This window comes from Budorcas taxicolor, chromosome 9, assembly GCF_023091745.1.
Source record: "Budorcas taxicolor isolate Tak-1 chromosome 9, Takin1.1, whole genome shotgun sequence".
Taxonomy (NCBI): domain Eukaryota; kingdom Metazoa; phylum Chordata; class Mammalia; order Artiodactyla; family Bovidae; genus Budorcas; species Budorcas taxicolor.
This window is the reverse complement of record NC_068918.1, coordinates 41,591,446-41,735,624: the sequence shown is the minus strand read 5'-3', so window position 1 is coordinate 41,735,624 and position 144,179 is coordinate 41,591,446.

The following is a 144,179-nucleotide window of genomic DNA, read 5'->3' as shown; positions in this document are numbered from 1 at the left end:
TCAACTTCACTAATAGAGAAATGCAAATCAAAACTACAATGAGGTACCACCTCACACCGGCCACAATGGCCATCTTTAAAAAGTCTACAAATAACAAATGATGGAGAGGGTGCAGAGAAAAGGGAACAGTTCTGCACTGTTGGTGGAAATGTAAGTTGGTGCATCCACTAAGAAAAACAATATGGAGGTCCCTCAAAAAGCTAAAAAATAGAACTGCCATATGATCCAACAATCCCAATCCTGGGCATGTATCCAGATTAAACTATAATTTAAAAAGATATATGCATCCCTATCTTCATAGCAGCATTATTCATGGTAGCCAAGACATGGAAACAACCTAAATGTCCATTGATAGATGAATGGATGAAGAAGATATGGTACATATATACAACGGACTACTACTTAGTCATGAAAAAGAATGAAATAATGCCATTTGCAGCAATATGGATAGAACTAGAGATTATCATTCTAAGTGAACTAAGTCAGACAGACAAAGACACATACCATATAGTATCACTTATATGTGGAATCTAAAATATGACTTATATAAACATATCTATGAAACAAAAACAAACTCATGGATATAGAGAACAGACTTGTGGTTGCCAAGGGGTAGGGGTGGAAAGGGAAGGATTAGGGCTTTGGGATTAGCAGAAGTAAACTATTATACTAGGTCCCACTGTATAGCACAGGGAACTAAATGCAATATCCTATGATAAACCATAATGGAAAAGAAAATAAAAAAGAATGTTTATATTTGTATAACTGAATCATTTTATTGTATAGAAGAATTAACAGAACATGGTACATCAACTGTACATCAATAAAAATTAATTAGAAAAGAAGAAATCAAATTAAGCTTCATCTGTGAAAATAATCTCTGGGTTAAACAATATACCTGTTTGTACTTTAATAATCTATACTTAAGCTAAGTATCAGTTTGGGCTTCCCAGGTGGTGCTAGTGATAAAGAATCTGTGAATCTGCCTGCCAGTGCAGGAGCTGCCGGAGAAGGTAGTGGCGACCTACTCCAGTACTCTTGCCTGGAAAATCCCATGGGTGGAGGAGCCTGATAGGCTGCAGTCCATGGGGTTGCTAAGAGTCGGACACGACTGAGCGTCTTCACTTTCACTCTTCACTTTCATGCATAGGAGAAGGACATGGCAACCCACTCCAGTGTTCTTGCCTGGAGAATCCCAGGGATGGAGGAGCCTGGTGGGCTGCCGTCTATGGGGTCGCACAGAGTCGGACACAACTGAAGCGACTTAGCAGCAGCAGGAGCCGCAGGAGACTTGGGTTCAATTCCTGGGTCAGGAAGATCCCCTGAAGAAGGAAATGGCCCTCCACTCCAAAATATAATTGCCTGGAAAATTCCATGGGCAGTGGAACCTGGTGGGCTACAGTCCATGGGGTCACAAAGAGTCAGACACAGCTGGGCACACACAAAGCTTAGTATAAGAATTGATTTCATAGCAAAAATGAAGAAAAAAAATCTGAGTCAGCTTAATATCTTAAAAATATTAAGACCAGAAACTCTTTCTGGTTTTGATCCCTTTGATCCTTTGACATACAAATGAAGGCACAAATACTATTTCTTTCTTAAAAGGGCCTAAAACTAATCACTGGTGCTTCCTGATGGAAATGATTTTAATAATTTTTTTTTTTTGGCTGCACCACATGGCATAGATCCCAGACCAGACTAAGTATCCTGTCTGTGCCCCCTGCAGTGGAAGTGCAGAATCCTAGCCACTGGACCGCCCAGGAATTCCCATATATCTTTAATCTTTTAATGTAACATTCATTTAGCACTGTTTTTTTATTTCTTTTTGGAGTGATCTGCTCTATAATAGCCTCTCTTGCTTCTGTTAGAGCTCTGATACGTTTTCTGTCAAACTAGATTTTTTTTTGTCTTTTTCCACTTGAGAAAGGGGCCATATATATATATTCTTTTCTCTTATGAATCTTTACTATATAGGTGAAAATTATAAAATATAACTAATATTTGCTGATAGTTCAGGACAGTGGTTTTCTGTGGATAATGACTATCATAAACAAGCATATGTCAGAAAAGAATGTTAGGAGAATTACATTTAGCTAAGTGAAGTATTTATCATCTGTTTCTTTCAAAAGCTGTGCTTGTTGGGTGGGGCACAGAGATGGACAGTGACAAGAAGTAATTCCTTCTCATCTATTGAAGAAATCTATAGCCAAGAAAAACCCCCTTTCAGAATTAAAACGGGGAGATTTCAAGCACAAAGGCTGAAAACCAATACAAATTACATCAATTGGTTGTAATTTAAGAATTGTCTTTTGTATCTTTATGTGACCCATATGGCAAAAACAATGCACATAGGAAGAGGAGATTGATGACAATCTGAGTACATTAAGGGTTATATTTCAAAGGTGGAAATCCATCTCTATGTATAATATATTCTGTATGTTTATCTGAGGGCAGACTTGTTCACAAATATACAAAGGAGTGTGCTTGGGTAAGGTGAATAAAATTAAAAAGATGATAGCACATTAAACTCTTCACATTTATGGTCAAGTTAGAGGTCTGAGGAAATTGTCAGCACAAGAGAGCCCAGCATTAAGCTTTCTAAATCATGTGTCTCCCACCTCCAGCAGGATGTGAGATCATGAAGAGCTGGCACCACACTTCTGAAGAAGTTTCCCAAAGCTCAGGAAGGTGCTCAGTCGGTGAGGGGCTTGGACTCCACCTCTCAGGACCATCATTGCAGCCAACTATTTACATTCTACTCTGTGAGAGAAGCACATACTTTCTCCTTGTTTTCACACAATGGTTTGACACAGGTTTTTTTTTTTTTTGATGAACAATTCTAATGCCATGCAATTTCCCCCCTTTTCTGCAGAGCCCTTCTCATTAAGTTTTTTAATTTTCTGTATGAAGGGGCTTTGGAAGCGGAGGACGTGCATTCCATTCCCAGCTTCTCTGCTCTCTGGTTGGGCAAACTGCTTAACTTCTTTGAGCTTTAGTTTTCTCATCTGTAGAATTGAGATAACAATACTTCTCTTTCTCGGGCTTTCCCTGGTGATCTGGTGGTTAAGACTCTGCACTTCCAATGCAAGGGGCCCTGGGGGCAATCTCTGGTCAGGGAACTAGATCCCACATGCTGCAACTAAGACATGGAGCAGCCAAATGAAGGAAAAAACTCCAATATTATTTTCCCTTCTATTTCATAGAATTGTTTTAAGGATTGGTGATACAGCATGCAAAAAAAGTGCTTTGTGAAGACATCTGAATTACAATTATGACGTTGGAACTGGAGAAATTATATAGAATTTCACCATCATATGTTTCCTAAAGATCTCTTTTCTCTGTCTAGCCCCTACTTTAGTCAAGCTCTCATCATTTCTGTCCTGGACTGACCTAAGCTAATCTCTCAATTGCTTATTTTGTTTGCAATCTGGTTTCACTTAAATCGGTCTTTTAAACTACTACCAGAGTGATCTGTCTAAAATGCAGATCTCATCATCTATCTGTCTCTAGGGCTCCCAGTGACTCTTCTGTGCTTGAGGCATAAAGCTGAAACTGCTTAGCCTGGTGGACCAAGGTCTTTGTCATTTTTCCAACTTTATTTCTAGTCACTGCTCCCCAGTGTTTTTCTTTGCTCCAGCCATACATAACTTCTTGCAGCTATGTATAGCTGTGGGTACCTTTCTGTCTTTGCATGTGCTATCCCTCTGACCAGATGTCTTTCACCCATCCTACATCTGCCTTTCTGACTTATCCTTCAGTTCTCAGCTCAAGGTATATCTTCTGGAGTTTTCCCACGTCCTCCCCCTCCTCCAGAAATAGGTGAGTGATGTCACGGTTACCTTTCAACTCACATAATAATAACATTGTATTAATGGCAATAAGGATAGTATCTACTTTGTAAGGTGATTGTGCATTAATATTTGTGATCCTGTCTGTAAATATTTGCCATTACTATTAAGAATTATGGCTATCATTTTGGGGAGAGAGGCATGATACAGATATACCAGAATCCCATTCAGAAACCTCTCTCCCAGGTTCACTGGCAACTGGAAAAGCCTTCTGGAATTTGGTTTTTATCAGATGACTATTGCCAGTGTAGAGCCTGAGCTACTCCATCTTGTAAAAAAATCCCATTTTTGCAAAGGTACCGGGCAAACAGACTTAGACTTTGGATATTGCCTAAACTTGCCCCGCTATGCACGAGCCAATCAGCCCTTAGGGTAAACCTCCTGACTTTAAGTTCAAGGATTTGTGATTTACCTTGGAAGTAATGATTTACATTTGTGACATTTGTGATTTACCTTGGAAGTAATGATTTACATTTGTGATTTACCTTGGAAGTGATGATTTACCTTTGTGAAATAATGATTCACCATGTAAGTGAAAAAAAAACCAATCAGAGATCCACACACAACCCTATAGAAGAGAGTAACCAATCAGTAGTCCTTCAGCCTGAACACCCCTTTTTGTTACCCTTTCACCTGAATATTCCCTATATAAGCAGTGTAACCCAAAACTCGGGGCTCCCTCCCTATAGCTGCTGCATCGGTGCCGGTGGGAGCCCCAGCTCCAGCTTGGTAATAAAAACTCTCTTGCTTTTGCATCGGATACCAGCTCCCTGCTGGTCATTGGGAGATTTCGCGACTTGGGCACAACACCAGTATAGTGAAACACACATTATATATACCAATGGAAGTTAATGCGCAGCTCAAGTAATAACACATTTAGTTGTATCTATTATTGTATTTCGTGTCATAATAACAGAAATACTTCTCCTTATGTTACTTTCTTTTTCTCTCTTTTTTTTTTCTTTCTTTTTTAGATGTCAGTATGCCACTCTGTTTTAATTCTCCTGAGTCTGCTGGGAGGCTTTTTTGTTTCACGGTCCACACCACTGGGATTATCAGAAGAGAGAAACAGAAAAAAGAGCGAGGCAGCAGATTTCATAGGTAATTACTACTTCTGTGATGCTGTGTGGCTAAGTGGTACATCTATTGCTGTTTCCCCTGATCCCCCCACTTGGATCCAGGGGAGTTATTGTTGTTTGCAGGGAGCTACTAGACTGACCACTTCTTAGTTCTTTCTTCTTTAGAAAACATAACACGATGATGAGAATAAGACTCAGGTGTGGATACTTTCAATATAGTGAGAAAAAGGGAAGTTGATTATAGTGAAAACAGATGTGAATATTTTTTAGTCTTGTTTTATAAGAAAATATAGGTAATGCGTCAAGAAGTCAAATAGATTATATATTTTAAATCATTACTAATAGATAACAAATGTTATTATTTATTAAATTATATTAATTCTTAGAATTTAAATGTTGATCATATAACCCCTTGCATATGAACTTAAAAATATTAAGTTTTACAGTAGTACATTGGGAGCTTGCCAGGGGAACTATATTTAAATCTTCTCCCAACTTTGCATTTTTGATGAGGGAGCCCTAATTATCAATGTCTGTTTACATCTGTTTCACTGTCAAATGCATTTAGGGAGCAAGGACTGTCTTTCTGATTTTTGAATACTTGGTTCTGAGCACCCTGATGGACAGAATGTGTTTATTGTATTGATGATTGCAAATGGCACCATTTTTTATTTTTCATAATGTTTTTGGTAAGATTTACAATGACAATTTTGATTTTTACCTCCCCTTCTTAACAGAGCAGAGGATATATCTTCTGTATGGTTTAAGTTGATGTGTTGAAAACTGTTATAGGCTGTTCTTGAAAAGATTCTATTTATTTCATTACTTTCATTAACCTAAGCAAAACCAATCCAGCCATTTCTCTAAACTGTTTTGTATTTCACTCCAAATATCACTTTCAGGCTTGACTGGAAATCTTTTCTGTCTCATATAAAGCCATGTTATTTTAGTTCTTGCCCACAGACATTACTATATATTGGTAACATTAAATCATGAAAGTTTTTTTCAACTGAATGATTTAGCTGGAACATGCTTGAAAAAATAATTAAGAGCTTTAAAATAAATCTTTAGTGTTTGAATATTATTGCTGAATAACCTTCAAAATTAGCTTGTCATGACATATATTTAAGGTATACAACTTATTTATATATATGTATAAACATACATGTATGTATGCATGTATAGGTACATACATACATGCATGTATGTATAAGTATGTATTTATGTACATAAACATATATATATATAAACAAGTTGTATACCTTAAATATATGCAAGGTAAAATTGTCAATTATACCCCAGTAAAGCTGGGGGAAAAAATCTAGTGTAAAAAAGGATCACACATGTGACACTCAGAGTATGTAACAAGACTATAGACGTAGGCTATTAAAGAGAAAAAAAAGAAGTTTTCTCTTTGAACTGAAACTTTTATGCTGACATCAAATAAAAATTATGCTTCAATGTGTTTTGTGTCTATCAGCCTATACTAGTGGACACTAGAAAGCAGATCACTTTTTTAGAGACATGGGCAGAGCTTCTCAGTGGATAGGAATATAGTGATTTTTAGCTTCTTTTCATATCACAGGTTTTATGACTCAAGTTCACATTCCTTAGAAATGTGATTAAGTTCACATTTAGTGAATTCAAGTTCACATTCCTTAGAAAAACTTAAAAAAATTTTAGTAGACTTCCTCAATCTTTTTCAAACCTTTCTAAAGGGATGATATAGTTACATTATTCCCTTGTAGGTTCTGCTGGCAACTTATTATATGGGAATAATTATGTTTGGGAGTAGATTCTTATTTTAATCAGTCTATGTTCTTAACCTTGGATTAAAGATAAACTTTAAAATGAGCCTTATCCTATCTGATAAAGCAGTGCTATATTTTGCTTGAAAAATTGAAAAATTTTACAAGTAATTAAAAAATTGTCATCATAGGAAATGTCAAACATACACAAAAAAGTGGGTAAAATAGTATGATGAAGCCTCGTTCATCGTCTCCTAGTTTCAACAATGACAAATTCATGGCCAATCTGACTTCAGCTATTTAAGTCATTTTGAGAAAAAGATCTCTTTCCTGCTATCCATTCTTTCTTCACTTGTTCAGCAGACACGATTTAATAATGATTTTAAAAAATGTCCTTGGTGAGGCAGCAATAGGGACTATTTTAGGAACTCTCTCTGTCCTTCTTGTTCTCATTTATTCCAGGTGACAGTGCAGTTTTATGCCTTGTAAAGATGTGGTTCAATTGGACGGGTGTGGCCGAAACCTTTCTTACAACTCTCCTGGTTGTCCTTTGCCTTGATGATATCCAGCGGCTGATTTAGGTCTGTAGGTGATATTGAGCTAAGATACAGCCTTACAAAAATGTCTTGGCTGTCCTTTCCTTAGTGCCTGTCTTTGTGCAGAGAGTGAAGACTCGAACCTGTGTGGTAAGTTTGACCCCCAGAAACAAATGTATTGCTTTTCCAGGAGGAAGCATAGGAGCATTTTGCATCAATCCTCTTTCTCACTCTTTGATGAAAATAATGAAGAGTAGAGGGCTTTGCTCATAAGGAGACATTTCCTTCCTAAGGACTGTCTCTTTGTGTCTTTGCTGTGTCTGTTGTGTGTGTACAATGGAGAGAATAGCTCAGGAGACCCTTTGCCCAGCCTATTATGCTGTTATTCCATCTGTCTGTGGAAAACCAGAAAAAAAAAAACAAACCAAAAACCCAACCCAACACAACTGTGTTAGGTCTTGCCTTATGGCAAATTCTGATTCACAGTTGCTGTTTTCCCACACTTACTTAAGCTTCTTTGCACATCTACTGGCACAAAGGCCTGGGGGCTTCCTTCTGAATGTGAGATACTTTCATATATCCAGGCCCTCTGGCCTTGCTTCTGGCAGATGCAAACAAACAAACAAAAGGCTGCTTGGAGCTGACTTCCAGCAGTAGAAATTGGTTGCTGACCAGCACAGGAGAAACCATGTTACAACTGCAAGTGTGTGTGGCTACTTGTTTGGATATTGGCAGCATTTTGTCAATTTGGGGATAATATATCTATTTTTATGTAATCTTTTGAAATGAATTACTAATAGAGAAAGAACCTCCTTGGGGAAAATGGCTAATTTTAAAAAATGAAAACCTATTTAAAAATGTAATGTGATTTGAAAATAGATGCACAGTTCTCATAAATTTGGAGGAGGTACATGAAAGATGAATATCGGGCTGCCTGTTATCATGGTACTTACAGAATGCAAAAAAAAAATAGGGTTAATGAATTACAAACAATGCTTTAAGTTACACTGAGCCTAATTTTATTTTCCACTGATGTAGTGTTGTAATCATCTTACCACATATATCAGTGACTAGCTTGGGCCTGGAGAATAACTTCATGGACAATGAAGTTTTAGAAAAAATTAACCATACATATGGCTCTGGGTTATCCATGGCTTCTATTTCTCTTGGCTCTCCATCTTTCACCCAAACACAGGATGGGCAGGCAGCTTCTATTTTGAAGCTTGGCAAAGGATGGAAGAAAATGGAAATCAATGGTTACATCTGAAACTTTCGGGAGATTGAGTTTGAAAAGTTTATCTGTTTTTTAGAATAAATAAGAAACCAGGGATTTCCCTTGTGGTCCAGTGGCTAAGACTTCGTGCTCCCAATGCTAGGGGCCCAGGTTGATCCCTGGTCAGGGAACTAGATCCTACATCTGCAACTAAATATCCTGCATGCCTCAGCTAAGACCTGGTGCAGCCAATAAATAAACAAATTTGTACGCAGCTGCTCAGTTGTATCTGACTCTTTGTGACTCTGTAGATTGTAGTTCGCCAGGCTCGTCTGTTCATGGAATTTTCCACGCAAGGATACTGGGGTGGGTTGCTATCTCCTACTCCAGGGAATCTTCCCAACCCAGGGATTGAACTTGAATCTCTTGCATCTCCTGCATTGGTAGGCTGATTCTTTACCACTAGCACCACCTAGGAAGCCCAATAAGCAAACAGATAAATATTAAAAAAAAAAACCCCAATGATGCTAGAATGTTCCCCTCTTGCATGAATAATAGATGTGAAATGTATCTCTTTCCACAACTCCACATTTTTTTAAAGATACTAACCCCTTATTAAGGGGAATGAGAAAACTGAGAATTTTGTTATGCATATGGCCTTAACAATATTTTGAATAGAGGAAATCAATAGAAGTGGTTGGGAATCTCTAGACTTTGAAGAGAAACAGGCTTAAATAGTATAATCAAAGACATCTTTTCCTATTACTACATTCATGCCTATATTCTTTCATTTCACATAGCTTTTCTCAAAGCTAGAGGCACTTCCGTTAAGAAGATGGGATTTCCTGTCTGAAAGATGAGAAAACAAAGGAGCGTAAGCTTTCCTGTCCTGGCCCACCATCACTGTGGCTGGTCGATAGATGGCCACCTTTGGGTGTAGCTCCATCCCAAGTTCTATTTGCTGTGGCCCGTGTGGTAGGGTCACTTGCCCTATAGCATGAGACAGCTTCTGTGCAATCAGTTGAGAGTGACTGCTTTTTTATGAGGGGGTTCTGTGTAAAGCAGGACCCAGAAAATCAGGGGAGTCCACTGTGATTTGTCACTTAACAGTTTTATCTCCAGCTCCCACTGGCTGACTTTCCAACCTGTGCTGCAAATTAAATGTGATTTTTCAGGTGCTGTTGGTTTTCCTTACTCCTTTCTTCCAAATTAATTTATGTGTCCATAAATTTTAGATTTTCCTTAGGCCACTTTTGATCCATAATTTCAATTTAATTCCATTTTGAATAAAACTAGATGATCGGTTTAAAGTTCTGGTGTAGTCTTGCTCTCTTTGGTATTTCAATCTAGTGAAACATGTGCTGTGCTTAGTCGCTCAGTCTTGTCCGGCTTTTTGCTACCCCATGGGCTGTAGCTTGCCAGGCTCCTCTGTCCATGGGATTCTCCAGGAAAGAATACTGGAGTGGGTTGCCATGCCCTCCTCCAGGGGATCTTTCCAACCCAGGGATCGAACCCAGGTCTCCCGCATTGCAGGCAGATTCTTTACCATCGGAGCCTCCAGGGAAGCCCTGTGAATGATGGGTGACTAGATATCTATTAAAATTTCCTTGGGAATGTTGACACGTTAGTGTGCCTGGTTGTTACTACTTAACTTCTCACTTCTTCTGCCCGAGAATGCAGGTCACTTGATTGTAACTGATTCGTCTTGGCATCTGCCACTTCTTTGTGGGATTTCTGGGAAGCTGGGAGCAGACCATGCCCAGGGTTATCGTGTATCGTGGGGGACCAACAGCTGTGAAAGCAGCTTATGGCTTCAGAGACTGGTGTGTACCACTTACATCAAGGACTGCTAGGTACTGATCAACTAACTGGTTCAGGAATATCCAGTCACTTATCAAGAAATTTAGCCTAGGTTTCCCAAAGTATATGCCATCAAAAAGGGCTTTTGTGTAAGCTGATAAAATGTTGCATAAGGTACTATCCTCCTACACATTTATAATGAATATTAATATAATAATGACTCTGAGAAGTCCTTCAGTAAAGAAGCTTGTCTGTATTTGCTTTAGCGTTTCTGAAATTTCTTTTACCCAGAACCCTACAGGTTACCCCTATTTCCTAACATTTTCTGGAATTTGTATTCAAAAAGAATACATTAAAAATTTCTGATTTAGTTATTTTTTTTATGATAAGAAACACTGCAGGAAATTTGCTGGTAGTCCAGTGGTTAGGACTCAGTGATTTCACTGAGAGAGCCTGGGTTCGACCCCTGGTTAGGGAACTAAGATCGAACTAAGATCCTGCATGCTGCAGTGAAGATCAAAGATCCCTCGGGCTGTAGTTAAGACCTGGCACAGCCAAATAAATAGATAAAAATAAAATACAAAAACAGAAAACAAAAACAAAAAAGGGAATCCTGTTTCCCCCTGGTACCTTCAGAACCTTTTTGACCTTACCCTGCCTCTTCACAGTTTCACTGTTACCCTTGCCCCTGCTTTTGCTCTCAGTTCAGTTCAGTCGCTCAGTCATGTCCGACTCTTTGTGACCCCATGAATCGCAGCACGCCAGGCCTCCCTGTCCATCACCAACTCCCAGAGTTCACTCAGACTCGAGTCCCTCGAGTCAGTGATGCCATCCAGCCATCTCATCCTCGGTCATCCCCTTCTTCTCCTGCCCTCAATCCCTCCCAGCATCAAAATCTTTTCCAATGAGTCAACTCTTCGCATGAGGTGGCCAAAGTACTGGAGTTTCAGCTTTAGCATCATTCCTTCCAAAGAAATCCCAGGGCTGATCTCCTTCAGAATGGACTGGTTGGATCTCCTTGCAGTCCAAGGGACTCTCAAGAGTTTTCTCCAACACCAAAGTTCAAAAGCATCAATTCTTCGGCGCTCAGCCTTCTTCACAGTCCAACTCTCACATCCATTCATGACCACAGGAAACACCATAGCCTTGACTAGATGGACCTTAGTCGGTAAAGTAATGTCCCTGCTTTTGAATATGCTCTCTAGGTTGGTCATAACTTTTCTTCCAAGGAGTAAGCGTCTTTTAATTTCATGGCTGTAGTCACCATCTGCAGTGATTTTGGAGCCCCCAAAAATAAAGTCTGACACTGTTTCTACTGTTTCTCCATCTGTTTCCTGTGAAGTGATGGGACCAGATGCCATGATCTTAGTTTTCTGAATGTTGAGCTTTAAGCCAACTTTTTCACTCTCTTCTTTTACTTTCATCAAGAGGCTTTTAGTTCCTCTTCACTTTCTGCCATAAGGGTGGTGTCATCTGCATATCTGAGGTTATTGATATTTCTCCCGGCAATCTTGATTCCAGCTTGTGTTTCTTCCAGTCTAGCGTTTCTCATGATGTACTCTGCATTTAAGTTAAATAAGCAGGGTGACAATATACAGCCTTGACGTACTCCTTTTCCTATTTGGAACCAGTCTGTTGTTCCATGTCCAGTTCGAACTATTGCTTCTTGGCCTGCATACAGATTTCTCAAGAGGCAGGTCAGGTGGTCTGGTATTCCCATCTCTTTCAGAATTTTCCACAGTTGATTGTGATCCACACAGTCAAAGGCTTTGGCATAGTCAATAAAGCAGAAATAGATGTTTTTCTGGAACTCTCTTGCTTTTCCATGATTCAGTGGATGTTGGCAATTTGATCTCTGGTTCCTCTGCCTTTTCAAAAACCAGCTTGAACATCAGGAAGCCTGGCTTGGAGAATTTTGAGCATTACTTTCCTAGCGTGTGAGATGAGTGCAATTGTGCAGTAGTTTGAGCATTCTTTGGCATTGCCTTTCTTTGGAATTGGAATGAAAACTGACCTTTTCCAGTCCTGTGGCCACTGCTGAGTTTTCCAAATTTGATGGCATATTGAGTGCAGCACTTTCACAGCATCATCTTTCAGGATTTGAGATAGCTCTACTGGAATTCCATCACCTCCACTAGCTTTGTTCATAGTGATGCTTTCTAAGGCCCACTTGACTTCACATTCCAGGATGTCTAGCTCTAGATGAGTGATCACACCATCGTGATTATCTGTGTCGTGAAGATCCTTTTTGTACAGTTCTTCTGTGTATTCTTGCTCTAGACAAATGTTAAGTGTATTGTCCATGGATGTTCCCTTGCCTTATCTCTGTGCCTTCCTAAGGAAAAGGTATTGGGCTGATCAAGTCTTTATGCATTTATCAAGCACCTACTCTTTGTTCAGCTTTGTGTTAGGATCTGTGGAAATTAAGAAGAGTAATCTAGGGGAGACAGGCAAGTACATCATTTTAATATAATGTGATGTGTGATGATAGAGGTAGCAAGTGTTTTATGGGAAGTATAGGGAGGGTTGCCATTCCTAACCTAGAGTAGTCAGGGGAGGCTTCCTGGAGGGACTGACTTGAATGGAGACTTGAAGGACAAACAGGAAATAACCAGACGAAAAGGGACCTGGTACCGAGGGCAGGTTTTTCAGGCAGCAGAAAGAAGGACATAGGCATGGAGGATGGAGGTATACACCATAGGTACTTTGGTACTGCTAAAGTATGAACTTTGAGGCCAAAGAAAGGACGAAGATACATCTTCATATCCTGTTCATACATTGACTCAACTCGGACTGGATTACTTCCTGAAAAGTGGTAGGAACAGCCAAGACCCAGGAGCGGCAAGGAGAAAAACAATCTTGTTAAAAGGATCACGATACAGAACGTTGAGGGGATGTGGGTGAGAGTTTCCATTTCCCTTGAATTTTCCTGGCTTTCCTCTGCATTTAAATAAGAAATATTTCTTGGTGGGCTTCCCTAATGGCTCAGTGGTAAAGAATCACCTGCCAGTGCAGGAGAGTGGGTTTGAAAGCTGGGTCAGGAAGATCCCCTGGAGAACGAAATGGCAAACCACTCCAGTATTCTTGCCTGGAAATTCCCATGGACAGAGGAGCCTGGCGGACTATAGTCCATGCGGTCACAAGAGTAGGACATGACTGAGTGACTGAACAGCAACAATAAATATTTTCTGGTGATGATTCGTCCTACTAGATATTAAGCTAAGGAACACCTGGAAGGCATTATCTTATATCAAATACTGGACCCAGATATCCTGATGGTAGAAAATGAGGAGTGAGTTAAATATGTCATTTATGTGGTTTAACCATTTATTCAGCAAGCATCTTTTTTCATGGGCAGGTGTTATCTTAGGGGCTGTGCATATGTTGATGAAGAAATCAGTTGATTCTTGTCCTGTTTCCCCCTTGGAGCTTTTTATTCAGTATGGGAGGAAAAAATTATAAAGGTAATTATAATTGTGTTATGCACAGTAGGGGATTCTGATTAATATGTGAGTAAGAGTATGCTTAGCATGCTATTCTCAAATAGGAGTGGTGGTCTGAGCACTTGTACCCACAAAAGAAGACATCAGCTGCATGTAACCCTTCTCACTGGAGTGCAAATTAATAACTCCAAGGTCGTATCATTCATGTTAGGATTTCCTAGTAAAATGTGACATATACAAGACTATTGCAGAGCAAAATCAATCTTAGAAATGATCATTTTATGAATCAAAACAAATTGCTAATATAAAAACCAGGCAGAACTCTTTTTACCAAAGCCCAAGAATATTTTAACCAGGGGCTCCATCTGTCAGGAGGGGAACTGCAGTATGGCATCTAAGGAGGTTAGGTAATGACGCCAGAAGCTCACAGTGACAAATGACTGACCCCTAGGGCCACCAACCCTGGCTGCCTGGTGCTCTGCTGGGCCCCTGCCGAGTGGCTCCTATTCTCTCACTTCCGACCGGACCACTCCTCTAGCCCAAGGCGGGTATTTTCATTATGATCTATAATAACGTCGAATGGACTTTGTAATTGAATGAGGATCATACACTGGAGACTTTTGATGGGCTCAGCTCATCAGGATTTGAAGAGGGCTGTGCAACAGCGAGTAGATGGTGGGGGCTGGGTTTGAGATGGCAGCCGAGGACGGGCTCGCTAGCTTCTAGCTCTGCTTCTGTGACCATTTGCTGAAGCAGATCAGAAACAAGGAGTTACCAGTTTTACTACGGCATGAATTATAAACAAAAATTTGTGTGCTTCGGGGCAATAATGAATGAAAACAGGAAAAAATTCCTGGTTGGAAAGAGCAGTTTGCTGTGTGCACTCTGTACAGAAGTAAACCGCCCTTGCATCTCAGGATTCTTCCTCCTCCTGGTCTGTTATGGACACCACCATCTGGCTGGAAGCGAGTATAGAGTGTGAGCAGGAAAAGGGTGAACCTACACATCCTCCTCTCTTCCTGAAGCTAATTATTGCTCACGTTTTCTGTTGATGGGAATACTTATCCTATTCACCAATGAATGATGAGACACCTTCCAATAAGGCTGTAACATACAGTATTCATTGTGAACAATGAATAAGGTTTAATGAATTGCATAGTTGAGGGGGAGGGGAGAGAGACTGGTAGAGCCAGTGGATGTGTATTGGGTGAGGTGAAAAAATTTTCATTGTTTGGTCAATGTAATTATCTTCTCTAATGGACAGAGGCTGTGCAGGAATCATTCCAAATAAAGGAAGAAACTTTAAAAATTGAATCTGAGGGAATTCCCTGGCTGTCCAGTGGTTAGAACTCTGCACTTTCACTGCCCAGGGCCCGGGTTCAGTCCATGGTGGGGAAATGAAAACCCTGCAAGCTGTGTGGCATGGCCAAAAAAAAATGTATATGACATAGGATGTGTAAGGAGATTAAACCAGTCAATCCTAAAGGAAATCAAACCTGAGTATTCATTGGAAGGACTGATGCTGAAGCTGAAGCTCCAATACTCTAGCCACATCATGCAAAGAGCTGACTCATTGGAAAAGATTCTGATGCTGGGAAAGATTGAAGGCAAAAGAACAGTGTGGCAGAGGATAAGATGGTTAGATAGCATCACTGACTCAGTGGACATGAATCCAGGCAAACTCTGGAAGATAGGGAAGGACAGGGAAGCTGGGCATGCTGCAGTCCATGGGGTTGCAAAGCATCGGACATGACTTAGTGACTGAACAACAGCAACAACAGGATGTGGGTTGCAACTTGCATTTCATGTGTGTCTATCTGGATTACTGGGAATTAACAACATCATACTTGATTCATTCAGGGCCTCCAATACGGTGTTTGTTAAATTACTTGAGTGCCAGTAGAAAATTAATTTCCTGGCCACAGCCTAGTTTGAGTACCAGACACCATTGCATGGGAGATGGGTTGGGTCAAGGTATGGAGATGAAGTGAGGCAGGTAGGTTATACCTACACGAGGAAGCAGAGGGTTCCTTGGGAAACAGTGCCCACTAGGAAATGGCAAGTGTGAACTCAAGGACGGCTGGGAAAAGGCTTCCACAATACATAGCTCCATCAGAAATAAGATGTTCGATAAGGCCTTGGTCAAGGAGTGACACAGTAGACCAAAGCAGAGGGTTTGAGGTGGTGGAGGGAAGAACAGCATTGACAACCTGGGGACAAGATGGGGACTCCATCTCCAGAGCTGAGGTGGTGGGGTCAGAAATGGAACATGGTTACAAATGTGAGACAAGTTACAGATGAAGGATTTTGAAAACTCTGTAAAGCATTACAGGAAGATGGGAAAAATGTGAGTCAAAAATAATCACCAGTTAGTTATCATGGAGTTACAATGATTAGGGGTCCAGAAATGTCCACAGAATGATAAAGCCCTGCCATGAGGATCTGTGTAGAAATTGCTAAGGGAGTTTATCTGCACTTAATGAGTAGTTCAGATTATTTTAAGAGAACAGGAAGCATGACCTGTGGCAGTGTTTTTAAGTAGGAGTCTTTTTTGGTTTGGGTCTGTAATGGAGGCAAGAAGTGCCCTCCTTTTACTTCAAAGGACCCACACAGAAGGATTCCTACTTCTGCTGGGGCTTTTTCTTTATAATTTAAAAATGTTTTCTCCAGAAATATAGAATTGTAGAAACAAACTTTAGAGATTTCTCGGAGCGGTCCTAGGAAATGACAAGTGACAAAATTCAGTATTTAGCCAAATAACATATTTAGAAAATCCCATGGACGGAGGAGCCTGGATAGGCTGCAGTCCATGGGGTCAATAAGCGTTGGATACAACTGAGCGACTTCTCTTTCACTTTTCGCTTTCATGCATTGGCGAAGGAAATGGCAACCCACTCCAGTGTTCTTGCCTGGAGAATCCCAGGGACAGGGGAGCCTGGTGGGCTGCCGTCTATGGGGTCGCACAGAGTCGGACACGACTGAAGCGACTTAGCAGCAGCAGCAGCATTCCTGGGAATGGCTTTCCTTTGGAAATCCCTTGTCGTCCCTTGCCTGGCAGCAGACCTGCTGAAGTCAGTGCTCGCCGTTCAAAAGCTGTGTGGAGGATCCATGGGAACCTATTTAGGGTCAGTCATTGAGATCTGGGTCAGTCGAGGTCACCTGCTCTGCTCTTTTCACAAGATATTTGAGCTTTTTCTTGTGCTTTATATGATTTGTCACGTTATTAATTTATCACTGGGTAACGGAGAAGTCATTCCATCATGCAGACATTCCATTAATTTCTGTAATGCTCTGTAAACCACACTGCTCCCGCTGTCATTCGTCTGAGGTAGCGGACCGAGTGTACAGCGTGGTGACAACGAACAGTCACAACACACGCTGTATGCAGTTTCGTCTGGGTGTCCCAGAGTGAACAGAAGAGCAGGTGGTGATTTTCTTACACAAAATTTAATAGCCAATTTTGGTACCTATTCTTGCCAAAATGTTTCCAATCATGGAACTCTTCTGGTTCTCATTGCAATGTAAATTTATATATTGTAAAATTTGTTTTGAAAATTTATATACCGGCTCACCATATGAACATGTTCTCATTGCCTACTCAGGCCTTTGAGCAATTTGCAGTCTTTTATTAGCAAATAAAGGCCTTCAGAGGCTCCTATTTTGAGCCCCAAGTTTACCAGCTGCTATCCACTACCCAGCCTCATTAGAGGCCTGCTGCTCTGCTGAGAACCACACCACATGCTGCAGCCTCTCTTGTCTACATATTAGCCTGTTGCTGCTCCTTAAATTACCTGCTACAAAAGCTTGCTCTATTTCTCCACAGAGAGCTACCACTCCTATCCAGTTTGAAGAGGCTCTATATCATGATCTCTCGAACTAATTAAGGTTCGTGGGCAGGCCACAGGTTGCTACAGAGGAACTTTCCTGAAGGCTGATATTTATGAGGGTTTTTTTTTTTTTTTTTGCTGCTGTAGCTTATGTTCAGAAGTCTCTTTTTAAAATTAAAAAAAAAATCTACTTTCTTGTTTCTTTTTTTTTTTTATCTAGAAGATGTAATTGCTTTTACATTTCAAAAGTTATTTCCTGAGGGAAATAACTATAATATTAATTAAAAAACATAAAATTAAGAGATTCAAAGTAGTTTCAGGAGATAGAGATAGTAAATATACTATCTCTAGTGCATTTCTATGAAGACTTATTGGAAATCATAGGTTGTATCTGGTATTTATGTTAATCGGGCAATTCAAAAAAAAGAAAAACATTATATCTAACTTTTAAGATGGTTTGTTTACAACTTAGTGGTTTAAGAAATGGATTAAATAATTTCAGTTTCCTTAGTTCAAATAACCAAAATAAAATTTCATAAAATGCAGGGTTTCTGGGAAGAGAATTTTTATATTTTGTTGCAAATTCAGAGAGAACAGGGAAATGACAGGTATTCTAGAGTTCCAGCATAATGAATTGACAAAAGTGTGTCAGCATAGAAGATAAACTGTTGAGTGATTATTATTAAAAAATCATAGTTTACTAAAAAAGGCTATTTTAAGCAGTAGAAGACCCTGATGGTGGGAAAGATTGAGAGCAGAAGGAGAAGGGGGCAACAGAGGATGAAATGGTTGGATGGCATCACTGACACAGTGGACATGAGTTTGGGCAAACTCTGAGAGACAGTGAAGGACTGGGAAGCCTGGTGTCCTGTAGTCCATGTGGTTGCAAAGAGTTGGACATGACTGACTGAACAACTAGTAAGTTCCTCTCATACATTCATAAATAATGCAACTGACAAAAATTCTACTCACACCTCAATTGTGTTAGGGAGGAAGGTTTGAGTTAGGTAGGAAGGTCGGGCTTATCAACCTCCTGCACCTATTGACATCTTCCAAAGCAGTGTTTTTGACCTGCTTGTTTTGTTGATCATGGAGTACTGCCTAGTCCTTCTTTCAGTTCAGTTCAGTTCAGTTGCTCAGTTGTGTCCAACTCTTTGTGACCCCATGGACTGCAGCATGCCAGGCTTCCATGTCCATCACCAACTCCTGGAGCTAGCTCAAACTCATGTCCATAGAGTTGGTGATGCCATCCAACCATCTCATCCTCTGTCATCCCCTTCTCCTCCTGCCTTCAATCTTTCCCAGCATCAGGGTCTTTTCCAGTGAGTCAGTTCTTCACATTAGGTGGCCAAAGTATTAGAGTTTCAGCTTCAGCATCAGTCCTTCCAATGAATATTCAGGACTGATTTCCTTTAGGATGGACGGGTTGGATCTCCTTGCAGTCCAAGGGACTCTCAAGAGTCTTCTCCAACACCACAGTTCGAAAGCATCAGTTTCTTCGGTGCTCAGTCCTTTTTTGCTTCCTCCTTTTGTTTCTTCTCTCTGTCCTTTGTCTTCACTATTTCTGGAAAATCATATTTACTTGCCAAAATATTGCTCTTCTGTTTCCTCACCTGCTGATTTTTAGGGGAATTTCATTATTGACATATTTTATCTCTTTCTTCTCCCATATTTCATCTGTTCCCTGGTAATACCATCCTGGTCAGCCAGACTGGCCTTTCTGGATACTCTCTTAGCCAGTGTAAGGGACTGAGAGTGCCCCTGGCTAACCAACTGTGGGTATTCCAGGCAACCTTTTGAATGAAGTACGTGTACTTACGTTGTGAGTATCTACAGTATGTATATTTGACCTTGAAAACCAAATGAGGATACAAGTACCAGGCATTATGTCATTACAAGGGAAAAATATCTGGTTACTCAGTTTGTAACTCACTGTTTATGGTATAATGAGTTCCTGGGGACTTCCTTGGTGGTCCAGTGGCTATGACTCAGCTCCTAATGCAGAACTAAGACTCTGAGCTCCCAATGGGTTTGATCCCTGGTCAGGGAACTAGAACCCACATGCCACAACTAAGAGTTGTTATGCTGTGAGTAAAGATCCTGAATACCGGAACGAAGCCCCGGTTCAGCCAAATAAACACATATTAAAGAAAAGAGTTCCTGAATCTAATTTATATGTGTAAATGAGCAGAGGATTGTGTCTGCCTAACACTGACCTTAGAACTTCAGAGCAATAGTAAATGCTTTGGATGAGCAGGAGAGTAAAAAATATATAGGTTAATCAAATCACATTAGGCGAACATTTTCTATAGCTGCAAATAAACACTTTTTAAAGTAGCTGTTGGGTAGACCCAGGGATTGTGGCAGCTTCACCAGTGCACACAGCACTTTCACAAGCATTTGTTGATCAGAAATGAACTCTAAGGGGCACATTTATGGAATCTGTTGTATCTTGTGGTGTGGGTGGGTGGACAAGGAGAAGAGATGGGGCGTCCTCCCCTTGGAAGAAGATTTATTAAATAAATATTTATTAGATACTTACTATGTGCCAGGCATTATATTAGGTGCCAGAAGGACAATAGCAAAAAGACAGACCTGGTGCCTGTCCTCATGAAGTTCCCGGACTGGTGGGGGAGAGAGACAAATAAACAGAAAATTGCCCTGTGTGTTAATTGGAGCTCTAATGGCAGAGAGCAGAGTGTGCTGAGTGGACAGATTGGTCCTGCAGGTAGTAGAAATCATCCAAGCGTAGGCTCAACTAGAGAAATGAGCCTGGGGTTTCTGGCCTTCCCTCTGCTACTGGGGATTTGGGTCTGGAAACATCAACCTTCATCTGCAGATCTCTGAGAAACAATCACTGTAGTAGGTTGTATTTCAGGCAGCCCCATAGGGACATCTCAACTCTTTTTCGTTTACCAAGCCCTAGGGCAGTTTTATCTGTTGAGTGTATGTGTGTGTATATATATACACAACACATTTATCTTGCTATACTATTTGAAAGTAAGTCACAGACATCACTCGACTTTAGTATGCATCATGTAAGATTTATTATTAAGATTTATTGTCTACATGAGTAATAAAAACATCATCTCAAAAAATTAACAGTAACGTGATGAAATTATCTAGAATTCAGTCCATATTAAACTTTCCCTAGTTTTTCCAAGAATGTCTTTTATGGCTAATATTTGTCCCTCACCTTGAACAAATATCCAGTTGAAGTTTATGTATTGCGATGAAAATTGTTCAATTTTCCTAGTGTCTTTCTGCCCAAGAAGTAATCATTATCCTATTTACCTGTCAGGTCTGTACTTTTATACTTATGCTATATATGTTATATATGTAAAATAATATATAATATTGTTTTTTGTTTAAAATTTTACTTAAGTGGTATTATAATGTGTATATTATTCAAGTTTTCTTTAACTCAGCATGTTTTCAAGATTTATCCATGTTAACACATATAGACCTAATTCCTGTATTTTTAAACTTCTATAAAATATAATTTACCAATTTCTCTATTGAGAGATACTTAAGTTATTTTCATTAGTTGAATTATTTTGCCTTTTCTTTTTAGCTTTAAACAGAGTGTCAGTTATAAAATTTGAAAGTTGTTTTTGCAGACTCACAGAGAATGGATTTGTGATTGCCAAAGGGGAGTGGAGGGGAGGGAAGGAAGGATAGATGGGGAGTTTGGTATTAGTAGATGTAAACTATTAATTATAGGACTGATAAACAACAAAGTCTTACTGTAGTCTTACTGTATAGCGTAGGGAACTGTAGTCAATATTCTATGACAAACCATAATGGGAAAACATGAAAAATAATATTAGTGAGCAAGTGGTAGTCACTCATTTGTGTCTGACTCTTTGTGACCCCATGGACTACAGCCTACCAGGCTCCTCTGTCCATAGGATTCTCCAGGCAAGAATACTGTAGTGGGTAGCCACTCCCTTCTCTAGGGGACCTTCCCAACCCAGGGATTGAACCCATGTCTCTCAGGCAATTTTTCACCATCTGAGCTACCAGGGAAGCCCAGAAAAACAATATATATATATAAACAAACAATATATATAACTATATATATGTATAATATATATAAAACCATAATATACAACCCCCCAAATATATATTATATATATAAAATATATAAAAACATAAATATATACTATATATAAAATATGTATATAAAACATACAGACTATATAAAAACATAAAAAATATATATATATTGCAGAAATTAACACATAAATATATATAAAACATCTCGGAGAAGGCAATGGCACCCAACTTCAGTACTCTTGCCTGGAAAATCCCATGGATAGAGTAGCCTGGTAGGCTGCAGCCCATGGGGTCGCTAAGAGTCGGACACGACTGAGCGACTTCCCTTTCACTTTTCACTTTCATGCACTGGAGAAGGAAATGGCAACCCACTCCAGTGTTCTTGCCTGGAGAATCCCGGGAATGTGGAAGCCTGGTGGGCTGCCGTCTATGGGGTCGCACAGAGTTGGACACGACTGAAGCAACTTAGCAGTAGCATATATAAAACATATAAAACACATTATAAAATATATATAAACCTATACAATATATATATAAAAACATAATAGCAATATATATATATATTACAGAAATTAACACATTATAAATTAACTCTTCTTGTTCAGTCACCAAGTCGTATCTGAGTCTGTGACCCCACCTGGCTTCCCTGTCCTTCACCATCTCCTGGAGCTTGCTCAAACTCATGTCCATTGAGTTGGTGATACCATCTAACCATCTCTTCCTCTGTTGCCCCCTTCTCCTCTTGCCTTCAATCTTCCCCAGTATCAGGGTCTTTTCTAGTGAGTTGTCTCTTTGCATCAGGTGGCCAACGTATTGGAGCTTCAGCTTCAGCATCAGTCCTTCCAATGAATATTCAGGATTGATTTCCTTAAAGATTGACTGATTTGATCTCCTTGCAGTCCAAAGGACTCTCAAGAGTCTTATCTAGCACCACAGTTTGAAAGCAAAAATTCTTCAGCTCTCAGCCTTCTTTATGATCCAACTCTCACATCCATACGACTATTGGAAAAATCATAGCTTTGCCTGTATGAACCTTTGTCAGCAAAGTGATATCTTTTCTTTTTAATATGCTGTCTAGGTTTGTCATAGCTTTCCTTCCAAGGAGCAAGTGTCTTTTAATTTCATGGCTGCAGTCACTGTCTGCAGTAATTTTGGAGCCCAAGAAAATAAAATCTGTCACTGCTTCCATTGTTTCCCCATCTATTTGCCATTAAGTGATGGGACCAGATGCCATGATGTTAATTTTTTGAATGTTGAGTTGAAGCCAGCTTTTTACATTTATTTCAGTAAAAAAGCAAGAAAGGTGTTTCTGTAATCTGTTAACTTCTCGGTATATGTCTCCTTTTGCCCAAGTCCTTCTGAATCTCCTTCTGCTGTGAACTTGGTTCCAGTTTTGGAACCTGCTTCCATGGCAGCCCCTATGTCAGGTGGCAGCAGTCTTCTCTTTCTCCCAGGGACTTCCACAACCACCTTTCTGCTGATATTGTAGACCAGAAGTTCTCAAATCTGGCAGCACATTAGAATTATCCAGGGAGATTTAGAATAGACTGATGCCTAGGTTCAACCCCCAGAGAATCTGATTTGTTTGAACTGGGGTGAGGACTGTGTAACCACAATTCAGAACCATAGTTGATAATTATGGAAGTCACACAGGGTCTTAATGTAAGAAATTGAACAGCTGGACCGTATCTTAGTTTCGGTGCATTATATTACACTGATGGTGTTGACACTTAGAACCAAAGAAGGCTGCAAAAGACAAATGGCTACATTTCCCCAACCCCCTGAGCTTTTGGTTATATTCTACAGTTATTAAAAACTCCGTAGTTATTGGAATGTGGCAGACAGGAGAACTAAATGTCTTACTTAATTTAATACATTTTAACCTAATGATTTATCTCAGGGTTCTAGTATTAAAGGAAAGTTTGTCTCTTCTGAGATACTGATATAGTCTTGTTATTAGATAGTAACAGGACATTATGTAGTAACAGGTTATTAGATAATGAAAGAATGTCATAATTATTCCCTTTTTGTCTTGGCTGTCAGGAGACTTTCTAGAAGGGAAAACAGTTATTGAACCATATCATGTGGCAGGTCCTTTATCTAATACATATCTCATTTCATCCTTCAAGTGACCCTTTGGCGTCATTATCCCTTTTACATGTAAGAACATGAAGGTTCAGGGAAGTTAAGTAATTTGCCCAAATCTATAGAGATAGCAAGTAGAAGAATCTGGGATGGAAACCAAATTTGCCTGATTTCAAAGTGCAGGTCCTTTGAAGGCATGTAGTGGCTTCCCACAGTGTCCTTTGCCTTGGCCCATCACTCCCCCAGTCAAAGTTCAGGTTCCTTACGCCCAGGCCTCTGTGCTGAAATCTGGACAGCATGAGGGGAAATGTCCTGAGAGCAAAGGGTGGTTGGGGAAGTTGGGAATAAGGCCATCTTCTGTCTCAGACCTTTGTGGAGGGTTCCCAGGTTCGTCACCCATTGTCTCTCCCATGGAACTCTTTCTTTTCTCCCCTCATTAGAACTACTGGGCTATTGGTGGCTCTCTCCAGTATTGCAGCCTTCAGGTCTCTTCTTTTTCCCCATGTGTCCTGGAGACCCTCTGCATATTGCAATTTTTTTTTTCAGTGCATATTGCAAATTTCCAGTGCATATTGCAAATTTCCCTTGCATATTAGCTTTTTCAAGATATTACTTGGTGTCGGGGTGGGGGGGGGAATTCCCTGGCAGTCCAGTGGTTAGGACTCTGTGCTTTGAGTAACTAAGATCCTACAAGTTGAGTGGCACCATAAAAAAAAAGTACTTTATTAAAAAAAAGATATTACTTGGTGGGGTCATTTTGGACTAGGTGTCTGGGGGAAAGTGGGGATGCAAAATGGTGGGGGTCTTATTGGCTACAGGAGTGCCAGTGGCCTTATGAAGGGAGGATATGTAGCTTATGTCAGTCTGATGAATGCAGGACCAAGAATCCTTTGGTGGCAATAAGTGCTACTAAGGAAAATCTAAGAATTAGTATATCTGAAAGCAGATGTTGAACAAGGCTGGACGGGTCATCACATGGATGTACAAACTTGTGCATTGTTGCTTCGGAGAAGTCTTCCTTGCATTTCAGCTGATGTGTGAAGGTAAGCACCAGGCAGGTCTGACAGGCTTCAGTTGGTTTGTAGCCGACAGTGTAGATGCCAGCTTAGCCAAGACCTTGGAGTAAAGTAAGTTGTCATAAAGGATAGGGGATTGGGGGACTTTGGGGAGTGTATCCTGGGAAATGTAACCTCATTTAAGGTGGCAAAACAGTGCCAGCTTAATTAAACCACCACGAATTGTCTCTCATTGGCAGACTGATGGGAGAGAGAGGGTATGAGAGGATAGAGTGCTGTGTTTTGTTTAGGTGCCTAGACCATTTGGAATGGGACAAACCAAACCACCTGTGAACAGAATGCCCTGCTCGTTCTGGCTGAACCCTTGAACAAGATGTTGGCAGAGAATCCAGATGGAGAGAACATGTGTGGGGGCCATTTGGGGGCTTGTGGGGTGCTGGAGGGTAAGCTGTGTTGTTTCTCATGGCAGGAAGTGTCCTGTGTCTCTCTCTGTTCATGCAGATGGTACACAGAGGGGTTTGTATTGACTATTTGCAGCCTAGGTTGCAGGCAAAGATGTGTTTTGTCTGCATGCCTCCATTCTCTGCATGGGATAAGGTGCTTCAAGCAAAGACATTTGTTATCCAAGTTCTGGCAGGTTCATTGGGTTTGGATGGGAAGCTGTATGCCACAATTTGTGAGACTTTCCTTTCTAACCCTTCTCCATGGAAAAGTCTTGTTTTCTTCCAGGTGGAATATCTTTTAGACCTGGTTTGATTTCTCGGAAGCCTGGAATCTGTAGGGAGCTAATTGCAGTGAAGCATTCCATCACCCTTGTCCTGTCGTAATGCCTGACTTTTTCTTCCAGCTTTGTGGAGTGAGGCTGACTTGTCAGACAAATTCCCAGAATGTTAGTTCATGATGTAGGATTGCTGAGTATGGGAGCTGTTATGGGCTGAATTGTGTTCCCCTCAGAGCCATATGTTGAAGCCACAGCCCCTAAAACATCATAATGTGTCCATGAGGGGGTAGAGCTTTGAAGACATGATTAAGTAAAAATGAGGTCATTAGGGTGAGCCTTCATCTCATCTGACTGGTGTCTTTATTAGAAGAGGAAGTTTGGACACTGGGAGAGATGTCAGGAATGCACACACAGAGGAAAGAAGGTGTGAGAACGTAGCAGGAAGGCACCACCTTCAAGCTAAGGGGGCAGGCTTCAGGAGAAACCAAACCAGCTGACACCTTGGTTTTGGACTTTAAACCTCCATAACTGTAATGGAATACGTTTCTACTTATAGGCTGCTGGGCAAATTCCATATAGCACCTTGTCTTGCCCAGTCTTGTCTCATTTCTATTCTTAGTGAGCTAGGTATGCAAGTATGTCTGCTCAGTCATGTTCAACTCTTTGCAACCCCCTGGATGGTAGCCTGCCAGGCTCTTCTGTCCATTAGATTTTCCAGGCAAGGATACTGGAGTGGGTTGCCATTTCTTTCTCCAGGGGATCTTCCTGACCCAGGACTCGAACCTGAGTCTACCAAGTCTCCTGCATTGGCAGGTGGATTCTTTTACCCTATGTCGTGGGTGTTACCTAAGCCATACTCAATATAGTATCACACATACTATATATAGAAATTAGGTATTAGTGAACTAGGGCAGTTAGTTATATTGTTGCTGTTTTTTAAAAAATTTCCTAATATTTTGAATTAGGAAAGCATTTAAAAATATTTCACTGTAGGTGATTTCAAACATACAAAAAAGTAAATAGAATATTATAACGAATCCCTATGTACTCGCTACCCACCTCCAACAACCTGTGAATCATAGCCAGTCTCCTCCATCCACTCCCTCTAATTACCTAGGTGATCATCAACACAATCAAACTAAACTACATCTAGTTTCTTTCATGTCTTTCAGAGAATTATTTGGTGATTTTATATACTGCTTAATCTAGCACAATATATGTATGATCATTTGGGGTTTATCATCATAGCTTAAATAATTGCATCTAATTATTTTTTTAACTGTATTCTCATAGACATGTGGTTTACAGTAGTTACCATATATGTTTCCCATTCCAGAAGCTCACCGTGTGGTAGGGAAACAGCACTAATGACAATCACAGTGCAATGTGGGACACATTTATGTACACATGTATGTAGAAGTGTCAGATGACTAAGGAATAAACCCTCAAGGATGATTAAGAATTTTCTAGAAGGCAAATCAGTGAAACAACATTATGGGTATGTGTGGAAGATGCTGCTGTTGCCTATTCAATAGCCAGTTTTCTTTACCTTGTCTCAAGAAAAAGTCAGAATACCAGGAATTTACTTTCCTACATTTCCTTGCAGCAGAGAGTGGCCATATGATGCAGTTCTGGTCAAATCTATTGGGCTGAGGTGAGGGGTGTTACTTGAAAAGATAGAGCAATGCCAAAGGGGAAGCTCCTTCTTCTCTCTCCTTTTTTAGAATATGCCACTTTGTGGGCTTCCCAGGTGGTGCTAGTGGTAAAGAACCTGCCTGCCACTGCAGGAGACTGAGAGACCCAAGTTTGATCCCTGGTCCAGGAAGATCCCCTGGGGGAGGAAATGGCAACCCAATCCAGTATTTTTGCCTGGAGAATCCTATGGATAGAGGAGCCTGGCAGGCTACCGTCTATAGGGTTGTAGAGAGTTGGACACGACTGAAGCGACTTAGCACACATGTGAATACATGATTTGGAGTGGAGGCGGCCACCTTGTGGCAATGAGGCAGCAAACCTGAGGCTGGATATGCCTGCTGAGGATGGCAGAAAGTGAGAAAGGAACAAGCTACCTACTTACAGTCTTTCTGTGAAAAATTAAATATGTTTCCTGTTAATCCACTATTGGTCAGGGATTTAGTTACTAGCACACAGAGGTAGCTTGAGTGATTCAGTGTGGAAATTATATTGTTGGTTACTGAATTTGCCGAATAAGTTTCATGATTGAGGGACATACAGATGGAGACTAAATGTGGGTTAAAATATACAGGGGCTTCATCTCAGGCTTTTCTTCTTTAAGAGTATTTCTCTTCTGTGCTAAGTGAAGTAATTTCATGTCAGATTTGCAGATATCTCAATCCTCTACTGTAGAACATTTCATTTCCTGAAGCTGAAAACTTCTAACATGTCAAGATATTTCTGGGACAAACAGTTTTTGGAGTTTCTCAAGTAGAAAGGGATGGAAATGTTGTCATTCTGTATTGTTATCACTTTGAAGGGTGAAAAACTCTTAAGATTTAGAACTGACTTGAGATTTTCAATGAATTTTGCTAGCCCTTAGCAACTATTCCCCTCCTCCAATTGTTTTCGTTTGCTTTAGCCATTGTGATATTGAAATACTAATGAGTAGTTTGTGTGAACTTTAAAATTGGTCCTCAGCTTTGCCAGTAACTAAGGATGTGGGTAGATTGCCAGTGTGAGTTAAAAAATTTGAAAAGCAAAAAAAAAAAAAAAAATCGAACAAATTGGTAAAGGGAAGGTATACATCAATAAATAATAACAAACAGGACTTCTCTGGTAGTCCAGTGGTCAATAATCCACCTGCCAGTGCAGGGGACATGAGTTTGATCCTTGTTCTGGGAAGGTTCCACGTGCCGTGGGGCAATTAAGCCCGCCGTCACAGCTGCAGAGCCCACAGGCTGCAGCTACTGAAGCCTGCACAGCTAGAGCCTGTGCTCTGCAACAAGAGAAGACACCACCACAGCAAGTCCACGCACTGCAACTAGAGAGTAACCTCTGCTTGCTGCAACTAGAGAAAAGCCCTTGCAGCACCCCCAAAATTAAAAAATAGGGACATATTGTTTATCTAATGTATACTGAGCATTTACTATACGCAAGGCACTTTTCTGAGCTCTTTACAGGTGTTAAGATGTAATCTTCAAAGTGTTATGAATTTTCACTAGCCCCATTTTACAGATGAGGAAACTGAAGCCCAGAAAGGTTGAGTAATGTGCCCCAGTCACAGAATTGTCAGTTGAAAAGCTGGAATGGAATTCAAACCCATGTTCTCAATGTCTACATTCTTTTTGTTTTTTTAAATTTATTTTAGTGAAGTATAGTTGACTTACAATGTTGTATTAATTTTTGCTGTACAGCAAAGTGATTCAGTTATACATGTTTATACATTCTTTTAATATTCTTTTCCTTTATAACTTATCACAGGATATAGAATATAGTTCCCTGTGCTATACAGTAGGGCCTTGTTGCTTATCTATTCTATATTTAATAGTTTACATCTGCTAATCCCAAATGCCCAACCCATCCCACAGCTCCTCCCCCTTGGCCACCAAGAGTCTGTTCTTTATGTCTGTGAGTCTGTTTCTGTTTCTTAGGTAAGACCATTTGTGTCGTATTTTAGATTCCACATATAAGTGGTTGATATGATATGGTATTTGTCTTTCTCTTTTGGCTTACTGCACTTAGTATGATTATCTCCAGTTGTATTCATGTTGTTGCAAATGGCATTGTTTTGTTCTTTTCAATGACTAAGTAGTATTCCATTGTATAAATGTACTGGATCTTTATCCAGTTATCTGTTGATGGACATTTAGATTGTTTCCATATCTTGGCTACGGTAAACAGTGCTGCAGTGAGCATTGGGATGCATGTATCTTTTTGAATTATAGTTTTGTCTGGATATATGCCCAGGAGTGGGATTGCTGGATCATATGGCAACTCTATTTTTAGTTTTTAAGGAAACTCCATACTGTTTTCCATAGTGGCTGCATCAATTTATATTCCCACAAACAGTGTAGGAGGTCAATCTCTATGTTCTTGTGTCTCCCAATATGGACTTATATTTAAGAGAAAATGATTTATATTTAAGATTTATATTTATATTAAAGGATTTATATCAAAGAGAAACTCAGCATTTAAGATGTAGTCTATGGTTTGAGTTTCCCAAGGATGTTAGGGAGACCAGTTTTTCTTGAACTCCCTAGGCCCTTTCATTTTGTTATGGCACTATTTTATTAATAACTGTCTTAACACAGGCCTTCTTTCTTGAGCTGTACAGTGGCACAGCTGTGTAAGAAGAGCAATTAGTGTTTAACAAAGAGATGCTAATTGTTTATAGATGCATCAGGAAGAAAAGATTTTAGAAGTTATTGTCATGGTTGCTGAAGGCTGGATGAGAGTTGTGGCATATGTTTAGAATATTTTTATCTGGTATCCCTAAGCAAAATGTACTGTCAATTACAATTGGCTGTGAATTCTCTATATGATCTTCTTTTGTTATTTTCAGCCTTTTTTTTTTTTTTTTGCTGTATACACAGGATGATCAGGTTTTCAGAGCTCAGTGAGAACAGTAAAAATTGACCATCCTTAGGGAAGATGGGAAAATCTTAATATAAGAATTGAATTTTGTATGTATTAGAGGGATTTTTGTTTGTTTATTAACTAATGACTGTAATGATATAGATTATGTACATGGCAATTTAAATTCAGTCATTTTTAAAAGCAAAATTAATATTCCCTTCTACCTATATTTTTCAGAGATATTCTATATATGATATATTGAAAGAATGGAGAAGAACTTGGAGTGTTTAATTCTTAGCATGGGTGGTTATTCTGAGATTTTTTTTTTTTTAAGATAGGGTAATGTTCCTTAGGACCTCTTCCAAGTATTCATGGTATCTTTGTGTGTGTTAAAAAAAGGTGTATCCTCTGAGTTCACAAATTATATAAAGGCTCCTATTTAGGAGGATAATTAGGAAAAGAGGTGTCACTTCCCATCAGTGATGACACAAGGTTTGCAACAGAGTAAGGACTGGATTTCAAAGCACATCTTCACCCCCCGGGCTGCATGCTTTTGTTGAGTATGCAACTGACACAGCTGTATGTGATGGCCCTGGTAATCTTACAGACAGTTATATAAGATTATGAAAGGGCATGATATTATTTACACTGACACAGTTATATGATTTTGCACTAAGATAAAATTACAGATACTACATATATCTTCAAGAAAGTGGGCACCTTTTGATACAAGCACATGTTTATCAGACTTAATTCTTCAGAGCGTATTAATAACAGGGTATTTCTCAGATTTGCTTTATGACTTGCCTTTATATGCCCAATAGGATTCATGTTTTTAGGAAAAATGCAAGCAACCAAGTAGCTCTTGTAGATAAGGTGTCATTCTAGGTGTGGAAATTTGGGGGCAGATTGCAAATTATATATAATATAATCTATATCCTTCTTTTCCTTTTTTTTTGTATAGCTCAAGATGACTAGGTATCCAAATGAATTTTATAAAAATTTTATAAAAATGAAAGGTTTTCTCTTAATAGCTCTTGAATAAGGACTGGGGGTAAGCTTGGAATTATTTGGGATATCATGAATTATTGTTTGAAGAAAGAAGCTATTGAAACTAAAATCTCAGTTTAGCAAAAGCTTTCTGGTAGACTTTTCTTGCTCCATGAAACTTCGTTAGGGCAACATTTAAGATTTCATATACACATATACATATATGTATATACTTATGAAACAGGGATAACATATGAAACATATGTCTGTCATACTCGAGTGGCAAAATTCTTTATATGTAATATTCTAGCACAAGTCCTTCATCAGAATGTGTTTTGTAACATATGCTCCCAATCTGTGCCTTGCTTTGCCTTGCATCCCTGCATTTGCAGTCTAAGTATATGGTTTGTTACAAATAGAAGCTGAGGAGCATTTGCATGATACTGGCATTTGTTTTAAACATGATTTTATTATGGAAATGTAAAACTAATGAATTGTAAAAAAAATAGATTTTAAAGAGTTTACAGTAAAATTCACCATTTAGATGTATAGTTTGACGAGTTTTCACAAATATACAGTTGTATAATACATTTAAGATATGTACAGTACTTCCATCTTTCTCAAAAATTTCTTTGTGCCTTTTGTGTAGTCAGTGCTATACCACTTCTCTCAGACTCTGGTAGATAATTTCTGTCCTGTAATTTTGTATTTTCTAGAAGTGAAACTGAAAGTCACTCAGTCGTCTCCAATTCTTTGTGACCCCATGGACTGTAATCTGTCAGGCTCCTCTGTCCATGGGGATTCTCCAGGCAGGAATACTGGAGTGGGTTCCCTTTCAGGGGACCTTCCCAACCCAGGGATTGAACCCAGGTCTCCTGCATCGCAGGCAGATTCTTTATCATCTGAGCTACCAGGGAAGCCCAAGTATTTTCTAAAATGGTATATAAATGGAATCAATCCTTTTGTTGTTCTGGAAACATGCTTTATTGAAGTATAGTTGATTTATACTATTATATTGAGTCTATATTGTGAGCCAGAAGTTGGGATAGAATGGTGAGTAAGAAATGCATGAGTGAATATAGTGCAAAGATAAAGTTGACAAGACTTAATGTTAGATTGGATGTAAAGAATGAGGGAATGTGAGGCACCAATAAGAGAGAGGCATCAATGACATGAGAAAAAAAGCAAGGAAGGAGAGTCAAAGAATAGTGGGAAAGGTGTGCATCAGTGGATTGGTCTGCATGCTCTGGAAGAGTCGTGGAGAAGGCCACTGTAACCGAAGGAGCTAGAAATGACCACTTGTGGTCCAAGAGAGTACTATTTGAATTTTGACTTCTAGAGGTGGTGCCCTATCTGGTAATGACAGAGCCTGGAGAACAGCTATGGGAGTGTGTGGCTGAGGAGCCAGAGTGTCTGTGGTTCACCCAAGTGGGTGTTGAAACCACCATTGGTGATTTCAGAAGAGAGGTTCAGAGAGGAAGGCTCTAAGCTTCTGAACAAGAGGGCTGGGTAGAAGGCCAGTTGGTAGGGGTAGAGCTGAATACCTTGGGTGTCGGAGTTTGCAAGGTTTGGGGGAAATGCCTTTGGAAGTGACATTCAGGAACGAGGAGAACCCTTCCCCATCCTTGGTGCTGAGCTGTGTTCTTGGAGACCAACAATGGCACACTTGGGAGGGCTGCAGGGGACACTGTGTCCTCAGAAGCAGGCAGGATTCAATGAAGGCAATGAGGTGAAGGGGAAGATTTGGAGGAATGGTTGGGAATCCAGTGAAATCTGAGTTTTGGTGTGATAGATGTCTACTGCTCTTGTGAAAGGTGCGAGTTCGTAACCTGTAAGTGTTACAAACATGTTCATTGCCTCGATTAAAGCAGTGCCTGTCTCTGACATCTTCGGCTTGGGGGAGTGAGGCGAGAGGCAGAGAGCCAGTCCTGGACCCAGTTCTGTTTCTCCTGAAGCAATGACATTGTGTGCAGGCGCCATGCGAGCGTTCGTGCACTAAGCCATCGGCGTGTGCTACCCGATGTCGAGCTGGGCTTCCGACAACACGGCGCAGATATGGGCTCCAGGTTTTACTGCGGCTGCAACAACCAGGTTGCTAATTAGGCCCAATTGTGAGGGTAGTTTTTGTGCTTTGGACACCTGTCCACTAGGAACTGGACTGAGACCACCAACTCATTTCCCACAGGTCACAGAACAGCTGTCAGATGGTATAATTTGGTTGAGTTCATTTGGAGCTGTTTGCAGAAGCTCTCTGAAGCATTATGCTCCACATAATGTGCATGATTAATGCTTGTTTATTTGGACAATCCTGTGTTGTAACTAAAGTGGTGGCCTATTTTATGCCAGTTATAATATACCATTCCATTCACGGGACCGAGTTCCTTTGAGGGTATGAAGCAGAGCGATAATGTTCAATCTATTTACGAGGGAACCAACTCATTGCAGCCATTCTGCAAGCTGCTCGCTCCATTCGAGTGATGCTTCTGTGCTTAACTCTTCCGAGGAAGGGATCTGGGCTGATTTCCATTCTGAAGGGTATGTGGAAAACATCTCTGAAAGCAGTGGTCATTTTAGAAAGCAGGGCTGTCTTACTCTGCCTCCTGTAGGAGGAAGAACGTAGAATGTTTTCATTCTTAGGGGAAAGACTTTCTGGCTTTGTCAACCTTGGCCCTTATTGCCAGCCAAGCACGTGCTGTTTGCAGGGTTAGCAACCTTTTCTTTGTATACTCCAGAAGCTGTCCCACACCACTGCCTGCTTCCTCCCTGCCTACACATAAACTTTTTTCTTTTTTTAAACAAGAAAGGGCAATGAACCGGAAATTCGAATTCAGATTTAGCCTCTGCCTCTAATCAGGTGTGACCTTGGGTAGATCACCTGGGCTTTTTATTTTGCCTTTTGCACAATTGTTGGAGCTCCTTAGGTGGGCTCCTGGGTCCCTCTCAGCTGCTGCCATGTTGTGGCTCTGTGATTCTGGTTAATTGTATTTTAGTAAGTGATTGTGTTTGGTTACATGGTAGCAACCTTCTGGATGTTGGTTCTGATTCAGTCTTTCCTTCTTTTGTCTTACTCTATCTGACTGCTTTCCAGGTATGAAGTCTTCAGGTGTGTGTTAGTTCAGACAGGGGCAAGTGCATTTCTGTTATTGGCAGATACTTTGTTTATCCTAAATATTCTTTAGGGAAGACTATGTCTTTGCCCTGTTTTGTCTTCACTTTTGAGCTTGTTGAGTAGTATCTTCTTCTTTTAACTTTGTTTTCTTTCTTCTCAGGGAAGTTGTGATTTCAGTTAATTAGACCATGATGAGAATTTGAGTTAGTGTGTTTCTTCTGGGGATATGTATCTATTGTAAGTGTTACACATACAAGCATCTGTAATTTATTGAATGCTGATCATATGCCTAATCACTGTTAGCCACATCATTCACTTACTGGGACTAACAATCTTGGGAAGGAGCTCTCATTTTATAAATGTAGAAACTGAAGCTTAGAGAGTTTAACCAGAATGCAGTTCTGACTGACTGCACATGACTGTAATGGTAAACAGAAAGACTTTGGTGTTGTTAAGGGGCTTTCAGAATGCATCCAGCACATAGTGGCAAGGTCTCTGGAATGCCCAACATTAATCCTATAAACCACTGTCTCTTGAATACTTTGACTTATGAATTCCTTTCACAGTCACTTATCATTTGACAAATCCATTTAATAACTTTATTTTTTGTTTTTATTACATGGATAGTCTACAGAAACAGTTTTAAGTAAAAATTTAATTTAGAAGGTATATTATTTAAGCTTAGATTACAAAGTTCATTTATAATTCAATCCTAATGACTCTGTTATGTAAACAAACATTTTGATATCTTTGTATGTGGTATGTGCTAAGTCGCTTCAGTCGTGTCCAAATCTTTGCAACTCTATGGACTGTAGCCCGCCAGGCTCCTCTGTCTGTGGAATTCTCCAGGGAAGAATACTGGAGTGGGTTGCCATGTGCTTCTCCAGGGAATCTTCCCCACTCAGGACCTGAGCCCCAGTCTCTTACGTCTCTTGCATTGGCAGGCAGGTTCTTTACCTCTAGTGTCACCTTATATGTGGTACATGTATATAAATTTACTTCAAATGAATTATGTGACAGAAGGATTTATTGATAAATAATTAGCATGTTACTTTTGACTTGAGGTTGTGAATATATATTTCAGTTCAGTTCAGTTCAGTTGCTCAGTCATAGCTGACTCTTTGCAATCCCATGAATCACAGCATGCCAGGCCTCCCTGTCCATCACCAACTCCTGGAGTTCACTCAGACTCACGTCCGTCGAGTCAGTGATGCCATCCAGCCATCTCATCCTCTGTTGTCCCCTTCTCCTCCTGCCCCCAATCCCTCCCAGCATCAGAGTCTTTTCCAATGAGTCAACACTTCTCATGAGGTGGCCAAAGTACTGGAGTTTCAGCTTTAGCATCATTTCTTCCAAAGAAATCCCAGGGCTGACCTCCTTCAGAATGGACTGGTTGGATCTCCTTGCAGTCCAAGGGACTCTCAAGAGTCTTGTCCAACGTCACAGTTCAAAAGCATCAATTCTTCAGGGCTCAGGTTTCTTCACAGTCCAACTCTCACATCCATACATGACCACTGGAAAAACCATAGCCTTGACTAGACGGACCTTTGTTGGCAAAGTAATGTCTCTGCTTTTGAATATGCTATCTAGGTTGGTCATAACTTTTCTTCCAAGGAGTAAGCGTCTTTTAATTTCATGGCTGCAGTCACCATCTGCAGCGATTTACTTGTATATAAAAATCTCTCTTAAAGTATCAGAATACATAAAACTAGGCATTTATCTGGAGAAAACTATAATTGGGAAAGATATATGCACCCCTGTGTTCATTGCAGCACTATTTACATATGGTAGTCAAGATGTGAAGGCAACCTACATGTCTGTTGATGGAGGAATGGATAAAGAAGATGTGGTACGTGTATACACTGGAATACTATTCAGCCATAAAAAAGAATGAAAGAATGCCATTTGCAGCAACATGGATGGACCTGGAGATTATCGTACTGAGTGAAGCTTTTATGTAAAAATCATCTTTGTACAGTTTCACTTTTGTTTTTATGCTCCTTTCCTCCCTAGATTTCTTTTTTTTTTTTTAAGTGGGAGCTGAATGGAGGAAGTATATAGACTTAGTCCCCCATTTTTAATAGATGTTTCTGTCCCCAACTCTGCCCTGTGTCCCTCAGAGCAGACAGTCCCTCCAGTTTATCCTCTCTATTCTTCTACTGGGATGGGAGAGGGCAGCCCTAGCTGCATGGAATGAGAGGGGAATCCAAGGTAACCTTCTTCCTACACTGACTTAAACCCACTATCCTGATTTTAGCCCCTCTTAACTGTACTTTCATTGGTATATCAGTCCCTCCACTTCCTGAGTCTGTCTGCAGTGCTGTGATGCAAATCTGTGTACATTTTGGTTTCTCCCTCTGCTGACCTAGGTTTCTGCTTTCTCTAGTCCACTAGGTCAGTTATCATTTATCCATCCACTCTTTAGCTTCCAAAATTTTATTAATGTTCGATTATCTTTTGCTGCCTTGGTTTCCTTGGTTTAAAAATATCTCTTTACTCTCATTTTATAGGGTTTCAGATAGAGTAGGGGTAAACATATATTCAGATTTCCATTTTTAATAAATAGTCTGTATTTTTCATTTTTTGACTACTTTGAAAAATTTCTAAAATAGGATATTTTAATTTTATGTGTCTTATATTTATCATCTTTTAAAACTAATTTTGTTTTTAATGGATAATATAGATAATACATTCTCATGACTCAAAATTCAAGATACAACAAGATATGTAGTGCAAATCTTCCTTGACCTAAATTCTCCTCCATGGAAATACTAGTGTAAATATTTTTGAGGACACTTCCCAAAATATTCTTCATGTATATGAGCAATTGACTATTTTAATATATTAAATTCTTATATAGAAGTATAAAATTAATTCTATTTTTTGGCCAGAGATGTGAAAATAATACAAAATTTGTCAAAGGAGGAGGTTCTTATAAATGTATTGGGCACTTCTCTGGCTTCCCTCTGATTCTAGCCAGTGCTGAGGTGACCAGCACTGAGTAGGCATCAGCTAGCCTCATTTGGGTACATCTCAACTGTGTCTCACCTCAGGCCTGCGCAGTGAGCACCTCTTGCTTCCTGTCTGGGGTTTCTCTGACATCTTCAGGTGGAAAAATCTTAGAAAATCTTTGGAAACACTTCAGTTCAGTTCAGTCGCTCAATCATGCCCGACTCCTTGCGACCCCATGAATCACAGCATGCCAGGCCTCCCTGTCCATCACCAACTCCCACAGTTCACCCAAACTCTTGTCCATCGAGTCGGTGATGGCATCCAGCCATCTCATCCTCTGTCTTCCCCTTCTCCTCCTGCCTCCAATCCCTCCCAGCATCAGGGTCTTTTCCAATGAGTCAACTCTTTGCATGAGGTGGCCAAAGTATTGGAGTTTCAGCTTCAGCATCATCCTTCCAATGAACACCCAGGACTGATCTCCTTTAGGATGGACTGGTTGGATCTCCTTGCAGTACAAACCCTTAGAAGTGTCCATCTGCAGGTACAGAAACCCCCACTGCGACAAACCCTGACCTGTGAGGATGAGAGCTGATGATTAACTACTTCCTCCTCTTGTCTCCCAGCCTAGTTCTCACCTGCCTTTCATGAGGCTTCTTATACATCCCCACCTGGTCAAGGAGAAGAGTGGCCCAAGGGGTAGCCAACTAGGAGCCCGTCCTGGGAGTGGCTTCTTCTCCTGTCTTTAGTGGCCCTTACCTGCATTCTGCAACCTAGGATCACTCCCAATTCAACTGCTTACACTTAGGCCTTTGTTTTAGGTTCTGTTTTCAGAAGATCCCTGGCTAAAACAAATTAAAAACTTCTTATATTACTACTTTTTATGATGCACTTTAAGTAGGAACCAGTGCAAAACTGTGAGCAAAAACTATGGCATGAAAAGCCTGGGGTTCTTTGCCCTGTCAGGGAGCCTGTGCTAGTGCACGTGCGACCACACCAGTCACAAGTCATCCCGGAATAACTTCCAACAATTTAAAAAATAGATATTGTGTGTACATAGTACAAAATCTGGAATTTCTGGTGGCGCGGTAACCACACTGGTCACAAGTCATTCCAGAGTAACTTCCAATAATTTAAAACATAGGTAATATATGTACATAGTACAAAATCTGGAAGGTACTGGTGGCTCAGTCGGTAAAGGATCCTGAAATGCAGGAGACCCAGATTTGATCCTTGGGTTGTGAAGATCCCTTGGAGAATGAAGTGGCAACCGACTCCAGTATTCTTGCCTGGAGAACCCCACGGACAGGGGAGCCTGGCGGGCTACAGTCTATGGGGTTGCAAAGAATCAGACATGACATCAATTAAACCGCCACAAAGGAAGATTTAGTGAAAATAAAGTCCCCCTCCTGCCTCCTCCCTCCTAGCCCCCCAGTTCCCCTGGCCAGAGGCCACAACTGCCTCTAGTTTGTTACATGTCCTCTAGAGACATGTTCTGGGCACATGAAAGCATTTTAGCCAGTGGACAAGTATTTAATGAATAAATATATATATGAATATATATATTCACATATATATGCTATTTTTGTACAGAAATGGTTGCATACGTTGATGTTTGTGAAGCAAAAGTCATGCTTTTGTGAAGCATGCTTGTTTTCACTTAGAAATACCACCTGAGTCATTTTGATTACTAATAGCTGATAGGCCGAGTTCTCGATGCTAACAATGATGACAGCCTAAAATTACAGCCTCAGGAAATCTGTATGTTTCTGATGCTTATCTTGTTGAGGGGGCTGGGATGGGGAGTCTACCTAGGGAACAGAAGAATAATTTGAGGATATTGGGTCTCAGGTACGGATTAGATTCCCAACTTCCTTTCATTAGGTGCACTTAATGGGACCCCAGGCCCTTGACCAGTCCATTCTATAGGATTTACCTTATGTAGGACCTGAACCCTGAGCTATGGAAACCTTCCTCTTCTCATCCCTAACCCAAGGAGTATTTGGGCACAGGCAGTATTTCTCTCTCCTTTCTTTCACCATTTTTAGTCTCTCTGTTGCCACTCGTCTATTAAGGACACTTGTAAGTTGAAAATTGGAATTTCTCTATAACCAAGACATGGAAGCAGTCTAAAAAGCCATCGACAGAGGAATGGATAAAGAAGTTGTGGTCCATATATACAATGGAAAATTACTCAACCATCAAAAATAATGAACTAATGCCAATTCCCAACATCCATTGGATCATAGAAAAAGCAAGAGAATTCCAGAAAAACATCAACTTCTGCTTTATTGATTATGACAAAGCCTTTCACTGTGTAGATCACAACAAACTGTGGAAAATTCTGAAAGAGAAGGGAATACCAGACCACCTTACCTGCCTCCTGAGAAATCTGTATGCAGATCAACAAGCAACAGTTAGAACCAGACATGGAACAACAGACTGGTTCCAAATTGGTAAAGGAGTACATCAAGGCTGTCTATTGTCACCCTGCTTATTTAACTTATAGGCAGAGTATATCATGAGAAACGGTGGGCTGGAAGAAGCACAAGCTGGAATGAAGATTGCCGGGAGAAATATCAATAACCTCACATATGCAGATGACACCACCCTTATGGCAGAAAGTGAAGAGCCTCTTGGAGATGAAAGTGAAAGAGGAGAGTGAAAAAGCTGGCTTAAAACTCAACATTCAAAAAACGAAGATCATGGATCTGGTTCCATCTCTTCATGGCGAGTATATGGGGAAACAATGGAAAAAGTGACCAACTTTATTTTCTTGGGCTCCAAAATCATTGCAGATGGTGACTGAAGCCATGAAATTAAAAGATGCTTGCTCCTTCGAAGGAAAGCTATGGCCAACCTAGACACCATATTAAAAGCAGAAACATTACTTTGCCAACAAAGGTCCATCTAGTCAAAGCTATGGTTTTTCCAGTAGTCATGTATGGATATGAAAGTTGGACTATAAAAAAAGCTGAGCACCGAAGAATCGATGCTTTTGAACTGTGGTGTTGGAGAAGACTCTTGAGAGTCCCTTGGACTGCAAGGAGATCAAACCAGTCAATCCTAAAGGAAATCAGTGCTGAATATTCATTGGAAGGACTGATGCTGAAGCTGAAACTCCAAGACTTTAGCCACCTGATGTGGAGAACTGACTCATTTGAAAAGACCCTGCTGCTGGGAAAGATCGAAGGCGGGAGGAGAAGGGGACAGACGACAGAGGATGAGATGGTTGGAGGACATCACCGACTTGATGGACATGAGTTTGAGCAAGCTCTGGAAGTTGGTGATGGACAGGGAAGCTTGGTGTGCTGGAGTCCATGGGACTGCAAAGAGCTGGACACAACTGAGTGACTGAACTGAACTGAATGCCATTTGCAGAAATAGGGATGGAGGTAGAAATTGTCATTCTGAATGAAGTAAGTCAGATAAAGGGAAATATTTTGTGATATTGCTTATATGAGGAATCTACAAAAATGATACAAAATGTTATCTACAAAACAGAAACAGACTCACAGACTTAGAGAATGAACTCTTGGTTACATGGGTGGGGAGGGATAGTTAGGGAGTTTGGGATTGATGTGTATGCACTGCTATATTTAAAATAAATAAACAACAATGACCTACTGTATAAAAAATGGAGATGGGACAAGAGAATGATACAGATGAGATGAGATTGGCCATGTGTTGATTATTCTTTAATCGATGGATTCGTGAGGATTTATTACACTAGTCATTCCAAAAAAAAAAAAAAAGAAAACTAGAATTTTGGACAAGTGTAAATATTGCCTTAAAATTTTAATGCAAGGAAAATCCAACTGACTCAGAGACTCCTAGCTTTCTGTAACTTACAGAAACTTTAAAGGTTATTTGGACTCTCAAGTAAGTCAACTTCCTCATATGTGTCCTGTTGATTTAGCAGCAAATCTAAGACTTGTATTTGGATTCTATTAAATTGCAATAAATGAAAAAGTATAATTAAGGCCAGGCGAGTTTTTTTTTTTTTTAAGAAAAGGGATTAATGAAATGTATAAACCTTTCTTTTAATATTTTGGTATAAATAATGTACCACTGGTCTTTGAGTAAAGATGCCTTCTGTGCTATTACTATGACCTTAACTCCCTCTATTTAAAAAACCTTTTTTATTTGTTTATTTATTTTTGGCTGTGCCAAGTCTTCCTTCCCGAGTGGACTTTTCTCTAGTTGTGGTGAGTAGGGGCTGCTCTTCAGTTGCAGTGTGCGGGTTTCTCATTTCAGTGGCCTCTTCTTTGCGGAGCGTGGGCTCTAGGGTGCTCGGGTTTCAGTAGTTGCTCCCAGGCTCTAGAGCACAAGCTCAATGTCTGTGGCCCGTGGGCTTAGTTGCTGTGTGGCATGTGGGATCTTCCCAGACCAGGGATTGAACCTGTGTCTCCTGCATTGGCAGGTGGATTCTTTACCACTGAGCCACCAGGGAAGCCCCTTTAGCTCCCCCTTAAAGTTCAATATGCCCATTTAACCCCATTTTTAGGAATCACTTCCTGTGGTAAGTTGAAATAAAAGACATAACATTTTATTATTACTATTGTAATAAAAATGACATTTATAGAGTACTTTAAAGCTTATAAAATGAATGTGAATGATTTAATTTAATCCTCATATCAACCTTGTATGGCGTGGAAGATTGTATTTTTCTAAAGATGGAGAATATTTATCTCATCCCTCATGGTCGCCTTATAATTCATTGTTGACATTTCTCCATGAATCAGTGGGGGTAGAGCTTTGTAGTTACTTCTACCTATAGAATATGTGGAAGTCACATGTTGTGACCTCCAAGGGTGGATCATAAAAGGCAGTGTTAAGGACACAGGTTCAGAGGCAGCCTGAAGGTCTCATCAAGGGGCAGCGCGGGGTCACACACATGTCTTTGGCTTTAACTCCCACGGTACTTTCTCTTCTTTCTGCTGTAAGGCACAGTCACACACACAACTCGTATTCCTTCCCTTGATTTTAAATACATTCAGAGTTGGGGGTGGGAACGGCGTCTTTCCTTCCAGCGTTGTACTATCCTTGTCCACCCCACACCTCTACCTGCACCATAGCTGGCAGGGCCACTGCTGCTCTGCTCTGGGACCCCCTCATCTCTCGGGGTTTGATTCTTAGAATATTTTCTTTGAGTTCCCCATGTCTCTGGCTTTAATCAAGCTTCAGAAGCCATGTGGTGACACTCCTTTAAGGCAGTCGTGGGTAAGGAGCTTCCTGAAGGGGAGAGGAGCATTTTGCTGTATTATGTGGGCTGCTCATTTAGACCCATGCTAGCCTGGCACCTGTGTCTTAGTGAAACAATTCAGTGAGCTTGTGAGTGGGCAGAGAGCCAGTCTAGCAGATGGTCATGAGAGAAGGGACCGTGTACCGTGTGATCATCAAGTGTGCTTGCCCAGGGCAGGAGTCCCTGCCAGAAAGGTCCAAATGCCTGCTCTTAGAACTAGAGTCTTATTTTTATAAGGATGCCTGAAATAGAAAAAAAGGTGCCTGGAAAAATATTAATTAGAACAACAATTTTTAAAAATTTTAGCTGGGAACATGGAAGAGAGGTCAGCTACAGTAAAAGAGATCTTTTGGGAGTTGAAGTACTTGGTCATAAGACACTCACTGTGTAGCTTTCTTTCTGGGTTGATAGGAGCTCCCTCTGAAACAAGGGGATGTGGATATTTATTGCACATGCACAGAAGTTGTATCCCCGGTTAATAGCTTTACCAATGGAATGATTCTGGAAACCATGAGGTTGCAGAGAGTTGTACACAACTGAGCGACTGAGCAAGAAACACTTGAGGCAGGAAGAAGCCAGTGCCTGTGGCTCACCTGTCTGGAGGCAGGAGCTGTAGAGGGCTATCAGGCAGCTATGCTGGGAGGCTCACTAAGAGGTGGGAAACAGCTCGCCACCAGAGCCCCCTTCCTTTTCCTCTCCTCTTTATCAGTCTAGAAACCCCCTACTTCAGATCTACTTAACCCTCTTCTTTCCAGAAAGCTGAGCCCCCTGAAACAGTTTTGGATGTCAAACACCCATGATACCATAGACACTACCAAAGGATTTTTCTCTTGAAAAAATGTCTGTCCCCATTTAATCTGAACTTTTAATGTATCTTCTCTGATATGATAATTTACTTCATAGTAGTGGAGGTATGTAGAGATGAGTGAGTGTGAGTGAAAATTGTTCAGTCATGTCTGACTCTCTGCAACCCCATGGATTGTAGCCTGCGAGGCTCTGTGCATGGGATTCTCCAGGCAAGAATACTGGATTAGGTAGCTGTTCCTTCTCTGGCGGAATCTTCCCAACCCAGGTGTAGAACCCATGTCTCCTGCACTGCAGGTGGATTTTTTACCATTGAGCCACCAGGGAAGCCCAGATATATAGAGATATAAAATCCAATCTCAGAATTCAAAAGCTCTTCTTTTTAGGAAGGAAGTAAAATCCTATTAAGGTATATCTGAAGAAGGATGTGAAAGGACTAAGAAATTTAGAGCAAAATACCATGGAGATAATGAATACAATGAACATATCCATCACCTCCAAAATTTCCTCATGTCCTTAACTTGTTCCTCTCTATCCATTTTCCCAAAGCAACAAGTGATCTACACCCTATCACTATAGATTTATTTGCATTTTCTAGAATTTTATATAGATGAAATCATACAATATGAATTTATTTTTGGTATGGCTTATTTTAACTCAGCATAATTATCTTGAGATTCATCCATGTTATTGCAAAAATATGCATCATCCATGTTGTAGCAATAGTTCATTCTTTTTTAAAACAGAAGTATTCTGTTGTATGGATATGCTGTAATGAGTTAGTCCATTGCCTCATGATGGGCCTTTGGTTTTTACAGTTCTTGGCTATTACATATAAATTTATTATAAGCATTAAAAAAATACCATGGAGAGTAAGGGGAGAAAAAGAGGAATAGGTCACTTGCATTCTGTTAGTTTCAGCCATGCCTGTGGAAATAGACAATGTTTATAATAGACAGTGGGGCTTCCCAGCTGGCAGTAGTGGTAAAGAACCCACCTGCCAATGCAGGTAGACTTAAGAGATGCTGGGTTTCATCCCTGGGTTGGGAAGATCCCCTGGAAGAGGGCATGGCAACCCACCTCAGTATTCTTGCCTAAAGAATCTCATGGACAGAGGAGCCTGGCAGACTACAGTCCATAAGGTCACAGAGTTGGACATGACTGAAGTGATTTAGCACGCATGCATGCCAGTGCAGGAGACATAAGAGATGTGGGTTTGATGCCTGGGTTGGAAAGATACCCTGGAGGAGGGCATGGCAACCCACTCCAGTATTCTTGCCTGGAGAATCCCTAGGACAGAGGAACCTGGCAGGCTACAGCCCACAGGGTCGCAAAGAGTTGAACATGACTGAAGTGACTTAGCACACATGCGCAATAGACAGTGGCTAGTAATTGCTCGGAGAAGGCATTGGCACCCCACTCCAGTCCCCTTGCCTGGAAAATCCCATGGATGCAGGAGCCTGGTAGGCTGCAGTCCATGGGGTCGCTAAGAGTCGGACACAACTGAGCGACTTCACTTTCACTCTTCACTTTCAGGCATTGGAGAAGGAAATGGCAACCCACTCCAGTGTTCTTGCCTGGAGAATCCCAGGGACGGGGGAGCCTGGTGGGCTGCTGTCTATGGGGTCACACAGAGTCGGACACGACTGAAGCAACTTAGCAGCAGCAGCAGCAGTAATTGCTATTTCTCCTAATAAAATACATAGGCATTGAATAATATTTAGAAAACATAGGTTTTCAAATTGAATAGTAAAAAATTCCTTTAACTTCATCATCCATAGACAACTAATCTGCCTATTTTGAGATAAACAGTTTAGTCACTTGTGTGTATGCACACATACGCTCACACACAAAATAGGATTTTATAAGGTATTCTGTTTTGCCTTTTCCCCCCAGTTGTGCCCATCTTTCTAGGATATTAAACATTTTGCAACATCATTTTAAGTCATTGTCTGTTATTCCATTGTATAGATATGCATTTCACAAATCTGTTTGGATTTTTTTCTCATGATATCTTTTATATTATAAACATGCTAGGTAAACATACTGGTAGTCTATATCCATGATGACCTGTGGATAGACTACCAGAAGAGGAAATATTGGGACAAAGCAAATCTACATTTTCAAGCCTTTTGATATTTCTGCCAGGTTGCCATCAAGAGAGGCCACCTTTGGCTGAATGAAAGTCTGAGATCCCTGTAGTCTCAACAACACCAGAAAGTACCACAAACTCTGAACAGTTTGTTGGTAAAAGATGCATTACTACTTCTTTTAAAATTTACATTTCTTTTATTACTAAGAAGATTGGGTAAGATTTACAATCGACTTTGCAAAATTGATATTGTTGCACTTAGAGTCAAGGTTTACAAGGCATCAGTAAGAAAGCATTGAATTAAAAATAAGCTGGCAGACTATTTCTTTTAACTTGGTTAGAGTTAACAGACAACCGGGTCAAAAAAAATACGGCAGGTGTAGTCAAATTGTTTTCTATACACTTGGCAGTAATATAACTTTAAAAACTTCATGCTATCAAAATAGAGAAATATGGGTTGCAGGATAGTTTTATTAATTGGCCTTCTACCTTGTTGGATGATTGTTTTTGTTGTTCAGTTGTTCAGTTGTGTCTGAGTCTTTTGCAACCCCATGAATAGTAGCCTGCCAGGCTCCTCTGTCCATGGAATTTCCCAGACAAGAATACTGGAGTGGGTTGCCATTTTCTACTCCAAGAGATCTTCTCAACTCAGGGAATGAGCCCACATCTCGAACATTGGCAGGCGGATTTTTTATCACTGAGCCGCTTGGGAAGCCCTGGATGATTGTACCTGTCCACTAAAGAGAGGTCTCCAGGGGCGAGACTCAGGACTCTATCCTCAATCCCGAATTTTCAGTAGCTCTGTCCATGCCGTGATGAAGTCATGCAGATTATAGTCAGAGATACTATAAAACAGACATAACAAAATCAGAATCCCCTCCCCCCCAGAAAAGCATGACGGGGGAAAAGAAGCATGTAGCACCAATTACACTTGGAGGATGAAAGTTGAGTATTGTGGTTTGGAAGTAGCATGTATTTTGAGAAAGCAGGCATTTCAATGAAATCAGTATGTTTTGAACCTGCAGGATGATATAGCTGGGAAAAAAGTGAAAATAGCAGAAGACTGTATTAATAGAAATAGGAATACACTTACTTCTAGAGTCAGAGGAGAGCACCTTACCATACAGCCATGGCCAGTCTCCATTTGGGAGAATGTCTTGTTTTCTAGTTTCCATGTTTTCAGAAGGCTGTGTGTCCCTCTCTGTTTTCCAGATCTTAGAAGCTTCCATGCAGTCATTCCATGGGTTTGGGCCCATAATTCAATTCCTTTAGTGGGAAAACCCAAGGGAAACCACAGACAGACTTTAGAATTTTGTTATGCATTTCAGGATTTCAGGGTTCATCTTATTTGTTAAACAGGATATGTACATGATATTTTTTAAAAAACTTTTAATTTCTGCTACTTCCAGGGATCTAGAAATTTCCTCTTCAAGGAGATCATTAATAGTAAATTCCCTCTAAATGTTTATATGCTGTGCTGTGCTAAGTTGCTCAGTTGTGTCCGACTCTTCGTGACCCCATGAACTATAGCCCGCCAGGTTCCTCTGTCCACCGGGATTTTCTGGTCAAGAATACTGGAGTGTGTTCCCATGCCCTCCTTCAGGGGATCTTCCCAACCCAGGGATTGAACCTAGGTCTCCCGCACTGCAGGCAGATTCTTTACCATCTGAGTCACCAGGGAAGCCCAAGAATACTGGAGTGGGTAGCCTATTCCTTCTCCAGGGGATCTTCCCAACCCAGGAATTGAATCAGAGTCTCCTGCATTGCAGGTGGATTCTTTACCAATTGAGCTACCAGAGAAGCCCCAATGTTTCTATATGTTTATATAAATGTCAAAATGGTACCGTTGTTTCTGTGGGGCATAGGGACAGAGAAAGAACTGGGAAGATGATCAACTTTGATTTTATACCTCTTTGCTTTCACTACTTACATTATGCATGTATTAATTTCATTTTTGGAAAAAATAAAAGATTGATGAATTAATTTCTTGAACCAATCACAAAATTTAAAAGTTGGAAATACAGTGAAAATAACTTTTTAAAAAAGCCCTGAACCATTTGAGAATAAGTTGCCAAAACTGATGACCCATCATTCCCGAATAAAGTGAAGTCGCTCAGTCATGTCTGACTCTTTGCGACCTCATGAACTGTAGCCTACCAAGCTCCTCTGTCCATGGAATTTTCCAGGCAAGAGTACTGAAGTGGATTGCCGTTTCCTTCTCCAGAGGATCTTCCTGACCCAGGGATCAAACCTGGGTCTCCCACACTGCAGGCAGACGCTTTATCATCTGCCGCTGCTGTGGCTAAGTCGCTTCAGTCATGTCCGACTCTGTGCGACCGCATAGACGGCCTCCTACCAGGCTCATCTGTCCCTGGGATTCTCCAGGCAAGAACACTGGAGTGGGTTGCCATTTCCTTCTCCAGTGCATGAAAGTGAAAAGTGAAAGTGAAGTCGCTCAGTCGTGTCCTACTCTTGGCGACCCCACGGCCTGCAGCCTACCAGGCTCCTGCGTCCATGGGATTTTCCAGGCAAGAGTACTGAGCCCCCAGCAAAGCCCATCATTCCCAAATACTTCAGTGTATATTTCCTATAAATAAGGGCATTTCCCTATGTAGCCACTATACAACCATCAAAATCAGAAAATTAATAATGATTGGTAACTACATTGAATGTTCACACCCTATTCAAGTTTTAGCAATTTGTCCTAATGTCTTTTAGAGCAAAATGCTTTAGTTCGGAATCACATGTTGCATTTAGTGTCGTGTATCTTTAGTCTTCTTCAGTTTGTAATAGTTTTCAGTCTTTCCTTTCATGACTTGAAACTTTTGAGGTTTATAGGCCAGTTATTTTGTAGAATGGCCCTTAATTTGGATTTGTCTGATGTTTCCTCATAATTAGATTCAAGTTGTGCATCTTTGACAGGAATATCAAAGACATTCTTTGAAGAACAGTGACACTGTTCTTCTTACTGAATGTTATTGAGGAACACAGTTTTGATTATCACTGGTGACATGGGCTCTTAAAATTTTTTTAAGTAATTGAAATATAGTTGATTTATAATATTGTGTTAGTTTCTGGTGTATAGCAAAGTGATTCAATTATACATATATATATATATATTCTTTTTCATATTCTTTTCCATTATGGTTTATTATATTAATAGGATATTGAATATACTTCCTTGTGCTATCCAGTAGGAGTTCGTTGTTTATCTGTTTTACAGGTAGTAGTTTGTATCTGCTAATCCCAAACTCCTAATTTATCTCTCTCCCACCCTCTTTCCCCATTGATAATCATAGATTTGTTTTCTATGGCTATGAGTCTGTTTCTGTTTTGTAAATAAGTTCATTTATATCATATTTTGGATTCCACATATAAAAGATATCGTATGATATTTCTCTGTGTGGCTTACTTCACTTAGTATGATACTCTCTAGGTCCATCCATGTTGCTTCAAATGGCATTATTTCATTCTTTTTTATAGCTAAGTAGTATTTCATCATGTGTATATATACCATATCTTCTTTATTCATTCATCTGTCAATTGTCATTTATGTTTCTTCCATGTCTTGTCTATTGTAAATAGTGCTTCTATGAACATTGAGGTGCATGTATATCTTCAAATTAGAGTTTTCTCCAGATATACGCCCAGAAGTGTGATTGCTGGATCATATACCAACCCTATTTTTACCTTTCTGAGGAATCTCCATACTGTTTTTCCATAGTGGCTGCACCAGTTTACATTTCTACCAACAGTGGAGGAGGTTCCCTTTCCTTCACACCCTTTCCAGCCTTTATTATTTGTAGATTTTTGATGATGACCATTCTGACTGGTGTGAGGTGATACCTCATTGTAGTTTTGATTTGGATTCCTCTAATAATTAGCTATGTTGAGTGTCTTTTCATGTGCATATTGGCCATCTGTATGTCTTCTTTAGATGAATGTCTCTTTAGGTCCTCTGACCATGTTTTGATTAGGTTGTTTGTTTTCTTGCTGTTGAGTTGTATGAATTGTTTGTATATTTTGGAAATTAAGCCCTTGTTGGTTGCATTGTTTGCAAATATTTTCTTCCAGTCTGTAGTTTACCTTTTTGTTTTGCTTATGGTTTCCTTTGCTGTCCAAAAGTGACATTCTCTTAGATCACTCAGTGAAGGTGGTGTTTGCCAAGTTTATTTATTATAAAGTTACTTTTCCCCCCTCTGTGATTAATAAACATTTGTATGGAGGTACTTTGAACCAAAGTAAATATCCTGCTCTTCAACTCCAACTTATTCATTCATTTATTTATGTATGTGGGAATTTTTAATGTCTTATTATTTATTAATAGAAGGCTAAAATACTGTACTATCATGATTTATTTTAATATTCAAATTATTAACTCTGATTTGGCCAATGAGTCATTTCTCTGGTCTGCTGACATTTAAATGCAATATTTCTAAAGTGTAGACAAGGCAGCAAGGGCTTGAGGCTGGAATTTGTGGCCTCATGGGTGACTAGATTGGGGTTCATTATGCAGATGTGCTACTTCTTTGGGGATCTGAGTTTTAGAGCAGTGTTTCTCATGGATCATCTGTATTAGAATGGCTTTAAATAGTTCTTTAAAATGGAGTCTCTGTTACATCTGACACCTCTGATTAAGAATCTAAAGATTAGTGGTGGAGACTGGAAATGCATGTTTTATACAATTTTCCCGGGGTTGTCATAAACATTCTCAAGTTTGAAACACTAGGAAAGGTAAATGGTGCAGCCCACATACCGACAGTATTTTTTCTTTAAAATATTGCTGTTTTCCTATTTTTCTTGTAATTTGGTTATGTGTTTTTAATCACAAAGAGATATAAGTTTGTTCGTAATAAAAAGTCTACCTTCTGAGTCTGGTACCAAATTTGAAGAGCTAACTTGTAAACATTTGGCTATTCGACCTACACTGCCATCTGGTGACAATTCTTTCAATTACGGCTAGCTACTGCATAAGTGCTTGAACTTTGGGGAGGTTATGACTGGGCAGTTCATCTTATTGAAATGAATCCACTTACCGAATAGATGCTGCTTTAGGTGTAAAATCTTTTCTATTCACATTTATTAGTCTCACTGTCAGTGGACCATGGCTTTATATTATAAGGTTGCTGGGTAGGTATTCAGAGTTTTTTGACTCTTCTCCCTTGATGTATGTTATATCGGTCTGTTAGGGCAGTCTGTGGTGATCAGTTATAATTTACATAGAACATGTTGAATATGAACCCTAGGTACCTTCTAACATTTTCACCTTTAGGAAGTGTAATGAGTTTTCATTGAAATCAAGTAAGTTGTGAGAAGAAATTTTTAGATTTTAAAAATTTATTTAAGGGGGATAGTCTTACAACATGAAGAAAATTTTGAGGGAGTATCTACTAGACCTTAATAAAATTGAGACGTATGAATGAATATTAGCCTTTATATATTTTGCAGTAAACTTAGAATATTTTTAATAAAATTGTCTACACTCTTGTAATATTAATATAAATCTTAAAAACTATTTTATGTGAGCGGTAAATTGAATAAAGTATTAAAATATTACAGGCCCATAAACTTAATATTATCTTGTGATTATATAGGTGAGAATACCTATGGTTTTTATTTAAAATTTATTAACATATTCACATGTATGGTTACATAGTTATGTTTGTGTATATCAGTTATCCTATTCTCTTTCACATGAAGTACTTCTAATGAAATCTCAAATGTATTTTATTACTCTTATATAATTACATGTTCAGATATTTACTAACAAAACTTTAAATTTTTGAGGATAAAATAGTAGAGATTGTTTTTTTTTTTAGAGATTATTTTAATGCTGGTTTTTTAGTATTAAGATCTGACTGTAAATAGTCAAATGCTAGAAAAAAATTTTGAGCAAAACAAGGATAAAGAATTTCAGTGGGGATAATGAGATGAATGTTTCTTACTTCTTTATTTTCTTGTAATAATTGAAATTCCACAAATTTCTAAACTTTATTTATATTGCTCCTCTTGATTTAGTTGTAACATAAGCTTATGAGTTTGTATTGTTCACAGCTATGTTTCTGGTACCTAGAAAATTACTTAGCACATTGTAGGTGCTTAATAAACATTAGTAGGTTGAATGAATGAATTAATCATAAATGTTTAAGTAGGGAGTAAAACTCTCTAATCCCATAGAGATAATCACTATTAAATTGCTATATATTCCATTAGGTTTTTAATACACATATATCAGTTCAGTTCAGTCGCTCAGACACATCCGACTCTTTGCAACCCCTTGAATTGCAGCACGCCAGGCCTCCCTGTCCATCATCAACTCCCAGAGTTCACTCAAACTCATGTCCGTCGAGTCGGTGATACCATCCAGCCATTGCGTCCTCTGTCGTCTCCTTTTCCTTCTGCCCCCAATCCCTCTCAGCATCACAGTCTTTTCCAAGGAGTCAACTCTTCGCATGAGGTGACCAAAGTATTGGAGTTTCAGCTTCAGCATCAGTCCTTCAAATGAACATCCAGGACTAGTGGAGGTGATGGAATTCCAGTTGAGCTATTTCAAATCCTGAAAGATGATGCTGTGAAAGTGCTGCACTCAATATGCCAGCAAATTTGGAAAACTCAGCAGTGGCCACAGGACTAGAAAAGGTCAGTTTTCATTCCAATACACATATTTAGCTGTACACAATTTTTTGAAAAGAGACTAAACTCCATGTATTGTGTGCAGCTTTATCTTTCACTTGAAAATATAGCTGTGCCCCTACATGTGATTTGTTATCATTGTTTTTCTTGGTAGATGTGGACTGTGGTGCAGCAAATATCTGTGTATGTGTATTTGTGTATACAGATGTCTGTGTACCTATGTTTGTGTGTGTGTGTGTGTGTGTGTACAGTTGTTCAGCTCAAGGATATATTCATGGAAGTTGAATTGCTGAGTAAAAAATAATGGCTATTTGACATATATACACTGCTATATATAAAACAGATAACTAATGAGAACCTACTGTATAGTGCAGGGAACTCTACTCAGTGCTTTGTAGTGACCCAAATGGGAGGAAATCCAAAAAAGAGAGGATATATGTATGTGGACACAGATTTCACTTTACAGCAGAAACTAAGACAACATTGTAAAGCAACTATACTCCAATAAAAATTAAAAAAATAAAGCTTAATTAATATAATCAGATTATAGCAGAAATACTAGACAAATACCAGATCAGACTCTAAGATACTCTCCTAGAAAGTACAGTTAAAACATCAGATAATGTCAAATTAAGTGAAAGTTAACAGAAACAAAAATATCTGTGATTTAGAACAAATAAAATCACATCTACTTTATTTCGTTTAAAAAACACCAAACTGTTTTATATCTTAATGTTCACTATTAAGGTTAAGTTTTGATTCATTGCACATTAAAACTGCTTGCACACACAAAAAAGATTCTCTGTACGTAAGATGGACTTTGTTCCAATTTAAATATAATGACATAATAAATATTCAGGAAATACCAGCTTTTCACTTCTAAAATCCCTTATTTGGAAACATTAATAATAACCTTTTGAAAAATTTTGAAAAACAACAAAAAGAATGGCCATTAAAATAACCAACATTGCTCAATTTCCCTCCAAAATTTTGTAATGATATGGCAGTTTTTAACCCTCAACACTTTTTGCCAATGAGTAGAAATTTATCTTAGCTGAAATAGAACTAGTAGGACTGATGTTGAAGCTGAAACTCTAATACTCTGGCCCCCTGATGTGAAGAGCTGACTGATTTGGAAAGACCCTGATGCTGGGAAAGATTGAGGGTGGGAGAAGAAGGGGACGACAGAGGATGAGATGGTTGGATGGCATCACCGACTCAATGGACATGGGTTTGGGTGGACTCTGGGAGTTGGTGATGGACAGGGAGGCCTGGCATGCTGCGGTTCATGGGGTCGCAAAGAGTCAGACATGACTGAGTGATAGAATTGAACTGAACTGAATACTTAATCTGGTGAATAACATCTCAACCCTGAATATTACATGTTAAGAAAAACATTTCTGATGACAGGAAGCTTATTCCTTTATAGGGGTTTATGAAATTATTAATATTTCTATGGTAGATTAACTTTTAAATTTATATTGTAATAAATTGTATATTATCAAATAGTTTTCGGCTGTTTAAGCTTTAATTAATGTTAGTTTGAAAGCTCCAAAATATAAAATAATGATTCCCAGGGCTCACATAGTTTTCAAGATTACAGTAATTAATATTGCACATCAATTTTGTAAGCTCACACTGTCAGCATAAATGTTATTTTGCAAATCATATTTATTTAATCCTTAAACTTACTATGTAATTTTGTGGAGGAAAATTTTGCATTTTATAAAAATAGATTAATAATTAAGAATAAAGATATCAGTCCTACTTTTTAATTTTACTAAAAATCAGTAATATTGGTAACATTTATGCTTAGTATTCCTATTTTTCTAAAATATTGAACAAATAGCATTAAATTATAAGAAAAAGATACAGATAATACAAGACGTTTTTGTTGTGCTCATTTTCTTAGCCTTGCAGTTTGGTGAGGAGGGTGCCTGGAACATTTGCATCTTGTATTGCATAATGAGACCAATGCAAAATGATTGTGGCTCATGTAGAAGACAGGGTGGCATGTTTTCAGTTTTAATGGGGACTCTCAGAAAAGTTCCAATTCTTCCTGTCATTTCTTATAGCCAAATAAACGTGGTCTAGGTTGGAGTGTCTATTATGAAAATAAGAGGAGAGCAAGTCAATTATATTTCAATGACTGAATAGCCAGGGGTCCTCATTAAAATGATCAGAAAGATTGCAGTGTTGCTTTCTCCTATGTAGCCGATGATTAAGTTGTATAAGAATGACATGGCCTTTTGGGGCGCAAGCCAGGATATGCCTCAGTATTTGGAGCCAGAAAATGCTCACCCCTCCCAGAGTGAAATGTGTACTAGCTTAAGTAAGAAAATTATTTTTCTCTTATCAGATGATGGACTTTGGAATGACGGATGTGAAATTTGTTGAGGTTATTGTATTAGAGCTTTAATTTGTGTTTTGCTATAAGAAAAATATCCTTTAATAATACAGTAATGAGAAGAATACTTCTCTTTAAGTTTCTTTCAATCAGATCTAGTTTACTGGAGAATGTTTATAATGCAAGTAAGTGATTGTGTTTAATCTATGAATCCACTGCTGTTCTTTTCCCTTTATTTTTATTTGGCTGTACTGCTTGTGGGATCTAAGTTCCCCAACCAGGGATCGAACCCAGGCCAACAGCAATGAAAGCACCAAGTCCTAAGCACTGGACTGCTAGGGAATTCCTATTCTTTATCTTTTAATATTGTTACTTACAAGTCTTTGTTTTGAAGGTGGAGGTATTAAATACTCCAGGGAAAATTGCTATCTCTGTTTCTCCTTCCCACTTGCATGCAGAGACAGTGTAGCTTAATATAGCAATGTAACTTAAGAAGAACAAAGCCATTGCTTATGAGAATAGACCCTTCCTTGGTTTCTGTATTTTTTAATTCTTGAATTTAATAGCTTCAGATTCTAACTCAGGTCTCAAAAGTCAAATTACTAATATGACAAAACTCCTCAGGTATATGTTGTCTACACATTAAGATACATAAGCCCCCACACCTTCATTTAGCTCAGTTTCTAATACTGTGTGATTTTTTCAAGTGAGAGATGATCTACAAAATTTGCAGTAAGACTCAAGCTCGTGGAATAAAGTGATTGAATTTTTAATTCCTCAGTATTAACAAAATGAACAATGGTTGAGTTTTCTAATATTTTTCTTTTCTCAATAAATAACATGTATTTTAATTGATTACCTATGGTTTGCATATCATCCTAAAAAAGAAATGTGTCAGTATTCCAAACACAAAGAGCACTGAGACATGTTAAAACTACATCAGCCTCAGCTGGTGTGTTTCAGATAAGTGAAAAAAATTCTGTCTTAGTAAAATTAGGTAAATCACGAGCTTAAGATTTTTGTATATGTGAATGCATAGGCTTTCTCTGTCTCTTTCTCTGTTGGTCAACCCAGTAAAAAGGATGAAAACCACTTATTAATCTAGGAGTGGCAAAAAAGAACGATAGCTGAATTTTGTTCTCATTAGGCTTCAGAGTATCATTTGTCATTAACATTACCTAAGATTGATGTTCAATATTTAATATTATATTATGAATGTCATCATTACTTATGGTAGCGTTGAGGAAGTTACAAATCCCAAGTGATTGAAGTTTTGGGATTGCTTTTTCTTGTGCAAGTTGGGTCTCATGTTGCAATGTTATACTTTCACTTCTACCTAATAATCAGACTGGAAAGTTGACTGCACTATCAAGCATGTTTCAAAATAACAGAGAAAAACAGGGCTATCATGATGCCTTTTTTCTTTTTTTGGTGGCTATTCTGATGTGCAATTCACTGTGAAAGAAAGAACACAATGGGTTGCAGCCTGGATTAAAGGAACCAATTATGTGCCTCTCAAATACACCACAGAATTTAGCAGTACACAGATTTTATAATAATATTATTCTGTCCTGTAGGTTTCATCAAATTTATGCCTTGACCAAATAAAATTTGAAAAATGCCTGTATCTCTTTTGCATTCAAAGATAATAAAATATTTATGTAGAACATTAAAACAGGTTCCTTTTCATGGCTACATTGCTTCTGGTTTTAGGATATAAATTCTGTTTGCTTTAACTGAGAGATATTGCATAGAATCAAGAAATGGTTAAAGAATCGCTTATCACAAAAGTGCTGGTTTAAGGGTAACAAGGACAGATATAAGGCCTGTGTTTCTCCAGACCACCCACAGTGTATATTATACACATACACACGGAGGTGGGTACACCCTTATCTAAAACAGGTCCAGCCTCCTCTGGCTGTAGTTCTCAAGGTAGTCTCACAAGGGGAATGGTGGGGGAGAGGGATACACACTACAATATATAAAATAGATAATCAATAAAGACCTACTGTATAGCACAGAGATCTCTACTCAGTGTTCTTTGATAACCTGTATGGGAAAAGAATCTGATGAAGAATAGATATAGGTATATGTATAACTTTGCAGTATCCCTGAAACTGACACAGCGTTGTAAATAAACTATACACCAATATGAAATAAAATAAAAAAGTAGGACTGAAAAAACCCTAACCCCCCCACAAATGTCGGTTAAAATGTGGAATGTATTGTTTAACAACAGAGTGCCTGTGTGACCCTGTGCTGTGACGTGTGTAGAAGGGAACATTGACTTGAAACAGGATGTGGTGTGGTACGCAGCTTGCTGTGAGTAAGGGTAAGAAGCATCGTTTCCGGTCAGCCAGTGCCATGCTCATTAGCACACGTGAGAACCTTGCTTGTGAATATATGATACAGAGGTGAGGGCAGCAGACATCTCCAACACAAAACAGCAGCATCTGAGAGGAGTCAAGTAAGATAATGTGATATCTGTGAGTGTATGTTTAGATACTATACTTAGTATGTTGCACGAGTGATGGTTTGTAATCATTGCTGTCTTGTTTTCCTGCTCCTTGAGTCAGCATTGCTCTGTGCTGCTATCATATTCAAGTATTAGAAACCATTTGATGGGAAGTGTTCTTTAATGATCCCTGGTTTGGGATGGTTTGACCTATGATTTTTCAACTTTATGATGGTATGAAAAGCATACATGCAGTAGAAACCATGCACTTGGTAGAAACCATGCTTCAAATTTTGAATTTGGATCCTTCCCCAGCCTAGCAATATGCAGTAAGATACTCTCTTGTGATGCTGTGCAGTGGCAGCAAACCTCAGCCCCCAGCCTGCCATGTGATCCCTGGGAGGGGGCTGACACTGGGGTGGGGAGGTAAACAACTGATACACTTAACAGCAATTCTGTTTCCATACAACCATTCTACTTTTTGCTTTCAGTACAGCATTTGGTGAATTACATGAGATATTCAACACTTTATTATAAAATGGACTTTGTATTAGTTGATTTGGCCCAGCTGTAGGATAATGTGTGTATTGTGAGCACATTTAAGGTAGAAAATCACTGCAGATGGTGACTGCAGCCATGAAATTAAAAGACGCTTACTCCTTGGAAGAAAATTTATGACCAACCTAGATAGCATATTCAAAAGCAGAGACATTACTTTGCCAACTAAGGTCCATCTAGTCAAGGCTGTGGTTTTTCCAGTAGTCATGTATGGATGTGAGAGTTGGACTGTGAAGAAGGCTGAGCGCTGTAGAATTGATGCTTTTGAACTGTGGTGTTGGAGAAGACTCTTGAGAGTCCCTTGGACTGCAGGGAGATCCAACCAGTCCATTCTGTAGGAGATCAGCCCTGGGATTTCTTTGGAAGGAATGATGCTGAAACTCCAGTACTTTGGCCACCTCATGCGAAGCGTTGACTCGTTGGAAAAGACTTTGATGCTGGGATGGATTGGGGGCAGGAGGAGAAGGGGACGACAGAGGATGAGATGGCTGGATAGCATCACTGACTCAATGGACGTGAGTCTGAGTGAACTCCGGGAGTTGGTGATGGACAGGGAGGCCTGGCGTGCTGCAATTCATGGTGTCGCAAAGAGTCGGACACGACTGAGCGACTGAACTGAACTGAACTGAGGCTAAGCTATGATGTTCAGTAGGGTTAGGGTACTTAAATGCATTTTCAAACTATAATATTTTCAATTTACAACAGGCTTACCTGATTGTAACCCCAGTGTAAGTTGAGGGAGATCTATATAGTCAAATAAATCATGGAAACAAGTTGAACAAGTTTCTTGATGCAGGATTTCCTAAAGTTTTTACGTATTCTAACATGTTTTTTGATTCTAGGTAAGGGATTTAGAGGGCTTCCCAGATGGCGCTAGGGGTAAAGAACCTGCTGGCCAATGCAGGTGACATAGGAGACTTGGGTTCGATCCCTGGGTCAGGAAGATCCAGGGCAACCGTGGCAACACACTCCACTATTCTTGTCTGGAGAATCCCGTGGACAGAGGATCCTAGCAGGCTACAGTCGATAGGGTCTCAAAGAGTCAGACATGACTGAAACAACTTAGCATGCACGCCTTCAGTGGCTTTAGATTTTCTGAAATGTGTTTAGTTATGGACTCCTTCTTTTAGGAACAAGTGGTTTTTGGTACACAGTTCGGGAAACTGATTAGAAAAGACTGCCCTGTGAGAATCCAGATTGCAGAACTGGTAAACAATACTGAAAGAAATTTACAATGATTGAAGGAAACAACAAGCTCTTGTTATATAGGAAATTCAGATTTCCAAGAAGACAACTTACTCAAGACCAAAAGCCATAGAAGGGGAGGAGATGAAAGGAGAGACCACATGGCAAGGCTGTGAGGGGTGGGTGTCCTAAAGTAGATGGAACTGGAAATACTGTGAAATTAACCTGATTTTCACAAAAAGAGAGACAGGCAGGGACTTCAGTTACTTAAAAAGACTCAAGGCTCCTTAAAGAGTTAAGATCAAGAAATCAATAAAGAAGAAATAAAAGGTCTAGCTTTAGAGTGGAGGCAGGTCAGTAGTTTGTGGAGCTTAAAGCTTCCCAGGTGGCTCAGTGGTAAAAAATCCACCTGCCAATGCAGCAGACACAGGAAATGCTGGTTTGATCCCTGGGTTGGGTAGATCTGCTGGAGGAGGAAATGGCAGCCCACCCCAGTGTTCTTGCCTGGACAGAGGAACCTGGGGGGCTATAGTCCATGGGGTTGTAAAGAGTCGGACATGACTTAGTGACTGAGCATGCATGCAAAGCTTGTGTATGTAATTGGGATCTATAAAAAGCAGAACACTATTTTTAAAAAGCAAAAAAAAAAAGGAAAGATAAGACTGAAGTCTCTCCTCTCCTTCCTTCTGACTTAACAAGCAAAATTGATTGTGGGGGAAACTAACATGGTAGAATTACTTGGGAAAATAAAAAATATTTTTTTTATTGGAGGTTCACTTCAGTTCAGTCAGTCAGTTGTGTCCAACTCTTTGCGACCCCATGGATTGCAGTATGCCAGGATTCCCTGTCCATCTCCAACTCCCGGAGCTTACTCAAACTCATATCCGTAGTGTCGGTGATGCCATCCAACCATCTCATCCTCTGTCGTCCCCTTCTCTTCCCGCCTTCAATCCTTCCCAGCATCAGGGTCTTTTCCAATGAGTCGGTTTTTTGCATCAGGTGGCCAAAGTATTGGAGTTTCAGCTTCAGCATCTTCCTTCCAATGAATATTCAGGACTGATTTCCTTTAGGATGGACTGGTTTGATCTCCTTGCAGTCCAAGGGACTCTCAAGAGTCTTCTCCAACACCACAATAAAAGCATCAATTCTTTGGCACTCAGCTTTCTTTATAGTCCAACTCTCACATCCATACATGACTACTGGAAAAACCATAGCTTTGACTAGATGGACCTTTGTTGGTAAAGTAATGTCTCTGGTTTTTAATATGCTGTCTAGGCTTCCCTGGTGGCTCAGAGGATGAAGCGTCTGCTTGCAATGCAGGAGACCCGGGTTCGATCCCTGGGTTGGGAAGATCCCCTGGAGGAGGAAATGGCAACCCATTCCAGTATTCTTGCCTGGAGAATCCCATGGACAGAGGAGCCTGGTGGGCTACAGTCCATGGGGTTGCAAAGAGTCAGACACGACTGAACAACTTCACACACACAGACACACACACATACAGACACACACACACACAGAGGTTTGTCATATCTTTTCTTCCAAGGAACAAGTGTGTTGTAATATAAAAAAACACATATAATTTTTTTTTTTTTTTTTTTTACCATCTTAACCATTTTTAAGTATACAGTTAAGTGAGGGTTTCCCTGGTGGCTCAGATGGTAAAGAATCCTCCTGCAGTGCAGGCGACCGTGGTTTAATCCCTGGGGTGGGAAGATCCCCTGGAGAACGGAATGGCTACCCACTCAGTATTCTTGCCTGGAGAATTTTCTGGACAGAGGATCCTGGAGGGCTACAGTCCATGGGGTCGCAAAGAGTTGGACATGACTGAGTGACTAATACTTTCACTTTCAATATTTTAAATGCATTTATATTATTGTGAAGCAGATCTCCAGAACTTTTCATCTTGCAAAACTGAAACTCTATACCTGTTAAATAACAATCTCCTCTTCCTACTTTCCATCAGCCCCTGTTATCTAGGAGGATTTTTAAAACAAATCCCAGGAGTCTTCCCACCCCAGGGATTCTGATATAAGTGGTGTGGTCATAAATATTTTTAAAGTTCTCCAGGTAGTTCTGTTGTGCAGCTAGATTTGAGAAATATTGAGTCTCATGTATTTTAGGTGTTTATTTCATTTAACCCAGATACATTCATCTTAAGAGCTGGAATGCTGGAGTTAGAGCAAGGAATAAGTCATAGTTGTTGCTGTCTGGGATACAGTCCATAATGGAGAAAGACAGGAAGGGACCATCCAAAACAATTTCTTACTGTGCTAGTATTGAAAATGACCTGATGCTGAATACAGGCAGAGTCTAGGGAAGGAATTTGATATACCAGGGCCACTGAACAATTTAAATTATGACTGTATTTATAAATATATTATCTCAGTTTTAGACGTGGCATTTTCTACTCCTGATACTTACTACAAGCTTTCTAATATTGGTAATTTAGTGCTTTTTCAACTTTGAAAACAGTTTCTAATTTTTTTTTAGTATTTCTAATGCATTATTTTAACATATACACACAAGTTGAATTCTGTATTGAGAAATCAACCATGGATATGATTATTAAGTTAAATGAAATCTTGTCCTTTGATGTTGAGTTTCTTGAGTCATATTGGTGATGAAACTAGGAAAAAAGGAACTATTCTAACTTAAACTGAAATCATTATTATCTATTTTTCTTTTACTATCTTACTTTATTTTACAGATAATATTACATTTTCTTCAAATGTTAAAGATTTAAAATAGAAGGATAAGTCATAGCATTTGAAGTTACATGCCAAATGCTTTTGCTGGGAAATTAATTTACTATAAAAAGGAGCCATAACTACCTCAAAATGACCTAATGCCAACATGAGCTTTCCATCCTGGGTATCCTCAGAATAATTGGCCTTTTAGTTGATTTGACTAACTGACAGCTAAGCCGGTAATAATTACCTATGGCATGCTTTACTTTCGATTTTATATTAGAATACTCTGCTAATGAATGAATGTATAGTATCTTTAAACAATTATATTTGACTCTATTTGAATGCTTTGCTCTTCATTTAAATAATTCTCTATGGAACTATGTTCACACATCAATAACTACAGAGGAGACTTATACACTTAATTAAAAGAAAAGCAGCACACCCATGATCCTTCTTTATGGTTAAACAATTGTGACTTAAAATTGTATATTAATTTTGTCAATTTATAAGAATATCATTTCAACTTTATGACAAGCTTTCAAGTTTATTTAGGGACACTCATGATCCATAATGGTATACTCTTAATAATTTATGCTTTATGGTATTCTCCAGTAAACAGGGCATTCTAACTATTGGGAATCGCTTACTCATTTATAATAGGGGTTTTAATAGTAATGTTTTCCTCAATAATCAGTAGATCTAAACTGTGCTGTGTAGTTGGTCTTAGCTCAGTAGAAATGTCCTGCATGGTAATCTGTGGACTTATTATATTGGCTAAACCAGAAGTGAGGTGAGTTGATTTGAAGAAAAAAATACTGGGCTATTACTGTTTGTAAGCATTCTATTTTATTATTCTATTTCATCAAAATTTTATTGCAGTTGGGTATTTAATAGTGCTTTAATGTTAATTTGCCACAAATGATTTTTATGTTAAGTGCATTTTTAGAAAAAAATTGGTAACTAGAAAGCAATTTCGAATCTTAGGAAATGTATTGCTCACTTAATTGAAATCTAGTTCCTGACAGAGCAACTGTGATGGTAGATATAAAAAGATGGCATTTCTACAGAAATTCAAATATTACAGAGAAAACAAGTAACTCAAGACACTATTTATTGAGTTTAAAAGGCATAGGAAGTTTCTGTGTGAAAGAGCACCATGTTTGTTTTATCTAGTTTGCCTTTATGAGAAGTCATTTTAAATTTATTTATTGATTGTAACAAAGTATATATTATTTTAGAATCTGAGAGTTGTCAAATAGAAATTAAATGGTTATGGTGTTTTGAGGCATTCTTTGCTATGAGTATGCATAGATTTATAGATTTACACAAGTATTATTATATTTTTATCTCTAAATGTATATGTATTAATATACACCTTAATATTTTTAGTATATTACTAGGCTGTGCCTTATGATAATACATTATAAACATGTTCACCCTATCATTTTATTACAAAGTTGTCTTTGACAATGTGTATAACTAGAAAAACTATAATGATATTCTTTATACTTATTTATTTAATTTTAGATATTTAGAATCTGTAACAATGTTATCTCTATGTATTTTATATTGCTTTATGAATCATAGGCTCTTGGGACTGAAAGAACATTTCCAGTTACTCAAGTCAGTGGTTCTCGGTTTTAGGTGATTTTGTCTCCATGGGGATGTTCGGTAACATTTGAAGACATTTTCGATAGTCACATCTGAGGGGCTCTTACTGATATCTAATGGGTAGAAGCCAATGTTACATAGAAACAACCTACAGTCCAGAAGGTACCTCCCTCAGCAATGATTCAACCCCAAATGTCAATAGTATTGAGAACGGCAAACAGTAACTTGGTCTAGCTACCCATCTTTTATGTAGTTCATCTCTCTTCTGAGAAAATAAGTTTCAAAATTTAGGAAACCAGTAAGTCATAGTTACAGAAAATATCAGAGGATGTTTATCTCATTTTCCTCATTCTTAATATACAAAGAAAGAGTGTTATGCATTTGTTTCAGATGGAAGGTAATGAAATTTAAAGACAAGATTCCAGATTAATATGCTTTTCAAGGTGACCATTTTAGGAAGCTAAAAACTTATTCTAGAGTGCAAATGTCTCAAAACATTTTTAGAAATGCCTTAAAACAATTTTAGGACGCAAACAAAAATCAATTGTACCTTATTTCAGTATAAAAATGGGCATTTGTTTGACAACTTGTTCCATCAAATTTAGTTGTCAAAGATGTATGATTTTCTCTAAATCAAATCCTCTTTCAAAGACTGAGACTTGCCACTATTTAAGAATGTTCCCCAATATTTTGTGCAATGGCAAATCATTGCATCATGTGAAGCTTCCTCAGACAACTTTGTGTTATGCTAGCAGAATTTCGACTGTGCAAGTTCTGAGTATGATTGTTTTTTTAAAAGTCTAATTTAATTTTGTACTTTTTATGTATTCAAATATTTTTATATAAATAAATAAGACTATATATGTTTATGCTTGTATTCTGTTTTATGCTTACAAATTCCGTGTTATTTTAAATCTGCAAATCAGAAGTATGTTATTATTATTTTTTAAAACAAAATTATAAACTGTGTGTGAACCTAACATGTGTAAAGGTCTTTGTCATAAAAATTTAATTGTTAGAATCTCAGACAGTCTCATTTTTCTTGGTGATAATCTTAGTTTTGAGTTTCATGTATCCTATTCCTCAAATAATATATTAAAAAATATACTTGGAAAATATAACTTCTTATGGGATAGTTAAGAAATATAGATAAAAGAGTTTTAAAATTAATTTTGTTTACATTCTTATGATTATTGGTAACTTGAATAATATGTTTCTTAAATATAGAATTGTTTAAAATTTTATTATTTTCTAAAGTTGTCAGGTTATGGATGTATATAGTAGTGTTCAAATATGCAAGGAAAGAAAAGGTTCTGAATCTTTTGCCTCATAGATATAAATTCTTGAGTTGGGGATGATTATAAAGAGTATTCAAATTGCTACATAGTGATTATTACCTGTTGGTATCTGAATGTGACTAAAAGTTTCATTTTTCATTAGTAAGCTCTGGCCTTGAATAACAGTCACTGAATTTCTTGATAACTTTATGAGAGGAAAAATTTATGTGATAGTATTAGTAGGTAATTGAATCATTTTCAAATAACATAGGATCAGTATCTATGTTATACTATAATATATAATAATATATAATTAATATACAGTAATATATAATAATATACAATATAATATAGTGTATAATATATTATAATACATCTTTTTGTTTCTGAATGTGAAGGTTATCATCTTATTGTAGACTTCTTTGTTTTATGCCTAACATGTAAAAAATAATAAAATAATTTTAACTTCCTTTAGTATATAGTAATTTATGTTTATTATTATCTAGCTTTTAGATGTTACATCTATTTTTAAGAATTCTTAATGAAATAATAAGTATAGAAGAGACATGAAATAAACATTTATTTTTTATTGACACAAAAATAAGTATAATGAGGATTTCATATTGAAATTCAAGTGCACATTTATATTTCTAATATCTTACAGTGATAAATGTATAAGTTTTGATTATAAACTGCTATAGCATATTTCATAGCAATTTGTAACACAAATATCAGATATAATAAAAATTATCTTTGAGATAAAAATAGTAATGAATTGATAAGTTTAAAAATAAAACCACCTATTAGTGTTTAAAAAGCCAAACTAAGTAGATTTTTGACACATTTTCTTAAAATCTCAGGTAGTCTAAATCCTTCCATGGAATGATCAGATGTAGAGAATGGCAGACTAGAATTAATTTAGCTGTTTTGACTTTGATGTGTGTGATGATTCTAGGAAAAATAGTTTGAGAGAAAGGTATGGTAAAAAGAAAACTGACAAGTTGTAAGATGAAATGTTAAAAACAAAATCCCCAAATCATTATTCACATGGGAAGAAATTTCTGGAGGCAACCGAGCTAGAAAAATAATTAAATCTCTGTATGGTCAGCTGAATTGCTGTCTTGTGCACCAACAACCTATCTGGGCTGAATGGTTACCCTTTCCTTGGTTGTAGCTAAACAAGATGAAAGGTAAAAAATTCCATCATTAATTATTTTCAAGCAATTGAGACCTTTGAAGTCAGAATCCAAGGTGATTATGCTTTTCACTTTATACTGACACACCTTCTTCTAGTGTAGATATGTGTGCATGCATGCGTGCTCAGTCATGGCCCACTCTGTGACTCTGTGGACTGTGGCATGCCAGGTTCTTCCGTCCATGGGATTCGCCAGGCAAGAATACTGGAGTGGGTTTTCGTGCTCTCCTCCAGGGGATCTTCCTGACTCAGGGATCGAACCTGCATCTCCTGTGTCTCCTGCATTACAGGCAGATTCTTTACCCTCTAAGCCATCAGAAAAGTCCCTGAAGTGCCACTGGTGCAATAATAATCACTTTTCAAAACCAGTAAAGGAGGCAGGTTTTACTTGTTCCTTATGTGATAGCAGACCTCATTCACGTGTAAATTCATTTAGGTCAGAATCTGCAAGTCAGAGGTCTACTCTCACAGTGTGTTATTGTATTTCTGACACCATCATTATATGCTAGCATTGTAAAATGAGAAAATAGCATATTTATTATTTCCCAAATATTTACAATTAATGTCAAGAGGTGAAAAGACCATTTTCAGACTTATCCTCTTTCAAGAAAAGAAAAGCAAGTTAGAAAATTGAGGCAACCTTTCCATTTCCTAAAAATGAAAAATATCTAGACTTTCAAAACCAGAAAAGCCCACCACTTTATATCTTTAGACTGGTAAGAATCTCAGAGCAAGAGATTTACAGAGTTTTAAGGGATGTGATCCAATGTCCCATCTGGTGCTTACGTCCCCACCACAACCTTATAATTAAGACATTATCTGGTGTTCGCTTGAGCACTGCTTGTGAAAGGGAAGTCACAACTTCTTGATACAGGTCATTCTGTTTGGAAGCACAGAAAATTCTGATTTCTCTGATCTCCAGAGTTATCCAAATGTTAAATATGCAGTCTCAGGAAACTGACATTTCTAGGCAAAGGATGTCCTGAGTGAGGGAATATCATGTATGCCACATGTGCAAACAACCGGCAGTCAGGCTGCCAGTTATGAATTCCAAAAGCTTCATGAAGGATTTCTATCCAGACGAGTCATTTTTCTGAACAGAACTGTAGAAATGCCATAGCATTTTTGTGTACTCCACTGTTGTGCTGTTATTTGTGAGTTATTTTTGATAATTTAATAAAAGGTTGTGAGCATTAATTTATGGAGAGTCACATCATTATCTTTTTAATAATTTACATCTTAAATGAATAATATAATGCATTTTTCACTCCTGTGTATTTAGATATTTTAAACAAAATTAAACTTCATTGCACATTAGCCTGAAAATGTATGTGTGACTATTGAACATAAATTTTTACATTTATACATTTTAAAGTGAACTGGAGGGAGGTGGGAGGGGGGTTCATGTTTGGGAACACATGTAAGAATTAAAGATTTTAAAATTAAAAAAAAATAAATAAATAAAAAAAAAATAAAAAAAATAAAGTGAACTGGAGAATTCTAGAATACTGTCATGAAGCATTACTTTTTTCTGACCTTTGTATCATTTTCCTCAAAGACTATTTTATGCTAACATTTGTCTGTTCCCTTAATTGGAATTCATTTTCTATAATAAAAAGAATTCAGAAATTTGATCTCTGTATTCTTAAATAAACTTTAATGAATAAACTGAAATACAACTTTATGAGTAAAGCGCTATATGCAAAGCAAATATGTCTGTACATAGTGCTTACAGCATTGGTTACTGTGCAGAAGGGAATATATACCTTCAGGAATATGTGCATAGATGAGGGCATCTGTATCTCCACGCTGGCTCTTGCACTGTGGTGTAGCTGCACCAGCATTGTAAAGTGACAAAGGTGTGCAGAGTTGAATGCTGTGCTTCATCTCTCTCCTCTCTCCTGTGTGTTTATTGCATAAACCCCTATGTTTCATGATTTGATCTAATCCTAACTTTCGGCTATTCATTGAAGAACATCTGTGGGTAATGTTGATTTCTCTTAGAAAAATTGATCTCTGTTGGATAAATGTTTGTAGTATACTATAGTGTGTGGTAATTTCATAGCAAAATCCAAACTGAAATATCAGCACACAAAACTGCACACAGCACAGAGTGAGATGGTTACATCGAGTTTGATGTTTGTTACCAAACTCTATCAACATGTGTGACCTTAATGCAGCAGAAGGAAGACAAAGAGTACCCAATTTTTAAGCTCAGACTTTTTTTTTTCCACCACGCATATGTAGTACTTATCAGAAAGTATGCAAAGGTTGTTCATGAATCCCTTCTATTTGTCATTTAAGCAGGAAATTTCTTATAAATCTTGTCATTCTATTTAAGTTAGATTTAATAAAGGAGAATATTTTTATTTTCTTAAGTTTTTATTTCAAAAAATTTCAGTAAAATGAATAGTTGCAGAATAGTAGAATGAACATTTGTATTCACCTAAATTCAACAACTGTGAACATTTTGCCACATTTGAATACTGTTTCTGTATTTCTCCTTCCCCATCTTGTTCTTTTCCTTCCCTTCCTTCTCTCTCCTCCTCTGTCCCCTTATACCGTCTTCTCTATATGTGTTTAAGGTTAGTTACATCATGACACTTACATCTTTTCAGAATAAATATATTCTCCTAGGTAACTTTAAAGTCGTTATCATACTTAAGAAATGAACAGTAATTCCATAAACCAATCTATCTCATATTTAAATATCTCTCAATTAACTCCTAAATATCTTTCACAGCTTTAAAATTTTTTTCCTGACCCAAGGTACGATCAAGGTTCATGCATTGCAAGATCAGACTTTTTTCCCCTTGATTTTCATTGGGAGAAGAAATAATTTTATGATAAACTCTAAGTGAGGTGATATTTTATTCTCAGATTTTGAACCATTTTTACATCTGTATCCTGATTTTTGAAATACTGTGTGACCTTTGACAACATACCAAAATTTTGCTATTTTTCATGACATCTTTAGACTGAGCACAAAATTACCCAGCAGAAGGGTGACGCATATGGAGCTGATCACAGAACAGTGGCTTAATAGAGTTAGTCGTGTGACCTGCCAGAAGTTGACCTCATTTCAGAATTCCATTGGAGCACGATACATTCAATTCCACATAGAATTTGAAAAACATGCTAACATTCATGGTAGTTCTCATTTTGACTTTGGTTCAGACAGTTGAGTATAACGATTTTATGCTTTTCCAAATAGTATTTCTACTTCCACTAATACATGCAAAAAAAAAAAAGAAAACACGAGAGAGATGGAGAGAGAGAAGAAAAATTGTTAAACGCAAAGATGAAATGGCATTTATTTTGTACTGAATTTTGCCACAATGTCTGGGCCCCATTCTTCCAGAGATTATGAAATGATCTGTATCACCTTTTACTTTGTTAATTTCTCAGTGACTTTTGTACCCACGTCCCCGTTTGCCCTCTAACACCTGTCTTGAATGCTACATCGTTCACAGTCGTGGATGTGGTTTTATTTACCTTCCTTGGATTTAGACTGTGCTTGACCTTTGTTACTGTTGGGTTCCATCACATCATCTTCTGGTTATGTACATAAGTTTAATCATATTGTTTCCCGCTCCTATCTCCCATATTGCCTGATGAAGGAATGAATTCACTGAGCACCTGCTCTGAGCTGGCTGCTGCCCTTTCATCCTAGGTCCCTGAGTAAATATGTCTGGTGTAGATTGGCACCCTCCTGTTCGACGTGTAGATGTAGTTTAGGTATGTTCATGGTGGGAGGTGATTTCCATGTCCTCCTACTCTGCTATATTTATGGATCCTCCTAGATCTCTAAATGCTTGAATTCCAAAAATATTGTTTGTAGGGGCTTGGCAAATCCAAAATCTAATGGAGAAGGCTGGCAGGCTGGAGATTCCAAGAAGAGTTGAAGTTCAAAGGCAGTCTGTTGGCAGAATACTCTGTATATATGTTTCGTTTGTTCATTTGTTTTGTTTTCTATTTTACATATTTGTGAAATCATTTGTCTTTCTCTGTCTGACTTATTTCACTTAGATAATATCCTCAAGGTCCATCCACGTTGTCACAAATGGTAAGATTTCCTGCTTTTTTTGGTGACTGAGTGCTAGTATTTATCTACCATATCTTCTTTATTCATTCATCCATTGATGGACATTTAGCTTATTTTCATATCTTGACTGTTGTGGAAATGCTACAAAGAACATCAGTCCAGTTCAGTTCAGTTGCTCAGTCGTGTCTGACTCCTTGTGACCCCATGAATCGCAGCACACTAGGCTTCCCTGTCCATCACCAACTCCTCGAGTTCACTCAAACTCATGTCCATCGAGTCGGTGATGCCATCCAGCGATCTCATCCTCTGTCGTCCTCTTCTCCTCCTGCCCACAATCCCTCCCAGCATCAGAGTCTTTTCCAATGAGTCAACTCTTCGTATGAGGTGGCCAAAGTATTGGAGTTTCAGCTTCAGCATCATTCCTTCCAATGAACACTCAGGACTGATCTCCTTTAGGATGGACTGGTTAGATCTCCTTGCAGTCCAAGGGACTGTCAAGAGTCTTTTCCAGCACCACAGTTCAAAAGCATCAATTCTTCGGTGCTCAGCTTTTTTCACAGTCCAACTCTCACATCCATACATGATCACTAGAAAAACCATAGCCTTGACTAGACGGGCCTTTGTTAGCAAAGTAATATCTCTGTTTTTCAATATACTACCTAGGTTGATCATAACTTTCCTTCCAAGGAGTAAGTGTCCTTTAATTTCATGGCTGCAGTCACCATCTGCAGTGATTTTGGAGCCCCAAAATATAAAGTCTGACACTGTTTCTACTGTTTCCCCATCTATTTCCCATGAAGTGATGGGACCAGATGCCATGATCTTCATTCTGAATGTTGAGCTTTAAGCCAACTTTTTCACTCTCCTCTTTCACTTTCATCAAGAGGCTTTTTAGTCCCTCTTCACTTTCTGCCATAAGGGTAGTGTCATCTGCATATCTGAGGTTATTGATATTTCTCCCGGCAATCTTGATTCCAGCTTGTGTTTCTTCCAGTCCAGCATTTCTCATGATGTACTCTGCATAGAAGTTAAATAAGCAGGGTGACAATATACAGCCTTGACGTACTCCTTTTCCTATTTGGAACCAGTCTATTGTTCCATGTCCAGTTCTAACTGTTGCTTCCTGACCTGCATATAGGTTTCTCAAGAGGCAGGTCAGGGGACCTGGTATTTCCATCTCTTTCAGAATTTTCCACAGTTGATTGTGATCCACACAGTCAAAGGCTTTGGCATAGTCAATAAAGCAGAAATAGATGTTTTTCTGGAACTCTCTTGCTTTTTCCATGATCCAGTGGATGTTGGCAATTTGATCTCTGGTTCCTCTGCCTTTTCTAAAACCAGCTTGAACATCAGGGAGTTCACGGTTCACGTATTGCTGAAGCCTGGCTTGGAGAATTTTGAGCATTACTTTCCTAGTGTGTGAGATGAGTGCAATTGTGTGGTAGTTTGAGCGTTCTTTGGCATTGATTTTCTTTGGGATTGGAATGAAACTGACCTTTTGCAGTCCTGTGGCCACTGCTGAGTTTTCCAAATTTGTTGGCATACTGAGTGCAGCATTTTCACAGCATCATCTTTCAGGATTTGAAACAGCTCCACTGGAATTCCATTCACCTCCACTAGCTTTGTTCGTAGTGATGCTTTCTAAGGCCCACTTGACTTCACATTCCAGGATGTCTGGCTCTAGGTGATCACACCATCATGATTATCTTGGTTGTGAAGATCTGTTTTGTACAGTTCTTCTGTGTATTCTTGCCACCTCTTCTTAATATCTTCTGCTTCTGTTAGGTCCATAACATTTCTGTCCTTTATTGAGCCCATCTTTGCATGAAATATTCCCTTGGTATCGCTAATTTTCTTAAAGAGATTTCTGGTCTTTCTCATTCTGTTGTTTTCCTCTATTTCTTTGCATTGATCGCTGAGGAAGGCTTTCTTATCTCTTCTTGCTATTCTTTGGAATTCTGCATTCAGATGCTTATATCTTTTCTTTTCTCCTTTGCTTTTCGCTTCTCTTCTTTTCACAGCTATTTGTAAGGCCTCTTCAGACAGCCATTTTGCTTTTTTGCATTTCTTTTCCATGGGGATGGTCTTAATCCCTATCTCCTGTACAATGTCACGAACCTCCATCCATAGTTCATCAGGCACTCTATCAATCAGATCTAGTCCCTTAAATCTATCTCACTTCCACTGTGTAATCATAAGGGATTTGATTGAGGTCATACCTGAATGGTCTAGTGGTTTTTCCTACTTTCTTCAATTTGAGTCTGAATTTGGTAATAAGGAGTTCATGATCTGAGCCACAGTCAGCTCCTAGTCTTGTTTTTGTGACTGTATAGAGCTTCTCCATCTTTGGCTGCAAAGAATATAATCAATCTGATTTTGGTGTCAACCATCTGGTGATGTCCATGTGTAGAGTCTTCCCTTGTGTTGTTGGAAGAGGGTGTTTGCTATGACCAGTGCGTTCTCTTGGCAAAACTCTATTAGCCTTTGCCCTGCTTCATAGAGGTGCATATATCTTTTCTTTTTGAAATTAAAAATTTTTTTAATTTAAAATTTTTTATTGGAGTATAGTTGCTATCTTTTCAAATTAATGTTTTTGTTTTCTTTGGAATAATGCCCAGAACTGGATTGTATAGTAGTTCTATTTTTAATTTTTTGAGGAAACTCCGTATTATTTTCCATAGTCGTTGCAGCAATTTACAGTTCTAACAATAATATAGGCTTCCCTGAAGACTTGGCGGGTAAAGAATCCGTCTGCAATGCAGGAGACACTGGAAATGTGGGTTTGATTCCTGTATAAAGGCTGCCTTTTCTTCACAACTTCTCCAACACTTATTATTTCTTTTCCCTTTTTTTCCTTCTGATACCAGCCATTCTAACAGGTGTGAGATGATATCTCATTGTACATTCAATTTACATTTGCCTAATTATTAGTGATGTCTAACATCTTTTCATGTGCTGATTGGCCATCTGTATAGCTTCTTTGGAAAAATGTCTATTTAGATCCTCTCTCCATTTTTAAATTGGATTGGTTGTTTGTTTTGCTATTGAGTTGTTTGAGTTCTTTATGTATTTTGCATATTAGTCCCTTTTCAGACACATGATTTGCAAATATTTTCTCCTGTTCAGTAGGTTGCCTTTTAATATAGTTGAAAGTTTCCTTTTCTGTGCAGAAGCTTTTTAGTTTGATGTAGTCCCACTTGTTTATTTTTGCTTTGTAAGCTTTGGTTTTGGAGTCACATCCAAAATCTCAATGCTAAGACCAATGTCAAGGAGCTTACTGCCTATGTTTTATTCCAGGATTTTTAATGGCTTCAGGACTTACATTTAGTCTTTAAGCCATTTTGAATAAATTTTTGTGTATGGTTTAAGAGAGTGGTCCATTTTTTGTTCTTTTGCCTGTGGTTGTCTGATTTTCCCAGCACTCCTTACTGAAGAGACTGTCCTTTGTATATTTGTATATTATCCTTTGTATAACTGTCCCCTTTGTACATTCTTAGTTCCCTTGTAAGTTAATTGACCATGTATGAGTGGGTTTATTTCTGGGCTCTCATTTATGTTCCATTGATCTACATGTCTGTTTTTATGCCAGTATTATATATATTTTTTGTCACTGTAGCTTTATAGTATAGTTTGAAACCAGGGAGCATGATATCTCTAGCTTTGTTCTTTCTCAAAATTACCTTGGTTCTTCAGGGTCCTTTGTGGTTCCATACAAATTTTAGAGTTATTTTTTCTAGTTCTGTGAAACATGTCATTTTGCCTTTTGATAGGGGTTGCATTGAATTTGTAGACTGCTTTAGATAGTATGGACATTAGCTTTTTGCCACTGAGTGTAATGTTAGCTGGGGGCTTGTCACATATGGCCTTTATTATTATGAGGTATAGTTTCTCCATACCCACCTTGTTGAGAGTTTTTGTTATAAATGTATGTTGAATTTTGTTAAATGCTTTTTCTGCATCTATTGAAATGATCATATTTTTCTCTTTCATTTCTTTTAATGATTTATGGATGCTGAATCATTCTTGCATCCCTAGAATAAATCCCAGTTGATCTTGGTGTAAGATCCTTTTTAATGTATTGTTGAATTTGGTTTGATAGTATTTTATTGAGGAATGTTGCATCTGTTTATCAGGCATATTGGCCTATAAAATTTTTGTGTGTGTGTGCTTGTCTGGTTTTGGTATCAGAATAATGCTGGCTAGAGTAAGTGAGTTTGGAAGCATTTCCTCCTCTTCAGTTTTAGTTTTGAAAAGGACAGGTATTAAATCTTTAATTGTGTAGTGGAGTTCATCAATGAGGCCACTTGGTCCTGGATTTTTGTTTGTTGGGAGCTTTTTGATTATTGTTTTAATCTCCATAATAGTAATTCAGATGTTGTATTTCTTCATGATTCAGTCTTAGAAGGGTGTATGTTTTTAGAACTTCATTTATTTCCAGCAGTCCTTAATTTTGATGAAGGCCATTTTTTTTCTTTTATGGATTATGCTTTTGGTGCCTTGTCTAAGACATCTTTGCCTATGATAAGGTCACAAAGTTTTTTACCTCTGTGTTTTCTCATACAATTTTTATAGTTTAAGGTTTTATATTTAGGTCAATTATCCAATCAGAGTCAATCACTTATATGGTATGAGGCATGGGTAGGTGTGGATTACAGTTCATTTTTGCATATAGGTATCTGATTGGCCTATTACCATTTGTTGAAAAAGATTATTCTTTTCCACTGCATTGCATTTCTGTGCACCTCTGTGAAACCCAATTGTTCATATAGGTGTTGGTCTACTTTTTGATTCTGTATTTTGTTCCATTGATCTGTCATTGTAGTATTTTGATTATTGTATTATAGTAAATTTCAAAATGAGGTCATGTTAGTTCTCTAATTTTGTTCTTTTTCAAAGCTGTTTTGGCTATTTTATGTATTTTGCATTATAATGAATTTTAGAGTTAGCTTGTCAATTTCTACAAAAAAAGCCTTCTTGGATTTTGACTGGGATTGCATTAAATCTATAGATCAATTTGGAAAAATGGACATCTTAACAATACTGAGTATTTCAACTTATATACCTGGTATAACTCTTCATCTAGGTCTGCTCTGAGCAATATTTATAGTTTTCAGTGAACAAGTATTGGACAACTGTTGTTAAATCTATCCTTTTATAGTTCATATTTTTGATGGCATTGTAAATAACATTGTTTTAAAAAAATTTATCTATTATTCTTTTGCTGGCATATAGAAAAGCAGTTGGCACTAGTGATAAAGAATCTGCCTGCAGTGCAGGGGATGTAAGAGATGTGAGTTGGATCTCTGGGTCAGGAAGATCCCCTGGGGGAGGGCATGGCAACCCAGTCCAGTATTCTTGCCTGGAGAATCCATGGACAGAGGAGCCTGATGGGCTACAGTCCATAGGGTTGCAAAGAGTCAGATACGACTGAAGCAATTTAGCATGCAGGCAGCATAGAGAGACAATTGACTTTTGTGTCTTGAACTTATATCTTACAGCCTTGCTAAATTCACTTATTATTTCTAATAGTTTTTTTTGGATAGATTTCATCTTATATAGGCAATCACATTGTCTGCAAATAAAGACAGGTTTAATTTTTTCTTTCTAATCTGGATGCCTTTCCTCCCCTCCCCCATTCCCTCCTCTCTCCCTCCCTCCTTCACTTTCTTTTTCTCTTTTCATGATGGCCAACACATTCAGTACAATATTGAACAGAAGTGGGGAGATAAAATGTCTTGTGTTATTCCTACATTAGGGGGTAAACATTTAGTTTTTTACCATTAAGTATGATATAAGCTGTAGATTTTTTCATGGATGCCCTTTATTAGATTGAGAGAGTACTCTTTTATTTCTACTTTTTTGAGTTAAAAAAATAAGGAATGGATGTTTTGTCAAATAGTTTTCCTATACTTATTGATATATATCTGTATCTTTCTATATCTTAATATACCTAAATATATAGTTTATTCATATTATGAATTTTAGTAATATTTGAATATCTAACAAATCTTGCATTCGTATAATATGCCCCATTTTATCTTGATGTATTATCATTATTATATATTGTTGAATTCAACTTGCTAAATTTTTACATCTCATTTGATGAGGGATATTGGTCTGTGGTTTTCTTTTTTTGGTAATATCTTTGTCTGGGTTCAATAGCAAGGTAATGTTGGCCTCATAGGATGAGTTGGGAAGTATTGCATATTTAATAACATTGTGGAAGAGTTTGTGTTGAATTCTTCCATAAATATTTAGTAGAGTTCACCATAGAATCCACTTTTACAGTACAAGTTCACTTTGGTTGATAGATATGGAGTTCTTCAGGTTATCTGTTTTATCTGTTAATAATTTTATCTATTTTATATTTTAATCATTTTGTTCTCATACAAGTTTTTAACTGATATATAATTCACATACAAGGTTTACATTTTTAAAGTATACAGTTCAGTGGATTTTGGCATGTATACCAAGAAATACAACCATCATCACTATCTAAATCCAGAACTTTTATTACCCCCAGAAGAAATCCCACGCATATCAGCTGTCAATTCCCATTTTCCCTTCACCTCCAGGCTGAGGAGACAACTAATTTATTTTTATTTTCTGTCTCTATGGATTAGTCTATTCTGGAGATGTCAGATAAATGAATTATACAACATGTGACATTTTTATATTTGGATTCTTTCACTTAACATAAAATTTTTGTGCTCTTTTGTATTATAGAGTGTATCAGTACTTCATTCCTTTCTATATCTGAATAACCATCCATTGTATGAATATGCCATATTTTGTTTATCCATTCATCAATTGGTATACATTTGGATTGTTTCTTCTTTTTGGCCCTGAAAATCTGAGAGCAGACTCTGTTTATTTTCTTTATTCTTTTTTCTTTCTGTTTCATAAACTGGATTTCACTTGATGTAACTTCAAATTCACTGATCCTTAATCCTGTTGAGCTCTTTTGGTAAATTTTCATTTCAGTTATTGTACTTTTCAATGACAGATTTGTATTTAGCTCTTTTAAAAAGTAATTTCTATCTTTTTACTGATATTTTCTCTTTGGTGAAGCATAATTTTCATACTTCCTTTAGTTTTTTTAGACATGATTTCATTTAGTTATTTGAACACCTTTAATGTAGCTGATTTAAAGTCTTTGTCTAGTAAGTTCAGTATCTGGGTTTCCTCGGAGACAGTTTCTATTTTTTCCTTTTTCTGTCTCTGTGTGAAATCTTGTTTCTTTTGGATGTCTTGTAATTTTGTTGTTGTTATGGAACATTATACATTGTAAATAATATAACGTGTCAAGCTTGGAAATCAGATTCCCTCCTGCCATGCCATCAGGGTTTATTGTTATTGCTGCTTGTTTAATGACTTTTATGAACTAATTCTGTAAAGACTGTATTCTTTGTCATGTGTCACCTCTGAAATTTCTACTCAACTGAGTGGTTCAGCTAGTAATTGAATGGTGAGTTCTTTAAATGCCTGGAACCAATAAATCTTTGTTTTCCCCAAGGGATTCTGTATGCATGTTGTGGCATACCTTCAACACCCGTGCAATTTACAACTCTGCTTCAGTCTTCTCTTCTTGCACAGGGTCTCAAGGGCAGCCAGGGATGAGACCTTATGGCCTTCTGAGGTTTTTCCTGAGCATGTACACAGCTCTGGGCATGTGGACAGCTTTACACATGTGCATGGCTTTTCCAAATCCTCCTGTATTAGTTTGGTAGGGCTGCCTTACCAAAATACCATAAACTGGGTTGCTTAAACAACAGAAATTTATTTCTCATAGTTATAGAGGCTAGAAATCCAAGACCAGGGTGTGTTGGAAGGTTTGATTTTTTTCTAGAGCATCTCTCCTTGACTTGGAGATGGCCACCTTCTCATTATGTCCTCGTATGACCTTTTGGTCTGTGTGTGCACATCCTTTTATTATAAGGACACCAGTCATATTGGATTAGGGTCTGATGCTTATGACCTCATCTAACCTTAGTTACCTCTTTAAATGTCCTGTCTCCAAATAGAGTCACATTCTAAGATATAGGTGGTTAGGACTTCAACATATGAATTGGGAGGAGGGGCACAATTCAGTTCATAACATCCCTTATGGACATGTCATTCCCTAGCTTTCCCTTCTAAGCGTTTTAATTAGCATATTGTTTGCTCAGCTGTAGTCTAACTTTATCAGGCATCCATGATGTCAAACTATTGCTACTAACTTTTTCTCAGCAAATACTCCTGGTAAGAATGCTATGCCCCAACCAGTAACACTGAAGAAACTGAAGTTGAACGGTTTTATGAAATCTACAAGATCTTTTAGAACTAACACCCAAAAAAGATGTCCTTTTCATTATAGGGGACTGGGATGCAAAAGTAGGAAGTCGAGAAACACCTGGAGTAATAGGCAGATTTGGCCTTGGAATGCGGAATGAAGCAGGGCAAAGAATAATAGAGTTTTGCCAAGAAAATGCACTGGTCATAGCAAACACCCTCTTCCAACAACACAAGAGAAGACTCTACGCATGGACATCACCAGGTGGTCAACACCGAAATCAGATTGATTATATTCTTTGCAGCCAAAGATGGAGAAGCTCTATACAGTCAACAAAAACAAGACCAGGAGCTGACTGTGGCTCAGATCATGAACTCCTTATTGCCAAATTCAGACTTAAATTGAAGAAAGTAGGGAAAACCGCTAGACCATTCAGGTATGACCTAAAACCAAATCCCTTATGATTATACAGTGGAAGTGAGAAATAGATTTAAGGGTCTAGATATGATAGATAGATTACCTGATGAACTATGGACTGAGGTTCATGACACTGTACAGGAGACAGGGACCAAGACCATCCCCATGGAAAAGAAATGCAAAAAAGCAAAGTGGCTGTCTGGGGAGGCCTGACAAATAGCTGTGAAAAGAAGAGAGGTGAAAAGCAAAGGAGAAAAGGAAAGATATAAGCATCTGAATGCAGAGTTCCAAAGAATAGCAAGAAGAGATAAGAAAGCCTTCCTCAGCGATCAATGCAAAGAAATAGAGGAAAACAACAGAATGGGAAAGACTAGAGATCTCTTCAAGAAAATTAGAGATACCAAGGGAACATTTCATGCAAAGATGGGCTCGATAAGGGACAGAAATGGTATGGACCTAACAGAAGCAGAAGATATTAAGAAGAGGTGGCAAGAATACACAGAAGAACTGTACAAAAAAGATCTTCACGACCCAGATAATCATGATGATGTGATCACTAATCTAGAGCCAGACATCTTGGAATGTGAGGTCAAGTGGGCCTTAGGAAGCATCACTATGAACAAAGCTAGTGGAGGTGATGAAATTCCAGTGGAGCTGTTTCAAATCCTGAAAGATGATGCTGTGAAAGTGCTGCACTCAGTATGCCAACAAATTTGGAAAACTCAGCAGTGGCCACAGGACTGGAAAAGGTCAGTTTTCATTCCAATCCCAAAGAAAGGCAATGCCAAAGCATGCACAAACTACCACACAATTGCACTCATCTCACACACTAGGAAAGTAATGCTCAAAATTCTCCAAGCCAGGCTTCAGCAATACATGAACTGTGAACTCCCTGATGTCCAAGCTGGTTTTAGAAAAGGCAGAGGAACCAGAGATCAAATTGGCAACATCCACTGGATCATGGAAAAAGCAAGAGAGTTCCAGAAAAACATCTATTTCTGCTTTATTGACTATGCCAAAGCCTTTGACTGTGTGGATCACAATCAACTGTGGAAAATTCTGAAAGAGATGGGCATACCAGGCCCCCTGACCTGCCTCTTGAGAAACCTATATGCAGGTCAGGAAGCAACAGTTAGAACTGGACATGGAGCAACAGACTGGTTCCAAATAGGAAAAGGAGTACGTCAAGGCTGTATATTGTCACCCTGCTTATTTAACTTCTATGCAGAGTACATCATGAGAAATGCTGGACTGGAGGAAACACAAGCTGGAATCAAGATTGCTGGGAGAAATATCAATAACCTCAGATATGCAGATGACACCACCCTTATGGCAGAAAGTGAAGAGGGACTAAAAAGCCTCTTGATGAAAGTGAAAGAGGAGAGTGAAAAAGTTGGCTTAAAGCTCAACATTCAGAATGAAGATCATGGCATCTGGTCCCATCACTTCATGGGAAATAGATGGGGAAACAGTAGAAACAGTGTCAGACTTTATATTTTGGGGCTCCAAAATCACTGCAGATGGTGACTGCAGCCATGAAATTAAAAGACGCTTACTCCTTGGAAGAAAAGTTATGACCAACCTAGATAGCATATTCAAAAGCAGAGACATTACTTTGCCGACTAAGCTCCGTCTATACAAGGCTATGGTTTTTCCAGTGGTCATGTATGGATGTGAGAGTTGGACTGTGAAGAAGGCTGAGCGCCAAAGAATTGATGCTTTTGAACTGTGGTGTTGGAGAAGACTCTTGAGAGTCCCTTGGACTGCAAGGAGATCCAACCAGTCCATTCTGAAGGAGATCAACCCTGGGATTTCTTTGAAAGGAATTATGCTAAAGCTGAAACTCCAGTACTTTGGCCACCTCATGCGAAGAGTTAACTCATTGGAAAAGACTCTGATGCTGGGAGGGATTGGGGGCAGGAGGAGAAGGGGATGACCGAGGATGAGATGGCTGGATGGCATCACAGACTCGATGGACCTGAGTCTGAGTGAATTCCGGGAGATGGTGGTGGACAGGGAGGCCTGGCGTGCTGCGATTCACGGTGTCGCAAATAGTCGGACACGACTGAGCAACTGAACTGAACTGAACTGAAGAATGCTGATTACAATAGGTGAGCTCTGACTCGGGGCATATGAAGTCAAGACCCACTGTGAGGTGAGTCTTCCAGTGAACCACCAGAAAGGTAAAATAATTATCTGAGAATGTGACCCTGAGGAGCTCTATATCTCTTTCATCCCCCTCCACTGACTTCAGGTGTGATTGTGTGCAGTTAGTTTTCAAGGCTCCTGCAGAACTGGAGAGAGGTGGAGGGAAGTACAGCAAGTTAAAATGCCACAAACCTCACTGTCCTTACTGCTATTCTATTATTTGCCTTGAATAAATGCTTTGCAGATTGGTTAATTGCCAGAGTTCTGAAATACGATTTTTGTGTGTTCTTGTTGCATTTACAGAGGAGAGAATTTTGGAAATCCTTGATTCTCCAGTCCTACTAACGTCCTATCTATTTTTTTTGAGCGAGCTTTTGTATTTGTGTTGTTCAAGGAATATGTACATTTCATTCATGTTGTTGAATTATTGGCATAAAGTTGTTCATAATATTCCCATGTTATCCTTGGAGTATCCATAGAATTAGTAGTGATTTCACCTCTCTCATTACTGTCTTTCTATTTTTGATACTGATTAGTCTGGCTAGAGGTTTATCGGTTAAAAATAGCCTCAAATAAATATCCTTGGCTTCATTGATTTCTCTCTATTATTGTTTTTGTTTGTTTTATATTTTTTGATTTCTGCTCCAATTTTTGTTATTTTCTTGCCACTTAGTTTGGGTTTAATTTGCTCCTCTTTTTCTTCTCCTTCTTTCTTAAGAAACCTGTCTTATGAGACTTTTCTTCTCTAATTATTGCTTAAAGATTTCACCTAAGTACGATATCAGCAGCATCCACAAATTTAGAAATGTGTTTTCATTTATGTTTAGTTTAAAATATTTAAAATTTCCACTTTTGATTTCTTTGACTCATGGGTTCTTTAGTGTATTATTTAGTTTCCAAACATTTGGGGATTTTGACATTTTCCTGCATTTGATTTATAATTTAATCCCATTAAATTATATGTTATTTGAGAGCATACTTTACTTGATTTAAATCCTGTTATATTTCTAATACTTGTATGATGGCCCTGAATATGATTTATCCTGGTAATGTTCTGAGTGTACTTGGAAAGAAAGTGTATTCTGCTATTGTTGGGTGGAGTGTTTTATGAATGTCAAATAGGTCAAGTTGTTTGTTAGTATTGTTTAAATCTTTTATTGCCTTAATGATTTTTCTGTCTACGTGTTGTATCAATTATAGAAAGAAAGGTTCTGAAACCTCTGACAGTCATTGTGGGTTTGTCTATTTCTTTGTAGTTTTATCAATTTTTCCTCATGTACTTTGAAGATGTTATTAGGTGTATAAACATTTAGAATTTTTAATATATTTGTGATCAATTGACCATTTTATAATTATGAAATGACTCTCTTTATCTTTGGTAAGATTCTTTGACCTGAAATTTACTTTGTCTAATATTAAAATAGCGATATTAGCTTTGTTTTGATTGCAGTTACCATGATATATCATTTTCCATGCTTGGAATTTTCACCTATTTGTGTTTTATATTTTAAGTTTGTTTCTTGTAGGTAGCATATAGTTGGGTCTTATGTTTTTATGTAATTTGACAATCTCTGCTTTTAACTGGTGTTCAGATTACATATAATGTAATTATATATGGTTAGATTTGAATATGACTTAAAAAATTTGTTTAATTGACTTACAATATTATGTTAGTTTAGGTGTACAACATAGTGATTCAATATATTTATAGATTATACTCCATATAAAGTTATAAAATATTGGAAATAGTCTTTGTGCTGTATCATTTATCTTACTTATTTTATACCTAGTAGTTTGTACCTCTTAATTCTCATCCTCTATCTTGCCCCTCTCCCTACTGCTTTCCCCAGTGGGAGCCATCAGTTTGTTCTCTGTATCTGTGAGTCTGTTTCTATTTTGATATATTTATTCATTTGCTTTATGTTTAGATTTCACATATAAGTGAAGACATATAGTATTAATGTTTGTCTTTTTTGTCTGACTTATTACACTAAGTGTAATATCCTCCAAGTCAAAGCTACCTTTTGGCCTATGTGTTGTTGTTTTTTTTAAGATTTTTTAACTTGGTTTTATTTATCTATTTATTTATGTTGACGTATAGTTGATTTACAATGTTGTGTTAGTTTCAAGTGTACAGCAAAGTGTTTCATATAAATATATGTGTGTGTATATATATATATACAATATACCTTTTTGAATATGTGTTCTTGTTGTTTTCATCAAATTTGGAAAAATTTTTGCTACTAGTTCTTTAAATATTTTTTATGTCTTCCACGTTGAAGTCTTAAATCATACATACATTAGATTCATTGTGACTTTTCTGCAGCTAACCTATATATTGTTTATTTTTACAGTTTCCTTTTCTACTTGCATTTCATTTTGGATTAGTTTTAAAGGGAAAGAGGGAAAGTGAAAGTTGCTCAGTCGTGTCTGACTCTTTGTGACCCCATGGAATTCTCCAGGCCAGAATACTAGAGTGGGTCACCTTTCCCTTCTCCAGGGGATCTTCCCAACCCAGGGATCGAACCCAGGTCTCTTGCATTGTGGACAGATTATTTACCAGCTGAGCCACAAGGGAACCTTAGAGCTCAGACAGTAAAGCATCTGCCTGCAATGCGGGAGACCTGGATTCGTTCGCTGGGTCGGGAAGATTCTTTGGAGAAGGAAATGGCATCTCACTCCAATACTCTTGCTTGGAAAATTCGACTGATAGAGGAGCCTGGTAGGCTACAGTCCATGGGGTCGCAAAGAGGTGGACACAACTGACCTGCTTCACTTTTCTTTCTTTGGATTATTTTTATTACTATGTCTTCAGTCTTTTCTGCTACAGGGTCTAGCTTATCATGATTCCTATTCAATATATTTTTTATCTCAAATATTATACTTTTCATTTCTAAAGGTTCAATTTGGGGCTTTGAAAATATTTTTCATTTCTGTAAATCTTTTTGAACATACAGAATCAGGATAAGCTATGTAATTTGTGGGTCCTAGTGAAAAATGAAAATGTTTGAGTCCCCTTGTTCAAAATTATTAAAAATGTCAAGATGGTAATAGCAGAGCATTAAACCAAAGGGGTCTTTCTAGTAAGAGGTTGGTTCTGTGTGACTGCACAGGTCTCACGGTCATGAATGTGGCCATATGTGTGATAGAGTTTTAAGAGCTGATTTTAATGTTCTTGTTTGATCATTTCAGTATTTGTGCCAGTCTGGGTTGGTTTCAGTTAATTAATTTTTCTCTTCATTTGAATATCTAGCAATTTTTGATTGAGTATCAAACACTATATGTTACCTTGTTAAGAGTGCTAAACACTCTGTATCCCAGTAAATATACTTGAGTTTTGCGTTGGGATACAGTTAATTTACTTGGAAGCATTTTATCCTGTTGTACTTACCTTTAAGATTTGTTCGATGGGAACATGGATCCCACTTGTCAGTGAAGGAGTATCAGGTACTCTGAGGTTATTTATTAATACTAAGATGAAGAAGGTGTAGCTTCACTATAATAATATAAAAAATAGAGTAAATAAGAAAACATAACTAAAAAGAAGGCAGAATACAAACATACTATGGGATCAAAGAGAAATTCATCAGTTGGTGGGATTAATGAAAAGGGGACACGAGAATTACTTTGAGCGATAAGCAGGGTTTAAGTCTGATGTGGGTGGAAAGGGTAAAGGGGACTCCAGCTGCAGAAATTGTTACAAGCAGACACAGTTTTGTGAGATAGTGTACAGTCCAATATGGCTAAAACACGTGCATTCATAAATACAAACAAATAAAGACTCTAATCTTTATTAGCCTATCTTCCAGTGAGTGCTGAGGCTAGACTTCAATAATCTTTCTATCTGAATCTTCATTATAGGCTATTCTGGGGTTAAAAATCAAGGCATTATATCACTGTAATTGACAAGCGAGTGCTCTGGAGCTGGATATCCTGGGTTGAATTCAAATCCTGGCTCCATATTCATCAGCTGAGTTCTGGTTAATTTGCTCTATTTAAGCTTCACTTTCCTTATGTGAAAAAATGGGTATCGCCTAAAAACACTAAATGAGTTAGGGGTTTTGGAAGATGAAATGAAATAATGCAACTGAAGAGCCTGCCACTCAGTAAGTAACCATGCAGGTAGACTTTCCACACGCTTGCACCAGATATTCTGTATAATGTTATTTTGCCCTCTGTGCATGGTAGTACTAATGGGAATTCTGTCTTAGATGCATGATGTCATACTAAACTTGTGCTTTTTAAAGTATCTATGATAAGAGTATGGGGTCTATTTCTGAGACTTGATGCTAACGCATGGCAAAGTTTTGTTGTTGCTATTGTTGTCTAGTGATGCATATGATGAAGATCAATGAAAAAGGTCATACAAGCATCTGCTTGTCTTGTCATTTTCAGTTCATTTTTTATTACCAACTAGTAGTTATTGTAGCAATTCATTAACTGAGTTTATTTTCAACATCAGTAAATCCTGCAGTTTATAAGAGGCTCTGTTTAAACCAAATGTCGTAGCTAGTGTATGTGATGATTTCCTATTGCTTGGATTATTTTATGATTTTTACTTAATAAAACGTATTTTATTGCCATTATTTTTCAAAATTATCTCTAATGTTAAATACACTTTTTAGCTTGCTTGAAAGCTCTTACAGGCATACCCAGCCATTTCTCCATTTGGATCTGTGAGGTGGCCATGGAAAGAGGCATTTGCTTTCCCTCCTTTGGGCATGGGAGACAGGCCAATGCACTGGGCAGGATGTGCAGTGAGTCCAGATTGGCTTGGGCAGGCCAGAGTTGTAGGGGCCCCAGCTTCTCCCAAGAGACTTTTGGATTTAAGACGGACCTGTATCTGTGGTTGAGATTCAACATTATCACTATATATTGATTTATATAAAAAAAAATCTAATCCCATTACTCTAAAACAAATACTGGTATTTGGGGGAATATTTCCGTCTAATTCTTTCTTATATTTTTATTTTAAAATAATTTATTACTTTTTGATTTAAAAACAATGTAAATTCACTGAAGGAAGTTGGAAAGTAAAAGCTCAAATAATAGATAATACTTATATGAAATATAACATAAATTAAGATCACTGTACACATTAACTTGTAACTCAATTTTTTTCTTCATTTGTTGTCATTTCTCCACTGACAACTCCATTTCTCCATCTCATTATATACTTTATGAGTTTAATGGAAATGAAGACAAATATACACTTTTGTGTTTTTCTTTTTCAATCAAACTTTTCTGTATAACCATATTTCCAGATTACTTTCCTTCTCATTATAAGGTGTTATTAATGCTAGTAATTCAACAGAATGACTGTGTTATACTATATATAAACATACTCCTACTACTTAATATTTAGGTTCTTTGTAACTTTATGTCATTTAAAAAGCAGTAGGAATCTCATTTTAATTAAATAGCCTTTTTCATATTTTGGATTACTTTATTGGGATTACTTTACATATTACTTTATATTCTCAGAAATGGAATCACTACATCAAAGGTTACACACCTTTAAAGTGGTTATAAACATTACTAATAAATTTCTGAAAAAGTTGCACTTTCAACAAGTTGCAAGTTTATACTTGTAGCAGTAATTGTGAGACAGCCAATTTCAACATCCTCAAAGTATTTAAATTAGTTAATTGTTCAGAAATGATACCTTCTAGTTTTAATCTATAATTCTTTGACAACTAAATAGACTAGTTTACTATGTTTTTAAGGAAGCTATGTATTTGCTTATGGTTATTATCTCTCTGTGTCCTTTGTTTATTTTTTCCTATTGGAATTTTTATTATTTTTATTATTATATAATTAAGAAATCCCTCACTGTCATATTTGTTTCAAGTATCTTCCTCTCAATCTCTGTTCTGTATGCATTTTCTTGTATTTAATTTCTATTAAAAGAAAACCATATTATAAACAATTTCAATTAAAATACATAATAAATACTTGATTCTTTACTGAGAACTGATGGGAATTTTTTCGGGGGGCAAAGGAGGCAAAAGTTTAGGTGATATCACAGTGGCATGTATGCTTTTTATCTTTAGTTCCCTTTTCGTATGAAAAGTATGAGAACTTTGTGGTTGGTTGCTAATCTGCATTTTAATAGACAGTTCTTTAGTTTTAAACAGAAAGTATATATGTCAAATGTTATGTTGACAATTTAATTGACCATAATTGTCAAAATTGCTGGTTATTAATTTATTTCCAGTTTTTGTGTGTGAAAATGTGAACCTGCACAAGTGCCATGGTCAATTACAGTGCATTTGATGTGACCTAATTAGTATCGTGAGGAACCAACACATGGAAAAGCAAATGGGGACACATGCTAGGGACAAAATTGGATGTGACATGAATACTAATTTTGGCTCTATACTGTTTTATTCATTAAAAATCCCTCTTCTCTAAAAGAAGAGAAAACAGAATGAGACAGTTATTGAATCCTTCTATGGCAGGGGCTATGTAAGGTGCTTTGTGGGCATTTATTTAATCCTCATGAGTCTTTGAAGGAGGCAATAGTCCCCATTTTGCAGATAAGGAAATAGACTCAGTGAAGTGAGTTGAACTCCCCAAAGCCATATATCCTGTACGGAATAGCCAAGATTTCAACTCATCCCTCTGGCTGCAAAGTAACCTCAGTAGAAATTTTTTTCAATTTTAGTATTAATGGGATAACTGACTCCATCTAAAAATTTTAAAAAAGGATTGGATTTTCATAGGAAAAAACATATTTTTAAGAACTCAGATATTAGTAGATGAGATATTGTTCATAGATGGGATATCATGAAAATAAAACATAGCTCTTTGAGAAAAGCTTCATATCCATCAGAAAGTCTCAAGTTTTCCCCTAAGTGACAATTCCTAGTATCATAACCAATACCACATTTAGACATGGGCAGATGGGTCCTTGCCCTAGGCCTTGAGTCTCAGAAGGCCTGCTGTTTTGGTGTGTCTTCCTGGAAATTTTCAAAGTCCTTCTCCAGGGGACCCTGTCCCATTTCTTCCTTTAGGACACTCTTAAACGCTCTGCTTCCTCCCCCTACACCATCCACATATGAAGTGATGTCCAGAAGATCCTGGAAATTGTACCTATGGTGGCATCTCCAGGCCCTGTGGTTGGGCTTTTTTCAGGAAGGAGGGTTGGCCTGTGAAAATTAATTTCCTTTCTTCCTCTGGCTGGTATGGTATTCACAATATAGTAACCAGTGGACATGGAAGGAGTTCAAGACTCAGGACTACTCATAGCCCACTGCCAACTCTTGGACATGTATGGGCCCATATGTCAGTCCTCACCTGTGTCCTGATTGTAGTGCTGTTTTCTAGCTACATCTCCTGAGGACAAGGGTGGCAAGGGTAGTGGCAGGCATCCTGTAACCTGTCTGTTCACTGAACCTGGCACCCAGGTGGTACCTACATACTCTGAAGACTCTGCTACGTGTTAGGCAGCCCTCGTGGGGTGATCCTGTCTAACTCCTTTCAAGATTATAACTCTGCAAGGCTCATAAACCCTTCAGTGGGTGTCCTTTCATGGCTGATTGATTTGGTGATGTTGTTCTTCCAAGTCTGTTGTAAGCCATGCCAAATGATGGACAGATATTCTCTGAGCAAATTGAATCATTCTTTCTGCTTGGTTCAAGGATCCCTTGCCTATTTTGCTGGATGGTGGCCTGTAAGAAAGGCAAGAATACAATTTGACAGGGATTAAATTCTCGGAATGCAGTGATCATGGCCTGGAGTTAAGATATGATTGGAAGATACGTTCTTTTACATTTATCCTGTAAAATTCCAAGAAATAATTTTTTAATGGTCAGAAGATAAATTTTCCTATGTGTTCTGGTTAAGATGTGCATTCATGGTTATTGTCAATAAAGAATAGTAACACATTTTAAGAGGGTCATTTGAAGCTTATAGTCACATGGCTTGTGGCATGGGAACTATATCAGCATCATGTCTAATGATGTGCCCATTATTAGTTAGTAGTATTAGGGATCTACAGAATCAAGAAGACCTGAATCAATGCAAACATATTCTGAAAAGCTATGTTATTATGAGTAGAAATAACACTGTTACAGGTTTTTTTCAGTGGGAGATGTAAAATTAGCCAGCAAAGATGCATTAGACAATAACACAGAGGTGATTCTTGAACCTGAATGAGAAGAGATGGTGCCTGGACATTTTGAATTATTAATATCTTCATGTACTAAATGGACACTAAATACATAAGTACCTTTCTCAACCCATTATTCTAAATGTCCATTGATAAATTACTGTGTTTCACATGGTCCCATGAATTTAGTTATACATTTTAAAATCAGATTATTTTTATACATAGAGGTCCACAAGAAATATTTGGCCAGGGCCTTGCACATCCTAGAGGCAGCCTTGTAAAATACAGACATTTAATTTGGACCATAAAAACTGTTCTTCATGGAACTCTTCTTTTAGATGAAGATTTTATCACAGAGTTTCTGTTTTGAGGATAAATAGGAAATTTTTGCATCTTCAGTTTTACCCAGTGCTGTTTTTCATCATGTACTTATTCTATTGAGCTGAACTTGCACTAGGTTGGATCTTCCCCATCATGGAACTAAATGCTACCGTTGGTGAAAAATCTTAATCATTTCCATTGCCGTTCAGTTGGTATAAAACTGTGTTTGTAAGTCTCGGTATTTTAACGTTTCATTGTGTGACCCTGAGAATTCCAACTCGAGTGCTTCTTCGTGGGAGGAAATCACCAGAGAGAAGGTGCTTTATGTATTTAGGTGCTCCTCTGTTGCATGCGTATATATTTACTGTTGTTATATCTTCTTCTTGGATTTATCCCTTAATCATTCCGTAATGCCCTTCTTTGTTACAGTTTTTGTTTTAAAGTCTATTTTGTCTGATAGAGTATTGCTACCCCAGCTGTCTTTTCATTTCCATTTGCATGGGATCTTTTTTTCCCATCCTCTTACTTTGAGTCTCTCTGTGTATCTTCAGATCTGAAGTGACTTTGTTGTAGGCAGCATGTATATTGATCTTGTTTTTCTGTTTCCACTCAGGCACTGTATGTCTTTTGATTGGCACATTTAGTCCATTTACATTTAAAATAGTTATTGATAGGTATATACTTATTGCCATTTCATTGTTTTCTGGTTATTTTTGTAGACCCTTTTTAATTCTTTCATTTTTCTTTTGCTCTCTTCCCCTGTGATATGATGACTATCTTTAGTGCTGTGTTTGAATTTTTTTTTTGGTCTTTTTTTGAGTGTGTGTATCTGTTATAGATTTCTGGTTGGTGGTTACCATGAGGTTTATATATAGCAATCTATATACTTGATTATTTTAAGTTGCTGATCTCTTAAGTTTACCTGCATTTTTATACCTCTGTGTTTTTACTCTCTAATCCCCATGTTTACTGTTTTGACATAATATTTTATATCTTTTTGTTTTGTACATACACCTTGACTGCTTATTTTAGATATAGATGATTTTACTAATTTTGTCTTTTAGTCTTCCTTCTAGTTATATATATGATTGATTTACAACCTTTCAATTACATTTATTTTTAATGGAATACAGTTCAACAATTTTAACTCTGGTTTTCCTTTTTTGCTTGTTTTCATGGACAAAGAGACTTTACACCTGCCATTAAAGTAGCATTTGTTGTCCTAGATGGAGGGTGGATTCAACCCAAAACTAAATAGTATTTTCTAGCTCTGTTTGAGTTCCAAAAAAGCATTTAAATGCCCACAGCAGAAATAATAGATGGAAAGGCAGTGTACTATTGCTTTACAAGAGTCAGGTCCTTGAGAGAGAAAAGGTCTTTAGAATTCTGAAAATTTAATCTTCAAATTGAGCAAATGCTATTGGGCTCAAAAGAGATGAATTTCTTCAGTGAGTGGGGAAAAGTTTTTTTTTTTTTTTAACTTCTTATGAATGGAAGGGGTTGTATTGTGAATAGATGTTAGATATCAAAGGACGAGAACTCTGATCCCACAGTTTGGAGGGTGGAGGAACAAGAGGCACCCTCAGTCATGGGGAATGTTACTTGACTACCCAAGATATTGCCAGTGTCAAAGGAAAATTCAGAGACTTGACATGAATATTGAGTGAGAAAAAAACTGTGAACAGAGACACTTCAAACCTGAAACTGTTATGAAGCTCCGAGGCATGGTGTTACAGGATGGCTTATAAAGTGAAAATGAAGAGGATGTTTAACCTTTACAATGATTGGTTACTACACTGTGGATTTCCAGATGGCAGAAAATCAGTTAAAAGTAATTATAAAATTTTAGGAAGATGACTTAAGTTTTGTTTATGATCATCGGAGACATTAACACAAAATAAGTTTTACATATATTCATGATGTTAGCTAGATTAAGTTTTGTTTAGCAAAAGAATGTAGCTTTGTTGATTTTGTCTGCTTGGTGATCATTAAGCCTAGTGTCTGTTTAGTTTTATATTAACACAAGCCAGGGAAAATCTGATTGACTGAACACCTAAATTTATGTGCATACTATACCGCTGACATTTTTTCTCCCTACATTCATGACATTAATGAATAAAAGGGCACAAACTACAAGGACAAAGACAGAGGGGATATCCATAATATATTGAGGACCTCCAGTGGAATATCCAGAAATTTCAATGAGGCTTCTCTCCAGACATGGGCTTTTCAGTTAGTTTCAAAGTGCTGTATCTCTCTGTAAATATGGACATCCAAGAATCAGAGTCATTTGAAGAATGCCTCTAACATGTTTGACACTGACCAAACATAAAAAAGAAAAAGGTAACTGAGGAGAAAGAGATAGTGGAGGGGACAGAAGAAAACTAAAAGACAAATTATAATTAATATTCTCAGAGAGATGATATTTTGTCACTGAAACAAGAACAAAGTGCAATTTTAAAAAAGGAAGATTTGCAAAAGCATAATGCAAATGAACTTATTTACAAAATGGAAGAAGACTCACCAACTTAGAGAATGAACTTATGGTTACCAAGTGGAAAGGGTAAGGGAAGGGAAAAATTGGGAGTTTAAGATTGCCATGTACACACTGCTATATTTAAAACAGATAACCAACGAGAACCTACATTATAGCACGAGGAACTATGCTCGATACTCTGTAATAACTTAAGTGGGAAAAGAATTTGAAAAAATTTGAAAAAGAATAGTATATATATATATATATATATATATGAATCACTTTGCTGTATACCTGAAACTAACACAATATTGCTAATCAACTACACTCCAGTATAAAATAAAAAGGTAAAACTCATGTGCTTTGGGAAAAAACAAAGATTCAGAGGATAAGAAAGAATTCTTATCAGTTAAAAATATTATATAGATATAAGAATTTCTCTAGGCAGCTTGGATGATGAAGTTGACATGTCTTCTGATAAAGGAAACAAAAAGACAAGAGAATGGAAAAAAAGCGAGAAAAGAGTAGTAATAGCTGGATTCCTGTATAAAGGACCTCAAGTTCCAGTCCCTCAAATACTAGTGTGTGTGGAAAGCAGCTGAGTGATCTGCTCTCTCCTTCCGCCCCAGGACTGCCGTGGTAGTGGCTGAGAGGACTGATACTCAGCCACTAGTGGGAGCTGTGTGGTTGAAAGGAGTTGGATGAAGGCTGTGTGGACTGGTGCCTGAAGGTTCATGTCAGGCCGGAGGGCACTAACAAAGAGGCACCAAACAAAGATGCTGTGGCCCAAATCTAATTAAGACAATCAGTGGAGGGCCAATAAAACTGGTTGGCATGGAACTGGACATCATTCCCTCAAGCCCCCGTTTGCTGATGTCATGGAAGCCAGTCCACTATCCAGCAAGGAGAAAAGAGGGAGCAGGAGCTGGGTGAGAGTGGCAAAAATTTTAGGGGCCAAGTTTTGGTGGGAAGAGTTTGGGTTATTTTGAATTGGCCAGTATGTGTTCTTTTATGAGGTAGAAATAGGGACTTGCGAACTGTTAATAAAATTATAGTGGTGTCCAGAAAGTTACTCTATCTCCACCCAGCTTTTGTACTTGAAGTGAAGTCACTCAGTCATGTCCAACTCTTTGCGACCCCGTGGACTGTAGGCCACCAGACTCCTGTGTCCATGGGATTTCCCAGGCAAGAATACTGGAGTGGGTTGCCATTTGTACTTGAAAACCATACTAATTATAGAGAAAATAAAGTACATGGCTATCATGCATGAATAATTAATAGAAGATAATCTTCCTTTATTTCTAATAGCAGATAAACATTAACTTTTTTCCTAACTGGCATTCTACCTCATTATTAGCCAATTGAGACAGTTATTTTAATATTCAGAATACACAAATGCACATACATCATGCATCACATACTGCTGATGGTGTAGTTTTTATTGAGTTGCTATCATGTGCATGCAACATTGTAATTACTGAAAAATGAAATTAAGTGATTCTTGTTTTCATGAATGCTATGAGCAAAAAGATAGGGAGTAATTAAGTGTAAAATAAGAGTTGTACACAATAAAAATTCAGAGGAAGGAGAGAGTTTCATGGGTTCAGGTATTTGGAGAAACTCAGTTGGGTGCAGGAGACTTGAGTTGGATGGACATTGAAGTCCAGAGAACCCAACAAGGAATGACAAATTGATTTCTACCAGTATGGCAACCTGGAAGTCTTTGTTGAGGCACATTCTGGGGTGAGTGGTTTCAGTGGGGAGAGTGCTGTGGAGAACTAGTGCCATCCTCTGTGGAAGGGACAGGGGAGATGGACAGGGTAAGAGCATGCCTTGGCATCTGTCTTTGAGAAAGGCAGAGAGCAGAGGGCCAAGCATTCTGTGCAGTGATATTGGAATAACAGAGGTGCTCATTTCAAAATGATTCCACTGGGTAGAGTAGTGATGATAAGTGAGAGGGACCATGTCAAGACCCAATGGAAGGAGCCTTTGAAAGTTAAGAAGATAACCCATTATGTCTTATGTCATCAAATGACATGATCAAAATAGGAGAAGATAGGATGAATGGGGTTTCAATATCTGAAAAGAATGGGAAACACTCAACTTGGGGAACAAAGAACTGATAAATTTGAGTTTGTCTTGTATGTCTTTGTGATCTCTATCCTTGAAGTGTTCAGAGTTCTTTAATACAAACTTGCTAAAAGTTCAAGTTATCCCTAATTTTGAGCAAACTCTGGGAGACGGTGAAGGACAGGGAAGCCTAGTGTACTGTAGTCCATGGGGTCACAAAGAGTTGGACATGACTTAGCAACCGAACAACAACAACTGTCCCTAACTGTTTGGAAACAAATTTCTGCTCCTCACTAGCTATGTGATCTTAAGAAAATTGCTTTATCTCTCTGGGGTTTAGGTTGAATCAGTTGGTAAAATATAGTTTATAGAGCCTCTCCTAGTGTTAATATTTTATCCAGTAACATTGGTAACTGGTGACTTAATTTTCTTCCCTATCCCTCCTTCAGAAATAGTTTTCTCAAGAATCAATCTGTTCATTATGGCCACGAGGAGGTATGTTTATTTGCTTGAATATGTGCTTATCTCAATTAGCTTTTGTGATATTAATACTTATAATCACATCCTTAATGGGAATCTAAATCTAAAATGGTAGTAAACATTTCTGGTGATAATGTTCTGTGGATGTATATATGATGAATTTCATAATTTCCAAGCAAATTTGAGAAACGTGATTTACTGAGTCCATGATCAGTATTGAAACACAGCTTCATTTCCTGGCACACGAAGTGGAGACCATATTGTTTTTCCTGCCTTACCTACCCAATTCTTATACCTCTGTTACTACAAAAGCAGAACCATTTATTTTGCAAAAGGTTTGTCAGAGAACTAATTATAACACTAAGTGGGGTGGTGTTCAGAACAGTCTGAATGACAAATAATGAGAAAAAATCATCCAATAATTATTTAAAGTAGTGGGTGTTAGCTTCCACTCATTCTGATTTGATGGTGGTGGTAGCTGGGAAAAGCTTCCAAGTAACAATACACATCCAGCCATTGATGATATTTTATTCTTCTATTCAGAGTTTATTTCATCACAAAAGTGCAGTGGATTTCATCTGTTTTTCGATTACCCTGGCCACTTACTTGCGGGTATTATGCCCGGTTGTTTCACGTGTGCTGCGAACCCTCTGCACTATTATCCCGTTTAACAAAAGGCAATTATTAAATTCTACAAAAGCTTTAGGTGAAACTGCCGTGACAATAGACGTAGGTAATCAGAGATATAATCATGTTCTGCTGGAAAGCTGCACCCGTAGAATGGACAGGAACACAGTGTAGTCTTTGAAGTCCATTTTCATGTAAACATCAAATGGCTCTGCTGGGGTTTTCACCACAGGTTTGAAGTGTAAATGTGCCTCATCAGGTCTGGGTCGAAAAATAACGGTTTTTGGTGTTAGTGTGAATACATTTGCCAAATATACTGTTTTCCAGTTTTAGGGCCGAATCTATTAAGGATAGTGGAGTATTATGCTTTTTCTGTTTGTCGAGTGGAAATGCATCACCGTATCCCCTCCGTGACACAGATGGGTTTAATGTGAATTGAATCACATGCTCAGAAAAAACAGCAACTCAGAATAAGAGCCTGATGAATGGACTGGAACAAGAGGCCGGTGTCCATCCTGTGTCCAAATGTCAGGTGGACGTGAGTTTGTGTAGCTGTGTGTTTCTGAGAAGGGTTTTCAGAAGCAGCTGTGTTGTGACACTGTTAAAGTCTGGGGAGACTCCTGCATTCAGAAGAGAGGGTGGGACTGGGAGGTACGCCCTCAGGTAACTCAGAGGCTACTTTTTTGTACTAAAGAGTAGCAATGGCAGATTCTAGACTGCTCCCTTTTTGCCAAGTTATAATATGCCTGGGCTTCCCAGGTGGCGCTAGTGATAAAGAACCTGCCTACCAATGCAGGAGACTTAGGAGATGTGGGTTTGATCCCTGGGTTGGGAAGATGCCCTGGAGGAGGGCATGGCAACCCACTCCAGTATTCTTTTTTTTCTTTCTTTTTTTAAAAAAAATTTATTTTAATTGGCAGCTAATTACTTTACAATATTGTGGTGGATTTTGCCATACATTCACATGAATCAGCCATGGGTGTACACGTGTTCCCTATTCTGACCCTCCTTCCCACCTCCCTCCCCATCCCATCCCTCAGGGTCATCCCAGTGCACCAGTCCTCAGCACCCTGTTTCATGCATCGAACTTGACTGGCGATCTATTTCACATATGATAATATACATTTTTCAATGCTATTTTCTCAAATGATCCCACCCTCACCGTCTCCCACAGAGTCCAAAAGTCCGTTCTTTACATCTGTGTCTCATTTGCTGACTCACATATAGGACCATCTTTCTAAATTCCATATTTATACACATCAATATACTGTACTGGTGTTTTTCTTCCTGATTTACTTTGCTCTGTATAATATGGTCCAGTTTCATCCACTTCATTATAACTGATACAAATGCATTCTTTTTAATAGCTGAGTAATATTCCATTGTGTATATGTACCACAGCTTTCTTATCCATTCGTCTGCTGATGGACATCTAGGTTGCTTCCAGGTCCTGGCTATTATAAACTGTGCTGCGATGAACATTGGGGTACATGTGTCTCTTTCAATTCTGGTTTCCTCAGTGTGTATGCCCAGCAACAGGATTGCTGGGTCATATGGCAGTTCTACTTCCAGTTTTTTAAGGAATCTCCACACTGTTCTCCATAGTGGCTGTATTAGTTTACATTCCCACCAACAGTGTAAGAGGGTTCCCTTTTCTCCACATCCTCCTCAGCATTTATTGTTTGTAAACTTTTTGATAGCAGCCATTCTGACTGGTATGAGATGGTACCTCATTGTGGTTTTGATTTGCATTTCTCTGATAACAAGTGATGTTGAGTATCTTTTCATGTGTTTGTTATCCATCTGTATGTTTTCATTGGAGAAATATCTGTTTAGTTCTTTGGCCCATTTGTTGATTGGGTTGCTTATTTTTGTGGAATTGAGCTGCAGGAGTTGCTTGTATATTTTTGAGATTAATTCTTTGTCAGCTGCTTCAGTTGCTGTTATTTTCTCCCATTCTAAAGGCTGTCTTTTTACCTTGGTTATAGTTTCCTTTGTTGTGCAAAAGCTTTTAAGTTTAATTATGTCCCATTTGTTTATTTTTGCTTTTATTTCCATTACTCTGGGAGGTGGGTCATAGAGGATCCTGCTATGATTTACATCAGAGAGTGTTTTGCCTATGTTTTCCTCTAGGAGTTTTATAGTTTCTGGTCTTACACTTAGATCTTTAATTCATTTTGAGTTTATTTTTGTGTATGGTGCTAGAAAGTGTTCTAGTTTCATTCTTTCACAAGTGCTTGACTAGTTTTCCCAGCACCACTTGTTAAAGAGATTATCTTTTCTCCATTGTATATTCTTGCCTCCTTGTCAAAGATAAGGTGTCCATAGGTGCATGGATTTATCTCTGGGCTCTCTGTTTTGTTCCATTAATCTATGTTTCTGTCTTTGTGCCAGTGTCATACTGTCTTGATGACTGTGGCTTTGTAGTAGAGCCTGAAGTCAGGCAGGTTGATTCCTCCAGTTCCATTCTTCTTTCTCAAGATTACTTTGGATATTCAAGGTTTTTTGTATTTCCCTACAAACTGTGAAATTATTTGTTCTAGTTCTTTGACAAATACCGTTGGTAGCTTGATAGGGATTGCATTGAATCTATAGATTGCTTTGGGTAGTTTACTCATTTTCACTATATTGATTCTTCCAATCCATGAACATGGTATATTTCTCCATCTATTCATGTCATCTTTGATTTCTTTCATCAGTGTTTTATAGTTTTCTATATATGAGGAGTGAATGAGTGAAGTCACTCAGTTGTGTCTGACTCTTTGTGACCCCATGGACTGTAGCCTACCAGGTTCCTCCGTCCATGGGATTTTCCAGGCAAGAATACTGGAGTGGATTGCCATTTCCTTCTTCAGGAGATCTTCCTGACTCAGGGACTGAACCTGGGACTCCCGCACTATAGGCGGACGCTTTACTGTCTGAGCCAGCAAGGAAGTCCTATATATAGATCTTTTGTTTCTTTAGGTAGATTTATTCCTAAGTATTTTATTCTTTTCATTGCAATGGTGAATGGAATTGTTTCCTTAATTTCTCTTTCTGTTTTCTCATTGTTAGTGTATAGGAATGCAAGGGATTTCTGTGTGTTAATTTTATACCCTGCAATTTACTATATTCATTGATTAGCTCTAGTAATTTTCTGGTGGAGTCTTTAGGGTTTTCTATGTAGAGGATTATGTCATCTGCAAACAGTGAGAGTTTTATTTCTTCTTTTCCAATCTGGACTCCTTTTATTTCTTTTTCTTCTCTGATTGCTGTAGCTAAAACTTCCAAAACTATGTTGAATAGTAGTGGTGAGAGTGGGAATCCTTGTCTTGTTCCTGACTTTAGAGGAAGTGCTTTCAATTTTTCACCATTGAGGATAATGTTTGCTGTGGGTTTATCATAGATGGCTTTTATTATGTTGAGGTATATTCCTTCTATGCCTGCTTTCTGGAGGGTTTTTTTTTTAATCATGAATGGATGTTGAATTTTGTCAAAGGCTTTCTCTGCATCTATTGAGATTGTCATATGGTTTTTTATCTTTCAATTTGTTAATGTGGTGTATCACATTGATTGATTTGCAGATATTGAGGAATCCTTGCATCCCTGGGATAAAGCCCACTTGGTCATGGTATATGATCTTTTTAATATGTTGTTGGATTCTATTTGCTAGAATTTTGTTAAGGATTTTTGCACCTATGTTCATCAGTGATATTGGCCTGTAGTTATCTTTTTTGTGGCATCTTTGTCTGGTTTTTGGTATTAGGGTGATGGTGGCCTCATAGGATGAATTTGGAGGTTTACCTTCCTTTGCAATTTTCTGGTAGAGTTTGAGTAGGATAGGTGTTAGCTCTTCTCTAAATTTTTGGTAGAATTCAGCTGTGAAGCCATCTGGTCCTGGGCTTTTGTTTGCTGGAAGATTTCTGATTACAGTTTCAATTTCTGTGCTTGTGATGGGTCTGTTAAGATTTTCTATTTCTTTCTGGTTCAGTTTTGGAAAGTTATACTTGTCTAAGAATTTGTCTCTTTCTTCCAAGTTGTCCACTTTATTGACATATAGTTGCTGATAGTAGCCTCTTATGATCCTTTGTATTTCTGTGTTGTCTGTTGTGATTTCTCCATTTTCATTTCTAATTTTGTTGATTTGATTTTTCTCCCTTTTTTCCTGGCTAATAGTTTGTCTATTTTATTTATCTTTTCAAAGAACCAGCTTTTAGCTTTGTTGATTTTTGCTATGGTCTCCTTTGTTTCTTTTGCATTTATTTCTGCCCTAAGTTTTATGATTTCTTTCCTTCTGCTAACCCTGGGGCGCTTCATTTCTTCTTTTTCTAGTTGCTTTAGGTGTAGAGTTAGGTTATTTATTTGATTTCTCTCCTATTTCTTGAGGTAAGCTTGTATTGCTATGAACCTTCCCCTTAACACTGATTTTACTGAGTCCCATAGGTTTTGGGTTGATGTGTTTTCATTTTCACTCATTTCTATGCATATTTTGATTTCTTCTGTGATTTGTTGGTTATTCAGAAGTGTGTTGTTTAACCTCCACATGTTTGTATTTTTAATAGTTATTTTCCTGTAGTTGACATCTAATCTTACCACATTGTAGTCAGAGAAGATGCTTGAGATGACTTCAATTGTTTTGAATTTAGCAAGGGTATATTTATGGCCCAGGATGTGATCTATCCTGGAGAAGGTTCCATGTGCACTTGAGAAAAAGGTGAAATTTATTGTTTTAGGGTGAAATGTTCTATAGATATCAATTAGGTCTAACTGGTCCATTGTATCATTTAAAGTTTGTGTTTCCTTGCTAATTTTCTGATCTATCCATTGGTGTGAGTGGGGTATTAAAGTCTCCCACTATTATTGTATTACTGTTAATTTCCCTTTTCATACTTGTTAGCATTTGCCTCACATATTGCAGTGCTCCTATGTTGGGTGCCTATATATTTATAATTGTTATATCTTCTTCTTGGATTGTTCCTTTGATCATTATGTAGTGTCCTTCTTTGTCTCTTGTCATGGCCTTTATTTCAAAGTCTGTTTTATCTGATATGAGTATTGCTACTCCTGCTTTCTTTTGGTCTCCATTTGCATGAAATATCTTTTTCCAGCCCTTCACTTTCAGTTTGTATGTGTCCCTAGGTTTGAGGTGGGTCTCTTGTAGACAGCATATGTAAGGGTCTTGTTTTTGTATCCATTCAGCCAGTCTTTGTGTTTTGGTTGGGGCATTCAACCCATTTACATTTAAGGTAATTATTGATAATGATCCCGTTGCCATTTACTTCATTGTTTTGGGTTTGAGTTTATAAACCTTTTCTGTGTTTCCTGTCTAGAGAAGTTCCTTTAGCATTTGTTGAAGAGCTGGTTTGGTGGTGCTGTATTCTCTGGGGTTTGGCTTGTCTGTAAAGCTTTTGATTTCTCCTTCATATTTGAATGAGATCCTTGCTGGGTACAGTAATCTGGGTTGTAGGTTTTTCTTTTTCATCACTTTAAGTATGTCCTGCTTTCCTTCTGGCCTAAAGAGTTTCTATTGAAAGATCAGCCATTATCCTTATGGGGATCCTCTTGTGAGTTATTTGTTTTTCCCTTGCTGCTTTTAATATTTGTTCTTTGTGTTTGATTTTCATCAATTTGATTAATATGTGTCTTGGGGTGTTTTGCTTTGGGTTTATCCTGTTTTGGACTCTCTGGGTTTCTTGGACTTGGGTGGCGATTTCCTTCCACAGTCTAGGGAAGTTTTCAACTATTAATCTCCTCAAGTTTTTTCTCATGGCCTTTCTTTTTGTCTTCTTCTTCTGGGACTCCTATGATTCAAATGTTGGGGCATTTAACATTGTCCCAGAGGTCTCTGAGGTAGTCCTCATTTCTTTTGATTCTTTTTTCTTTTTTTCTCTCTGCTTCATTTATTTCCACCATTCTATCTTGCACCTCATTTATCCTATCTTCTGCCTCAGTTATTCTACTGTTGGTTCCCTCCAGGGTGCTTTTGATCTCAGTTATTGCATTATTAATTATTGATTGACTCTTTTTAAAAAAATTTCTTCTAGGTCCTTGTTAAACTTTTCTTGCATCTTCTCAGTCCTTGTCTCCAGTCTATTTATCTGTAACTCCATTTTGTTTTCAAGATTTTGGATCATTTTTACTATCATTATTCTGAATTCTTTTTCAGATAGACTCCTTATCTCCTCCTCTTTTGTTTGGTTTGGTGGGCTTTTATCATATTCCTTTACCTGCTGAATATTTCTCTGCCTTTTCATCTTGTTTAGGTTGCTGTGTTTGGGGTGGTCTTTCTGTATCCTGGAAGTTTGTGGTTCCTCTTTATTGTGGAGGTTCCTCCCTGTGGGTGGGGTTGGACGAGTGGCTTGTCAAGGTTTCCTGGTTAGGGAAGCTTACATCAGTGTTCTGTTAGGTGGAGCTGGATCTCTTCTCTCTGGAGTGTAATGAAGTGTCCAGTAGTGAGTTTTAAGGTGTCTATGGGTTTGGTGTAACTTTTGGCTGCCTGTGTTTTTGTGCTTAGGATTATGTTCCTGTGTTGTTGGAGAAATGGCTTGGTATGTCTTGCTCTGAAACTTGTTGGCCCTTGGGTGGAGCTTGATTTCAGTGTAGGTACAGAGGCTTTTGAATGAGCTCTTGTTGATTAATGTTCCCTTTAGTCAGGAGTTTTCTGGTGGTCTCAAGTTTTGGATTTAAGTCTCCTGCCTCTGGCTTTCAGTCTTATTCTTACAGTAGCCTCAAAATTTCTCCATCCATACAGAACTGATGATAAAACATCTAGGTTAATGGTGACAAGATTCTCCACAGTGGGGGACACCCAGAGAGGTTCACAGAGTTACATGGAGAAGAGAAGAGGGAGGAGGGACATAGAGGTGACCATGAGGAGAAGAGGGGGAATCAAAAGGGGAGAAAGCAATCTAACCAGTAATCAATTCCCTATTTGCTCTCCACAGTCTGGAATACTCAGAGAGGTTCACAGAGTTCCATAGAGAAGAGAAGAGGGAGGAAGGAGATAGAGATGACCAGGAAGGAGAGGAGGGGGAATCAAAGTAGAGAGACCAATCTAGCCTGTGATCAGTTCCCTAAGTGTTCTCCACAGCCCAGAACACTCAAAGAGATTCACAGAGTTAAGTAGAGAAGAGAAGGGGGAGGGAAGAGATAGAGGTGACCTGGAAGAGAAAAAGGAGAGTCAAAAGGGGAGAGAGCAGGCAAGCCAGTAATCACACTCCTAATAAAAATGGGTACTGAAGATTGGATTTTTAAAGGTACAGAATTGATAAAAAAAAACAAAAAGCAAAGATTAAAAGTCTAGAGTAGAGTCAGACTCTCAAAAATACAATATTAAAAAAACAAAACAAAAGATACAGAGGCTTTTGGATGAGCTCTTGTTGATTAATGTTCACAAAAGTTCACAAAAGTTATAGAATATATGAACTTTGCTTTAAAAATAGGGTCTTTTTTTGGAAGGTAATAGTAGGTTTTAAAAATGAAAATTAAAGGAGTAATAAAGAACTTAAAAATAAAAAAATGATAATAGTAAAATATATCTAGGAATTTCTCTGGAGCTGTTGAGGGCAGTGTGGGGTCAGTTCAGTTTCAGATAGTTCCTCGTTCCAGCTTATACTTCTTCTCAAGGTCTATAGGTCCCTTCCAATGTAGCCAATGCTAACTACAGGGTTTTCTGTTGCACCTGTCACTTCCAAAGCAGTTCCCTCTTCTTTGTTTGTTTTGGCTTCCTCTGTTTGCAGGTCTCTTCAGTATCTAACTTCTGCCCTGACACAAGGGAGTGAAGGTGGTCATTTATTTAGGCTCACTTGTCCAATTGTGCTGTGGGGAGGGAGGAACACTGCAAACAATTATCACTGGCATGTGTGGGGAGTGCTCGCAGTGTCTGGGCCACACTGGGTTTGCCCCTGCTCACAGCATGTGTGCTTTCCTGGTCTACACTGCTCAGGCTCCAGGTTGCTCTGTGGGGGAACTGTCTAAAGTGGGCCCTGTGTTGCATGTACTTCCTAGGTCTAAGCTGCTCAGGTTCAGGTTCTTCAGTTGGGCCTGCATTTTGTGCCCTTCCCAGGTTGGAGCAGCTCAGGCGACTAAGTGCTTGGTGAGTGCACACTCCCCAGATGGGGCGATGTGTTTTATCACCTCCCCTGTCCCAGCCACTTGGTTTCCTGGGTGCACAGTGGGAGCACCGGCTCAGATGTGCCATGTGTCTCCTCTGGGGGGCTGATCTCTGACTGTGACCCTCCTGGTGGATGTCAACCATCCAGGATCCCAGGAAGACTTGGGTAGCAATTGGGAGCCTGCTTGTGGTTTGGTAGATGATGCTGTCTCTGGGGCCGAGTTTATCCCTTGCTTTCTGGCTCTGGCTGTCGCCCACCTGCCTCCCTGCCTCCAGCAGAGGATGGGCTGGGCCGCTGCCGTCGAGCTCTCCTCTGGTATTTGCTCAGTCCTTTGCTCTGTGAGCGGCCCGGCAGTGCCTTAGGTTAGAGCTTTTCATGGGAAAGTTCTCTCTCTCTCTCTCTCTCCACTTTTTTTTTTCTCTCTCTGGCTATCCCATGGTTTGGGTTGCTATCTCATGTTAGCTCCCTCAGATTGCCCTCATGGCATTCAGGCCCGGTCCTTACCCTAAGCAATGCAGCCCGTGCCTCCCTGTTCAGCCCTTGCTTGCTGGTGGCGGAAGCGAGCATCTGGGATACTTCTCCACTGGAAATTGCACTTAGGTGCATGATCTGTGGGTTTTATTTATTTATTTTTTTCTCCTGGTTATGTTGCCCTCTGGGATTCCAAAACTCCCCACAGATCCGCCAGTGAGAGGGTTTCCTGGTGTTTGGAAACCTCTCCTCTTTTACTACTCCCTCCCCAGGACAGGTCTCCATCCCTAACTCTTTTATCTCTCTTTTTATCACTTATATTTTGTCCTTTCTCCTTTTGAAGACAATGGGCTGCCTTTCTGGGTACCTGGTGTCCTCTGCCAGCATTCAGAAGTTGTTTCGTGGCATTTGCTTAGCGTTCAAATGATCTTTCAATGAATTTGTGGGGAAGAAAGTGGTCTCCCCATCCTATTCCTCTGCCATCTTAGGACCACACCCCCACTCAAGTATTCTTGCCTGGAGAATCCCCATTGGACAGAGGAGCCTGGCGGGCTACCATCCATAAGATTGCAAAGAGTCAGACATGACTGAAGTGACTTAGCATGGACAATGGGCCTAGATCAGTATGAGCTGAAGAATACCACAAACCTGGACTGCCTCAAAATACTTCCTTTTGCCTGCCTGACAGAGTCTTCTCTGGTGGAGCCATTTCTTCAAGGCAGGGTTTTGCCGTCTCTTTACAGTGGATGGTCAGGGCCTGATCCTTCTTTGTCATGGAGGCTGTTCTGTGCACTGTGGGGGTGTTTAGCAGCACCCTTGTTCTCTACCTGCTGGATGCAACAGCAACTCCCCATACCGCAGTCATGAACAATCACATCTCCACACATTTGTTAAATATCCCCCGGCAGGACAATCACCCTGGTGGAGAACTACTGCTTTAAGAGACTCTTAAAGGCCCTTGAAAGAGCACTCGTTCAAATGCAAACATGTTATCTGGTAGGAAAATCTACTACTTCAACCAAGAACACCTTAGCATCCATGAGATGCCTGATTATCTAGCTTAAGAGCCGGGCCAGGAATGGGATGTGGGTCTGGCTGATGATTAAAAACAGGGAAGTGTAGGGCAAGGAAAGTGTGGTGGGGAACACTGCACCTGGGAGCTAGTGCAGCCTAGAAATTGCATCCCAAAGTGAGAGAAGTGAGATGGCCAGAGTGGGGAGAATAGCATCAAGAGAAGTGAGGAGTCATTCAGCCTGCTGAGGGACACTCCTGTCCTGCAAAACCTTTACAGGCAAGGGGACAAGCATTGGTTAACTTGCAAAATTAATTTCTGCTTCAATCAAGCAGGCATATATTTACTTATTTACTGTTATTTTAAAATATTTATTTATTTGACTATGCCAGGTCTTAAGTGTGGCATGTGGTATCTGTAGTTACCGCATGCAGGATCTAGTTCCCTGACCAGGGATCGAACCTGGGCCCCCTGCATTGAGAGCTTGGAATCTCAGCTCCTGGACCACCAGTGAAGACCTGAGCAGGCATATATTTATGTTGCCCCCTCCCAGACAAAGGCAGAGCTGAGTAGGTGAAGCAACCCGCTGTTTGCTCTGAATGAGAGGTGGGAGGTAGGAGGCACAGTTTGAGTCATGCAGGTGCTGAAGAAGGAACTCCTTTGCCTCTGGAGGCTGCAGGAGCCCAGGGTCCAGACTTTATCACACTCAGACAGTTCCCTCCACCTGCTGAAGGTCCCCGGAGTGTGCAGTCAACACAGTGGGGGCAGATCTGCCCTCTCAAGGGTGCTGATTAAAACCCTGGTGTTTGAGAGTTTTCCAGGGACAGACATGTACACAACAGAATGAGGACTACTGGCTTTGGGACTGTGAGGTAAACGGTGACTATTTCAAAGCATAGCCTGGATAGATGTGCATGGGAAATAGACTTGCTTGGGATTTCAATGAGAACAATGGAGAAATGGAGGGGGGTTCCAGCATTTCTCCATTGTTTCAATGAGCTGGATCCCCCCTCCATCTCTCTCCCTTCTAACCCCTACTAGAGTTTTTCATTCTATTTTCAGTGGTTACTCCCTTACCCACTTCAATATTTGGATTATTTTGGAAAGTGTAGAAATAATTAAAAATACATACTTATGTTTTGATCAACTCTTCTCTTGTTCTTATCACCACCCTTTCCAATCTCTCTTAAAAAAATTTTTTTTTTACTTGCATATTTTGGCTGTGCCAGGTCTTACTTGCAGCATGAAATCTCTTAGTTGTGGCATGCAGGCTCTGGTTCCCTGACCAGAGATCAAACTTTTTAAAATTAATATTTCATCTCTGCTTCTATCTCTATATTGTCCAAGTTTTCACTGTCTTCTGCTGTATCCTCTGTCTCTACTTTCCTAAAACTTGAAATTACTTAGTCTCCATCTGAATGGAAACTGGTGTCCCAGCATTTTGGGGGCAGTCTTAAGTTATTACTCTGATATTATTCCCATGAGTGTCTTTGTAGTTGTCAATCACGAGTCACAACTTCCTATTTGGGACATATGGGCACTGTACCCATCTGAAATGTGAAGTACAGGGAAAGGGGACTGACTGTAAAGTGTCAGGAGGAAACTTCAGGAATGATGGACATGTTCAATAAAGTGATAATGTGTGGTGGTGATTATGCAGCTATACACATCTGTCAAAACGTATCAAATATACCTTTTAAAATGGATGAGTTTTATTCCACATCAATTATACTTCCAAAAAAGTGGCTAAGGATATAAACTAGAAACAACATGTTGATGACTGTGGCTGCCTACCCACTAAAAGTTGCCATGTGGAGTAGATTGTCCTTGAGCATTCTCATCCTTTCCGGCTTTTCATCTTTTCTGAGAACTGGTGTGTGACCTCTGATGTCCTTATGTTTTCCCCTGCCAGCTCAGAGAGCGGTCCCCAGGACATCTGCATATCCCTGCTCTCAAAAGAAATCAGTGTATGAATCAAAGTGGCAAAGGATAAAATATCAGTGCAGTGACTTCTGACCAAAGCCTTGCGAATAATGACTTGCCTTTTAACAAAAGTATCAGTGATAAAAATATCCTCAGTCATCTTGACCTGCCGTCAAATACTGTACCACTGAGCAATACGTCATCTTGATCTTTTCAATCCAGCTTGATCAGCTGCTGAAAGGCTACACGGATTCTTCATCTGAAGGTTCTAGGGTCCCTCTGAAGCCAGTTGCTGCACTGGGAGCCCAGGTTACAGAGCTCCTTCCCCTACCCTTAGGAACCTGGAGAATCTCCTCTCATCATTAAAGCTATGTGTACCTGCCTATAAACCCACTCACTCATTCCAGGAACAAGTGAACTGCACTAAAGGAGGAAAGAAGTTCACTAATCTTTCCATTAGTGAAACTCTGGTTACAGTAAAGAATGTTTGTCCCTTTTCTTTTCTTTTAAATTTATTTTTCCCTCACTTTATTGAGGCAGAATTGACATATAACATTGCTTAAATTTAAAGTGTGCAACATAATGATTTGATACACGTGTTGCAAAATGATTACCACAATATAGTTATATCCATTACTTCACAGTTACTTTGTGTGTGTGTGTGTGTGCGTGTGTGTGTGTGTGTGTGTGTGTGTGTGTTTAGAACTTTTAAGATCTGTTCAGTTCAGTTCAGTTCAGTTCAGTCCCTCAGTTGTGTCTGACTCTTCGCAACCCCATGGACTGCAGCATTCCAGACTTCCCTGTTCATCACTAACTCCCGGAACTTGCTCAAACTCATGTTCATCGAGTTGGTGATGCCATCCAACCATCTCATTCTCTGTTGTCCCCTTCTCCTCCTGCCTTCAATCTTTCCCAGCATCAGGGTCTTTTCCAATGAGTCAGTTCTTTGCGTCAAGTGGCCAAAGTATTGGAGCTTCAGCTTCAGCATCATCCTTCCAATGAGTACTCAGGACTGATTACCTTTAGGATTGACTGGTTTGGTCTCCTTGCAGACTAAGGGATTCTCATGAGTCGTCTCCAACACCACAGTTCAAAAGCATCAATTCCTCAGCACTCAGCTTTCTTTATGGTCCAGTTGTCACATCCATGCATGACTACTGGAAAAATCATGTTTTTGACTAGATGGATCTTTGTCAGTAATGTCTCTGCTTTTTAATATGCTGTCTAGGTTTGTCATAGCTTTTCTTCCAAGGAGGAAGCATCTTTTAATTTCATGGCTGCAGTCATCAGCTGCAGTGATTTTGGAACCCAAGAAAATAAAGTCTGTCACTGATTCCGTTGTTTCCCCATCTATTTCCCATGAAGTGAAGGGACCAGATGCCATGATCTTCGTTTTCTGAATGTTGAGCTTTTAGCAACTTTCAAATATATAGAACAGTATTATTAACTATCAGTTCAGTTCAGTTCAGTTGCTCAGACGTGTCTGACCCCTTGCGACCCCATGAATCGCAGCATGCCAGGCCTCACTGTCCATCACCAACTCCTGGAGTTCACTCAGACTCACATCCATCGAGTCAGTGATGCCATCCAGCCATCTCATCCTCTGTCGTCCCCTTCTCCTCCTGCCCCCAATCCCTCCCAGCATCAAAGTCTTTTCCAGTGAGTCAACTCTTCGCGTGAGGTGGCCAAAGTACCGGAGTTTCAGCTTTAGCATCATTCCTTCCAAAGAAATCCCAGGGTTGATCTCCTTCAGAATGGACTGGTTGAATCTCCTTGCAGTCCAAGGGACTCTCAAGAGTCTTCTCCAACACCACAGTTCAAAGCATCAATTCTTCGGCGCTCAGCCTTCTTCACAGTCCAACTCTCACATCCATACATGACCACATGAAAAACCATAGCCTTGACTAGACGGACCTTAGTCAGCAAAGTAATGTCTCTGCTTTTCAATATGTTATCTAGGTTGGTCATAACTTTCCTACCAAGGAGTAAGCGTCTTTTAATTTCAGGCTGCAGTCACCATCTGCAGTGATTTTGGAGCCCAGAAAAATAAAGTCTGACACTATTTCCACTCTTTCCCCATCTATTTCCCATGAAGTGATGGGACTGGATGCCATGATCTTCGTTTTCTGAACATTGAGCTTTAAGCCAACTTTTTCACACTCCTCTTTCACTTTCATCAAGAGGCTTTTTAGTTCCTCTTCACTTTCTGCCATAAGAGTGGTGTCATCTGCATATCTGAGGTTATTAGTCACCAGTAAATTATGTCCTAAAAACGTACTCATTTTATAACTGGAAGTTTACCTGAAAGAATGCCTTTGACCACCTTCATATGTTTCCTGCACCCCCTCACCACTGGCAACCACCAATCTATTCTTTGTTTCTATGAGTTTTTTTTAAAGATGCCATATGAAAATGAGATTAAACAGTATTTGTCTTTCTCTTTCTGACTTATTGTACTTAAATAATGGCCTCAGATTTCACATGTATTGTAGCAAATGGCAGACTTTCCCTTTCTAAGCCTGAATAATCTATTTTGTGTGTGTGTGTCTTTCTGTGTGTATCACATTTTCTTTATTCATTCATCGATTGACAGATACTTTGTTTCCCCTGTCTATACCTTTTCTTATGCACTATTCCTTCTTTTGATCTCTTTTTTTCTCTCCCTTTTGAAGTTTGAATTTTTTCCTAACTTTATTGAGGGATAAACAACAAGTAAAAATTGTATTTATTTGGGCTTCCCTTGTGGCTCAGCTGGTAAAGAATCCACCTGCAATGTGGGAGACCTGAGTTCAATCCCTGGGTCAGGAAGATCCCCTGAAGAAGGGAAAGGCTATCCACTCCAGTATTCTGGCCTGGAGAATTCCATGGACTGTTTAGTCCATGGGTCGCAAAGAGTTGGACACGACTGAGCAACCTTCACTTTCATTTTCACTTTCAGGATGTAAAACTTGATGTTTTAATGTATGTATACATTATGAAATATCACATGATGAAATATCACCACAATCAAGTTAATTAACATACTGATATAGTTACTTTGTGTGTGTGTGGTGAGCACACTTAGGATCTACCTTAGCGAATTTCAAGTATACAATACAGTATGCTTAACTGTAGTCATAAAGCTGTACACTAGATCTGTAGATCTTACTCATTTTGGATAAGTGAAACTAAGGGGGAAATGGAGAGATGTTAAAGCTTGAATTTTTACGGTGCCAGGAAAAAACACATTCAAGGAGTTTAAGTAAGAAGGTCATTGTCTATATCATTAATTAATCTAATATTTATTTATTACTAATGAAATACCTCTCTAACAAGAATACCAATAACTTTCTAAATAATTTTTAAAATTATGAAAGCCAGTTTGTGTCCTTATAGAGAATTGGGACATAAAAAGAGGTGCCAAAAAATGATGAAAACCACCTGTGATTTCACCATCCAGGTATCTTTCCAGGTTCTTATTCTGTGCGTGTATATAATTTTTATAAAAATCAGGTAAAATTAGTTTTGTGTTTTACTTTTTTCCTTGAGTATTTTACTATGAATGTATTATAATTTATTTAACTTTTCTGTTTCTAGATACTTAAATTGTTTCAAGTATATAAATGTAATGAATAGTGATTTGTTTTCCTTTTATACATGTAGGTGACTCTTTTGTAGGTATTTTTCTAAAAACTACATTTTAATCTCTTTATATAGTATACTTCCAAAATTATTATAAAATGTCATCTTGCTTTCAGTTTTGATTTAGGATAAATATAGTTTTTTTTTAATAACATGCAAATTGAGATTATTGCAAGGAGCAAAAAAAGTACGTTATCAAAGATTATGTGATTTAATATTGGAGCTCCACCTTCTGGTAGATTGGAGAATGGCATTGAAACGTGTTATATCATATAAGAAACAAACTGCCAGTCCAGTTTTGATGCAGGATACAGGATGCTTGGGGCTGGTGCACTGGGATGACCTAGAGGATGGTACGGGGAGGAAGGTGGGAGGGGGGTTCAGGATGGGGAACACGTGTACACCCGTGGATTCATGTTGATGTATGGAAAAACCAATACAATATTGTACAGTAATTAGCCTCCAATTAAAAGAAATAAATTTAAATTAAAAAATAAAGAAGTTAAAAAGAAAATGGCATAGCATAGATCTTGATTAGTTCTTAGTAGCTATGAAGTTATTTGAATATTACCCGGGTCACCTGCATTGCAGGCAGATTCTTTACCGTTTAAGACACCAGGGAAGCCCCATTTGAATATTACTGTTGCTTAAATTCTTTTAGTCAGCATTAAGGCAATAGATAACAAGAGAATTGTCATAGCTTTAGCTTTTCTTTGTTAACTCTCTGTATAAATGAAAAAAATCAATATTTGCAGTATTTTAACAGGCTTAAAAATGGAAAATGTCACTGTTAAATATAGAAAATGAATAGCCTAAAAGGCAAAGAATAAACTGAAAATAAGTTGAAAAATCAGTAAAATATCTGTGGTGAATGCTGCTGCTGCTGCTGAGTCGCTTCAGTTGTGTCCGACTCTGTGCGACCCCATAGATGGCAGCCCACCAGGCTCCCCCGTCCCTGGGATTCTTCAGGCAAGAACACTTGAGTGGGTTGCCATTTCCTTCTCCAATGCATGAAAGTGAAAAGTGAAAGTGAAGTTGCTCAGTCGTGTCTGACTCTTCCCGACCCCATGGACTGCAGCCTACTGGGCTTCTCCACCCATGGAATTTTCCAGGCAAGAGTACTGGAGTGGGGTGCTATCGCAGCCACCAGCAAAGATAATTTTTGGGGCAAGTTCAATTAAATCATTAATGAATAGTTAATTCTATGCTATTTAAACTATTTCATAGCATAGATGGTAGAAATTACCTCACTGATTTTTTGAGTCTAGTAAACTGTAATATCAAACTGAACAATAATGTGCCACAACAAAGAAAACTCTGGGTCATTTTCATGTAGCAATATAGTCCTTAAATTAAAAAAAAAATGACATATGGACTGCAGTAGTATTTAAATAATAATAAGTAATTCTATTTATTTCTACTTAATTCTAGAATATTTCACAACTTACCACCCCAATCATAGAGGGTTGTTTTTTTGCGTATATTACATTGAATTTATTTGACATCAGGCAAACAGATCTGCAGTGAAAATGACAGTAGTACTTGTTGGGTTTGTTTTCAGCTTTATGGTGAATAGGAGTCAAACACAGAGTTTGAAAGATATGCCTCAAAAAGACACAAACAGGCAGGGAGTGAGGCAAACAAAAGTTAGGTATTAGAAAAAGCTAATCCTGGTTCCAAATAGAAAAAGGAGTCAAGGCTGTATATTGTCACCCTGCTTATGGATGGCTTCCCTGGTGGCTTAGAGGTTAAAGCATCTGCCTGGAATGCAGGAGACCCGGGTTCAATCCCTGGGTCGAGGAGATCCCCTGGAAAAGGAAAATGACAACCCACTCCAGTACTCTTGCCTGGAGAATCCCATGGAGGGAGGAGCCTGGTAGGCTACAGTCCATGGGGTCGCAAAGAGTCGGACACGACTGAGCGACTTCACTTATTTAACTTCTATGCAGAGTACATCATGAGAAATGCTGGGCTGGAAGAAGCACAAGCTGTAATCAAGATTGCCGGGAGAAATATCAATAACCTCAGATATGCAGATGACACCACTCTTATGGCAGAAAGTGAAGAGGAACTAAAAAGCCCCTTGATGAAAGTGAAAGAGGAGTGTGAAAAAGTTGCCTTAAAGCTCAACATTCAGAAAACGAAGATCATGGCATCTGGTCCCATCACTTCATGGGAAATAGATGGGGAAACAGTGGAAACAGTGTCAGATTTTATATTTTCGAGCTTCAATATCACTGCAGATGGTGATTGCAGCCATGAAATTAAAAGACGCTTACTCCTTGGAAGAAAAGTTATGACCAGCCTAGATAGTATATTCAAAAGCAGACACATTGCTTTGCCAACAAAGGTCCGTCTCGTCAAGGCTATGGTTTTTCCAGTGGTCACGTATGGATGTGAGAGTTGCACTGTGAAGAAGGCTGAGCGCTGAAGAATTGATGCTTTTTAACTGTGGTGTTGGAGAAGACTCTTGAGAGTCCTTTGGACTGCAAGGAGATCCAACCAGTCCATCCTAAAGGAGATCAGTCCTGGGTGTTCTTTGGAAGGACTGATGCTGAAGCTGAAACTCCAATACTTTGGCCACCTGATGTGAAGAGTTGACTCATTGGAAAAGACTCTGATGCTGGGAGGGATTGGGGGCAGGAGGAGAAGGGGACGACAGAGGATGAGATGGCTCGATGGTATCACTGGCTTGATGGCATCACCGACTTCATGGATGTGAGTCTGAGTGAACTTCGGGAGTTGGTGATGGTCAGGGAGGCCTGGTTGCTGCTATTCATGGGGTCGCAAGGAGTCGGACATGACTGAGCAACTGAACTGAACTGAACTGATGCCCCAAAAGAATCAGGCCAGGATTCAAGAAAGTGTCTAGTGTTAGGGCCATGTAAGTGTTCTTAGATGACTTAGGGTTTTATATTAACAATCACTGACAAGCTAATAATTCTGTGGACTGGCAGTTTGTGCAAGCGTCAACCAGGTGTTTCTCTTGCTAGCCTAGCTGTGGTCATTCAGGTGGCTTCAGCCTTCTGGTGGCTCGCTGGGGAGGTTGGGTGGCCCAGAGTCTTCTCCCTCACTTGTCTGACAGTTGGTGCTGGCTGTTGGCTGCATCTTTCTCTCCATGTGCTTTCTCATTTTTAAGAGGGCAGGGTGAGAACAGAGACTGTAAAACCTCTGGAAGTCTAGATTTAGAAGTCACACAATGTCCTGCTGCATTTTGTTGGTCAAAGTAAGTCACAAAGTGTCCCAGTTTCAAGGGACAGAGAAAGAGGCTACCTCTTAATAAGAAGGATGATAATATCACATTGTAAAGGGGTGTACATACAGGGATGGGAGGAATTGTTGCAACTGTCTTTGAAAACAATCTACCGAAATCATTAGGTGAGTTAACCTCTGTAAAGCACTGGCACATGGTGTTACATAAATATTTGTCACATAAATAAGGAATGCAAATATATTTCACCATTGAAGCAATCCACTAATTAAAATTTTCTGGAAAAAAAAATCTAGCTCTGAGAAAGGAGCTAAGGAACTAAAGATATGGATATTTTCATATTCATTAAGGTATAAAACCTTAATGAAATATCTCATTAAGGAAATTCAAAGAGAAAGGAAAACCTGCTACTTCCCCAAGTTTTTGAGCTTTCAAAAAGTATGCTGACTTTCAATCAAGATGATGTATTACATAATTCTCTTTATTACACAGGTCTGGGAAATAGTTGAAAAAATATTTTAAGAAATTACAAAGTACATATACAAGCTTAAAAACAAGAGGAGGAAAAGAGGAGAACACAACTTTAACTTTCTTAGGTGAACAGACCGGAGAACTGGACCTCATTTCCAGCTGAAAAACTGGAGCTAAACTCATTATGCCACATTACATGGGCTGCAGCTAGAAATGGAGCCCTGCCTGTGCCTCGCATAGGAAAGAGAAGCACCTGAGTCAGAATAGAGGGGATGCCTGTGCTTCTTGTGGGAGGAGCCTTTGAGATGCTTTGTCTGTAAATGGGCAACATCGCTGACCCTGATACATGGTCTGTGCCTATCCAAGTGGGTCAGGCTGTGGCAAACCCAAGTCCAACAGAAAAAGTTGCATGGAATAAAAACTCCCATGCAAGACAAGAATGCAAAGCAAAATTTCAAAGCCCACAAAGAAATCCATGGTTATGAGGTATTACCATGGCAGTGATTTTTCTTAGGCATAAAATTTCCTTCTGATGACATCCTAAAATTTTTCATTTACTTATTTGGCATGTTATTATTGAGCATCTACTATGTATGAAGTACTGTTCTAGTAGCTGAGAATAAACAGTGCAAAATCTCTCTTCATAGAGTTTAGATTCTAGTGGGAATGCTATGAGCAAAGAAATAGTTGAGGAATAATCTGGGTAGAAGAGCAGAGTGTTAGAGCTAGACAGATTGATGGCTGGGTCAGAGATTCAGGACCCTCTGAACCCCTGAATCTTGTCCTACTCTAGATGCTTCTCCACTTAAAATCCTAAACACCAATCATTTTTTCTTTCTTGTTCAACTATACAAATAAAATGAAGATGAAATAAAATGTAAGGAAAAGTGCTTTGTATTCTTGATCTCTTAAAAAGAACAAGCAGGCAGGGTTGAAAACCAGGAGGGTGCAGGTTTATGTTACATAAGGAGAGTAAAGGACCCCCAGGATGGGCCAGAGAAGGAAAAAAATTTTCAGGCAGTTTAGAGATTGCATAGAAGTGGAGTATTTGGGAGTACAATTTAGTCAGTTTTGTAGCATCTGCAAATTTTTCTAGTTTAAAAAAATAGTCAGGCTCTACATGTTTAGAGGTGGCCCAACCTGTGTTTATGAGTTTTCTGTTTCATTCAGACTCAGTCCAGGTATGCATGGGGCAATCACATTTTTAATTGTATCTGAACTTGAAGTAGGGTAGACAGAAAGTAGTTGCAATGATAGGAAGCTGCTGTATACTCTTTCTCTTCCCTTGTTAACTCCTTGCTGTAAAGTTTTACATTGGAGGAATGCAGTTTAATTATCTCCTAACATTGTATTTTTGTGGGAAAAAAAGCTGAACTTCATTCACCACCATGATGCTTACTACTTTCTCCTGATTCTCCTCTTATGATTGAATCTTCTTAACCGGCAGCTCTTCATTTTTTTGCAGGGGAAATCAAGTACCTTATTTTGAGAAACAGATTTTTGCATGCAATGTTACTGAATGTGGCCTAATGAAATAACATCCTTAGGAGCTAAGGGTATGATCCTCTATCTTAGTTCCTCTTCCTTTGTTCACATATTTTAATGTTGATTCTCAGGGAGAACCTTGTTGACTGTCCCTTTTTTCCAGTCCCTCTTTCTAAGTGCCTTTACTCCTAGTGCTTCTAGCTGTCTCCTGTAAGATAAACTTCCAGATTAAAATTTCTAGTCCTGACATCATCTCTGAGCTTTAGAACCGTCTGCTGCTGCTGCTGCTTAGTCACTTCAGGCGTGTCCAACTCTGTGCGACCCTATGGACTGCAGCCCGCCAGCCTCCTCTGTCCATGGAATTCTCTAGGCAAGAGTACTGGAGTGGGTTGCCATGCCCTCCTCCAGGGATCTTCCCGACCCAGGAATCGAACCCATGTCTCCTGCATTGCAGGTGGATTCTTTACCAGCTGAGCCACCAGGGAAGCCCTTAAAGCCCTCTGTCCACAGCCAAACCAGCATTCTCACCTGGCTGTTCCGTGTGCAACCTGACGGATACATCCTGTTTGTTCTCAACCTGTAGACTGGTACCATCATCCCCACCAGAGTCTCCCAAGAGGGAAACTTGGATGTTGCCAGTGATTCTCTTTCCTGACCCTCAATGTCCAACCAGTCACCAAATAATTTTGATTCCAGCTTCTGAAGATCTCTCCGTCCCCTCTTTTCTATTCTCTTCTACTGTCATTGCCTTAGTTCAAGCCCACAGTCTCTCTCCTGAATTATTCCATGCAGTGTCCAGCTGACTCTGGTCTGACTCTGTCTCCAGATCTCCCTCCGCACTATTGTCTCTAAAATGCAAATCCAATCATGTCACTCCCCTGCGTAGAGTCCTTAGTGGTGTCCCATAACCTCTATGATGAAGGCAGTTCTGCATCTTGACAGTCAAGACCTTTCACGATCAGCTCTCCTAGGCCTGTTGAACACCACCTTTCATTTCATTTTCTTTCCACCCTTACCTCTTCTGGGCACCCTCTGTATCATAGTCCCATCAGTATGTGAGTTTTTGTAGATCTCTGAACAAGCTGGGGGCCCTTTCACACCCTTGGGCTTTTACACATCCTGTTCTCATTGCCTGGAATCTGAGCCCCATCCACACTTAGCAGTTTTGCATTTTCTTTGATAATTTTCAGGACTCATCTCCTCTGAGATGCTTTCCATCTCTCAGGTAGCTCATAGGCCTCTCATCTCTGCTGGCTCTCATCTTGCACATCATTTTATACTTTTAGATGTATTGCATTGTAATGATTTCTTTACCCTGTGAGTCTGACAACCTCTTGAGGGCAGAGACTATGTCCACCCACCCTTTTTATGCCCTAGGACCAGGCACCATGCAGGAGTTCAGTAAATTTGACATTGAATTGAATAGCTAGTCCTGTAAGATAAAAGTTTCATGGTATGTACCTTATATAATGTTGAAGTACCGCTGGCTCCCTCAGTTAACCCCCATAAGAGCAAACCCAGTTTCTCTGTAGCCCTATCTATCACCGTTGGCACAAGAACAAATAGCAGGATAACAGACTAATTCGTACACTCCAATAAACCACTCTGTGTGTTGCTGACAGGACAACCTGCCTTTTCTTGTTTCATCTTACGGGTGTTGTCAGAGCTAAATATTATGCAGTTGAGGAGAAATCACTTCAAATAGGTGGAGAGATAAGTCTTGATAATTTTAGTGAAGGATTTATTACTTGAACTATACAAAACTACTGTGAAATGTTAGTAAATAACTGGGCCTCAGGGGTGATAATTACTTTCATTCTACAATTGCAGATGATGTAAAATAAAGGCAAAATAAATGGAAGTTTTAGATACTAACATAAGATAAATAGGAAGCAGGGCTAGATAAAACCATCTGAATCATTTTCTGTCCTCTAAAAGTAATGGTGAGAGGTGGTGATATAGTATTTTGGACTGTGAGCCAACGACTCTTGGCATGTCTGTTTGACAAAATTCCCCAGTAGGGCATACCACTCAAGTTTATCAGCCTTTTAATCCATCCCTGAAATCCCACCTTTGAAGGCTTTTAAAAAGCACTCTGTAACCAATTTGATATAAAATGTTATGGTCTCAATTGAATCTAGCCTGTCTCACCACTCAGTTCACTCATTATGTCTATCTGTCCTAAATATTCTGGAAATCTAGGAGCATCCTTTAAAAAAAAACCAGCTCACAGATACAGTCTCTTTTTCGATTTAATAATCAGTTTTTCTTCCCATGTCACACTGGTAGTAAATGGAAGCAGAGCTAGGCTAAATGTGAGTGAAAAGGCTTCTTTGTCAACGTCTTACAGAGAGTTTAAGCTATTTCCTTTAGAAAACTTTTTTTTTAATGAAAAAGGCAGAGAGGAAAGCTAAATGTTTTATATTTTTAGCCATCAGTCACAGGGATGCTATGAACTTTTGATAATTTCTACCCACACATGTAAGTATTCTATTCAGGGAGACTGTGAAGTCATTGTTGAAATACTGCAGGAGCCCTCGCATTAGCAGCCTGGAAGTTTCTATCCTTGTAGGAGGGAAATTACAGTGAGAAGGAAGCACCTGTTATGTCCTCACCCTCCCATTCCCTCCGCCCCCGACTCCTTTCCTGTTACCTCCTCTCTGGTAGGTTCTTCTTGTCAATTAGTTACTGAAAGTCTCTGCCTCCAACAGAAACCCCAAGTTCCCTCCCCAGGATATTCTCAGGAAAACCAAAAAAAAAGGCAGCAGAACTCAGAATCAGACGCTTGCAGGCTGAAGGGTCTCGCCGACTGTACTAGGAAGGTGCTCTCAACTCTACTTTCTGTTCCTCAAGCAAGTTAGTTTCCCCAGTGTGTTTGTTGACATTTATTTTCTTTTTTGTTACTTTTCCTTCCCTTCCTTTACACTGTCAGTCAGTTAACTACTGAACTCCTATCATTATTTCAGAGTTAAATACCACCCAGAGAATTTCCCGGCTCATCCTGAACAAGTTGGTCCTTGGTCTCTTCTAAGGCACAGCTGAATCTACTCTCTTGTGATAGGCTGAGGCCACAAGTACCAAGAAAGAACACTTTGTTCCAGTTGACCTGCCTTCTCCTCACATGTGATCCTTTTCTCTTTTCTTCCTTGGGTAATTTTCTGGGTAGATTTTCTTTAGGACCTACTGATATTCATGGTCATTTAATTGCATCTGAGTGATTTTTACTTTCATGTTGGCAATTTTGACTACTTACCAGGCATGGTAAATGAAGTGTTTGGGGATGCTGAGGGTTTTTGGCATTACTGAATATTTGGGGGCTTTGTTCTGAGATGTAATTAAATCACTTGGAAATCATTAATCCTTGTTGTTGTTTAGTTGCTAAGTTGTGTCCACCTCTTCTGCAACCCCGAGGAGTGTAGCCTGCCAGGCTCTTCTGTCCATGGGATTTTTCTAGGCAAGAATACTGGAGTGGGTTGCTATTTCCTTTTCCAGGGGATCTTCCTGACCCAGGGATCAAACCCGAGTCTCCAGCATTGGCAGGTGCATTCTTTACCACTGAGCCACCTGGGACGCCCAATACATCATTCTTTAGATCTTTAGAACCTGGCTTTTAATGTTTAAACAGTCTTTAGTCAAAGGCTAACTTGGCCCCACTATTGAAGATTTCCCTGGTGGTTCAGTTGGTAAAGAATCTGCCTGCCATGCAGGAGACCTGGGTTCGATCCCTGGGTTGGGAAGATCTCCTGGAGGAAGGTGTGGCTACCCACTCCAGTATTCTTGCCTGATGAACCCCCATGAACAGAGGAGCCTGGTGGGCTACAGTCCATGAGGTCACAAAGAGTCGGCCACAACTGAGCGAATAAGCACAGCACATTGAGGCAATACCTGTTGGAGGACTTCACTTGATGCCGGTCTATAGGAGGTCTTTCCACTCTGGCTGGAAGTGGGACAGGGCTGGGGTATAGGGGAAGCGCACGATCTATTTCTGGCTGTGTGTAAACTCGGAATTATTCCACCTTCTCCATTCCAGTGGTTGTTTCCTGTCTTGTAGGAATTTCTCCCACACATCCAGGGTGACCCTCTGCAGATCTACACAACAAAGACCAGGAGGGGCAGACCTTGACTGGGGGGCGAGGGCCGGCGTGGGGAAAAGGGAGCTACTTCTTGGCAAAGGAGGGTTTCATGGTGGTGTTTTGGATGATCTTGAAGGCCTGCAAGATCTTGGGAAGATAGTGTTAGTTCCTTAATAAATGGCTTGACTGGTCTCTTACGAAATCAGTGAGGTGAAGACATTGTGCTTATTTTTTTCTGAGTCATAGATCTTTTAACTGAAATGCAAGTAATAATTTTGTATAGTGAACTCAAAACTATATTTAATACTGTAAATGAATAGCATAATTTAAAGAAAAAAATTCGCACTTAAATATAATTGGTATCTTTCTCATTCATTTTTGACCAATTTTATTATACCTTTTCAATCTTTGTTTTCTTTTTGCTCAGAGACTCTGATTCTTTCCTCTTATTTATTGACTCACAGAAAGTTCTCTGGGCTTACCTAAGGCTTTGCTCTCTGACTTGGGCACAAGACTGCTTTATGACAAGACGGATCTCCACTGTTTTGCATTCTTCCTCAGCATCTCAGAGTCCATGATTCAAGCTACCACCTCTCAGGGAGGAAGTAGCAGGTCTGTGCACACTGGCACTTCAGATCTTCTTTCTTCATGCCTGGTCATTTTCTTTTCTTTTTTTTTTAAATTGAAGTACAATTGCATTACAATGCTGTTACTTTCTGCTATACAACAGAGTGAATCAGCTCTATGTATATACATCTATCCCCTTCCTCTTGAGCCTCCCTCCCACCCTCCCAGGTCACCACAGAGCACCAAGCTGAGCTCTCTGTGGTCTACCATGCCTGGTCATTTTCCATATGCTCTCCTCCACCTACACACAGTCACTCTACACACAGTCCTGACAATCTGACTGATGCTCACTATTATGAACATAATTCCACATTAAAGATATATTTTTTAAAGTTTTTATTGAATCAATTACAATATTGCTTCTGTTTTATGTTTTCTTTTTTGGCCACATGGCATGTGGGGTCTTAGCTCCCTGACCAGGGATCAAACCTTCATGCCTTGGAAGGTGAGATCTTAACTGTTGGATCACCAGGGAAGCCCCCAGATTAAAGATTTTTGTAATTAAGAACAATAGATCAGTTAAGTTTCTCAGTGTAGCTATTTTTTTAAGGTTTTGATCTGATGCACTTTTAGAATTCTAATTGAAATCTTTTTAATCAGTTTATTACTTTTCTTTCTAGGGTATTTGGTGTTTTTTTTTTTTTTTTTTCACAGAAACTCAGATTGCTTTCAGATAGTAGTACTGATTGTTCTGATGTTATATCTTTGCTTGACCTCTGTTATTGTTGGCTTGCTCTCTAAGTTTCTAGGACAGCTACATTTATCCTCTTCAAAAATCTATGTTAATTCTCAATGGTGAAAAACTGAAAGCATTGGCCCTAAGATCAGGAACAAGACGAGGGTGTCCACTTTCACCACTATTATTCAACATAGTTCTGGAAGTCTTAGCTACAGCAATCAGAGAAGAAAAAGAAATAAAAGGAACCCAGATAGGAAAAGAAGTAAAGCTCTCACTGTTTGCAGATGACATGATACTGTACATAGAAAACCCTAAAGATGGTATCAGAAAATTACTAGAGCTAATCAGTGAATTTAGCAAAGTTGCAGGAAACAAAATCAATACACAGAAATCACTTGCATTTCTATATATTAACAATGAAAAATCAGAAAGCAATTAAGAAATCAATCCCATTCACCATTGCAACGAAAAGAATTAAATATCTAGGAATAAACTTACCTAAGGAGACAAAAGAACTGTACACAGAAATTATAAGACACTAATGAAAGAAATCAAAGATGACATAAACAGATGGAGAGATATTCCATGTTCCTGGGTAGGAAGAATCAATATTATGAAAATGACTATACTACCAAATGCAATCTACAGATTCAATGCAATCCCTATCTAGTTGCCAATGGCATTTTTTGCAGAACTAGAACAAAAAATTTCACAATTCATATCAAAACACAAAAGACCCCAAATAGCCAAAGCAGTCTGGAGAAAGAAGAATGGAGCCAGAGGAATCAAGCTTCCTGACCAGGTTATACTACAAAGCTACAGTCATCAAGACAGTATGGTACTGGTACAAAAACAGAAATATAGACCAATGGAACAAGATAGAAAGCCCAGAAATAAACCCATGCACCTATGGGTACCTTATTTTTGACAAAGGAGGCAAGAATATACAATGGGGCAAAGACAGCCTCTTCAATAAATGGTGCTGGGAAAACTGGACAACTACATGTAAAAGAATGAAATTAGAACACTTTCTAACACCATGCACAAAGATAAACTCAAAATGGATTAAAGACCTAAATGTAAGACCAGAAATTATAAAACTCTTAGAGGAAAACATAGGCAGAACACTCAATAAGATAAAGCAAAATCCTCTATGACCCACCTCCTAGAGGAATGGAAATAAAAACAAAAACAAGTGGGACTTGATTAGATTTAAATGCTTTTGCACAGCAAAGGAAACAATAAGCAAGGTGAAAAGAGAACCCTTAGAATGGGAGAAAATAATAGCAAATGAAACAACTGACAAAGGATTAATTTCCAAAATATACAAGCAGCTCATACAACTCAATACTAGAAAAACAAACAACCCAATCAAAAAGTGGGAAAAAGACCTGAACAGACATTTCTCCAAAGAAGACATACAGATGGCTAACAAACACATGAAAAGATGCTCAACATCACTCATTATCAGAGAAATGCAAATCAAAACTACAATGAGATATCACCTCACACCAGTCAGAATGGCCCTCATCAAAATGTCTACAAACAAATGCTGGGAAGGGTTTGGAGAAAAGGGAACACTCTTGCACTGTTGGTGGGAATGTAAATTGATCCAGCCACTATGGGAGATGGTATGGAGATTCCTTTAAAAACTAGGAATAAAACCACCATATGATCCAGCAATCCCACTCTAGGCATATATCCTGAGGAAACCAGAATCAAAAGAGACACATGTATCCTATTATTCATAGAAGTACTATTTACAATAGCTAGACCATCGAAGCAACCTAGATGTCCATTCACAGAAGACTGGATAAAGAAGTTGTGGTATATATATGAAATATTCAGTCAGTTCAGTTCAGTTGCTCAGCTGTGTCTGACTCTTTGTGACCCCATAAGCTGCAGCACACCAGGCCCCCCTGTCCATCACCAACTCCCGAAGTCCACCCAAACCCATGTCCATTGAATCGGTGATGCCATCCAACCATCTCATCCTCTGTCGACCCCTTCTCCATCTGCCCTCAATCTTTCCCAGCATCAGGGTCTTTTCAAATGAGTCAGCTCTTTGCATCAGGTGGCCAAAGTATTGGAGTTTCAGCTTCAAAATCAGTCCTTCCAATGAACACCCAGGACTGATCTCCTTTAGGATGGACTGGTTGGATCTCCTTGCAGTCCAAGGGACTCTCAAGAGTCTTCTCCAACACCACAGTTCAAAAGCATCAATTCTTCTGTGTTCAACTTTCTTTATACTCCAACTCTCACATCCATACATGACCACTGGAAAAGCCATAGCCTTGACTAGACGAACCTTTGTTGACAAAGTAATGTCTCTGCTTTTTAATATGTTGTCTAGGTTGGGCTCAGCCATAAAAAGGAACACATTTGAGTCAATTCTAATGAGGTGGATGAACCTAGAACCTATTATAGAGTGAAGTGAGTCAGAAAGAGAAAGATAGATAAATATCTTTCTTTATTTAAAGAAAGATAAATACCATATCTTTACAGTATTTAAGGTGAAAGATAAATACTGTATTCTAACACATATATATGGAAAGAGAAAGATACATACCGTGTTCTAACACATATATACAGAATCTAGAAAAATGGTTCTGAACAATTTATTTACAGGGCAGCAATGGAGAAACAGACATAGAGATTAGACTTATGGACATGGGGAGGGGGAGGAGAGGGTGAGATGTATGGAAAGAGTAACATGGAAAGTTACATTACCATATGTAAAATACATAGCCAACAGGTATTTGCTGTTTGGCTCAGGAAACTCAGACAGGGGCTCGGTATCAACCTATAGGAGTGGGATGGGGAGGGAGATGGAGGGAATTTCAAAAGGGAGGGGATATATGTATACCTATGGCTGATTCATGTTGAGCTTTGACAGAAAACAGCAAAATTCTGTAAATCAATTATCCTTCAATAAAAAAGAAGTTAATTTTAAAAGCTATGTTAAATTCCTTTTATTACCTTCGCAAGATGTAGATTTTCCTTTCTTGTACATTCTAAATATTTTTCCTAACATTATCACTTCTCTGCTAATGAAAACTTAAAAAAATTATTTTTAATTTTCATATTTTCCAGTTTTATTGAGGTATAATTGACAAATAAAAATTGTATATATTTAAGGTACACAATGTGATGTTTCAATATATTTTAGCCTTCATTTCAATTATTTCTGTTCTTATCTTTATTATTTCTTTCCTTCTGCTAACTGTAGGATTTGTTTGTTCTTCTTTTCCTAGAGACTTGAGGTATAAAGTTAGGTTGTTTATTTGAAATGTTTCTTATTTTATTAGTGTAGGCATTTATTGCCATAAACTCCTTTCTTAGAACTTCTTTTACTGCATCCTGTAAGTTTTGGTATGTTGTGTTTCCATTTTTGTCTCAAGGTATTTTTTGATTTCCCTTTGACTTCTTCCTTAACTCATCGATTATTCAGGAGTATGTTGTTTGATTCTCATATATTTGTGAATTTTCCAATTTTCCTTCTCTTATTTATTTCTAGTTTTGTACCATTGTTGGGATCAGAAAAAATACTTGCTATGATTTCATCCTTCTTGAATATGTTGAGACTTCTTTTAGGGCTCCAAATCTGATCTGTTCTGGAGAATGTTCCATGTGTGCTTGAGATAAGTGTGTAATTTGGTGCTGTCAGATGAAATGTCCTGTATCTGTTAGGTTCATTGATATATAGTATTGTTCAAGTCCACTATTTCCTTACTAGTTTTCTGTCTGAATGATTTGTTCACTGTTGAAAGTGAGGTATGGAAGTTTGACACTGTTATTGTCACTGTCTCTTTCTCCCTTTGTGCGTGTGTGCGTGTTCAGTTGTGTCCAACTCTTTGTGACCCCATGGATTGTAACCCACCAGGCTCCTCTGTCCATGGGATTTTCTAGGCAAGAATACTGGAGTGAGTTGTCATTTCCTCCTCTAGGGGATATTCCTGACCAGGGATCAAACCTCATCTCTCTCTTTTTTAAAAAAATTTATTTTAATTGGAGGCTACTTACTTTACAATATTGTAGTGGTTTTTGCAATACATTGACATTAATCAGCCATGGGTGTACATGTGTTCCCCATCCTGAACGCCCCCTCCCACCTCCCTCCCCATCCCATCCCTCTGGGTCATCCCAGTGCACCAGCCCTGAGCACCCTGTCTCATGCATTGAACCTGGACTGGCTATCGGTTTCACATATGATAATATACATGTTTCAGTGCTATTCTCTCCAATCATCCCACCCTCTCCCTCTCCCACAGAGTCCAAAAGACTGTTTTATACATCTGTGTCTCTTTTGCTGTCTTGCATATACGGTTATCATTATCATCTTTCTAAATTCCATATATATGTGTTAGTATACTGTGTTGGTGTTTTTCTTTCTGACTTACTTCACTCTGTATAATAGGCTCCAGTTTCATCCACCTCATTAGAACTGATTCAAATGTATTCTTTGTAATGGCTGAGTAATACTCCATTGTGTATATGTACCACAGCTTTCTTATCCATTCATTTGCTGATAGAACCCCATCTCTTATGTCTCCTGCATTGAGTGGGTGGATTCTTTACCAACTGCGCCTTCTGGGAAGTCCGTTAGTTTTGTTAATATTTGCTTTATATATTTAGTTGTTCCAGTGTCGAGGGCATATATATATATATATATATATACTTAAAATTGTTATTTTCTATGGTAATTTGACCCCTTTATCGTCATATAATGACCTCCTTTGTCTCCTATTACATTTTTGGACATAAAGTCTATTTTGTTTGATATAAGTATAGTCACCCCTGCTTTCTTTTGGTTACCATTTCCATGCAGTATCTTTTTATCTACTCATTGTTGGCATATAAATAATCAGAAGGCTGAGCTCAGTGGAATCCTTACAGAAGCAGGGATCCTTACAACCTCACTTCAATAGGAAAAGCTTGTAACCAGTTAATGCAGCCAGAGATTCTGGGTGGCTAGCTGGTGGGTCTTAGAGTGGGCTTAATGCTGGAGTTCTAGGATGGGCTTGTCTGGTGCTTGCAACAGTGAGTGGGTTGGCCTGTGCTGGGGTAGGCCTGGTGACTGAGTCTGTAGGGACCAGCATGAAGCCTGGGTACATGGAGATGAGCCTGATTCTGAGTCTGTGGGGGCCAGCTTGATGCCAAAGTCCACCAAGGTTGGCCTGGTGTCTGGATCCACAGGGGGAGGGCTGGTGCATGGGCCAAGGGAGCAGGCCTGGAGCCAATGTGGGTAGGCAAGTCTAGTTCCTGGGTCCACGCCTGGAGCATGAGGTCATTGGGGGCTGGCCTGATGTTTGGGCAGTCCTGGAGTCTGGGTCCATAGGGGATGGCTCAAAGCTGGAGTAGGCTGGGAACTTGGGTCTACAGGGACTGGCTGGGAATCTGGGGCTACTGGGATTCACTGGGGGAGGGTCTAGAGCTAGACTCTGCAGCAAAGTTGGGTGCTGACTTCACTGTCCTTCCTCTTGGAGGAGAGTATCCCTTTCTGTGCTGCGTTGTGCAGGCCTGGAGGAAACATGAGGGAATGTGGCACTGTCCTTCCATCCTTGTCAATATGTCTTTTCTATGTCTGTGGTCTCTCCAGGTGCTGTAATCTCTTCTCACTTCTTGTGAAAGTAGCTTTGACCATGGGTGGTGGTTTAAGTTGATGTTTCTGTTGGGGAAGTACTCTGATGTCTTCAGTACTCTGATGTCTTCAGTACTCTGAAGAAGCTTTCACTTATGGAAAGTCTTTAGCCAGTGTCTAATCCATGATAAAGTACTTTCCAGCCCTGAAGGAACCTGAATTTGGCAAATTTCTACCTCTCTGTATAACGATTTGTAAAGAAGCAGAGAAATAAATATTCTTATGGAGCTTATCTACACTGTGGCTTCTTTTTCACTCAGTAACTCTAAGGTACTCCACAGTAGGGTCTAGAATCCAGGTGAGCATATAAAGAAAGAGAATATTTCTCATGTCACTTTGTTCTTTAGGACATTTGTTTCTCTGGTGGAAGTAGTTGTGTAGTTTACAATGTCCAGTAGCTGAATATGAAAGGAATATTTGGTTGAAGCCAATCAGAATGAACTTCTGGGATACAAAAATAATTCTGAAATTTCTTAATAACTGTACCTACTATTAAAATTAAAATTTCATAATAAATGTGCTTACTATTATCTTTACCATAAAGCACTTTGGTAATGAAAATTAAAATCTTTGACATTAACATGCAGGATAACCATTTATCTGCTGCTAAATTCCTTTTGTAGTTTCATTGGTGATATGTAAATAGACTCTCACATCCAAGTGAGACTGGCTCAGTTCAGTTCAGTCGCTCAGTCTTGTCCGGCTCTTTGCGACCCCATGGACTGCAGCACGCCAGGCCTCCCCGTCCATCACCAACTCCTGGAGTTTACTCAAACTCATGTCCATTGAATCGGTGATGCCATCCACCCATCTCATCCTCTGTCGTTCCCTTCTCCTCCCGCCTTCAATCTTTCCCAGCATCAGGGTCTTTTCAAATGAATCAGTTCTTCACATCAGGTGGCCAAAGTATTGGAGTTTCAGCTTCATTATCAGTCCCTCCAATGAATATTCAGGACCGATTTCCTTTAGGATGGACTGGTTGGATCTCCTTGCTGTCCAATGGACTCTCAAGAGTCTTCACAGCTCAAAAGCATCAATTCTTTGGCGCTCAGCTTTCTTTATAGTCCAATTCTTATATCCATACATGACTACTGGAAAAACCATAGCTTTGACTAGACAGACCTTTGTTGGCAAAGTAATGTCTCTGCTTTTTAATAAGCTGTCTAAGTTGGTCATAAGTTTTCTTCCAAGGACCAAATGTCTTTTAATTTCATGGCTGCAGTCACCATCTGCAGTGATTTTGGAGCCCCTCAAAATAAAGTCTTTCACGTCCAAGTGAGGCTGATAAAAGAGAAGAAATAATTTTGTAATTTCATTATTTTCTAGTACTTTCTTTCCTTTCCTTTTTTCCTCCATGTTTCTTATATTATTTATGATATCTGGGCCAAAAATGATTAGTCATGTAGGTTATATGTGACTTCGCAATTTTTTCCTCCATATGTAATTCTGAGGTTACAAAATTGTTCTGCTCCAAGTTTATTTTTACAAGAGGTGAAGAATTCTAAAAAGCACTTTTTGTTAAGATACTGATGAGTTAAGTAACATTTTTAAAAGTGTAAATTAAGTATGCTTCTTAAAATGTATGTTTTGTGTTATTCATGCTGATATACCAGAAGATTAGATTATATCTGATGTCTATGCTTAGTCATTCTTTATTAAAGTTTTATAAATATTTGTTGGCTCAAAAATAGATATATTCTTACTAAATCAATTGTTAATATACTTTCTTAATATTTACATTAACTAAAGATCAATTTCCTTATCAGTTTTGATGTCTGAACAATATGATTATTTTCATGCATAAAATTAACAGCCTACTTAATTTTCATTCATTACTGCAAAATTTTATTCTTGCAGTACTGTGCATTTTTGATTCAACTAGGTAGAATTTCAACATATAAGTCATATATTTTCATTTTGATTTATATCTAAAAAGCTTATCTATACTTGAAAGTAAATACGCAGATAATAACGATAAAACAGAATGACATGCCTTGTAGCTATTACTGATGTTGTCATGATGACTAGATATATTAACCTATGTCATCTTGTGATCATTGACCAGGCACAAATTCAGGGATAACTGAAATGATGCTCAAGTGAGCATTTGGCTCTTCAAACTTCCAAAGCCTGCAGCCAGAGCTGAAGCCAACAAGCAGATTTTTGGCTGAATAGCAAGGATGATTGGTGCATCTCTACAATTTTCAGATTGCAAATCATGTATCTGAATCAGGTTGTTCAGCATGAAATACTCTGATTGCATTTGTTAAGTAAGCCAGAAATAATTTTCACTTTCTTTGGAATAAAGAGATAGAGCAATCTGTTTTCTAAAGGAAACACTAGCAATAGTTTCTGGGTTAGGCAGTGCACGCATTTAAATACATAGTCAAGTTGAAAGATTGAGTGCTTTTACCTGCTTCCTTTGACAACTAGCATAATTAAATGCAAAGTGACTTTGAAGAACTGATCTTATCCTTTCCATGACATAACATAAAACTTAAAACAATTTCTAGTCAGAAGACTTAGTGTGACTTTAAAAATCAGAGTTACTACAGTTAGATATATGGTCTCCTTGTTAATTAGAAAAATGCCTTTAAGAATATAAACATATACCTTAATAAAGTCCCACTGTTAGACTGGAATTACTTATTGAAATATAGTAAAAATTCTTCTACTGTCATTATAATCAGCACGTGGGTATAACTGACCAAAGTAACAATGACAAATAAAAGTATGTTTTAATTTTTTTGCATTTTAATTAAGTACAGTATTTAGATAGTGCTATAGTTATTAATGTTAAGAATAAAAATAACATCTGCCCATGTTATTTAAAATAACTTAAAAGATAAACATCTATCCATCATAAGTTTTAAGGTTCTTCATCATAAGGTTCTTATTAGGCATTCAGTGGATATGTTGGGCAGGCAGGTGAATATGTGGGTCTGGAAATCAGGAGAAAGATCTGGAGAGGGTGATATAAATTTGAGAATCATTCTGTGAAACTGAAGGAGAAAATATATGTAGAGAACTGACCTGAGAACAAGGCCATGGGTCTTCTACCATTTAGGCATCCAGGAGTCCAGCAAAAGAGAATGAGAAAGAGTGGCCAATGAATAAGATGACTAGCAGATCAAATTAGGCATCAGAGGAGCTTCCCTGGTGGCTCAGATGAAAAGATCCCCTGGAGAAGGAAATGGCAACCCACTCCAGTATTCTTGCCTGGAAAATCCCATGGACAGAGGAGCCCGGTGAGCTACAGTCAGTCCATGGAGTTGCAGAGCCGGACACGACTAACAGACTAACACTCATTTTCACTTTTAAGCATCAGAGACGCCTAGAGAGGGAGTGATCAATTCTGTTAACTCACTGAGAAGTCAGGTCAGTTGAATACTAGGAACTCAACATTGACTTTAACAAGATGAAATCATCAGGGTAGTTGTTAGTTGAAGTCATTGCATGGGGATGAATGAGACAAAACCCATATTTCCTAGTTGGAGTAGGTTGAGGGAAAAATGGGAGGTTTGGAAAGTGGAGAAACTTCTTTGAAGGGGTTTTGTTTTGAATAAATGCAGGTTAGAGGAGATTGTAGGATTGTGTCTTAGAAGTGGGGTTGAATTTAGGAGCAGAGTTGCTTCTGTTCTATCAGAGGAGAAAGTCAAGCACATGCAGAAAGACTGGTGAAATTATAAGGGTGGTTATGAGGTGTGGTTAGCAGTGGCTTGGTGATTTAAAGGAAGACTAAGGTAGATATAAAGATCTTAGAGAGAAGGAAAGTGAATTACTAGGAAAATGCAGAAGAATTTTTTGGCAGTTTCAACCTGTTTGAGATTTGTGGGCAGAAATCTGAAGTGAGTTCAGTCAGCATGGTTGTGTGAATCTCCAGCACTATTTGGCTACTCAGATTTAAGCAGATGACTATAAACCCATCAAACTCAACCACTACAAGGAGGGAGCTCCCAATACACTGCTTTGCTGGTTATCAGTGGCTTAGGATCTGATTGGAGATGTCATGATGTCTCTGATGATGGCTGGGCAGACAGAACCATTGCTAAATTGGTAACCACTTAGCACAGAGGTCAGCAAACCCCATGATGGTGCAGTGATGTAAATGAAGTGGTCTGAATTAGGACAGTAGGGAGTGGATATTCTGTTGCAGACTGGAGAGGTCAGAATCTAAGGACCAGCTGCTTCTTAGCTTAGCCCGTCATTGCCATGTGCGTATGAGAGGCCAGCAGATCAGATCTTGATATTATTCAAGAGAAGCTGAAAATATGGATTTTCATTAGAAATGCTCTTATTTTAGAAAGAGCATTTTTCCATCTGCATGCCATGGGGGAAAAAACAGTCAATGGGCCATGAGTTTTCAATCTTTGTTATGGTATAACTTTCAACTCCTCTGTGGATTAATCCTAATCAAACATTACATCTTATAAAGCTGTTATAGAGTGATTTCATATACACTGTTTCCTTTAATCCTTAAGAAAATCTAATTTGGTAAATATTACTATCTTTGTTTAAGAAACAAAGGAACCAAGGCTTGGGACCTGGTGCCCTTAGGACTTTATGAGAGCTCCTGTATGCTAAGTTCTGCCTTTCCTTTTCTTTTTCTCTCTTCATGTGTTTTTGTTCAGCAGAACTAGCATTGCTTCCATGAACTTGCCAGTATGTTCTTGCTACACTGCCCGAGTGGTTCCCTCTGCTTTGAATCCTTTCCTCTCGACTCAATTTCCCTACTTTGATTGCTTCTTCTCTACTTCTACCCATGTTTTGAGGCTAAGTATAAATGTCTCCCAGAGAAGGCAATGGCACCCCACTCCAGTACTCTTGCCTGGAAAATCCCATGGACAGAGGAGCCTGGTAGGCTGCAGTCCATGGGGTCGCTAAGAGTCGGACACGACTGAGAGACTTCACTTTCACTTTTCACTTTCATGCATCGGAGGAGGAAATGGCAACCCACTCCAGTGTTCTTGCCTGGAGAATCCCAGGGATGGGGGAGCCTGGTGGGCTGCCGTCTATGGGGTTGCACAGAGTCGGACCCAACTGAACCGGCTTAGCAGCAGCAGCAGCAGCAGCATAAATGTCTCCTCCCTTGAATGAGTGCCATCCATTGACTTTGTGCTCTCTTCTCTGTTAGTAGTGTATGGATCATGTTTTTGCTGGGATTTTAGATGCACGTGTGTGTCTCCTTAACCAAGCTTTTGAGGTCAGGAAGCAAGTCTTATTGCTCTTTATAACACCCTCAGAGGTCTGCGTGCCAGCTCTCTGGGGTCCCTCCTTCAAAATTCTGGTTGTAATACTTCCAGCCTCCTCCTTTTGTCCTCCCACCCTAGGGATGGTCACTGTTCCTTGCAGTTACATCTCTGTTTCACCTCAGTGTTGTCCCTCTGGTATTTCTAATTCCCCATTGCCTGGTTGACTATTCTTTATATTAAATTCTCTTCACTAAAAATAACTAGTATATTTGTTTCCTGACTAGACTCTGGCTTCTATAAGTACCAATACCAGGCCGACTTTATTACTTCTTTTATACTTTAATTTTACATGATTTTTGGCTTCTTTAGTTCTTCTCAACCAGTGGGGGGTGACTACTGGTGGGATGCTAGGTTGGCATGATGTTTGCTAAGAATTTAAAGTAGAATTCACTCCCAACAATACTCCAGCAATTTGTGTCTCTGTGAGGTGTTCTATATATGTAAACTTGTATATTGTCCCTGGAGAAGGAAATGGCAACCCACTCCAGTATTCTTATTCTTGCCTGGAGAATCCCATGGACAGAGGAGCCTGGTGGGCTATAGTCCCATGGGGTCACAATGAGTTGAATATGACTGAGCAACTAACATATATACATACATATATGTGTATATATTGCATGTGTGCTCAGCCACTTTAGTCCTGTCTGACTCTTTGCAACTGTATGGACTGTAGCCCGCCAGGCTCCTCTGTCGGTGGGATTCTCCAGGCAAGAATACCGGAGTGGGTTGCTATACCTCTTCAGGAGATCTTCCTGACCCAGGGATCAAACCCATGTCTTCTGCATTACAGGTGGATTCTTTACTGCTGAGCCAGCAGGGATGCCCCTGTATATTGTATACCATAATACAATACATTTGAACAAAAATGCCTTAGGAATGAGTAGGCTTTTATTTTTTTTCCAGCCTAACTCCATGAAATTTGCAAAGAATCACTTTCTAAAGGGCATAGATTCTAAAGGACATGGTTTTTCATGTTTCATTTAACTATAAAAAACAGTTTAAAGAATCTCTTGCTGCATTTTCATATGGAAAACACCAAACTAGCCCAAACCAAAAAATTGTATTTCATCATGTGATTGAAATAGAACATCCTATCAAATTGACTTTTTCAACCTAAAGTTGTGTAAAAATGCTAAGCTGGCTCCTTCAAAATGATCAATTCACTTCACCTAGGAAACAGCTCTTCTTGAGTGCACAATTGTTGGTTATGAACAAAGCTTCTAATTACTCCTGAAAGAATCTCTGAAGAGCTAAGATCAATGAATTGCATGAGAATTCTTCATCATCTTCTCTTTGCCGCAGGAAAAAATAAAAGTAGTTTTCTCCCTCTTTCCCCCAAGTGCTCTCTCTGATAAGACCCTCCCTCTCTCACCCCCACTGTTTAATTCTAAAGCAAACACTGAAGAAGAACCTGTGGACTAAGAACAAGGCAGGTTTGGCTCTGCTTCAGCACCAGTTTTGTCAGTAAATGTGGGTTATGGCTGCAGCATCTTGAAATGACTTCTGTGCCCATGTTCTCATCTTCCAAGGATTTCTGAAGTGTGCTTTCTTTCAGGTGCCATGTAAGCTGGGCCTGTTGTTTCCTGACAGCCAGTTGGGGCTGGAGCAATTATGGATCTTCCCAGAGAATGAACAATGGTGCTGGGATGGATGGGAGAGGGAAAGGGAGAGAGGCCTGTGTTGGGTAAGAAGGGACGGGGCAAAAGTGAATGTTTCCAACTTGTCTTTTGGTTATTTTGAACCATCCCCTCTTCTGGCTAATATTCAGGGTATTCCCAGCTTGAGAGAAATGTCTGTAATTCAGAGCCTCCCCCTGAGACCCAGAAGGGCCACACTGCTGTTTACAGAGAAGCAAGGCTTTCGAATGAAGTGATCTTTTTTTCAAGGCTTTAAGATGTCAATTTAGAAAAAAACAGTGCCTTGAACACTTTTTGTAGCTTTGACATTCTATTATTTTCCTCAAAAGAGGTTGACAGTGCTGAATATGGTCACCGGATGGGCTGTCTTTATTCAGTGGAAGGTTGTGGATTTTGTGGACTGGGACCTAGCCATTTTGTTTCTATTTATATGTTTCCAATAATTTCCTGTTTATTCTGATTCAAGTTTGAGTCTGGTTTTCTTAGTAATCACTTTCTCATGACTGCTCTTTCAGGGTTTTTATTGGTGGTGTTGATGCCTGAATCCCAACCTCCGCCTCTGAGCTTTTCCCTGAGTGCTACTTTTAACCCCTATGGCTTTCTGAACACTTCTGCTCGTGTGTCCCATCATTGCTTCACACTGAGAACAGTCAACATATCTCTTCACGAAGACCCATCTCTGCCTGCTGCGCCTATGTCTGCGAATGGCGTCGTGATCACCAGGCCAGGCTCGCCTTTCCCCCACCACTGTGTTCAGTTGTTCACTTAGTCCTTAGTCTTCTCTAGTTATCTCCAGGCTCTTCCTTCACTGTTCTCACTAGTGCCCTCTTGTTGCTTAGATTGTTGCAGCGTCTTCTTAACTGGTTTTTTAACTTCTGGTTTATTTTTCTTCATTCAGTTCTGCATTCCACTTCAAATTAATCTTCTCAAACACAACTTTCATTGCTTTCCCCCCCAATTCAAAAAATACCAGTTCCCCTTTTTCTGCAAGATCCCTTATCTGGCTTTTAAGTTCCTCTCCAGTCCATCAACCCTTTCATATTCACCTCGAAACCGCTCACTCAACATGAAATCTCTGTCCATTTAGACCAGTCGATTTTGTGGTGGTGGGGGTGGGGGGAGTCCAGATGTGATTGAGAGTCTATTTATACTTGTGTGTGTGTCTATGCATTCTTTCCAAAAATCTGAATGAAAGCAACAACCAAATCCCTCACACGAACAAAAATAACATTAAACAGTCAGAATTTGCATGAACTTTGGGGATCCATGAATTTCCAAAGGTTGTATTGAGAAGTCCATTCTAGGAGTTGAGTCCCTCAATATGGGCCTCAGTAAGTCCTTATCATCTCTTCCTTCCTCTCTTTTAAGTCATTTCTCCTAATTGCACCAGCAACCTCCTTGTCACCCAGCTGGAAACCATGTTATTCTTTTTGACTCATCCTTATCTCTCACCTGTTTCCTCAACCAATTGCTGAATCCTGGTTTATCTACTCTGCAGCATCTTTCATGTTCTTCACCTCCTGGTTGTTCATTTGATGTCTTTCAAAGCCTTGTTTTTCTGCTTTAATTTTTTTCTAAACAATATTCTTAACTCATCTTGGTATCTGTAGATAAATGTCCTCTCTACTCATTTTCCATACCACACACTGTTTTCACTCCCCCACCCCTGCCACACCAGACCTCAGCTCAAGCTCTATAGCTTGCTGTTCGTTGAATCCCTGATGCTTGCAGAACCAAGTCCACAGTCCTGGGATTCAAGTTTTTCCACAGCCTGAGCCTGTCCTAATGCTCTTGTCCTATCTCCTACCACATTCCTGGTCCAGCTAAGCAACAGGCATAATTTCTGGAACATACCCTACATATATTGGACTTCCCTGGTGGCTCAGATGGTAAAGAATCTGCCTGCAATGCAGGAGATCCAGGTTTGATCCCTGGGTTGGGAAGATTCCTTGGAGAAGGGAATGGCAACCCACTTCAAGATTCTTGCCTGGAAAATCCTATGGACAGAGGAGCCTGGCAAGCTATGGTCCATGGTGTCACAAAGAGCTGGACACGACTAAGTGACTAACACATGCCCTATATATTAGGTGATAAGGTGAAGTTGCTCAGTCGTGTCCAATTCTTTGCGACCCCATGGACTGTAACCTACTAGGCTTCTTTGTCCCTGGGATTCTCCAGGCAAGAATACTGGAGTGGATTGCCATTTCCTTCTCCAGAGGATCTTCCCGACCCAGGGATCGAACCCGGGTCTTCCTCATTGGGGGCAGACGCTTTAACCTCTGAGCCACCAGGGAAGCCTTATATATTTGCTTGTACTTTTTCCTCTGCTTGGGATTTCCTTTTTCCCATTTGAGCCTACATAGTGCTACCCATCCTTCTAGGTCCAACTCTAATATCACCTCATCCTTAAAGCTTTCTATCACTTCCTCCTCTGTTTGAATATTAATACTCCGTTAAGTGTGGTGAATATAGCATTTGCTGCATTTAAGAGTTGTAAAGACTATGTAGACATCTTATTATCTAAGCTAGGTTTTAAGCTACCAGAGGGCAGAGCCCTACCTTAATCATCTGTATGTGTCCCCAAGTTTTGTCATAGCACCTTGCACATATTCACTGGATGTGTGGACATTGTCCTGCCTTTCACTCTTCTTGCTGATCAGTTTTCCTGGAACCCCTCTTGCTTTTTATCCACTCTGGGTCTCCAGCCACTCAAGGACCTTCAAGGATCCACTATGATTCTCCTTTATTTCAGATATTTTCTCCTTAACTATAGTAATCTTCTTATCTGTGAATATGTATATACTTTAAGAATTTCACAAATTGCTACTTTATCATTTTAAATGGTTACCTGAGGGATAATGGGAGTGGTGAGCTGGGAGGTCACAGTTTGAATTCAAATGGGATTCAGTTATGTACACATAAATCCTGTGGAGATTGGGGAGTGAATATGATCATACCAGAGGTCTATTTACATGAGAACTGAAGTTCTTTTGAGAATTCAGTTGGAGAAAAAGGAGATACTGAGCTTGACCCAGTAAGAAAGGTTTATTTGTCAAGGGATTCAGTCAGATTATAGCTTGGGTGTTGTTTTAAGACACTGTGTGGTTCTGTAAGGACTTGATCCCTAGAGGTGTTCATTGGAGCAGTGGAGTCTGGCAGGATAAATGCATTGTGAGCCACCTCTTGGCAACTTCTTAAATAACAAAGGGGGATGTTATCAAGGACTGGGGTCCTGTTGAAGCAGGTGGGAAAATCAGCAAAATTTGAGATATTACTCTTTGCATGCTCTTTGTATGACCTCTAAAAGGTTAATGAAGCCTGAGAAAGTCAGGTTGTGTTTGTCTTTCCACCAACACAGTACAGTTCCTCAGCAAGAGGAGCTCAATATATTCCTTCCTTTCTGTCACAGTGGTGTGAGTCTGATTCTGGCTCTCACCATTTCTCATCATCCAAATGACCACAGTAGTCTGTTTCCTGGTCTCCAGTCGTACATTCGTGCTTGTCACTGGTGCCAGAGTTCTCTTTGAATGAGGAGCAACTACTCCCAAATCAGCAGATGGCACCTGCACTGACCTCTTTGTCTCCCCAAATTACCTTTGAAATGACAGAGGAAATATGTGGTACAAACAAACCCATCATAGGAACGACCACAGGAAGAGAAGAAATGTCAGAAGAGATGTTGATGAATTTCTGGAACATATGAGGCAATCCATTCAGAAATGAGACACTCATGATACAACACAAACAAAGGAAGGGAGTCCTAGAAAATTGTAACTAAGGAGGGATTTTCTAAAAAAGGTTGCTTTTTTTTTTAAGGATAAAAATGAAAAGTCACAATGAATTTGCTTGGTTTAGAATGTGCTGTTTTGAAAAAAATGCATCAGAGATAATTTTGTATTGGTCATCGTAACCTGGTCACATAAAATATTTTGAGTACTAGTAGTACACTTTACCTCCTTAAGTAAAGTAAAGCAGCTGAGCTAATAATATAAGTCAAACTCCTATTTTTCTGTGTGGGTCTTAGAGGTCAGTGTGCCGATGAAAGCCAGCATCCATTCTGATATGAGTGGAGCTTGGGGAGTTGACCCTTCTCTGTAGAAAAGGACTGAGTGTTTGCGCCAGTGGAGATTGCTGTCTTGGTTGATGTCTTAGGGTTCAACCCAACCCCTCAGCCTTTTACCAGCTGAGGAGAGAGATGTCTGGACTCTGAGGGTGCCCTGCCCCAGGGATCAAAGATTAGAGGAAAGGGGTAAAAGTAGCATTTTGTTTTCAGTCCTCCATACAGCGGAGCTAGTGGTAAAGAACTTGCCTGCCAGTGCAGGAGACTTAAGAGACTTGGGCTTAATCCCTGGGTTGGGAAGATTCCCTGGAGAAGGGCATGGCAATCCACTCCAGAATTCTTACCTGGGAAATTCCTTGGCGGGCTACACGTCCAAAGCATTGCAAAGAGTCGGACACCACTAACATGATGTAGTACACACATATACTTTGCAAGGAGCCCCCTTTAACTTTATTTTTATGGTGAATAATATTTTATGACATGTATAAGTGAAAGCATTTAAATTAAGTAAATCAAGCATAGTACAAAGTAGTCAATATAATTTCAAGACATATAACCTCATCTACTTAGTGTAATACACTAATGATATATTCCTCATCTACTTAGTGTAATACACTATTGCATTGTGCTTTCTTTACCTAACATTTGATCATATGCATTTTCCTACATCACAATGTGTAAGTGTGTAGTCTGACACACCTTCTCAGCCATGTACACTCAAATATGGGGGGAAAAGAAAGTTTCTCAAAAGCTCATGAGAATATCAGTAATTTTATTCTTCATACTATACACTTTTCAGTATTTTCTGCATTATTTTCCAATCAGGAATAAAACAAAACAATTTTTACAATAAAAGAATCCATTTTCTTATGAATTTAGGTGATGTTTTTTCCTTCTACGTTTCTGCATTTACATTTTTTTCTAAAATAGCATCTTATGGAAAAACCTTATTTTCTTGGAGAAAAATATAGTTTATTGTTGAAATTTCATTCTCATGAGTATAGGTGATTTTTTTCTCACCTTTAAACTGAGATGACAGGTGACTTTTATACTTTACTACACTTTACAAATTTTCTAAAATAGCATCAAGTAGTTTCCATGGATACAAACTTTTTTAAAAAATGAAAAAAATGCATTTTTTTGTATCTCACTTCTTTACTACATAGTTTTTAATTTGTTTACTTTCTTAGTTTTCATTTTTAAACTTCTAGTAATATTTGAAATTTTTTTTTAGTGTGTGCATTTGTTATTTGGGCTCCTTGGTGGCTCAGATGGTAAAGAATCTGCCTGTAGTCCTGGAGACCTGGGTTCCATCCCTGGGTTGGGAATATCCCCTGGAGGAGGGCATGGCAACCCACTCTAGTATTCTTGGCTGGAGAATCTCCATGGACAGAGGAGCCTGGTGGGTTACAGCCCATGAGGTCACTAAGAGTCAGACATGACTAAGCACAGTACAACAGTTTGTTATTTAAAAAGTAAAAACACTGCTTTCCATCTGAACCCATACAAGTACATCAAATGTATTTACACATACAAGGAGGTTTTGTGCCCTTTGATTTTTTTGTTTTTGCTTGTGACCAACTTTTAATTTTAGAAGAGTATTTAACTTAGAGAAGTCAAGGCTATGGTTTTTCCAGTGGTCATGTATGGATGTGAGAGTTGGACTGTGAAGAAAGCTGAGCCCCGAAGAATTGATGCTTTTGAACTGTGGTGTTGGAGAAGACTCTTGAGAGTCCCTTGGACTGCAAGGAGATCCAACCAGTCTATTCTAAAGGAGATCAGTCCTGGGTGTTCTTCTGAAGGACGGATGCTAAAGCTGAAACTCCAATACTTTGGCCACCTCATGCGAAGAGTTGACTCATTGGAAAAGACTCTGATGCTGGGAGGGACTGGGGGCAGGAAGAGAAGGGGATGACAGAGGATGAGATGGCTGGATGGCATCACCGACTCGATGGACAAGAGTTTGGGTGAACTGTGGGAGTTGGTGATGGACAGGGAGGCATGGCCTGCTGCAATTCATGGGGTTGCAAAGAGTTGGACACGACTGAGTGACTGAACTGAACTGAAACTTAGAGAAAAATTGCCTGGTAAGTACATAATGTTCTTATACACCCTGTGCCCTTTTCTCCTTGGCTTTTTGCTTCTCTTCTTTTGACAGCTATTTGTAAGGCTTCCCCAGACAGCCATTTTGCTTTTTTGCATTTCTTTTCCATGGGGATGGTCTTGATCCCTGTCTCCTGTACAATGTCACGAACCTCATTCCATAGTTCATCAGGCACTCTATCTATCAGATCTAGTCCCTTAAATCTATTTCTCACTTCCACTGTATAATCGTAAGGGATTTGATCTAGGTCATACCTGAATGGTTTAGCGGTTTTCCCTGCTTTCTTCAATTTGAGTCTGAATTTGGCAATAAGGAGTTCATGATCTGAGCCACAGTCAGCTCCTGGTCTTGTTTTTGTTGACTGTATATAGCTTCTCCATCTTTTGCTGCAGAGAATATAATCACTCTGATTTTGGTGTTGACCATCTGGTGATGTCCTTGTGTAGAGTCTTCTCTTGTGTTGTTGGAAAAGGGTGTTCGCTATGACCAGTGCATTTTCTTGGAAAAACTCTATTAGTCTTTGCTGTGCTTCATTCTCCATTCCAAGGTCAAATTTGCCTGTTACTCCAGGTGTTTCTTGACTTCCTACTTTTGCATTCCAGTCCCCTATAATGAAAAGGACATCTTTTTGGGGTGTTAGTTCTAAAAGGTCTTGTAGGTCTTCATAGAACCGTTCAACTACAGAAATAAGAAAGCCTTCTTCAGCGATCAATGCAAAGAAATAGAAGAAAAGAACAGAATGGGAAAGACTAGCGATCGCTTCAAGAAAATTAGAGATACCAAGGGAACATTTCATACAAAGATGGGCTCGACAAAAGACAGAAATGGCATGGACCTAACAAGCAGAAGATATTAAGAAGAGATGGCAAGAATGCACAGAAGAACTATACAGAAAAGATCTTCACGACCTGGATAATCACGATGGTGTGATCACTCATCTAGAGCCAGACATCCTGGAATGTGAAGTCAAGTGGGCCTTAGAAAGCATCACTACGAACAAAGCTAGTGGAGGTGATGGAATTCCAGTGGAGCTATTTCAAATCCTGAAAGATGATGCTGTGAAAGTGCTGCACTCAATATGCCAGCACATTTGGAAAACTCAGCAGTGGCCACAGGACTGGAAAAGGTCAGTTTTCATTCCAATCCCAAAGAAAGGCAATGCCAAAGAATGCTCAAACTACTGCACAATTGCACTCATCTCACACGCTGGTAAAGTAATGCTCAAAATTCTCCAAGCCAGGCTTCAGCAATACGTGAACCATGAACTTCCTGATGTTCAAGCTGGTTTTAGAAAAGGCAGAGGAACCAGAGATCAAATTGCCAACATCCGCTGGATCATGGAAAAAGCAAGAGAGTTCCAGAAAAACATCTATTTCTGCTTTATTGACTATGCCAAAGCCTTTGACTGTGTGGATCCCAATAAACTGTGGAAAATTCTGAAAGAGATGGGAATACCAGACCACCTGACCTGCCTCTTGAGAAATCTGTATGCAGGTCAAGAAGCAACAGTTAGAACTGGACATGGAACAACAGACTGGTTCCAAATAGGAAAAGGAGTACGTCAAGGCTGTATATTGTCACCCTGCTTATTTAACTTATATGTAGAGTACATCATGAGAAATGCTGGACTGGAAGAAACACAAGCTGGAATCAAGATTGCTGGGAGAAATATCAATCACCTCAGATATGCAGATGACACCACCCTTATGGCAGAAAGTGAAGAGGAACTAAAAAGCCTCTTGATGAAAGTAAAAGAGGAGAGTGAAAAAGTTGGCTTAAAGCTCAACATTCAGAAAATGAAGATCATGGCATCTGGTCCCATCACTTCATGGGAAATAGATGGGGAAACAGTGGAAACAGTGTCAGACTTTATGTTTTTGGGCTCCTAAATCACTGCAGGTGGTGATTGCAGCCATGAAATTAAAAGACGATTACTCCTTGGAAGAAAAGTTATGACCAACCTAGATAGCATATTCAAAAGCAGAGACATTACTTTGCCGACTAAGATCTGTCTAGTCAAGGCTATGGTTTTTCCAGTAGTCATGTATGGGTGTGAGAGTTGGACTGTGAAGAAGGCTGAGTGCTGAAGAAGTGATGCTGTGAGGAATTGCGCTGAAGAATTTGAACTGTGGTGTTGGAGAAGACTCTTGAGAGTCCCTTGAACTATGACAGTTTCTAAAACTTTTCTTGTTTTTGATGGCTTTGACAGTTTGGTGAAACATTGGTTAGGAGTTTTATAGAATGTCCCTGAATTAGGGTTTGTCTGATTTTTTTCATGACTAGACTAGGGTTAGGTGTTTCGGGGAAGAAGGCCACAGAGGTAATGAGCTGTCTTCATTACATTGTATTGAGGCTGTCTATATGACTTACCTCTATTAATGTTCACCTCGATCACATGGCTTACGATAATGTTTGCAAGGTTTCTCCAACATTAAATTACTCTTTTTCCTCCCTTGCCATTCCATATTCTTTGGAAAGAAGACCCTCTACACAGCCCTCACTGAGGGAGTGGGGCGTTATGCTCCCCTTCCTTAAGGGGAGATAATCCAGTGTCCTTAGGGTTTTCATTCTGTTTATCCCTGCCTTCTATTTGAGGAAGGAATATAGAGAGTAGATTAAGTGTTTGACTCAAAAAAATCAAGATGCATGTATATAGGTCAGCAGGTCATTGTGGAAACTCAGTCATGTGAAGAAGTAGAGACTATGGAATAATTCAATAGCAGAAACCTAAATGACCCAATTAAAAAATAGACAAAATCCCAGAACAGACATTTTCTAAAGAAGACATATAAATGGCATATGGGTACATGAAAAAGTGCTCAACTCCACTAGTCATAGGGAAATGCAAAGCAAAACCACAGTGAGTTATCACTTCATACCTGTTAGGATGTCTATTACTAAAAAGACAGGAGATAACAAGTGATGGTGAGGATGTGGAGAAAAGAGAACACTTGTATGTTGTTAGTGGAAATGTAAACTTGTAGAGACACTATGGAAAATGGTGTGGAGGTTTCCTCAAGAAATTAAAAATAGTACTACCATATGACCCAGCAATTCTACCTCTGAGTTCATATTCAAAGGAAATGAAATCACTATCTTGAAGAGATATCTGTACTCTCATGTTCACTGCAACATTATTCCCAATAGCCAAGACACAGAAACAACCTAAATATCCATTAATGGATGCATAGGTCAAGGGAAATGTGGGATATATGCAATGGAATATTATTCAGCCTTAAAAAGAAGGAAATCCAGTTATTTGCAATAATGTGATGAACCTGGAGGACATTATACTAAGTGAAATAAAACAGACTGATACTACATAGTATCATTTATATATGAAATCTAAAAGACAAATAAAGAAACAGAAACAGAGTAGTAAGTGGTTTCTACAGGCTGTGAGGGTAGAGGAAGTAGGAAGAGGTTGGTTACAGCAGTGGTCCCCAACCTTTTTGGCACCAGGGGCCAGTTTCATGGAAGGCAGTTTTTCTATGGACCTGTGGGATGGTTTGAAGATGATTCAAGCATATTACACTTATTATGCAATTTATTTCTATTATTATTACATTAGCTCCACCTCAAATCATCAGGCATTAGATCCTGTAGGCAGGGAATCCTTGCAGATGAATAAGGTCTGAGGATCTAATGTATAACATGGTGACTAGAGTTGAGAACACTGTATTTTATAACTGAAATTTGCTAAGAGTGTAAAACTTAAATGTTCTCACACACACACAAATGGTAAATATGTGAGGTGATGGATTTGTTGATTTGATGGGGGAAATTCTTTCACAATGTATATCAATAATCACTAAATATCTTCCAACTTTACTTGTCAATTATATAAATTAAATTTAAATTCAATTATATAAATTAACATAAAATCAATAAAGCTAAAAATTTGCTTGGAGTAACAGGCAAATTTGGCCTTGGAGTAAAGAATGAAGGTAACAGAGTTTCTCCAAGAGAGCACACTGGTCATAGCAAACGCCCTCTTCAAATGACACAAAAGAAGACATGGTCATCACCAGATGGTCAATACCGAAATTAGACTGATTATATTCTTTGGAGCCAAAGATGGAAAAGCTCTATACAGTCAGCAAAAACAAGACCGGGAGGTGACTGTGGCTCAGATCATGAACTACTTGTTGCAAAATTCTGACTTAAATTGCAGAAAGTAGGGAAAACCACCAGACCATTTGGGTATGACCTAAATAAAATCCCTTACAACTACACAGTGGAAGTGAGAAATAGATTTAAGGGACTAGATCTGATAGAGTGCCTGAAGAACTATGAACAGAGGTTCATGACATTGTACAGGAGGCAGTGATCAAGACCATCCCCAAGAAAAAGAAATGCAAAAAGGAAAAATGGTTGTCTGAGGAGGGCTTACAAATAGCTGTGAGAAGAAGAGAAGTGAAAGGCAAAGGAGAAAAGGAAAGATCTACCCATTTGGATGCAGAGTTCCAAAGAATAGCAAGGAGAGATAGGAAAGCCTTCCTCAGTGATCAGTGCAAAAAATAGAGGAAAACAATAGAATGGGAAAGACTAGAGAGCTCTTCAAGAAAATTAGATACCAGGGGACCACTTCATGCAAAGATAGGCACAATAAAGGACAGAAATGGTATGGACCTAACAGAAGCAGAAGATACTAAGAAGAGGTGGCAAGAATACACAGAAGACAGGCGGTCCTAAGATGGCGGAGGAATAGGATGGGGAGACCACTTTCTCCCCAACAAATTCATCAAAAGAATTTGATTAATTTGAATGCTGAGTAAATTCCATAAAACAACCTCTGAATGCTGGCAGAGGACATCAGGCACCCAGAAAAGCAGCCCATTGTCTTCGAAAGGAGGTAGGAAAAAATATAAAAGAAAAAGAGAGACAAAAGAGGTAGGGACGGAGCTCCGTTCTGGGAAGGGAGTCTTAAAAAAGAGAGAAGTTTCCAAACACTAGGAAACACTCTCACTGCCGAGTCTGTGGTGAGCCTTGGAACCATAGAGGGTAACATAACCAGGAGGAAAAATAAATAAATAATTAAACCCCACAGATTACGTGCCCAACAGTAACTCCCGTAGTGGAGAAGCAGCGCAGCCGCCTGCATCCGTCACTAGCAAGCGGGGGCTGGGCAGGGAGGCGCAGGCTGCGTTGCTTAGAGTAAGGACCGGGCCTGAATGCCCCAAGGGCAATCTGAGGGAACTAACTTGGGCTAGCAGACCAGACTGTGGGATGACTACCACGCGAAAAGCCCAAACCTAAGACACCATCAGGCCCGCTCACAGAACAAAGGACTGAGCAGAGCTAGTAGGCTGCAGACCATCCCCTTCTGGTGACAGGCAGCCAGAGCTGGAAGGGGGCAATCGCGGCCCCAGAGAGGCATTATCCACCAAAGGGCAAGCAGGCTTCTTTGCTAACGAAGACTTCTTGTGATTCTGGATGGTCAACATCCGCCTGAGAAGCTGCGCCGGTTGTACACCTAGAAAACCGAGTGGCAGGGATGGGGGAGGCGACAAGTCGCAGCGACCGCACTTGCCAAACACCTGGTCACCTGAGCTTCTCTGACCTGGGAAGGGCACAAAACGCGGGCCCAACCGAGTCTGCGCCTTTGAGGAGTACCCGAGTACCTGAACCTGAGCGGCTTAGACCTGGGAAGTGCACACACCCATGGCCGGCCTCAGACAGTTCCTGGCAGAGCAACCTAGAGCCTAAGCAGTGTAGACAGGGAGGGCACACACGCCGTGAGTGGGGCAAACCCAGTGTGGCTGAGACACTGTGAGCACATGCCAGTGTTATCTGTTGGCA